General features: G+C 42.8%; 1 protein-coding gene across 3 annotated transcripts; it reads left to right on the forward strand.

Annotated features, from left to right (window-relative positions):
• Positions 1–13,672: 13,672 nt before the first annotated feature.
• On the forward strand, positions 13,673–111,434 carry LOC149461400 (ethanolaminephosphotransferase 1-like). Of its 3 annotated transcripts, XM_089678310.1 has the most exons (11): positions 13,673–13,865; positions 46,346–46,414; positions 49,357–49,465; positions 54,755–54,829; positions 82,683–82,951; positions 83,195–83,303; positions 87,524–87,572; positions 93,634–93,814; positions 104,468–104,650; positions 107,777–107,829; positions 110,942–111,434. In XM_089678310.1, the coding sequence occupies exons 1-11, from the start codon at positions 13,809–13,811 to the stop codon at positions 110,952–110,954; spliced, it is 1,167 nt and encodes a 388-aa protein (XP_089534436.1). In that variant the 5' UTR covers positions 13,673–13,808; the 3' UTR covers positions 110,955–111,434. The 3 variants fall into 3 exon arrangements, with proteins under 3 accessions (XP_089534436.1, XP_089534438.1, XP_089534439.1); XM_089678312.1 differs by lacking the exon at positions 110,942–111,434 and having other exon boundaries at positions 107,777–107,842; XM_089678313.1 differs by lacking the exons at positions 107,777–107,829; positions 110,942–111,434 and having other exon boundaries at positions 104,473–104,643.
• Positions 111,435–143,993: the final 32,559 nt, after the last annotated feature.

The following is a 143,993-nucleotide window of genomic DNA, read 5'->3' on the forward strand; positions in this document are numbered from 1 at the left end:
AGACCTGTCCACCTTACCAACTGTTCATTGCCTGCTGCCCATCTCTGCCAAACCCTCCACTGACTTCCGTTCACCCAACAAATTAAATTCAAAATACTAACAACAACTTACAAAACAATCCACATCTCAGATCCCAGTTAAATCACTAACCTAGTCTCAAAATACAAACCAAATCATTCTTTGTTCCTACCAAGACCTCCTGCCCTCTAGCTCCCTTGTTACCACTTCCCATGCTCACCTCCAGAACTTTTCCTGAGCCTCTCCTGTCCTGTGGAACTCTCTAACCGAATCTGTCCAACTGTCTCACACTGTCTCCTACTCTGTCTACTTTAGACAATCCCTGTAAATCCTTCTGCTCAGAGAGGACAATCCCGTTTGTGTCACTTGACCCTCCCATTTAGATTGTAAGATCAAACGAGCAGGGCCCTCTGATCCCTCTTGTATTGTATTGTAACTGTACTGTCTGCCCTCATGTTATAAAGCGCTGCACAAACTGTTGGTGCTATATAAATCCTGAATAATAAATACTGAATAATATGTGAAAGAGGCAAAATGTAGTTGTGGTTTTAAAATTGTAACTAAAAGATTTTTTTTATTGGTTTAGGGATTAGTGAAGAGGGATTATAGCACCTGTCAGCATTTGCAGAGGCGATTTTCCCTGGCTCCATTTGCAGCAAAAGGAATCTTCTGATTCTGTTACTGTGAGCGGCTAGCTGCCATCCATCAAGCCCATTTACCATGACAGGTCACTGGCGGCTGCAGCTATTCGCGTCTATCTGCACAACCAGTGATATCCCCCATCCTGTTTTGGCAATGGGACAGGAAGTGAAAGGAAACCTCCCTAATGGGACACAGTTGGCAAAGAAACTGAAGGGTTATAAACCCGCTTTACTCTATACAAAATGAAAAAATGCCTTACTTCTACTTTAAAGGCTGTAGTTAAATAGTGCTAATCATTCAAGCATATACATGCCATCAGTTTAACAACCCTGCCAGAGCAGCAGTATAATACCACCTGTAATCAGCAGCAAAACACAGATTTAGTTAATTTATTTTATGAAAAAGTAGCTGGGTGGTTTAAAGAAAGTAGACTCAGCAATCAGTAACATTTCCTCCCATGTTCAGAAGCATAAATCCTCTTCAGCAAACAATATTACTTGTATTACTTGCCTTGGCAGAGTGCTAGACCTGAATGTGCACTGAAGAGAGAAAAAATGCAGTATGTGCATCATTTTAGTTTTGGATAGAGCAGGCAGGGAGGTGTTATAAGCTACTGTATGTCAGCTTGTTTTACTGTCTTTGTCTCATAGGGCAGATTTTCCTTCACTTCCTGTCTGCAAGATGCAGTAGGAAGTAAGTGGAAATTTTTGCAAAGTGAGAGAAGTTCCCCTCTTAGACAATTGCCACCAGAACAAGTGTCCTTAACGTACGATTTCCCATAAACCCTTTTCTAGTGACAACTTTAAAATTGTGGATATCACTTTCTGTCTTGAATACAGTGGTCAGCAGAACCAACAGATAGGGTGAATATAACTAGCCAGGACAAAAAAAACTTTACAGGGGTTCTAATCTTTCTCAGTCCAAGTGCAGTGGTTAGCGGAAGGAAGAATGATCCAGTGCTTATCGTACATGGGAGGACGAATGTCTCAGCATTGGTGTCAGTGGTCATTTGCTGTCTGTATTGCAGAGTGTTTACCCAATCAGTGTCCTCTGCAGCTCAGCACTTTTTTTTTTTACAAAATAGGGGTGCTTTTAAGACCTTTATAGCCCACCTACCATGTAACTCAACCCATTCATCCCTTCTCCCACTGAGGTCTTCCTCATAGTGATTGGTCTTACAAAGGAGGAGCAGTCATGACAGGGACAGTGCATGCTCCCTGCAGGAGAACATCATGTAGACAGATGAACATAGTGGATGGTCAGAAGAGTGGGTGAGCAGTTTCACTGACAGCAAGAAGGGAAGCAGGAGCTCTCAAAAGTGACACACCGTCCACCCTGGGCAACAGCTTAGCAGTGAAAAGCTCTTCATTTCCTTCTAAAAGGCAAGACGCCGTTGTCAAGGGTTAAACTTCAACAGCCTTCACCTCATCCAGGCTATGGAGAGCGTTGGAGCTGGTGCCCAACATAGCAAAGGTAGCACAATATTCTCACTAACATGGAAAGCAGAGACAACTTTGTGCAAAAAGGAGGTATTTGAGCTAAAATCAACTGTATCTTTATGTAATTAAGGCTACGTTACAGGATAACAGCTTAAAGGAAATGTCCTAAATAGGTTCACACAGAGGTCTTCGTACCACCGACGACACAAGATTTAAATTCCACAGTTAGATTGGGGGTTGAACACATGAAGCAACAACTTGAACATATGTATGAATCGGTGAATTATTTTCAAGAGAATGTTTATGGTGCTAAGGGCTAAACCTTGTTCTACCCCCAACTGAAGGAATGGAAGATCATTGCCACCTGAAAAAGCACATGGGGAACCCTCAAATCATCAAGCCAATAAAAATAAGCCATCCATATGAGGATTTAACTTGCAGATAGCAGGCATACAAGTTTTAAGCATGGATGGAATAAATCAATCCGTCAAGCCACTGTCTCTCAGTACCAGTATTTTAACAATAATAAAAAAGGAATGCGCTAATCGATAATAAAGTGTCACAAAATAATTTAAACCAAAAATAAATTAAAGATATGCCTAAACTAAATAAATGAAAAAAATTATATCCACAATTCATAAATAAAGTCCAACCACCATAAAGTAATAAACAATGTAGCAATCTGTATATAGATAAGCATAAAATAAAGTCCACAATTCTTGTATGAAGTCCAACCACCATAAAGTGATAACAATGTAGCAATCTTCATAAACCTTTTCTCAAATACCTTTTCTCTATATATAAATACATATATTCACACAACACTCTGTGAATTCAAACACATCAAAAAGTGAATATCAACATATCAAAAATAAAGTGAACACTTCGTGACTCCCCACACTAGTGAGGTTATATACTATAATCCTCTTGAAATCACAGCAAACTTAACAACGTGAAAATTGTGTTAATATATCAACTTGCATCACAAGTAAAGTAACCATTCAGTGGTGCCACGCAATAGTGGGATTCAAGGCAATTGCCCTCTTGCAGCATAAACCAGCATAGACCAGCACTTTAGGGTTTGTAATGTCAACTTCCACCCTGCGGGTATGCCTTTTTCAATCTCCCCAATTCCTCGTGAGGGTAGAGAAGAGAACCATCAGTGGAGTGTAAAGGGTAACAAAACAAATTTTATTGGAATCTTACATTAGAGATTAGAAAATCCGTTCATCTGTCCCAGCGGTTCTTAAGCCGAACATCCAATAACAAAAATGGCCGCACCGCTCCTTCCGGTTTTGCATCTGACGTGACCAATATTTCTCTGCACTGGAATATTGGTGTTTGCATGAATCACGTATCACTGATTAATTCTTGAAGATTATAAGGGTAATACACTATATTTAGTTTTATATTATTTTTGAGGTACTCTGGATTTGGAGTGGTGAATTGAATCGGATATTTTATGCAATATTTGAAGATTTATTTTGGACAATTTTTGGACATTATTTGCAGTGAAGACTATTAGGGTGTTGGGAGAAAAGGTATTTGAGAAAAGGTTTATGGTGTTTGTACTTTCAAGGGTGAAAGTGTGACTTTTCTTTCTTTTTGGAATTGATAGAGGCGAGTTTGGTTGAAGAATGTAGCAATCTTGAATAAATAATTGACACTGTGAAGAAAAAAGAGCCAACAACCAAGAAACAGGGTGGATGATTGATCCTTGCCCTCCAACAATGCTGAGACAGAAGCTACAACAGAGACATATTGGTTTGAAGATGTTAGAAACCAACTTGTTAAGGGAAAGACTGGGCTCCAAAGCTGGGAGGAGACTCAGTTTTAAAGTTCTAGAATGGAAGTGAGCAAATAAAATTTCTACAAACGTGGATACCATCAATCCCAGTGCTCCATGCAGCTCTGTTGGGAAGACCAAAACCAGGATTGAAATTGCTGAACCAGATTGTGGTTTGAAAACTTCCTCTAGGGTAGGAAGACCTTGGATTGAAAGGTATCCAGGAGAAAGCCCAAGCAATGTGACACATTCAGATATTAGTTCTTCAGTGTTTCCGTACCTATCAGATCTGCATCTGTACATCCACAGGCCTGGACTGTGCTGTCCACGTGGGACACATGAACTGAATCATTGGCTTTTGGCTATAGCCAGTTTCATAAGTAGACAGGAGCATGCATGTGTTGACATTTATGCTTTAACATGCATTGGCATGCATCCCTGATGCTGGGCATGCACACAGGCCAAGAAGGGTATTTAAACCCCTTTCTTAAGGCTGTATTCACACTTGAGCGATTTGTAGCTTGAGGTTTGAAGCTCCAAAAATGTTCAAACTTAAAAAATCAATTGTTCTCTATGGTGCTTGTTTGTATGAACAGGTGTGAACAGGCACCATAAAAAACGATTGTTAAGTCTGAACATTTTTGGAGCTTCAAGCTACAAATTGCTCAAGTGTGAATGCAGCCTTATTGTGACTTGCACCTACCTTGTTTGTGAGATTATTGTTTTTGTGCCTTGCTTATTACTGACCTAGGTTGCCTGCCTCCTTTGGTTTAACTGCTTCCCGTCTGCCCTATAGCAGAAATACTGCTACAGAGTGGCACGGGTGCGCAAAATCACGTATATATACACGTGATTTTGCATTTCCAGGTAGGGGGTAAACAAAACAGTTATCCTCCCTGTCAGCTCGTGCACAGCACAGCCATACAAAGCAGTGTGCTTGCAATGAAGCACAAACACACCAAGCACACAGTTAACCCTTTGATCGCCTTATGTTAACCCCTTCCTGCCCAGTGCCATTAGTACAATGTCAGTGGGTTTTATTTAGCACTGATCACTGTTTTGGTGTCACTGGGGATGTCAGTGATACCAAGTCAGTTCCCCCCAGTGTCAGAATGCCCGCCGCAGTCCCGTTATAAGTTGCTGATCGCCGCCATTACTAGTAAAAATAAAAAATAAAATTCCAGTCATATACACCGTCATTTGTAAACGCTATAACTTTCACGTAAATCAATTAATTTACACGTATTGAGATATTTTCTAGCAAAGACATGTAGCAGATACATTTTGGTCTAAATGTATGACAAAATTTGATTTTTTTTATTTTTTTTACTGGACATGTTTAATAGCAAAAAGTAAAAAAATATATATTTTTTCAAAATTCTGTCTTTTTTTTTTTCTTTTTATAGCGCAACAAATAAAAATGCAAGGGCGATCAAATACAACCGAAAGAAAGCTCAATTTGTGGTGAAAAAGGACATAAATTTCATTTGGGTGCAGTGTTGCATGACCGCGCAATTGTAATTTAGTAATGCAGTGCCATAACGCAAAAAATAGCCTGGTCAGGAAGGGGGTAAATCCTCAGTAGGGCAAGTGGTTAACATACAAACTGTAGGCAAAGCACAGGTTTACTTTAACATGTAACCAATAGATATATCTCAGTATATATCTTAGTATCGTTCAGTATTTACCAACAAAATACCATGACATTGGACATTAGAGTAGCAAAGAATATTGATTTAGAAGATAAAGTGGAAATTATATAGTGATTTGATCTCCCTTCAGTGGCAATTTTTATTATATTGAGCATAAAAGACTCCCACATTTGTTAAAGGACTTTGAATCAAGTAGACTTGTCTGTTCAGCTTACAGATATTTAGCTGGTGTCAAGAATCCATGTAAGTGAGCTCTCATGTGAACATCTGAAGTGACATTCCGTGGAGTTCAAAGTCAAAGCACCAGCTGGTTTTCACAGGAGCTCCTGATGGTGGAGATGGATTTGGCTGCATGCTGGTGCCAGGTCACAATCCAAAGGTTTACCTTGCTGCAGTTGTGGAGACAAGCCATTCATGAGGACACTGAAGTGGACAGGAGTACAGACAGGCAGAAATTCATAGAAGATCCAGAAAACAGGACAAACATCAGAGTAGGCAACAGACAAGCAAATCTGAGAGACAAGGCCAGAGTTTGTACATAGTAGATCAATCCAAGGAAACAACAGGCAGGACAAAGGGTAGCAAGAGGGAGCTTAAAATGTTTATCAGGAAACAGAAGCTAATCTGAGTATGACTTAAATAATAAACGAGATTGGGAGGCTGGGCAGGGAGTGATCAAGAAACAAGTTAAATTACTCGGCAACCAGGTGAAGCAGCAAAGAAACAAGAACAGTATAGAAGCTTGTAGAACCACAATACCATGGAACCACAGCAGGAAGGAGGTAAGAACAAACCATAATCTTATGGAACCACGGGTGACAGATCAGATCAGCTCTGCAGCTACTCTGTGACAGCCACAAATGTCAGTATTTCCCCTCACCAACCATTTTCAATGCTAGCAATATAGGATCCTCCTCATCATGTTGTAATTGTTCTTCTTGTGTCCTGTCAAGTAATTTAGCCAAAGAAATTATTTTTTCCCAGTTTCCTATTTTGGATCTTCTCTTTTTCTAGTCCTCTCTCAGACTCAGTTTGTTTGTCATTCAGGAAAGGAAATTGTTCCATCCAAAGAGGTTTTGTATTTGAAATGCAATATGTTTTATATTCTTCCAGTTGGCAAGCTGTTCCACTGCTATCTGCACTGATAAACCTATAAAACTAGTATTTTGCATGAGGCTTAAAGGGACTAGTGAAAGCCTTTAAAACACCCACCTTCTAACCTGTGTTAATCTCAGACTGTTTAAAACTGTTAATATGTATGTTTTGCTTTTGTAGCTGTACCCCCTCTGTTGCTGGCCTCAACCTTCCAAAAGAAACTTCAGCCCTTCTGACATCCCAGGCTGAGTACTCAGACACAGATTATTGCAAGCAATCATAGTAAGTAATCTCCAAAGACCTTATAATGACACTTAAAAGAACAGGCACACCTTCAAGTGGTGTCAACAAAGTTGGTATATTGTTGCCTAATATTTAAACAGCGCAATAAAAGAGAGGGATAGGGAAGAGACTGAATGGCAGAGGTAATAGTGCACTTGATATACAGAGCAATTAACAATAACACAGGGCATGAGATAACACCAGCCACCCAGGTCAGTTTAAACAGTAACAATGTCACCCAAAGTTTAGCAATGACCAGTGGTAAGGCCAGACATATAAACCCCTGGAGTCATACTGACCAAATGCACTAAAGGTAGCTATGCTAGGCCTAATGTTGCCTGGAGAATACCGTCCAGGTCTTAATGGTTAAAAGCAATTCAAAGGGAGCTAGTATATGGCCAGGATTTAAAAGAAAGTGTCAGTCCTTGAGTTGTTTCTTCTGCCGGCTATCGCTGCGGCCCTTTGAAAGTGTTGGTGCACTTTAATATAGCCTAATGAGTCTGCATGCAGTTAAGATGCACTACAAAGTGATGTAGTCTTTGGTGCAGATATACGATTGTTGGGGAGTGGAGATCAGATAAGGTTAAGTCAGGTACAGGAATAGTTCACTAAAAAAGTGAAACAACTTGAGTATGGGCGTGCCCTGAAGAAGTGTTGTCCTGTCTAAAATGGATCTAGAAGTGCTTGTAAAGAGATTTGGCAGTTGGCCTATTTCTTAATAGCTCAGTTTCTGCAGAACAGTGCTGATAACAGGCTGACAGCCCTGAAGGGGCTCTCCCTGAAGTCTTCTGCAAAACAGCAATGCGAGTTGTGCTTAATAAAGTAATGGGCCCTGATGGTATTCATCCCAGAGTTCTAAGAGAACTTTGAGGTATAATTGTTGGACCATTAACTGATCTTTTTAATCAATCTCTTCAAACAAGAGAAGTTCCCCATGACTGGCGGACAGCTAATATTGTATTTATCCACAGGAAGGACAACAAGGTAGAAGCTGGCAATTACAGGCCAGTGAGTTTAACATTGGTTGTAGTCATTTATTGGAATCACTCCTGAAAAAAAGGATCATTAATCACTTAAAACACACAACTTGCTGAAACCAAAGCAGCATGGCTTTACTGAGTGTAGATCATGGCAGACTAATCTGATTGGATTTCTTTACTATATTACCAATGTTTTGGACCAGGGTGGTGTTGTGGACCTAGCATATCTTGATTTCAGCAAGGCATTTGATACAGCTCCACATAATGATCTAATACAAAAGTTGTACAAGCTAGGACTTAGTCCTTGGGTGGTTCAGTGGATATGCAGCTGGCTAAAAGATAGACACCAGACTGTGGTTGTAAATGGGGTTTCTTCTGCGGGTTTCTTTTTCTCTGAAAAAAAAACAGTCACTAGTAGTGTACCACAAGGTTCTGTACTAGCTCCTGTTCTATTTAATCTATATATAAGTGGTATAACTAAAGGTTTGTTAGGTAAGGTATGTCTTTTTGCTGATGACACAAAGGTGTGCAATAGGGTTAATATCCTTGGAGGTGTATGTAACATGAAACATGATTTGGCATTGCTGTAAGATTGGTTAAAAAAGGGGAAATTGCAGTTCAGTCTTTCTAAATGTAAAATAATGCACCTAGGGAAAAATAATCCCTTGAGAGAGTACAACATTGGAGGTACATTGTTGGCCAGCACTTCAAAGGAAAAGGATTCGGAGGTACTTATTTCAGATTATTGCAAAATGAGAAAACAGTGTGGCAAGGCACTGGGGAAAGCAAATAGAATTCTAGAATGCATCACTAGAGGGGTCACCAGCAGGAGGAAGGAGGTCCTGATTCCCCTATAGAGATCTTTAGTTAGACCTCATTTAGAATACTGTGTCCAGTTCTGGAGACCTCACTCACAAAAATATATTGATAAGATAGAACGAGTCCAGAGACGGGTAACAAAAATGATGAAAGGTCCGGGGGATAAAACATATCAAGTGTGACTTAACATGTGCAGTCTGGAGGAAAGAAGGGAAAAGGGGAGACATGATTGAAACCTTTAAAGTATCACTAAACCCTCAACAGTAAAATCAGTCTGTATATGCAGTAAAGCATGCTTGTTATACTCACTGTGAAACCTAAGGGGTTAATCCTTTGCATTGTGTAAAAATGCTGTTTGATCTTGACTTCTCTGATCCTCCCCTTCTTCCAGTGCCCCCCTCTTATCTCCTGATTAGACATAACGTGTGGAGACACTCTGCACATGCTCAGTTTGGTGTGTAATGCTAGAGAGGTTTTTTTTTTTTTTTTTCTTGGGAGAGTGCATGTGGTCAGCACAGGACCAGTCAGCACTGTCAAGACAGAGGTCGGGGGTTCTGCATCCTCCTAGAGCGGAAATAAAATCTGATAGAAGTCACAAGACTGCTCTAACTGCTGATGAGAAAAGGTATGTAGCGGTTTATATTTACTAAAATAATTGCATTTCCATGTAGTGTGTACTGTGGGAGACCAGATACAGTGATTGCGAGGTCCTGGGTTAAATACATCAAGGGGGTGTATAAGGTTCAGGAGGGCAGTATTTTCAACATGAAACCAAAATCAAGAACACAGGGACATGGAATTAAATTTTGGAATTTCTTGCATAAAATCTATTTTCTGAGTTAAAAAAGCCCTCCTGCCCAGTGGCTGCCTTTATGCACATGACTGGCAGAAACAGGTTCATCATGCTAAAAAAATGATAAGGAAAACCGAGTACTCTAACTGCTGTATAGAAAAAGGAAACATATTTTGTAAATATTTTTAATAAAATTGTATTTTTCTAGTTTTGCCTAAAATAATACCTAAATAAAGAAAATATACGTTTAAAACCACTACAAATTCTCTGTATACTTATATTGATCCAGCTTGAAAGACCTCCTTTGCCACTGGGCTGGGGTCTGACTTTTACCTGTGTGGTTACATTTTGATTATGAAAGCGATATGAAACCCAAAATTAAAAATATAATATATTAGAGCTTAGCCATCATTAGACATGATGGCTACATTAGTTGGCTTTTTCCCCTCTGTTTTCACATAGTGCTCTAGCCAATAACACACCTCCTGTATTACAGTGCACTCACTTTGGATGAATAAGCACAGGGGCACCTTTACACAACAGCATTGTTAATCTATGAAGAGGGTTAGATGCACTAGTAGATTTAAACACACTAACAAATTGAAGCCAAACTCTAGCCAATACTTTATAAGCAGTTACAGCAAACTGTTTTTTTCCTTTTGAGAAACATACATTACCTCTTCACGCCGGCGCCTCCCGGCCCTTTAAGGAAATTCAGATGTCAGGAGGTGGGGTTTTAGGGTCATGTGATCGCATTGATTCGCTGTCATAGCGGTCACATGATCGGAAAAGGTCCTGATCGCAAGGCAAGATCAGAACCTTTCCGTGAGACACCAACTTATGTGCAGGGAGCACACAGGGCACACGCTTTCAGCACATATGTGTTTTCAATTGGTACGCAAATATGCGGCCGCTCAGTGTCAAGGCCCAACCGCCAAGAGGATGCATATTTGCTTATGGTCGGCGTCAAGGGGTTAATAAAAGATAATTGTAAATACCCATTACTGCTAAATGGACACTCGCCATTGTGACTGGGCGTCATATGATGTCCTGTCAAAATGAGCCGCTCACGCGGCCGCGCAGTGGTGCAATCTGTCACCGGCTGTGTCCACAGGACACAGCCAATGAAATATTCCTACACCTACATATTGCCAGTGTCATGTGACCGCTGTGACCAATCACAGCAGATCACATGTCAATTGTATACAATGGATGGCTTCCTGCCATGCCATTCATTGTATACAATTATGTTGTATCTGTATCATGTGATCAGCTTTTCCCAATCACAGTTAATCACAACAAAAGACTGAATGAATCAGTTTCATTCAGTAACAATGATTGCAAATAAAAATGAAATATATTAGTATTAGCAATCATAATAAATAAATAAATAAAATCCTGATCACTTGCCCAGAGTAGTTCAATGTTACTATGGTAACATTGTACTTCTTTGGTCACAGTGTGCTGAAAAATAGAATAGTAAAAAAAATAAAACATTTAATAAAAAAAAATAGAAACTTTTGAAAAAAATACAAATTCAATTATTATTATTATTTTCACCAAAGAAATGTAGCAGAAAACATTTTGACCTAAATTTATGAAGAAATGTTATTTATTTGCAAAATTGTATAACAGAAACGAAGAAAAGTGCGGGTTTTTTTTCATGTGTTTTTTGTTTTATTTAGCACAAAATAAAAAACGCAGTGGTGATTAAATACCACCAAAATAAAGCTCTATTTGTGTGAAAAAAATGATAACAATTTCATATGGGTACAGTGCTGCATGACTGCCTGCGCAATTGTCATTCAATGTGCGACAGCATTGAAAGCTGAAAATTGGCCTGGGCAGGAAGGGGGTATAAGTGCCCGGTATTGAAGTGGTTAAAGCCAAGTGTACCCCTTTATAAGAACAGAAAAGATAGATATAATATATTATTGCAAACGAAATTAAATAAATAATTCAATTCAATTGAAATTAAATTTTTAAAAATGTTTTTTCTAGAATGTAATTTTTACCTTAGAAAATCTAAACAAATGGATATCTGTATGCACTGTGCTTCTCATCTGCATACCTTTTGTTCTAACAGAAAACAGTGTATACCCATTCTTTGGAGTTCATTGCACATTTTGCAAATGCATTAATATAATACGGGTAGAATTAGTTTTGAAAATTGTACAAGCAGTTGAGAACCAATCTACCCACTGTGTTCTCTCCATAGCCAAGCATGGTAAGTTCATCTTTTTATACATACATATGACACAAGAATATTTATTACTAAAAATAATTTCCATTGAAAGATGGAATTTACTTGATCAGTGATATTATCTAGTAATATAACTATGAGTCGTCTATTTTTAGATAACAGCACTTTTGGTGTTTCTAACGGCTAAAGTCCATAGGTTAAGTGAGTATACTGAGTTAAAAAAAAAAAAAATCAAGTAACATCTGTGAAGCATTATGGCCTCATGTTAGCATGACAAATCAGGTTTGTGCAGACACAAATTATTAGGATGACAACATTTCACAAGCTTGCAGCCACCAAAATACTGAATTATATTGTGCTTGCTTATGTGAGCTTTTTTACTCTCATGCAGTACACACATTTATGTTCAAGCTGCAAGGAGTTATAGGCCAGAGCTCCATCAGCTCTGCTCTAGTTTCCAGACTCATACAAGGTAATGTGGCCTCACATACATAACATCTTCTGAAAACAATGCTGAAGCATTGTACTTACACTCTCTACTACAAAACACTTTTATGGAATGCCCTGCAACAAAATCAGAAGCCCAGGCACTGAACCAGACTGTCCCTGACAGCCGCTGGTTCTAGTACAGAGCCTCGCCAGGACCTTTGGTACCGTGAAATTCATGCATTTGCCCCTAGTGATCAGAGCTTGTAAGGATGAAAGCTTCTTGCTAGTGGCCCTACATGGGGAGGAGACTGATACTTGTAATTTGACAACATTGGAATTTGGTTGCTGTGCACAGTTACAAGTACAGTCACCCACCAGCAATTCAGGAAGGGAGCAGCCAAACCCCCAGCCCTACTTCTAGTTCATTACTGTATTTGACTAAGTCTACTGTAATTTTTTACCCTCAGGCAAGGATCAATAGTCCTCTTAGTTATTACATGTGAGCAAGGCCTTGCAATTTGACAAGGTCTTAAGCCTGGGCCATAGGGTTGCCATGTGCCATGACAAAATACTGCAGTGTGGGTGCACCAATAACCTACTCTTAATATCCCACTGTCATTCTTTTTACATTCTATAACTTTTGTAATGTTTTTATTATAGGTTTACTGGTCCTTTAAAGGAAATGTAAACCCAAACTTCTCTTATTTGGTCTGTTTTATACAGTATACCACTGAAAGCATTTTGTTATATCTATTTAAAAAAATATATCTTTTGCCAGAATCTTGAGCTGATAACTTCCTATGCCTGTCTCTGCTGCACTCCTACCAATTACTTCACATTGTTCTGGCTACATCCTAGGACTTCCCAACTCCTACCCTCCATGTAATGTAGAAGGGGAAGTTTCTGACTTGGAGCTCTTTTATACCTATGCAGTTGGATGCATTTTGGACTGTACTCCAATTGCATAAACAGTCCAAAATCATGGCTATTCTATGGGCATAGTTCACAGTGCAACGCAGTCCAGAAAAGTACAAATGCACTGCAACACATATCAGTGCACATAGAAGCCCAAGAAAAGAAAAAAGGAGGAAGTGACCTCACAGGTCAAATGCAGGTACAACTGCATGTAAACATGCGTCAGCTGCATGTAAAATGCACATCAAATGCATGCATAGGTACAAGGAAAAAACACTCAGTTACGTGCAGTTTCTGGTGTGAATGGGCCCTTAGGGAGACTTCTCCTCCAATAGTATGTTACTGGCCATGTTGTGGTCTGATTGTACTAATACTACTGTATGATCCAGAGGTACTATTTCTCTTCTCTCTAAACTGTAAATGTTTTGGGGGTAAAACGTAAGGAAAAAAACACTTTAAACATTTTTTTAATGTAAAGATCAAGAGCTTCATGTATTATTCTAGTCATTGGCAGTTAAGGCAAGGTGATACTTTGAATACCTGCCTTCCTGGATTGTGACATCAAGAACTGTGCTCTCCACAGATAAGATAGCAGTACACAGACTGACAAACACACGTACACTAACTGTTCTTACCAAACAGACTGCTAAGCTACAGGAAGACCTGCTTTGTGCTGCTGCCCAGAGGGGAACAATCAGAAGGCAGGAATTGTGTAAAGACAGAAGAGCCATATGAAAACTCTGTGAATAAACATCATGTTTAACTACCAATACATCAACTCAGATCAACTTGCTGGCTTTGACAAGTACAAGGTAACCCACATTACTACACAGTCTGCCGGATATCTTTTCATACTATCAAGTCATTGTTACTTTAAGGCTTTGTAACATATTCATAAAATATATCGAATGTTTTTAGTTGGTAAGTGATTGTAATTAGAATTGTTTCGTTTGTTTTGTTCTGTATTCAATTAGCCTGCATTCTGAATAGTTTTAAATTATTTCATCATCTATTACAGTAGAAAGCAGCCTAAAACCAAAATTACGCATTTTTACGTTAACTAAAGAGCAAAATGTATTATTCCCTTTAGGAACTGTGGCAGAAATCAATTTTAGGGGTCCAGTCATTTAATGTTATTTGGGCTGCACAGAGCAGCACTGCTCAACACAGTCTGCATTTTTATGCAGCAGGTATCAACACACTAAAACTCACCACAATGCGGTGCAGTGCATAAAAATTTATAAAACTTTATTTTGTGACATTTTAGTACTTTTATAAAAAGAAAAAAAAAGATAACAGTGCAATGCATTGTACTAATGTATTGCAGCACTCCTACACATCATATACCAGCGGGATCATGCTAAAAGGAATATAACACGCACCGCTGTTTGACTGGGCCCTAAAAAAATATACATACAGCTTGTTCACAATAGTTAGCATGCATTCATTTATTCGTGGTGGGGGAATTTTCTTTATGGCTTGTTCTTAAAGATTTTTTTAACAAGATTTATTTGTAAATCGTATCTGGTTTGAGTGAGCAATTGCTTTAGGTATGGGGCATGTCATAACAACTACAAGAACTTTTAATATAAAGATGTTATGATAAACACTGTAAAGGCTGGACTCCAAATCCGAAAAAGTCAAGATTTCAATATAAATTCTGCTGCCTTTTGTCTGAATCCCTATTCATACCGATATTAGTTTTTTTGCTTCAAGTGTTTCTAAACTCTAAGTCTGAATTTCTCTTATTTGACAACTTATAGTCTGTTAAAAATACCACAAAAATAGCTGTCCTCTTCTGCTATGGGCAGTTATCAGTTGGCATTGTTCCCACTTATCTCTGCTGACTACAAAACACTCTTATTTCCCAAAAATGTTTTAAAATACTTGGTTATGATTCTGAAACTCCACTTTCAATCTTATATTGAAAACAAATAATATCAATAGAAAAACACACCAAAGTTCACCTAGTATTATTATGCATTGCCCCTAATGCAGATGCACAGAGACATAGCTTGAAGATTTTAGGCCCTGATGAAAAAGTTGACCTGGGGCCTCCCCACTACCACCTGCTGGTAGTGTCAGTGACAATATCAGTAGGGCAGAGGGTGGTGCCAGTAGGGCAGTTGACAGTACCAGTAGGGCAATGAATGGTGTCATTAGGGCAGTGGATATGTCATTAGGAAAGAGGTTGGTGTCAGTAAGGCAGTGGATGTGTCAGTAGGGCAGTGGATGTGTCAGTAGGTGTCTGGGAGGGGCACACTAGTGTGGGCAATTGGGACAATCGCCTTGCATCTCCTGCAGTGTGTCCAGGGTCACAGATGCTACAATGGCACCCTGTATGGTAGCTGCAATCTCTTTGATATGAGAGGGAGTAAGAGGACATGTACTATGGGGTGAACTAGAAGCGGAAAGAGCTTGTTTTAGGAGAGGGCGTTGGTGGGGTCATTCTGCAAATCCAACCTCCCCTTTTAGCACAATTCCTCTCCCTCCCAAAACACCCCTAGTACATATCCTCTTACCCCCCTCCCAAAAATCACTTCTGGAAGCATAAAACTGTGTTACCTGCCCTTGACTCTCCCCCCCACACACACTCACTCAAACACACACACCTTCCCGGTCACTGTGTCCCCCTCCTCTGCAAAGTTCAATTATAGTGTAAGAAACTCATGGATGGTTACAGGAAGCAATTGATTTCAGTTATTTTTTCCAAGGGATGTGCTGCCAAATATTAAATTGAGAGTGCAAATAATACTATCCAGTCTATTTTTGGGGTTTTGCATGGAATGTATCAGATTTGGCTTTTTGTTTCTCTACTTTTTTGTGTCATACCAATACAAACAAAATAAATAAACATGAGAATGCCTAAACATTTGTAATTGCAACAATTTTCTGAGTGAAGTGGTACATTATCTTACAGAAATGCAGGGGTGCCAGTAGTTTTGGCCATGACTGTATATTCCTAACACACTGCTTTCCCAGGGTGACAGCACTGCTCCTCCTAGATACAGTATGGTTGTCACCCTAGGACAGAAAGTGTGTTCCTGAGAGGATCACAAGGTGAAAATAAAGAAAAGAGAAAAATAATGCAGCTACTTCTAAGGAAAAGTAAGCTGCAATACATTTAATTTTTGTTTTGGGGTTTAATACCACCTTAAAGCGGAATTCCACCCAAAAGGGGAAGTTCCGCTTTAAGGATTGGCACCTTTGGGGAGCAGGGGGGGAGTGGGTACCCGAATTTGACAGGTTCTCCCACTTCTAGTCCGATCACCTAGTGTCCTCCCTCCCTCCCTGTAGTCTTTTGGGACACGGAAAAGGTCCCAGAAGACTACAGGACCATTCACGAAGCGCAGCGCTACTCGCGTATATGTGCAGTGGGTACTTGGCTGCGAAGCCGCAAACTATCAGAGCCGGGTGCCCACACTGAAGATGCGGGCCTCCTTGAATACAGGACGGCCGGTGAAACGAGCTACGGGGGGGACACCACGGGACCAAGGGACAGGTAAGTGGCTGTTTTTTAAAAGTCAGCGGCTACTGTTTTGTAGCTGCTGACTTTTATTTTTTGATAGGTCAAGTGGAACTCTGCTTTAAGGTAACTTCTGCTTCTGCTTTTATATACACATTTAAATTGTCCAGGTTTCAAAAGGTCAATATGCAATTGAGTGAAATTGGACAGTTGATAAATTCCCCTGCAGAGTCTGAAGCAATACAAGGGATACCAATCTCTGCAGAGAATTATTTTAGCTGTTGAATGAAGTGGTACTGACCTCTTGATATGCCACTATGCCCGATGCTCTAGTGAGTATATTTGGTTACTCTTGATGACAGTGGAGTTTGTTTACCATCTAAAGCATATGTTGACCTCTCTGTTATAGAATGAAGTGTTTTCTTAGTGGAATTGCTGCAATTATATACATCTGATCTCTTCGCTTGTTGCAGCATCTTTTTAGTCTGCAGTTGTCATCATAGACAGATGGATTTGCTTGCATACATTCAATATGTGAACAATAGTAACAGGATTATCTTAAAGCTGAAATTCATCCAGGTATAACACAACTTCATGCAGCTCCTTATTCATTAATATATCATGGAATGTATTTTTGTAAATGTAGCGTACGTACCTAATTTCGATTTGCCGTTGTTTGTACAACAGAGCATAGAGAGTGGGGAGAGAGGCAGGACAAGGAGCCAGTCAGTGTGCCACAGTGCAGGGAGCATACTCATAGGAGGAGTGAGAAAAGTGACAAAGAGATAAGTTCATAAGTGTGCTGCTTCCACTTTCTCTACCAAGTCAAAGGTTGGGGGTGTGAAACAGATCTGTAAGTGAAAGTGAAAGTGAAACTGCACAAAGAAAGGTCAGATCTGCTACTACCAGGGAGGTCTGTTCTATGTGGCAGATCTGTGTAAATCTCAGATCTGGATGGTCAGGAATACTAATCATTTGGCAAGTGAAAGGGCTCTCATATACAATATGTTATTCTGTGTTTTCCATTGTTTCCTTGAAGTTCAGCTTTAATTTTAAGGTTGAGAGTTTCTAGCTCTGGGATCTATTTCAGTTTCAGAACAGTGTTTCAGCTGATATAACTTTATCACATTAGCATATAACAATTATTTGCACTTCATACAGTCTAGGTGAAAGGGTGCTTATGATTAATTCACCAAATTTAGATCTTATTTCTTCCATTGGCCTACTTCACAAGCTTAGCGGTTGGATTCTGTTGCATGATGGCAGTGAACTGAAAGAAAAGATGTAAGTAAACATGATTATATGATGGGTTGTTTTGTAGTATAGAGAGCTTCTAAACATGTACTCGCTTTCATCAGATGAGAAAGAAAGTGAATGTGCATTCCTAAACATTATAACATTCCATGTAGGGCTAATTCATTAAAAAAGAAGAAATATGTGGTTTTTCATCAGTGGCATAGAATAACATTTAGCAAGAACAGCACCTAATTTTAGCACCTAATATCTTGTGGATATAGATGTATGATTTTTTTTAATCTACTTTACACTATCCTGGAGTTGTTTATTTGCCTTCAGTATTGCCTGACAGGATTCCATGTCAGTGTCTAGTGTTCATAAGGAAGAATATTAGGGACCATGGCTTGCAACAAATGTTAAATCAGGCATATAGTTTCTTTCACTTTCGGTGATAATGGTAAACAATACAGATAGAGAGGGTGAATCTCCCTAATAAGATCGCAGACAGCAATAAAAACCTGACAAATGTTCTAATCCCTCTTCATTCAATATACAATGTAAAACTATAAAAAAAAAGTTTTGCTGAAACTATAATTAAACTTCCACTTTAATATAATTGTAGATTAATTTGGCATTAAAGAACTATAGCTAAAGTTTTTTTTGTACAGTTCGTTCTACACTCCCGTTTTTAGCTGACAGCGAGCTAAAGCCCAACTAACATCACAGAGGCAGTGTAGGCTCCACCCAGATGCCTGGAGCAACACCTGGCCCAGCCTCTCAGCGAGCCGCTGAGAGCCTGAGCCAGCTGCTCCCTACCCTCCACAGGCCGGGGTGCTGGAGGGGCAGAGCAGACAGCGGTGAATAACAGTCCCTGACTCTCTGCTGACAGCTGAGAACTGAGTGGTCAGTCCTCAGTCTTAGAAGTGGCAGGGGGACAGATGCTGCATCCTCCTAGGTAAGTATGTTCTTTTTTCCTAAAACCCATACTTCTCTTTTAAATTCACTTTACTAAATTAAAATTAAGGTGACATTAACATATCATTTTTGTATGACATTAGAAAAAGTATGGATTTCCCTTTTTATGTTTTGAGATTGTAAAGATAATTTATTTTTTTTTATTTTTTTTTTCCAAAAAAACGTTTTATTGAAGTATGAAAGGTAAACAAATGATAGACAGATACGGATCGCAGTCCGTGCAAAATTTCTCGTACGTTCTCCCGTAACGCAGACGGGATCAAGACAATATATTAATTTGTAGAACATCAGAGGACGGAGTTCCACAGTAAGGCAAAAGTGATAGACGTAACCATAGTAATACTGACAGCAGCAAGTACTTTAGATAATTATGGTATACACTAGGCTCTATGTAAGGAGAGTACACATAAGCGGATTCTGAAGTGGTCGACAAAAGTATCCTCACAAGGCATCTATGACATATATTTCCATCTCTAAAAAATGTGGGCTACTGTTGTAGAATATTGTTACATCTGTATAGCTATGAGTGTTCCGTACCTAATGAGAATAATAGCTAATTAGATTATGAGAAAAGCGGGTGTAAATGTGAGAAGGAAAAGAAAAGAAAGAGAGGAACGTGGGGATGGAGGAAGAATATGAGATGAGATATCAAAATGAGGTGGGAGGAGACCCACATGACAAATAGAAGGGGGGTATGGGGAGAGAGAGAGGGAGAGAAGAGGGAGAAAAGAAAAAAAAAAAAAAAAAAAAAAAAAAAAAAAAACAGGGGGGGGGGGGGGGGAAGTGGTTGGATGATGAGGTTCATATTTAAATAAGCATAACCAAACCAGTTACATCTATTAGTAACAGCCTGGCTGTATCTAATTCCATCTTTTTAATTAGCGATATAATTCAGTGAATGACCGTTAATGGAGTTATTGCCGAGGTGAAAGTTCTAGAGGCCTTCTGTGTCTCCAAGTCTTTCTCGTTCAATCCTTCAGCAAGCCAAGGTAAGTATCAGTAGATTGGAAATGGGTCCAACAAGCCCAAGTCTTCCTGAATCGCTCGGGGTGATCTTTTGCCACTGAGATCAGTTCCTCCATTTCAGCAATCCTCTGGATCCTAAGAATCCACTCTCGTACGGTGGGAATATAGGCTGATCGCCAATGAACAGGGATACACTGCTTTGCCGCATTTAACATGTGTAATGCAAGGGACTTACGGTAAATCCTCACCGGAAGAGAGGAGTGATGGAGTAGACATTGTGCTGGTGTAAAGTCTAGGGTGTAAGTGGTTACTTGTCTAATGGTGTCCAAAACTTTTCTCCAGAAGGGCTGTAGCAGCGGGCATTCCCACCATATATGGAGAAGAGTACCTTTTGCCTGGGAGCATCGCCAGCATAAATCTGGCACTTTAGGATCAAATTTATGAATCACAGATGGAACTCTGTACCATCTGGAAAAAACTTTGTAGTTGCTTTCTTGTGTAGAAACACATATGGAACCTTTATGCATGTGATCGTAAATGTGGTTCCATTCCTCAGGTGAGATGGAAATATCTAGATCATGCTGCCAGGCTGCACAGGCCTTCAGTGAGTGAGATGTATTGGAACTTTCCAATAGGGAATATAATTTGGATATTACATGCCTCTGTGGGAGATCTGTAAAGCAGAGTTTTTCGAAAGCTGTAAGTGGTCTTGAATAATCCTTTAGATGTGGGGAGTTACGTAGAAAATGGTGGATTTGTCTATACATCCAAGGCGTTAAGGTAAGGGCTGGCCACGCCTTTGTAATGTCTTCTCTAGATCGGAGCTTAGAATCTTTGAGAAATTGACGTACTGTTAGGTTATCTTCCCGTTTATACCCAGCGAGAAAGGTCGTAGACATCCCTGGAATAAAGTCCGGGTTCAATTTGATCGGAGTGAAAGGGCTCGGAGAGGAAGAAAGTACTTTTTCCTGAAATACTTGCGCGCTACATCGTAAAGTGGGACCTATAAGTGGGTGCATCCGAAATTCAGAAGGGACATGGGCGGTTTTCAGCCATGGGGAGGTGGAAAGTGGTATCTTTGAAAAATCAGCCTCCAAACCGACCCAGATCTTACGAATGTGATTCGTGGTCCAGTCTACTAATCTGGCTAGGTGGCAAGACCTGTAGTAACGAGAAATATCCGGTAATCCAATCCCTCCATTCTTCTTGGGCATAGTGAGTTGGGTGAAGCTGATTCTTGGGCGTTTATTATACCAAAGAAAAGAGGAGCAGAGCGTTTTATATGATTGAAAGAATGAATTTGGTAATTGAATGGGTATTGTTTGTAGTAAATATAATATTCTGGGGAGCACGTTCATCTTAAGTATAGCTGCTCTACCAAACCAAGAGAACCAAGGTTTATTCCACGTCTGAAGGTCTTTGGAAATGTTACGCAAGAGGGGTAGAAAATTTGTTGCATATAGTTCGGTAAGATGGGAGGGTAGTTGGATACCTAAATAAGTGATAGTTTCTCGTTGCCAGGTAAAGGGAAAATTCGATGTCGCTTGTTTAACCACCTCCGGTTTTAATGATACATTAAGCGCTTGGGATTTAGAAAAGTTAATTTTGAAGTTAGCCAAATACTGAAATAATTTGAAATCCTGTAACAAATTAGGTATCGTGATATGAGGATCTGTCAGGAAAAGCAGTATGTCGTCAGCAAAGGCTGCCACTTTATGCGTTTTGCCATTGATCACAATCCCTTTAATGTTGGCATTATCTTTAATGCAATTCAATAAGGGTTCCAGTGTAAGAATGAATAAGAGAGGTGACAGTGGGCATCCCTGTCTGGTCCCGTTGCTGATCAGAAAAGAGTCTGATAGGTGTCCGTTCACTCGCACTCGCGCTGTGGGGGCTTTATATAGAGACATAATATAGGTCAAAAAGCGCAAAGGCAGTCCAATGCCAATCAAAACTGCCTCTAGGTAATCCCAAGCTAGTCTGTCAAATGCCTTCTCGGCATCTAAAGAGAGAAAGAATCCGGACTGTTGATTTTGGGTTAACCAATGATGTATATTTATGGCCCTTATTGTGTTATCTCTGGCTTCTCTTCCCGGAACAAAACCCACCTGATCCGGAGATACGATGGAGTCTATAACATGTAGCAGACGATTAGCCAAAATCTTGGCAAAGATCTTCAGGTCAACATTCAATAGGGAAATAGGTCGGTAGTTCGCTGGGGACGTGTGATCCTTATTCTCTTTGGGTATAACTGTAATGTGAGCCTCGGAAAGATTGCGCATGGACTGCCCCGGAGTGTTTAATGAATTGAAAGCCTGGAGAAATGGGAGTGCTAATACGTCAAGAAAAGATTTGTAATAAGAATTAATAAAACCGTCAGGTCCTGGACTTTTACCAGGTTTCAACTGCGTAATAGCTTGTTGTAGTTCCGCTAACGTCAGAGCACTCTCTAATTCTTTTGCTTGCGATCTAGAGATCGGTTTAGGAAGATATTGTGTGAGGAATGACTGTATAATGACCTCACGTGGCCTAGTATCCGCTGCTGGTTTGGACGGTAGGGATAAATTATATAAATTAAAGTAATACTCCTCAAATTCCGCCGCAATATCCGACGGTGTTTTCAGTATGCGTCTATTTTTGGAATGAAGCTGATATACGTGCCGAGCAGCCTTTTTGGATTGTAAAGCCCGAGCAAGAAATTTGCCACTCTTATTTCCATGTTCGTAGAAAAGTTTTTGTTGAAGAATAAAATTACGTTTAGATTTCTTTTCCACTACCTCGCTGAGTTGTGTAAAGATAATTTAAATAGTTAGATAAATTTAAATTCTGCCTGCTTATCCTTTAGCAGAAGATTTTGACTTACAGCTTATATTTTTGGCTTACCTCACACCATCTGCCTTCTAGTGATGCCATGGGCTGTTGGAACATTAGTCATACATTTACCTGTATAAATCTGTCAATATTTTCCATTTATGCTATTCTAGTAAATGTTTCTAGTTTTTGGCATTCTCTCAAGAGTTTCAATATCATTGTTATAAATGTAACTCTGTATATTGGACTAGTTGTTGATGCTACACAGTATGTTATGTTTATGTATGTAATAATAAATCCTGTATAATAATGTATGCAATGTAGCACTTTCTCAATAACCCCTTCACAACCAAACCCAATTTTCTAACTTTGGCATGTATTACTAGACCTGTACATATCATCATAACCACTGTAGTGGATAATACCTTGTTTTTCTCAGGACACATTGGCCTTTTATTCGGTGGTTTATGTTAATAGATATCTCCTGATTTTGTTTTATAAAAGGAAAACTGGCCCAAAATCGGGAAAAAAATCATTTTATTTAAACGTAGCTGTATATTTTTATTCCATTACTATGATGCACCACCAAGAAACCCTGCAAAATAAATTATCCTACTCCTGACAATCACAGTGATACCACATATAAGTGTGTTGTTGTCTTGTACTTTATTTGATATGTGTTATTCTTTATACTTTATTTGTTCTTTGTAAGGCCAGGAAACAATAGTACAATTTTTGGGAATTTTTTGTTGTTTTGTCCTTCCTAAACACACTGATACTAACGTTAACACAAAATATAATACCTTTTTTATCCCTACCTAAAACACACTGTCTCTTATACAGCCACTTAAGAAAGTGATAATGATGATGAAACTTGCGTTGGGGGTGGAGCTGATTAGTAAACACCTATGAGACATGCTGACAAGCACTGTAGCCAGCTTTAGCATTGCTAGCAGGAGAAATCTTAGTAGGGCCTGCAGACTGTTTCACATGCAGTGTGATCCTTTTATAGGAGTTATGTTTGTCAGCATATTTGCTTTTTAATAAACAACACTTGGTTTTAGCAGTACTAAGCAATTTATTGTTTTATTTTCCTGTGATCTTTGATGTTCATACTGTGGCATGAGAGAAGGTAGAGGTGATCTGCTGACTTAAGTAGCAGCTGCCTGGTCAGGAAACCCCGCTGTAGGTCAATATAGAAGCCCATGACTGTGCCTCCTATTCATTTACAACCTTCTGGGTTACCTTCCCAGAACAGGAAAGAACTATAGAACCCAATCACTCAGCACTCGCTGCATCTCTGGGACAGTCTGAAATATTCAGGCAAATTCCTTTCACTTCACCTTCTGCTACTGTCAGTTATTCACAATCCTTCATTTCCACCTGGCTTTGAATCCCCTAGATTCTTTTGCCACTGGATCGCCTTGAAGGTGACTTGTTTTCACACCTTGCTAACTCTGAGAGGTTTTTGTGGATCTTCAGACCTCACTGCACCTCTTGCAATCTGAGTTATTCTGCTACCTACAGGTTAAGAATTATGTATTGTCCACAGTAGATATTGTAGGAACCTGTTTGACTCTAAAGCTGGCCATAGTTAGAGCGAATTTCTTTCCTGCATCCACAGGTTGCAGAAAAGAAAATTGCTTGATTCTCCCATCAACAAGGTCAATGTCAATCCCTCCTGTGGAGCCATTGTGTTCTCCTGGGGGGGAGGGGGGAATGTGGGGAGATGTCCCCACTGGGAGAACACAGTGATTACTGCTAGGGGCTACAATGATCACATGTAAAATCCAACTGGTTGGTTGTACCCAAGTTGATCGATCTATCAACTTGGGTACATTCAGTCTGCCCATACATGGTTCGAATCCTGACCGGTCTCTGCTGACCTGGCCAAGATTCAAACTGTCTTTGAATATAAATGCAAAAAAGTCACTCAGCAGGGATGGTCTCCCTCCTATACAATCTCCTAACCACTAAACAAACACCTCAACCACTGATATATGTCTCTAATGGGAACATGACCTACAGCATATTGTAGATCAAACACACTGGGACCAGATTTGGGCCACCACAAAATCATGCTCCTGTAATGTAGCAGCTGTGGAAATGAATCACAAAGTGCTGCTTCGGTGATACATGGTCCTTAGCTTCCGCTGACTGTGCTGTGCACTGTTTTTTCGTGTCTGCCCCAACACTGGATCCTTTTTGTACATTTGCTGGACCTGTCCAGTAGCCCAGCATTTTTGGCAGCAAGTGTACCAACTCCTCCAAACTCTTTTCTGCCCAGCCCCCATACTAAACCCATTTGAGAATTAACTGTAATCCTGAGGTGATCTCTAAATCTCACCTTACCCTTATGTACTCAAAACTGAGAAACAGTTCATAGCAAAGGCCTAGATGTCATTGCATTTCCCCATATTGGAGGTTAAATCCAGAGTCCACTGGACTCTGATAGATGAACAATTAACAGCAAGACTCCAAAATACCATACCCAAATTACATTGAGTTTGAGACCCTTGAATTATTATATTTTTCCTGAGAGATTTTGATCACACCCTACTAGACTTGTGATAGCCTGCCCCATGGCACCATAGAACGAACAACCCTGGAACCTCACCGACCGACTCATTCCCCATTCCTCCTCCCCCCCCCCAACTGCATGTTTCCTCCGAGCCCCCTCTTCCCTTCTCCCTCATCTTTTCTCCACTTAACTATACATACTGTTCCTTTTTCTTTCTTTACACAAAAGCTCCTAATGCAACCATGATGGGCATCCTATTTGGAAACTGAGTGCACTTAAATCGGATCCTATAGCCAGAGCTATTGGCTTGTGCATACATTCTTATGCTTCCTGTTATTTGTACTAACAGTTCTTACAACATAACCTTGTGTACATTCTTTACACTCAATGTTGCTATGACTGTCCTATGTACACTCTGTTTTCTTACTTTTTAAATTTAATAAAAATTATTGAACAAGAGATGCAGCTGTCTAGGATCACAGGAATTCAGAGTGCTTTTTTTGCTGATTTTTTTCTAAAGAGAAGCAATATTAGCTAATAGGTGACTGTCCAACTGAGGTGGAGGGACATGTGGAATCAGCACTGAATTTTATGGCACTTGCATGTTTTACTAAAGGGATAGTGTTTTCATACACTGTTTCACATACTTTGTGATCTGCTTTACCATATATATAAACCTGGTCTAGCAGAACTTTACCATGTAGTATTTTATTTTACCATGATCTTTGATGCACATACTGTGGATTACAGGAACTCAGAGAGCTTTTTTTGCTGATCTTTTTCTAAAGAGAAGCAATATTAGCCGCTGAGTGGCTGTCCAATTGAATTGGTTGGGAAACACTTGGATGTGGAATCTATACTGAATTGTATGACACTTTCTTGTTTAACTGAGGGAATAGTAATGTGAACATTGCTTTACATACTTTGTGATCTGTTTTGCAAGATACTGTATATGTTTGTATGCATATTTCATACCTGTAATGCATATTTCATACCCGACTGATCCCTGTGGAATGCTTTACAAGGCAGTCTCTGATTGGATAAGTTGGTGATCATGATGGGGAAGTGATCTGGCGGCCATTTTAGAATCTGGCAAAACCTCATAGAAGTCCTCGTGGAGGAACCAGGGAACTCTGAGAGGTTTGGGTATTCTGATAAAGGCTATTTTAAAGAGGAATCATGATGTAAGCATATTCAATAAAGTATTTTAAATTGTATATGCGGCTTTACACTATGATTTATTCTATATATGGTGGGCATCGGTGGATTGGTGAAGATTCATGGTTATACTTTATCTGGATGACATCTTGATCTGATCCATGAGGCTGTGATGTCCTTTGGTTGAAGCAGAATTTGTGATAATACCCTCAGCGGGAGGTGTTAAGGCATATTATTTACATATTTTTGGTAAGGGTATTCACTCCTTACACCATAGATGTGGACACAGTGTTTCACATGCTGTTTTTGGATGCATATTTTTCACTTGATTGATTCACTGGCACTGTTTTGACATTTTCACTTTTTTCACTATTTGTGATCACGCATGGTTGTTTGCGTTTATCACATCTGTTTCATTTATATTTTATTTAAGATAATGCACTATGTGATTTTTCTTTTTTATGTTGAGGTTTCTTTGTGAGCCATTGAAAGGCTGAATATGAAGATTGATGATTAAAGTTGGCACAGAGTGACTTTTATAACATTATTTATTTAATTTTATTTCTTATCTATTTTTGGACTGTTATAATTTTTTTTTTAAATATATTTGTGTGATATATACTTTTGGGAATATTGGTATTAGCATATTCATTTTCACAGTTTTTCTAAAGAGAAGCAATATTAGCTGCTGAGTGGCTGTCCAATTGAATTGGTTGGGGGACACTTGGATGTGGAATCTGTACTGAATTGTATGACACTTTCTTGTTTAACTGAGGGAATAGTAATTTGAACATTGCTTTACATAATTTGTGATCTGTTTTGCAAGATGCTGTATATGTTTGTATGCATATTTCATACCTGTAATGCATATTTCATACCTGACTGAGCACTGTGGAATGCTTAACAAGGCAGTCCCTGATTGGATAAGTTGGTGATCGTGATGTCACTGCCCCACCATTTCTAATCAGTGAATGGTGACAGTGCTGAGTGACCCCCTGTGGTTTATGTGCAGAAGGGCAGCCACTCGATGCTGGACCTGGAAGATTGCTCCTACCACTATAGCTTTACACAGAGTAACCCTTTTAACACTGAACTCCTGATCTGAGAAACACTCGTTATTAACATCAGGAATTCAGGTGGCCCAAGCAGGGGTAGATAGGTGAACTTCCGTTCACCGATCTTCCCTAAATTTTTGTGAACCTGGAAGTGTTTTACTCTGAGCATTACCAGGTTAATGGCTGCTAAATTATGTCCACCATCAGCCAGGATGTGTACAAATCACATACTGTCAGTACTCAATTTGTTTGGAAACAGTGCAGGGGAGACATCAGTAGTCAGATTCATGATATCTCCATAAGCGGGAACTATAACCGACCTACAGTAATGTTAGTCCCAATGGCTTCCGCTGCTGTGTCTCAGCCAATGGAAAGGGAGCAGGGGGCAGAGCCAAGCCATGCTCTGCTGTGTCTTATGGATGCAGAGAGTGGGGCTCGGGAGCAAGCATGCACCAGTGCCCTTATAGCAAGCGGCTTGCTATGGGGGCACTGCTCAGGGGGGATAAGCCAGAAGCTCCAGTGGGGGGCACAAGAAGAGGAGGTTTGGCGCTTCACAGAACAGGTAAGTATGACATGTTTGTTATTTTAAAAAAATTAAAAAACAGGCCTTTAGTATCACTTTAAAAAATGCAATTACAATCTTTTTATTCTACAAGTTGATTTTAAAGATAAGATAGGAGGTAAGAAGGCCTTTATTGTCAATGTAAAATACATTTACAACAAAATTGCAATGCCACTTCTCACATAACAAGTAATAATACTTAATACACACCTCGTTAAAAGAAAAACAAAAAAGACAAACATGTATTTATGTATATATAAATAAACATATAACAATCACATCATTATAAAAAGGTTATGCCATACCATATTTCTTGGAACAGAACCTGTTACCACTGGCTAACTAGCTTGATTTAATTTCGGCATTTATTGCCTTAATAGTCCTCAGGGAAAAAGCTGTCTCTGAATCTAGTTGTCCTCAGCTTAATGTTCCTAAAACGCCTACCTGAAGGCATTCATTCAAATAGATAATGGTCAGGATGAGAAGGGTCATTCAATATTCTCCATGTTCTACAGAGATGAAACTGGTACATTTCAGCTAAAGAAGGAATTTTGCAGTCAACAATCCAAACCAACAATCCTCTGAAGGGCAGCTTTGTCAGCCATTGAGCAGCTGGAGTACCACAATGATATACGGGGGAGATTTACTAAAGCTGGTTAACTCAGAATCTTGTGCACCTGTTCATGGTAACCAATCAGCTTCTAACCTAAACTTGTTCAATTACGCTTTAGCAATAAAACCTGTAAGCTTATTGGTTTTCATGCAGAAGTGCACTAGTTTCTGAGTGAACCAGCTTTAGTAAATAAACCCTACAGTATCCCAGTACACTCTTGGTTGACCGATAAAAGATCTCCAGCAATTTCTTCTCTAGACCACTTTTCTTGAACAAATCTCAGAAGATACAGCCAAAAACAAAAAGAAAAAAAGTTTCCACATTACACAACATGTTAAGGGACATAGTGCATTGTGGTGATCTGATGCTTGGTGCAAAGATTAAGACGTAACAGGAGAGGTGTAGGTGTAAGTATAGATCCACAGAATGACTGAAGCAGGGAGATTATTATCTGCAGGTCCTCAGCTACAGCTTTCTGTCACACTGCTGACATTGTAAATCTATGAGCTTCAGAGCATAGGAAGTGCATGGCTGTGTTTTTTAACCGCCTTAGGTCACCTTTAAAGCTGAAGTTTAGTATACTGTATATTTTTGGGGGCATACAGAACCAAACACATGTTATGTATATTTAGCACGTACGTACCTCCAAAGGAGCCGTTTAATATGTTGGTTCCTCTGTTCTTGTGCCCATGACTCTGCGAACAGCTCTGTACTCTTTGCAAGTGTACAATCCAAATGCACACGTTCCTGCGTTAAAAACGTATCGTCATGCACTCCTGATGAAGTCACATGGTGCGTGACAATACGAGTGGGGAGGAGCCAATGGATACTAGAGCCGGAACGCCGTCAGCATAATAGGAGACACAGCTTGGTGTATTGTTACAGCTTTACCACTACTTTTATTATTATTATTATTATTATACAGGATTTATATAGCGCCAACAGTTTGCTCAGCTCTTTACAATATAACGGGAAACAATATAGCAACAATACAGTTCAATACAAGAGGGATAGGAGGGCCCTGCTCCTTGGAGCTTACAATCTAGGAGCTGTGGTTTCTATTACTGTTACCATGTGAGTGTATTTCAATACATTTTCAATGAGTTTTATACAAACATGCTGCACTATGGTCGCTATATATGGTTGTTGAGTTCCACTTACAGTGCCAGCTATACCGCTAAAAGGTCCTTTTGGAGGATACAGTGGCCATATATGAGGGGAGGATTATCCATAGAAGAGAGATCTTTATTTTACCTCCGCTAGGAGGGGAGATGCCTGGTTGACCTGTTCTTTATACGTGTCCATACATGAAGGTGAGAGTCCACCTATATTATATAAATATATAATGAAATGCAGCGCTAGTATATCTGTGACACTCACAGAGTAAATCAATAAAAGTACAGTAGATATAAAGTTCCCAAATAATGATAAGTGCAGAATATAGTGAAGGTTCTGTGACTCCTGTGGCGGTGAAGAGGAATATAGATGTACACTAACCAGATAGATGAAATGCTTGCACATGGTGTATATAAGACCTACTCCGGGTACTCAGGGTGTGAATCACTGGAATACGTAGTAGTCATCTATGCCACAGCCACCAGGTGTCATGGGTCTGTAAAACATCAGGGGTCTCCTGGAATGCCGACTTCCGCCACCAAAGGGGTTTTTTTAAACCTTGACATCAGACTTCAAGTAGGCAGGAATCAGGTAGACATTAAAAAATCCAAGATGGCCGCCGGCTGTGTATAATAAGCCATGCCGTGTAGCAATCAATATAGTCTAGTAGAGGGCACGTTTCGACGCGTTTCGACCCAGCACTTGATTTTATCATTTTTTATTTTGCTCACCTATATTATATGTTCACCGTGGTGGTGTATACCATTTAAAGACTTACAACACCAGGATTGCGGGCTCACTCTCCAGTAGAAACATGGCTTTTTCCATCAAGATTTGCTGAAGAACTGTTTTTCCTTCATTTTCTTTCTTTTGGACTTTCACGTTTAAGTTTCATATATGTGGTTTTGGACTTTTTGTTATGGTTTTTATGTTCTAATGTTTTGGGAGCAGCACAACACTACACCCTAGTTTTATATGGTGTGCATCCGCCTGGTTACCCACAATATTCCTTCTTCCACCTGGGAAAATCACTGTTGTACCTCACCTTTGCTATGTCTGTCCCTCAGTCCCTCTTGAAAACTAAACTTGCCACAATCCACCACAATATTTCTCAGAGTCTCTTGTAATCCATGTGTACCTGGGTGCCTTTTATTGGATGGGCCCAAGATTGCACTGGCTGTTACAGTTCCGCAGTAAAGGTCTCTGCTAGGACTGTGCCTGTGTAGAAGTACTTTGTTTGCACACACATAGAATCGACAGCAGATACAGGGGGGCTGTGAATTACCTCTGTTCTGTCAGTAAAATACCAGGCTACATAAAATGGTGTGTATCCCATTACCTGAATGCAGTTGCTTCTAATAAAAATCATCCATGCAGTGCCTCCTTAGAGCCACCAGATAGTGTCCTGAGTAGCTGTGTTCCGGAGCTGTGAAGATTACCAGCTACTGAGAAAAGTTAAGCAGCTCACCCTCACCTTTCTTTCCTCTTCTATCAAGTAACTGCATTTGCATTAATGCCTACATAGAAAATAAAAGTTCAACATATTATGATATGAAAATAACGTTTCAAAATATATAGCATAGATAATGTTTGGTTAGAAGAGCGGCCCATAACCTACAGGCTGGTTACAACTGGTTTCTGTGAACCAACTCCTGTAATGAGATGGCCCTGCATGCAGGGTTTTCTCACATTATGCCTGCTGAGTCATTGTGCAGAGTGGCAGTGGATAGTAATTGCAAAGATTGCTAGGTGTTGGGAGTGTAAGAAATTGCAAAACCTAGTAATGTTTACAGGTAGTATCAGGGGTGGTGTCAGGGGTCGGTTGTTCTGTCGCGATGCGCCGGGCGGCACATGCGCAGAACACTGACACACTCTAGCCAGCGGGCAGCGGGACCTGGGCGATCGCGACGGCCGCGCATGCGCACTCACAATCGCAGACACGCGCCTGGCACCAATGACAGCGCAGGGCGCGCTATTTAAACGGGACAGGAGGTATGTCAATTGCCGTTTGGTCTTTATTTGTCCTGTTCCTGTTATCGGATCCTGTGAAGCTTCCTGTTGCTGACCTCTGATTTGATCTTGACCCTGCTGATTGTCTCCTGCTTGACCCCTAGCTTGACCTGACCATTCTTATGCCTAATCCTCTGTACCGCGCTGCCTGTTAGTTGCTGAACCCGGCTCGTGACCCTGACCATTGTCTGCCTGCTCCTCCGGTACCTCGCTGCCCACACGTTGCTGACCTGACCTGCCTGACTACACCTTACGTTACCCTGACGATCCATCCATCCCGCACAGATCTGTTCTTGTTACCAGGCCTGCCAGCCTCTTCACGTCAGGTTCCATTTCCTGCACACCCCTGATGGTGCTCTCTACCACTGCCGGATGTACTCAGGGGTCGCGACCTGGTCTCAGTCTGCTTGAAGTCCATCCCCACCATCAGGGGCCCTGGTGAATAAGCAGATTGGGACTTAGACCTCTTGCCTTGAGGAACCCCGTGCTGTGGGCTGCTAGAGACACCACCGGGTGGTGCTTGACAGGTGGACTGACCATTGGGGAACTCGAGCACTGCCCGGGGTCAGTAGGGGGCCCCATGAGATGTCCCTGGTACCTTTAATAGGCTTTTTTGGGTGTGATTTGAGTGTGGACGAGGACACAGGGGCCCCATGATCCCCTATTGCCCGGGGGCCCCATGAGTTGTCAGTCCGCCCCTGGGTAGTATTGAGCTGAGTGATCTCCTGTCCAGTGGTTTCTATATGGTCCTGGCAGTGATGTCACAATGACTGATATAAAGTGTGGAGATAAGTTACTAGTGTGTGTTATTTTAGAAACTTATTTTCTTAGAGGTGCAACACAAGCTGTACAGCAATGCTGTTCATTTTCAGTGACAGTTCAACATGCATACTTGGTCAAAAAAGAAAACACTTTCCATGCAGAACACATGCATGTTTTTGGCTTATTTTAAAGGGCCCACTAAAAATTACTTAAACTGACACTAAACTCTGGTTTAAAAAGAGAAAAAAATGTATTCAATATTATTTAACTTAAAAAGTACCTTCCATTTACCTCAACCTTCTCTAAATCTTCAAATTCATTTTCTTTGCTACTATGATCTGTCTTTCATTCAGACATTGGTCCTGTTTGTTCTTCATGGTCCCACTGTGTGTAGGAATATATCCACCCTCTCTTGCTCGTTCCCAAGATGGACATGAGTCTATGGGCTATGGGATTCATAATGTGAATAGAGAAGTGCACATGACCACAACTATCATTATGTGACATATGCATTGCTGTTTGTTTTCCTTTAATAATTTTGTCCCTACCTCATTCTGTAGCTAGGGGATGCTCTATATAGTTAGCCTCACCCTTCTTCTTCATGCTATAGCCTCCATTCACCACATGTACTGTGCTCTGCACAGCTAGACACATTATAATTTTTGACCTATCTGATTTTTATCTGTTAAAATCTGCCCAAGCTTTTGGAGTAAAGCTTTCTACAATCTGCAAGATGTCATTTGTATCAATTCACATTCTGCAAAGCTACTGAGACTGTAAATTAAGCTATCTCACCGCAATTGGATCAGTTATAGAGATCACACTTAGTGCTTAGATTGCAGAAGCAGAAGAAACGTTTACTACTCATTCCAAACAAAGTGAGAGGGAAAAAGAGAAGTTCGGGAGCTCACAGAGGATGTAACAAGGAGTGTGAATAAAAACTGTAAAAATGATTTCATAAAAAACAGAATACAGGGATACTATGTGCATGGATTATTTTTGGAGAATAATGATATTGTTTAGTGTTACTTTAAAAATGCACAAAAGTATGTAGAGATCCCTTGTGTAGTAGTATAGCATTCCAGGTATCACCATAATTTATTCATATTTGTGTCTTGTATGTTTTTTGCCTAATGGTTTACATTACACTTTAACACAGTATGATGTCATGCTCAACTATATAAAGTGATGTTCTGTTACATACAGTGCCTCATGTATTACTGTGTCGGCAAGAAAAATTGTTAAACTTATTGTTCATTGCATACTGCAAGTGTAGTCTTTAAAATGAGAGCTGTTCATTTAGACACTCATATGTAAAACTTATATTGACTTTTATGTTATTTGACAGTGCAGTGCAGTTTTGTGTGGATCTGTATTTTGTACTAAATTGCATTATGTATAAATTAATAAAGTTATAAAAAGCACATTGGTCCTCACGCAGAGACAAGACATAGCTAGTCACATATATTGACCCTTTATTCCTATTTCTTATCTCATAACACTATAACCCACTTGAATCAATAACCAGAGCTCTTTGGGAATGCAGTGGGTGGACACTTTTCATCTGGCTAATGACAAGGACACTTGTTCTGCTACTATCATTTATTGCCTTTTATCGCAGCGAGTCTTGTTGCACCTCCTGGTACGTCTGTCGGTTAATAGTAAACCTCACAGTCCCAGCATCACAAGACAAACATTCAGTATTGTTGTAGATAACACTGTTGTTTCATATCTTTGGTATGGAGAGCAGATGGTACCTCTTAACATATTTTTTTATAGCTTTAAAATGTATCTAAACCCAAAAAACTATTTTAAATGTTGCAGTTTGGGGGCTGCAGTGGTGCACTAGTGGGTTGTACGGTCTGCACCAGTGCCAACTCTCTATAGGTATTGTGGTTTCCCAAAATTGGCACCCACTGGTCGCCTGACAGTGGAAGTTCAAAGCCACTGGATGGCTTCTTTCCTGCTCTGAGCCGAGAAGTCTGTGCTTAGGGGGGAGGGGTTTCTGTAATGGGGTATGGGATGTCTGTACTGAAGGGTCTGTACTGGGGGGGGGGGGTCTGTATTAAGTCATCGGGTAGTAGGGGGATTTAGGGATGTTAGGTAGGATGTGTACTGTGTGGGATATGAGCTTGGTGGAGGGTATGTTTACTGAGAAGAGTGGGTACTTTTTGGTTGTATTCTGTAAAGTGGCCTGTGCGTTACTCTGGAGAAAAAGAGATTTAATCTCCAAATACGGAAAGGTTTATTCACAGTAAGAGCTTTGAAAATGTGGAATAGACACCCTCAAGAGCTGGTTCTGGCCAGCTCAGTATATTGCTTTAAAAAGGCTTGGATTCTTTCCTAAATGCATATAATATAACTGGATACTAACATGTATAGGTAAAGTTGATCTAGGAATATCCTTTTGGCTCTTGGGGATCAGGAAGGAATTATATCCCTGCTGGAGCAAATTGGATAATGTTTTTTTTTTTTTGCCTTCCTCTGGATTAACTGTGGGTATAGGATTGTATTTTTATTTTCCTTTTTATTGGTTGAACTGGTGCATTTGTGTCTTTTTTTTAACTAGACTAATTATTTAACTATGTAATATGCACTAGAACTGAAAGACATGGCAGCAAACGTATGCCACAAGGAAAGTGGTCAAGTACGGTAGGATGTCCCAGCTAGGGTGATGTGAAAAGATGGCTGAAGGAATAGTTTGCAAATGGACTGTTGTCTGATTCGGTCAGAGAAACTTTGGTAAAAATAAAAGCAACCCCAATTTGAAGTTCCATGAACTGTTAGGAGTCGCCATAATGTAGCACTTAACCCCTCAGGAGCCATTGGTGATGACGAGTTCTCTATTCTGCCACAACTCTCTTAACTGCTTGATATCCTCTGACACACTTGGTTGTAGACTAAAAACAGTTTATACCTGTGTGACTTAAGAGTTAATAAGCTACCACTCTGTAATAATACACAGGAATTAGGCCACAAGCAATTGGTGGTAAATTAATTCAATAACCAAAAAAGCACAAATGAGGACACACTAATCTTTATTATTGGTGTACTTTAAATGATAAAGACAGAATATCAACCAGAAATGCAGAAAAAACACAAGATACAAATGTTATAAACTGAGTTGCAGTTCAGTGAGTTCAGTGAGTAAAATAAGTATTTGATCCGCTACCAATCAACAATCTGGCTCCCACAGACTGGCTATGTGCTCATGTGGTGCACAGATAAGTCCTGACAATTTAAGAAGATGCTCCTAACGACAACTCGTTGTGTATAAAAGACACCTGTCCACAGGATTTCTTTCTTGTGTACTACCATAGACAAGACCAAAGAGCTGTCAATGGACATCAGGGACAAGATTGTACAAGGCTAGAATGGGCTACAAGACCATCAGCAAGAAGCATGGTGAGAAGGAGACAACAGTTGGAGCTATTATTAGCTAATGGAAGAAATACAAAATAACCATCAACCACCCTTGGACTAGAGCTCCATGCACGATTTTGCCTCATGGGGTCAGGATGATCATGAAAAAAGTGGGGGATCAGCCCAGAACGACACGGGAGGAGCTTATGAATAATCTCAAGGCAGTTGGGACCACAGTCACCAAACAAACCATTGGTAACACAATACACCACCATGGATTGAAATCCTGCAGCGCCCGCAAGGTCCCCTGAAGTTTGCCTGGGAACATCTAAATGATTCAGAGAAGGACTGGGAGAAAGTGCTTTAACTTGACTCACCGTGTTTGGGGAAGAAAAATGCTGACTATGATCCTAGGAACACCATCCCTACAGTCAAGCATGGAGGTGGAAACATTTTGCTTTGGGACTGTTCCTCTACTAAAGGTACAGGCTGACTTTGCATTGAGAGGCCAATGGACTAGGCCATATATTGTAAAATTTTGGATGAGAACCTTCTTCCCTCAGCCAGAACACTGAAGATGGGTCGTGGATGGGTCTTCTAGCATGACAATGACCCAAAACATATCACCAAGGCAACAAAGCAGTGGCTCAAGAAGAAGCACATTAAGGTCATGTTGTAGCCTAGCCGGTCTCCAGACCTTAATTCTATAGAAAATTTATTAAGGGTGCTGAAAGTTGCCAAGCGACAGCCAAGACCAAAACCTTAAGAATTTAGAGAAGATCTGTAAAGAAGAGTGGACCAAAATCCCTCCTGAGATGTCTGCAAACCTGGTAACCAACTACAAGAAACATCTTACCTCTGTGCTTGCCAACAAGGGGTTTCTCCACGAAGTACTAAGTCAAGTTTTGCTTGGGGATGAAATACTTATTTTACTCACTGAACTGCAACTCAATTTTTAACATTTGTATCATGGATTTTTGGTTGATATTCTGTCTCTATCATTTAAAATACACCTATGATACAAATGGTAGACCCTTCATTTTCTTGTAAGTTGGTAAACTTACAAAATCTGCAAGGGATGAAATAATTATTTTCCCCACTGTAAATTAATTCAATGTATTATGGCAAAGGCATCTAACTACCTGCCGACCTCCTGCAGTATATTTACTGCTGGCTGATGGCTCCCCCAGGTACCACGACATACCTTTATGTTGCTGTGTGCTCATGCAAACTGCACACTTCCCTCCGGGTTGTGGTGCTCGGTATCAGGCTGCTGTGAGTGGCCCAGATACCATGTGATCATTGTATGATCAAATTTCACATGGTAAATAATAGTCATGAATGGAATCCATTCATGACATTATTGTTTACTACGGTGTGTGATCTCTGGTCACCAGTGATCACATTGTACCTGGGTCAATCACAGCATGTGATAGCTGTGGGCCAATCACAGCATCACAATAGTAAAGAATGAGTCATGAATGAAAACCATTCATGACATTTCAAACAATTGCTGTTATAGTGATCATCACTGTAACAATCAATCACAGTGTACAAAAAAAAAAAAAATCCCTGATTACCCTCCAGAGTGGTGTACTGTCACTGTGGTGGCACTGAAATACTCTTTTGACAGTATGTAAAAAAATTTTTTTAAAAAAGAAAAAAATTTGTAATAAAATAAAAAAATTTAAAAAAATGTAATAACAAATTATTTAATTGTCATGTGTATGTGTTCCCAGTGTATAGGGTACCCCTTGAAAGTGGTGGAAAGTACTTGGCGCCTAGTAGTTAACGTTGAACGGCTTTCGGTGGGGCCCTTTTTTAGGTGATGCACGTGAACTGTCCCTTTAAGAGTGTTGGCTGTGTAAGTATATGAGCAGCTGAGCAAGAGCAGTCTAGGGTGTTAACTGTGTGTAATAAGAGTTCAAGATCTGCATCTCACCCTTCCTGGCAGGCAACTAGTCTAGTCAAAATGGCTTGACAATCAGCAGGCTGTAGTCAGGTCCCAGAGGCACAGTCCCTTGGCCCAGATCCTCACATAAGGTACAGTCTCTCAGCTCCGGTCTTGCAAAATGTAGCGACACTCTCTCTTTCAAGTTTCGTTCAGGGGTAGTTTGGCAGACTCGGAAGTAGGTCCATGCTCTCTCTCTGAAGTGGACAAGGTGAAGGTGAACAAGCACAACAGCAGGTCCACTTAGGTCCTCTCCTTGGCTCTGGTCTGTCAGATGTAGAGCACAGACCTCAATAACAGGTCTGCACCCTTTGTTCTCCTCACTAAACTGGTCCTGATATGAAACAATTTGCATGGGAAAATGGAGGAGCTCTCCTCCCCTTGTGAGAGCTGCACTTCACTTTCTCCCTCTGCTCAGTCACGGATGGTGTGTGTGTGTGGGGGGGGGGGTGTAGCAGGGGATGAGCGAGCAGGCACAGACACATGCAGAGTCCCAGCAGTGCACAACCATTCCTATCACTGCTCACAGTGGGAAGGGGGGGACAAGCACATGAGAAGGGAATCGGCTGCATTCAGCTACAAAAACATATCATGAGCAGACATTCAGGCTCAGACACACTTAGTAGATGGGAGGTGGCCATTCAGAAATTGACAAAAAAGATGGCCCAGTTCTAGCGGTATCATTGAAATGCAGACAGGAATACTGCTCTATGAAGCAAGGAGGAGGCACTCCCTCATGGAGAAGGCAAACACCACTTTGAACGCTGCCAAGTTGAGCAAAGTTACCATCCTCGTGCTGTGCCATTGCAAGAAAGACTGCTCTAACCGTAAACTGTAAGCTGGTAAATTAAAATGCCCCACTGCTAGGAGTCAAGCAGTGGAGTGGCAAAGTGGAATTACATTCCTTCCAAGAACTAAAGATTTGGATGAAGAAGCTGAAAAGAGAATTTCCTGACTTGACTGAAGGAAGGCCTAAGACAGTTCATAGATTTTTCAGTGGGTTGAATGAAAAAAAAAACTGACCTGATTCTCCAATCCACACACTTGATGTAGATGGGGGAATCACTCCCTCTGAGGCTATGGGGTTTATTTGCTAAAACTGGAGAGTGCAAATTTTGGTGCAGCTATGCATGGTAGCCAATCAGCTTCTAACTTCAGCTTGTTCAAGTAAGCTTTGACAAAAACCTGAAAGCTGATTGGTTTCAATGCAGAGCTGCACCAGAGTTTGCACTATCCAGCCTTAGTAAGTCAACCCCATTGTGTTCTCACAATGGGGAGACTTCAGAATACACTGATCAGTGCTGCTGGCTATAGCATTCTGGTGAGTTTTCTGAACAACTGGGCAGAGGAGTCATAGTGTGGACTGAAACTTGCACGGAGCGTATATTATATGGGGTGCTATTACATGGTTTATCAATATTAACCCAAGTTTGGCTGGATGGTATACAGTATGTTATAAAGGTGGAACTAATGGTTTGAGCAAGAGCGGTTATGCACTGGACACTTTTCAGGTTTTTGCACAATTTGCTAATTGCATTTTGTTATGCTGTTTTTGCACTGTTTTTAGGCACAATGTATGTTGGTGTCACATCTTATATTTTGATCTTTGCCATATATTAAGTTTATATAAAAGTATTGTATACACAAGATGGTTATGGTATATTATGTACGTGTTTCTGGAAATAGTACACAGTAGGGATGCACCAATACCGGTATCAGTATTATACCGATTATTTTCACTCGTGCTTGTGAAAATGCTCCCGAAACTGATACAAAATGTATGGGCGCAAATCACACCGCAGAGAATAGCATGTAGTTTGAACAGGAATGCGGTGCCATTCCTGTCCAAATTGCATGCGGTTTCCCCACTGCTCTTGTGTGAACCAAGGCTTGTCATAGCCTGAGTTCACACAGGAGCTGGGCTGGAAACCCCCCTGCACCAATCCCATGCTGTCACAGAAAGAAAAGTCGCTTCACAGGTCTTGAGATTTGAAATCTCATGGCTCTCTCTCCTCTATGCAGGGATGACAGTATGGGCTAGACCGCTTTTGATTGCTCAGCTCTGTCACGGGGCTGACCAATCAGAAGCCGTCTAGCCCGTACTGTCATCCCTGCGGGGAGAGAAGAGAAAACATGGAGATTTCAAATCCCCAGACCTGTGAAGTGTTTTCCTCTCCTCTCCTTGCAGGGATGACAGTATGGGCTTGATGGCTATGACAAGCCTGAGTTCCCACAGGAGCAGTGGGGAAACCGCATGCAATTTGGACAGGAATGGCACCGCATTTCTGTTCAAATCGCATACTATTCTTTGTGGTGTGATTTGCGCCCATACATTTTGTATGGACGCAGATCACATAGTAAAGTATCGGTACTCGCACTCGCTGATCAAAAAAGGGTATCTGTGCATCCCTAGTACACAAGTATATGATATATAGTAATTATGTGTCAGTTACATCTGGGTTACATTTAGCACTATATATAGCATATACAGTATATTATATTGCATATCGGGATATTTAAATACAGCTTATGGGTTTCATTTAATATTAACTGGCGTAGACTTTATACTTACATCCAGGGCTTTTTTTTCTCAAATAATAGGTTCAGGAACTCCCCTTTCCTGAGTCACCCATTTTCTCCACCCCTACCCACCTCTGAGCACCGTTCCTTGGTTTCACCCCCTACCCACCTCCCAGTACCACCCTTATAATACAGAACCAAGTTTTTTTTTCTGTTGCTAAGTAATTTGTATGTAATTTGTTAATGATAACAAGAAAAGCAGTAAAACAGAACCCATGCAGCCAGCAACAATGGACCACCTACAACAAAATACCCCCCCCCCAGCAACAATAGACCACTGACAGCAAACACAGATCTCCCTACAGCCAGCATCAATAGACCCCCTCACACAACAGTAGATCCCTACCAGCTACAACTGGCCACCCAGCAACATAAGGCACACCCCCAGCAACAATAGATCCCCCACCAGCAAAAATAGACTTCCAGCAATAATAGATCCCCCAACAGCCATCATCAATAGACCCTGCAGCATGCCCCAGCACCCTTTGCCATTACATACAGTCAGTGCTGGAAGTGCAGGACCTGCATTCCCCCATGTTCCCACTGAGAAAAAGCCCTATTTGCAGTAGGAAACAAGCAAATCTCATTTGAAGTGTTCAAGTGGAATGATCTCTGTAGATTAGAAATTCCTACAGACAATTTGGAAATGCATGAGAGGAATAATAAACCAGCCTCTGTATATAAATAGTGAACCAAAATCATGTACAGTGGATAAATGCTTTTTTTTCATATACACTATATTGCCAAAAGTATTGGGACGCCTGTCTTTACACGCACATGAACTTTAATGGCATCCCAGTCTTAGTCTGTAGGGTTCAATATTGAGTTGGCCCTCCCTTTGCAGCTATAACAGCTTCAACTTTTCTGGGAAGACTATCCACAAGGTTTAGGAGTGTGTGTATGGGAATGTTTGACCATGCTTCCAGAAAAATAAAGGATCCTCAACAATAAAGTTATGGGACTTTAAGAGCAACTCAAAAAGTACTAAGGTAAAATAGCAAAATTTATTACAATATCTAAAAGATACACAATGTGGTTGTTAAAAATAAAACAACACAATGTACTAAGTACTGTATGGCTACAATGGTGAAAACATCCAGTATGAACAACAAAGTCATGATATATCCTCCTTTGTCTTATTGGAAAGTCACCAATGGAGACTGATGCGTTTCAGATTAGTCTCTTTCATCAGGGGTACATTGTGGAGGAAGACAGTATGTTCTATAACATGAATACATTACAGTAAACATAAATATGAACAATAGCTCAAACAGAGTAAATAGTTTACATACATCAGAACCAACTCATCTATAATGCATACATTTTGATCAAATATCTATAGCAAAATTAAAGCATCTGTTAACGTCTGCTGGCACCCCGGAGGTCACCATGGAACATGCACGCCCCACCTGAACACCTTCACATTGATACCACCAAAGAGGGGGGAGAGAGGGAGAAGTGGAAAAGATCCTAGCTCGCTATAAAGTACAAGGCAAAAGAAGGGTGCTCTTAAAATATACTGCTGAAAAAAATTAAAGGAACACTTTTTAATCAGAGTATAGCATCAAATCAATTAAACTCCTGGAATATTGAGCTGGTCAGTTAAGTAGCAGAGGGGGTTGTTAATCAGTTTCAGCTGCTTTAGTGTTAATGAAATTAACAACAGGTTCACTAGATGGGCAACAATGAGATGACCTCCAAAACAGGAATGGTTTTACAGGTGGAGGCTACTGACATATTTTTCCCTACTCATCTTTGACTGTTTTTCACTAGTTTTAGCTACGGTCAGTGTCACTTCTGGTAGCATGAGGCGATACCTGGACCCTACAGAGGTTGCACAGGCAGTCCAACTCCTCCAGGATGGCACATCAATAGGTGTCATTGCCAGAAGGTTTGCTGTGTCTCCCAGCACAGTCTCAAGAGCATGGAGGAGATTCCAGAAGACAGGCAGTTACTCTAGGAGAGCTGGACAGGGCCATAGAAGGTCCTTAACTCATCAGCAGGACTGGAATCTGCTCCTTTGTGAGGAACAGGATGAGCACTGCCAGAGCCCTACAAAATGACCTCCAGCAGGCCACTGGTGTGAATGTTTCTGACCAAACAATCAGAAACAGCCTTCATGAGGGTGGCCTGAGAGCCTGTCGTCCTATAGTGGGCCCTGTGTTCACTGCCCAGCACCATAGAGCTCAATTGGCATTTGCCATTGAACACCAGAATTGGTGGGTCCACCACTGGCGCCCTGTGCTTTTCACAGATGGGAGCAGGTTCACTCTGGGCACATGTGACATATGTGAAAGGGTCTAGAGAAGCCATGGAGAATGTTATGCTGCCTGTAACATCATTGTCAGGCATGCATACAAGCACGTGGGGGCCATACAAACTACTGAGTACTATTTTGAGTTGCTGCAATGAAATTTCAGCAAAGTGGGCTAGCCTGATTCATCATTTTTTCACTTTGATTTTCACACATCCCCTGCCCACCAGCGCGCCATGACAGGAAGTCCGGTCCATGCAGGAAGGACCAGGTCCACTCCCCACCCCCGCTGGGGTAGAGGGACTCGGTCACCAGGTTCCCACCTAATATAGAGCTCCCCCATCCCAAAAATGGGAGGAGGAGCCTGGGAGCGCTGGGAGGAAAGTGACAGGGATATGGGCACACAGTGGCACCCCCTTGTTGAGAACCAGCAGAAGTACAGATACCTCAGTGTTGCATAAAACAAAGATCTCAATATAAACATAACAATCTCAACAATTTACGGTACATTTAATCTCATTCGAGTCAGTTAACATTTCCAAAATAATAAGGCAAAGGATGTTTACAGGTTCAGCATATCAATATGCCCTGCACGTTATTTGGACAAAAAAAACACAATTTATTTTTCACACCCTTCTGACACAAATCCCTCTAGAGATGGTTTGAAGCTGATAACATCATTGAGGCCTGGGGGAGGTGGCTTTTAAAGAGACAATCCATCATGTCTCCTGTTGTAATAGTATTTTATTCCAACCCCCCCCCCCCACTAGGATGGATCCAATCTAAAATCAAAAACGAGATTCGGGGCATTCTGCCACCATGCACATCTCTAGTATGTCAACCTAAAGGTAGGTCCGGATTCAAAGATTTCATACTAGTGATGTTGCCAGTACGCACATCTCAAGAATCCTAATTTGGTCTTTCCTATATAAAAAGCCCCACACTCACAAAAAAGAAAAACCACCCCAATTGTCTTACAGTTCGCAAAATGTTTAGGCCTGTACAGGTTCCCATTCAGTAACAGTGTTCTTATTAGTGTTCATATATTTGTGATAGGAACAACCCCCACATGTATAAGTCCCAGGATTTTTTTACAAGGATCTTTCCTAAACTTGCAAACAAGCTCGAACTAGATGGTCTTTAAAACCACTTGCCTACTGGGCACTTATACCCCCTTCCTGCCCAGGCCAATTTTCAGCTTTCAATACTGTCGCACTTTGAATGACAATTGCTTGGTCATGCAACACTGTACCCATAAGAAATTTTTAGCTTTTTTTCACACATATAGAGCTTTCTTTTGGTGGTATTTAATCGCCACTGGGTGTTTTATTTTTTGTGCTATACACAAAAAAAGTTCAAAAAATTGGAGAAAAAAAGTTTTTCTTTGTTTCTATTATAACATTTTGCAAACAGGTAATTTTTTTCCTTCATTGATGTGCACTGATGAGGCTGCACTGATAGGCACCACTGATGGGCACTGATAGGCGGCACTGATGAGGTGGCACAGATAGGTGGCACTGATGAGCTGGCACTGATAATGCTGCACTGATATGCAACAATGATGGGCACTGATGGGTGGCACTGACTGGCGGCACTGCTGGGCACTGATGGGTGGCACTGCTGGGCAGCACTGGTAGGTGGCACTGCTGGGCACAGGTGAGTGGCACTACTAGGCACTGTTGGGCACAGGTGGGTGGCACTGCTGGGCACAGGTGGGCGGCACTGCTGGACACTTGTGGGTGGCACTAGTGGGTGGCACTGCTGGGCACAGGTGGGCGACACTGGTGGGTGGCACTGCTGGGCACTGATCATCAGTGCCCTAATGATCGGTGCTGATCTGTCCTCTGATAATTGAGGGTTATCGGCAGTACTTTCCTCATGCTGTGACAGCGTGAGGAAAGTGCAGCCGATAATCGGCAACTGCATTTACCGGTGATCTGCTGTGTCATTGGACTTTTACCACATTACATGATTAGCTGTGTCCGTAGGACACAGCGATCACGGAGATCGCTGGGTGCGTGCCCCCAGAACTGGACAACTGCACTGTAGCCGTTATTCGGCTATAGCGCAGTTGGTAAGTGGTTCTTGCTCTACAGTATGTAAAAGCTGGAGTCTTGGGATCGTGAGAACTGATAGTTGGATCCGTTTGTGGTATGTGACAATATTTGTGAGTTATCTTTCCAACAGTGTTGTGTTGTTTAGTGTAGCGAGTGATAATGCGTAGTTCATTGGATTTTTTGATTTTTTTTTAAAAAAAAAGAAGTTCTTGTCTAGTTTTTTGCTTGGCTCTGTTAAAGGTTTTTTTCAGACATGTAGGTGAATAACCTCTTTCTAATAGCCTATTTCTAAGACCGGCTGCTTCTTTATGGAAGGTTGCCTCAACTGAACAGTTACGCCTGATTCGGAGATGACTATATGAAATAGAATGAACTAATGAATGTGGGTTTGAGCTTTTTGCATGTAGGATGGTGTTCCCCGTAGTTGGTTTTCGATTGAGGCCACTAGATAGGTCTCCTTCAGTATTTTTATTAACAGTTACATCTAGAAAAGTTATACTTGTGGGCAGGGGCGGACTGACCATTTGGAAACTCGGGCACTGCCCAAGGGCCCGGGGTCAGTAGGGGGCCCCATGAGATGCCCCTGGTACCTTTTTCATAGGCTTTTTTCAGTTTGGGCAAGGACACAGGGGCGCCATGATCCCCTATTGCCGGGGGGCCCCATTTGTTGTCAGTCCGCCCCTGCTCGTGGGATTACAGCACATAGTAAACACAGATTGAAATAATTCTTATTCATTGCTTGTATGCATTCATCTAGTTTACCCAATGGCCCCCTCCTTTTAGATATTGTAATACATTTTGCTATTTTACCTCAGTACTTTTTGAGTTGCCCTTAAAGTACCATAACTTTATTGTTGGGGGTGCTCTATTTTTCCACTATACTTTATGATGTATGCAATATTTATAGATTGTGGATGGTGGATTTATTTATTGACCATTCTTCCAGAAATGCATTTGTGAGGTCAGGCATTGATGTCAGATGAGAAGGCCTGGCTCGCAGTCTCCGCTCTAATTCATCCCAACGGTGTTCTGTCGTGTTGAGGTCAGATCTGTGGAGGCCATTCAAGTTCCTCTACCTGAAACTCCTTCATCCATGTCTTTATGGACCTTGCTTTGTGCGCTGGTGGGCAGTCATATTGAAACAGAAAGGGGCCATCCCCAAATTGTTCCCACAAAGTTGGGAGCATAAATTGTCCAAAATGTCTTAGTATGCTGATGCCTTAAGAGTTCCCTTCACTGGAACTAAGGGGCCAAGCCCAACCCCTGAAAGACAACCCCACACCATAATCCCCCTCCACCAAACTTTGCACTTGGCACAATGCAGTTAGGCAAGTACCGTTCTCCTGACAACCGCCAAACTGAGACACGTCCATCGGATTGCCAGAGTAGCATGATTCATCACTCCAGAGAACACGTCTCCACTGCTCTGGAGTCCAGTGGTGGCGTGGCTTTAGGCCACATGAAGTTTGGAGGTCTTTTGCTATTGACTCTGCAGACAGTTGGCGATTTCTGTGCACAGTTGCTGTTGTTCCCAATTGACCGTGGAATATTTAGTAGTAAGGAAATTTAATGGATGGACCTATTGCACAGGTGGCAACCTACATGGTACCACGCTTGAATTTACTGAGCTCCTGAGAGTGAACCATTCTTTCACAAATGTTTGTAGAAGCAGTCTAATTTTATAGACCTGTGGCCATGGAGGTGATTGGAACACCTGAATCCAAAGATTTGGAGGGGTCTCCCAATAATTTTGGCTGTATAGTGTATATTCACACACATACAAACACGACTATGTTTTTCTAGTGTAATAATGTTCATTCTTTTTCTCCTTTTCAGTATAGTGCAGTGGACACAAATCCTTTATCTGTATATGTAATGCAACATGTATGGAATACAATTGTACAGGTAAGATTAAGTTTTCTTCAATAGATGATTGAAATCCTAAACATGTACTCCATATGGCTTGGTAAAACATTACGCATGAAAAAAATCTAAATATTAGAAACCATAATTGCGCATCAGCATGTCCAGTACAAAGACTTAGCTGCCCACAGCTGCCAATGAGAGTTTTTTCCTTTTAATCTACATATCCAGGGCATCATATTGTGTGACAGAAGATACTGCAGCAACACAAATGTGGAAGTGCTAATATGATGAAAGCACATGTCTTCCAGGATGATGATCACTCTGTGAATTCTTTGCCTGTTTGTGTCTGTGCCAGATCTAATTACTGCATCTCCACCAGTGCTAGACTGAGAGACCCAGGGATTGTGGGATATTTAGTGTCTTCAGAGGAAATGTCAGTTCATGCACTAGAGACAGAGGTCATGCATTAACATTTGCAGTGCCATGATGCATGCTTTAATATTGAACACAAAAAGGAACTTCTGATACTGTAGATTCTCTCTCTTATAGGCCATGCATACAGGTCAACAATTTACACTATGAAACTACATGATCAACACACCTCTTATGCAGTTAAAAAACACAAGGTGCATATAGAAAGGTTTATAATGCTCTTAATAGGAGCTAGAGAACTATTAGGTTAGACAGGAAACAGATAGCAAAACAAAATAAGCCAATATCAGACTTTCTGTGCCCAAGCATGGCTTAGTGAATAGTACAGAGCAATAAAATAGATATCTGTTGCCAGGTATTTTTCCCTTGCCGTTTCATTAAAATTATTTCGGTGATTGATAGTTTTTAAGTTGAACATTACATTTGCATTGTATGTAGATGTCGGTGACGTAAAATGAAATTTGGTAAGAAAGTCAAACAGCTTAAAGTAGAACTAAACTCCCAAAATTAAGCAAGTTCCACTTTAACACTTCCCCCTCCTCAGGCAGAATTGCAGTATTTTGTTCCTTTACCATCTACTTTTAACACTTTTTAATTGTTAGTGCCGCCCCACTGCAATTCTTGCCTAGGCCAGAATGGCATGTACTTTGTCCTGGAGCCTCCTAGGATACTTACATTGCATCTCCCAGGGGGCTGCAGGATTGGCTCACAGAGTGTTCAGGGTGGTGGGGGGGCAGGAGGTCTAGAGAGCAGATGCATTGGAGCTGGCTGCCTACCCCTGGAAGAGGAAGCCAGCTCAATTGGACAAAGGTGGCGGCACAAGACCTGCTGTGTGACACCCAAAGGGCAGATCACAGCTTAACACCATTGAATATACTGTGCAGGTGAGCATGTGCTTTGAAGAGCACTATAACACTACAGGTAAGCAAAAAAACATGGAGGAGGTGAGGGGAGTTTAGTACTGCTTTAAGCATAAAAGCATGTCTTTTTAAGCTATACCTGTCCTAAACGGTAAGTGAATGAATAAGTTATTTACCTGTGCATTCCAGCTCTATAGTCTGGCGGTTTAAAGGACCTGTCCTTGTCCTTCAAGTTCCTGTGTATGTGTTAAATGTACATATGAACTCCCCTAGAAGTTTAGCTCTCCTAGCAGCAGAAAAATGCTAAACACGGCAAAATCCTGCATTTAGCACTTGGATGTTTATTCATTTGATTGACCACAGTATTTTTCATTGACATGAATAAACTCCCAAATGCTAAACGTGGCTAGCATTTAGAATAATTTATATGCGTTTATACGCATTTTTGCCGCATTTAGCATTTTTTGGCCAAAACATTCCTCTCCTGATCACAATTTTTCTATGTTCAGGAGACGGACGTTTAACTGCCCCTAAACTGTGCTACTCCTAAACTCTGGTAAAAGCCTATGTGTACATGGACACATAGGCAACACATAGGCTTTCATTAAGTTGATTTTAGGGGCTTTGGCAAAAGGGAGATTATCCCACAGAGGTCAAGAGACAGTATTCAGCTAATTTGCTATGTTATAGACCAAAGCTTTGAAAACAAATAGAGACTATTCCTAAATAAATCCTTCAGCTGGAAAAGGAAAGTGCTCTGCTTAGGGAAGTTCTGGGTTCTTGGCTGCCAGATTCTGTCTGCTGGTGGCCAAGAATGTAAACACATTGAGTACTGTGAGTATTTGGTTGGTAGCAGTGTCGGAGAGACATCAGTGGTCTTAAAGGCCCCTGATGTCTCTTTTAAGATGACCTGTCACTGCACAATACTAACAGAGGGGGGATTTTTAGCCCCCACCTCCCCCCTTGTGATAGTAAGAAAGTGAATTTAAAAACAAATGAAGCTGACTAAAATGAAAAAATATTTACGGGACCTAACCGCCCCTATGTACTTACATAAATATGCGTACTCTCAGGAAGCACGTGTGTGCATAAATAACAGTTGCATATTACATATTGGGTTTGTGCACACATGACTTAGAGGAATAATTGTAGGGCTATTATTTGGTTAACTGAAAACTGATGAGCTGCAAAGGGTTGAAAAGTGTCACGTTTTGAGTATGGTAATTTGTCAGCGTTTCACATGCAGTTTTAAGGCTTGACATATTTGGTATCTGTTTACTCTACACAGTCTTATCTTTTTTAATTTGAAAAAAAAGTTAAATTTTAAAGTGTCTGTGTGCACTAAAATTAGTTTTTGTGTATTTTTTACTGAAAATATAGGCTTGAAGAACTGTTGCGAAAAAAAATCATGCAGCATAAAAATTTGCTATTATCAACTTTTATTTGATAGGTTTTCTGCTTTCAGAAAATTTATCATGTTTAGGGGTTTTGAATAATTTTTCAAACCTAAAACATTCATTTTAATTTTGTGTGAAACAAATCAACATATTTGCCTGTTTTCCAATGGGGAAATGCAATGTACATGTAAAAGGGGGTTAAAGTTATGATTTCTTATTAAATATTATTTTCTTTAGAATTATGGAATATTATATTATGCATTTAACTGTTTTCATCTTTCTTTTTTTCTAGATAGTTCCTCTTTGGATTGCTCCAAATATATTAACTTTCTCTGGATTTTTGATGATATTATTTAATTATATTTTATTATCTTTTTATGATTGGGATTATACAGCATCAGGTAATATTATCTCTCACAAATTATGAATATTCTTTGCATCTATTCTGTTCTTCTCACTATTGCTTTTACGCTTATGTTTTCAGCTGTCTGTTTTTAAGTTAAGAATTAGAGAGATATTATTTATTCAGAAAAAAATTATTTTATTAGTTGAAATGAAATTAATACCAAGGGGCCATTAAAAAAAATAATAGTAAACTTGATTAAAATAAGTTTAAACTGAACCTTAAAACTGAATATTTTCTTTGCTGCCACAAATATTAGAATTGAAGGGAAAAAAAAACCTTCAAAAATAAAGCTTAGACCTCATCCTCTTCTTCAACCTTATTACCAGTCTTACACCTAATCTAAAGACGACACAATAAAGATGGACAGTTCTCAATCATTAAACACAAGGTAAATATTTTTTAGGGTTTTTCGTCAAAAATTTTCTTTTTTGGGCTTTTTAAGTCATTTGTATTTTGGGGATGGGGACTGGCTGTAAAGTGTTCATGGGAGGTCCACTTTAAGTTGTTGCCCAGCGGCAGATTTTATTAAGGTCTGTGGGGGCTCCTAGACAAAACATTTTGTGGGAGCCTCATATTATGTCAAGTTAAGCAAAAATGTATGACAACCTTCATTCATATGGCAATAAGACTTTCAGTGAGGAGGCTTTGAGAAGATCTTGGAGGAGCAGGTAAAGGTATGCATACAACTTTGAGGAGCTGCTGGTTTGGAGACAGGACATTTACAGGATAACAATACTAAAAGTACAGTTATCCTGTAAATCTGTACTCATTATGTACCCGTGCATATTGCAATTCCAGCTGTATTGCCAACATATAAAATAATTGCTGTATCAGAGATGACCATGTTTGATCATATACAGAAATATGGTTTTGTGTGCTTCATATCTGATTTTTATTCCCAGCCTGGCCATGGCTGCTGATGACAGTATAGAAAGTGCATTCAAATTCTGGTTTGCAGTTGTCTGGAACCATTATAGTTCTCTCATGGTATGACAATGATGTAGAAAATGTCAGTCCATGATGCAGATATTTAGTTTGTGGTTAGCTCTGTAAACACTTATACTGGATACACAACAATTTTCCACTTGTATCTCCCTGTTTCTTTGTGTAGTTACCAGTATTTTTTTGTATACGTCATTTTACAGCCTAACCATATACAGCTGGTGCAGGAAAACACAGCCAAATTAACTTTTAGTTCTATTCCCTGTGCTTCTACTTCCGTGCCTATTCTATTGCTTCAACCAGCAACACAGCACATATCAATATTTCATAAAAATGATATAAGATGAATGCAAAAAAAGCATTCAAATATAATTTCAAGTTCACAAATTAATTGTTTTTTTAATCTGTTTTTTTACAGAATTTTAGAACTTTATTGGGATGCATAATGGTTTATGTATTTTCATTCTCTATAGTATTTATAGTTAGCACTAAAAGTGTAATTATTAAATGTTAATATTTTGTAGTGCCATCATCTTCTCATTCAAACAGGGCTGTTCTGAATTTCCTTGTTTTTAGCAGGCATACAGTGCCTTGAAAAAGTATTCATACCCCTTGAAATTTTCCACATGTTGCCATGTTACAACCAAAAACGTAAATGTATTTTATTGGGATTTTATGTGATAGACCAACACAAAGTGGCACATAATTGTGAAGTGGAAGGAAAATGATAAATGATTTTCAAAATTTTTTACAAACAAATATCTGAAAAGTATGGCGTGTATTTGTATTCAGCCCCCTGAGTCAATACTTTGTAGAACCACCTTTCTCTGCAATTACAGCTGCAAGTCTTTTTGGGTATATCTCTACCAGCTTTGCACATCTAGAGAGTGAAATGTATGCCCATTCTTCTTTGCAAAATAGCTCAAGCTCTGTCAGATTGGATGAAGAGTGTCTGTGAACAGCAATTTTCAAGTCTTGCCACAGATTCTCAATTGTATTTAAGTCTTTACTTATACTGGGCTATTCTAACACATGAATGTGCTTTGATCTAAACCATTCCAATGTAGCCCTGGCTATATGTTTAGGGTTGTTGTCCTGCTGGATTGCCCTGTATTTGGCTCCATCTATCTTCCTATCAACTATGACCAGATTTCCTGTCCCTGATGAAGAAAAGCATCCCCACAACATGATGCTGCTACCACTATGTTTTGCGGCGGGGATGGTGTGTTCAGGGTGATGTGCAGTGTTAGTTTTCCGCCACACATAACGTTTTGCTTTAAGGCCAAAAAGTTAAATTTTAGTCTCATCTGACCAGAGCACCTACTTCCACATGTTTGCTGTGTCCCCCACAGGGCTTCTTGCAAACTGCAAACGGGACTTCTTATGTTTTTCTTTCAACAATGGCTTTCTTCTTGCCACTCTTCCACAGAGGCCAGATTTGTGGAGTGCACGACCAATAGTTGTCCTGTGGCCAGATTCTCCCACCTGAGCTGTGGATTTCTACAGCTCCTCCAGAGTTACCATGGGCCTCTTTGCTGCTTCACTGATTAATGCTCTCTTTGCCCAGCCTGTCAGTTTAGGTGAACTGATATGTCTTGGTAGGTTTGCAGTTGTGCGATACTCTTTCCATTTTCAGATGATGGATTGAACAGTGCTTCATGAGATGTTCAAAGCTTGGGATATTTTTTTATAACCTAATCCTGCTTTAAACTTCTCCACAATTTTATCCCTGACCTGTCTGGTGTGTTCCTTGGCCTTCCTGATGCTGTTTGTTCACTAACAAATCTCTGAGGGCTTCACAGAACAGCTGTTCTTATACTGAGATTAAATTACACACAGGTGGACTCTATTTACTAATTAGGTGATCTCTGAAGGCAGTTGGTTCCACTAGATTTTAGTTAGGAGTATCAGAGTAAAGAGGGCTGAATACAAATGCACTCCACACTTTTCAGATGTTTATTTGTAAAAAAAAAATGTAAAATCATTTGTCATTTTCCTTCCACTTCATAATTATGTACCACTTTGTGTTGGTCTATCACATAAAATCCCAATAAAATACTGTACATTAACATTTTTGGTTGCAACATGACAAAAATGTGGAAAATTTCCAGGGGAATTAATACTTTTTCAAGGCACTGTATGCACACATGTGAATGAACTGAGGTAATTACTCATGCCCTTTCCTGCTTAACTGCCATGGCACTCCAAATTAGGTTTTTATCAGACAGAGAAGTTTATTTACTAAAGCTGGAGAGTGCAAAATCAGGCACACTTCTGCACAGACACCAATCAGCTTCTAACCTCAGCATCTTCAATTGAGCTTTGGCAATAAAACCTGATTTTGCACTCTCCAGCTTTAGTCAATAAACCCCAGACAGTCTGAAGGTAAACGGTCTTTGCTCTTTATTTACATTATTCAGAATTCTCTATGCATTCTGTGTTATCGGTGCATACTGTCTAGTGACTAAGAGTTTATTTGTGAACCAGAGTTTTTTTAGGTTACCTCTATAACATTATGAATTACTTGTTATCACTCACTACATCAACTCCCTCCCCTTTGGTCTACCTCTACACAGGCGAATTCCCCTTCAGTCTATAATGAATGCTGCTGCCAAACTCATCTACCTTACCGATTTGACTGGCTTCCAGTCACCCAACAAATGAAATTCATAATTTTAAAAACACTGTCAAAGCTATCCACAACTCTATCCCCAGCTACTTCACAAATCTTGTCTAGAGATAATTATTTATCATAGGTACTTATATAGTGGCGTCAATTTATGCAGCACTTTACATATATATTGTACATTCATATCAGTCCCTTACCCTCAAGGAGCATATAATCTAAGGTCCCTAACTCACATTCATACATACTAGGGCCAATTTAGACAGCATCCAGTTAACCTACCAGCATGTCTTTGGAGTGTGGGAGAAAACCGGAGTACCCGGAGGAAATCCACACAGGCACAGGGAGAACATGTAAACTCCAGGCAGGTGGTGCCGTGGTTGGGATTTGAACCAACGACCCTATTTCTGCCAGGCAGAAGTGCTAACCACTTAGCCACAGTGCTGACCCAATAATATTAAAATATCCTTTTTGATCCTCCTTAGGCCTCCTGCTCTCTAGCTCTCTTGTCACCATTTCCCATGCTCATCTCTTGGACTTCTCCAGAGCATCCCCCTAGAACTCTGAACCCCCGCCTGTACCTCTCCTGCTCTGCCTTCAGCAGGTCCCTGAAAACTCATCTCTTCAGACAGGCATACCCTACCTCCAGCTAGATCTAAATTTTACTTTCTCAAATACCTCATCCCCACATGGCTACTGTTGTATAATTTACCTTTCCATTTGGCTTTAAGCTCTCATAAGCAGGGCCCTCCTGTCCTTCTTGTCTTGAACTGTATTGTAATCGTACTGTCTACTATATGTGCTATATTATATTATTCATATACAGTAATACTAATAGTAAAAATGCATAAATCATTCACATTTTTAACAGATTAAAAATCTGTAATCTATACCATTAACAATGACCACATAACATTGAACTTAATAGTTCCTCTTTAAGAGACGAACACATGAGGAAGACAATAACGTGACAGCGATAGAAGGGTGTGGACTCATTAATGTTCTGTCAGCAGTCCTAATCTGTAAGTGGTTGGTTCTTGATACCAAACAAATTATAATTGTGTTGAATTGAAACTGAAAGTGATGCAGTGTAATGTGAAGTGGCTCATGCTATCAAGGAAGAACCCACTTAATTTTATGCAAAGGATATATTTAATATACATACTTAAAGTGGTTCTAAAGGCTCAAGTTTCTTCTATCTTCATGCATTCTATGCATGAATGTAAAAGACCTTCAGTGTGCAGCAGTCCCTCAAGCCCCCCTAATACTTACCTGAGCCCCATCTCGATTCAGCGATGTCCACAAAAGCCTCAGCTCTCACTCCTGATTGCCTGAGGCAGCAGCGGGAGCCATTGGCTGCTGTCAATCACAGCCAGTCAGCCAATCAGGAGATGGACAGGCAGGGCCGAACCACAGCTGTGTGTGTGAATGGACATGCAGAGCCATGCCTCAGGAGCGCACCTGCTGTGGTGACTCTCAGCAGAAGGGGGGGCATATGCGACGGTACGGGACCCAAAAAGAGGAGGATCGGGGCTGCTCTGAGCAAAACCACTGCACAGTACAGATAAGTATTACATGTTTGTTATTTAAAAAAAAACAATACTTTAATATCACTTTAAGCAGTTTGAGTCCTTTCCCACAAACTTTTGGGAGAATATGTATTTTGTTTCATAAATGTATTCTTTAAGCTTCATTAGTCATGTTTCTGATTTCCAGGTATTGGCAATGAGCATATTCCACACTGGATTTGGATCTCTGCTGCTTTGGGCAACTTTTTGGCTTATGCATTAGGTATGGTATTGATAGCTAATTATATATAAAAGCATTTTTTTGCATATGTTTAATTCCATTTTTGGTGCTTAGTGATCCTGGAAACTAGACTCATTTATGAATGCTCACAGGTAGACACAAAAATATTGATGTACCCAGTTTTTCTAGTGGGAACTCCACCCAAAGGCATATCTTGGTTTAAGTGAAGTGGTCCAGAATTTGATCCAATGCAGGGTCTTCTCTGTTGTCTTGGAGTCTAGTAAGCTCATCGCAGCAATGAACTGAAAAACTGAGCAGCTTGTTTTATTGGTCCATATACAGGTGAAACTCGAAAAATTAGAATATTGTTCAAAAGTTCATTTATTTCAGTAATGCAACTTAAAAGGTGAAGCTAATATATGAGATAAACTCATTACATGCAAAGCAAGATAGTTCAAGCTGTGATTTGTCATAATTGTGATGATTATGGCTTACAGCTCATGAAAACCCCAAATCCACAATCTCAGAAAATTAGAATATTACATGCAATCAATAAAACAAGGATTGTACATAGAACAATATCGGACCTCTGAAAAGTATAAGTATGCATATGTACTCAGTACTTGGTTTGGGCCCCTTTTGCAGCAATTACTGCCTCAATGCGGCGTGGCATGGAAGCTATCAGTCTGTGGCACTGCTAAGGTGTTATGGAAGACCAGGATGCTTCAATAGCGACCTTCAGCTCTTCTGCATTGTTCGGTCTCATGTCTCTCATCTTTCCCTTGGCAATGCCCCATAGATTCTCCATGGGGTTCAGGTCAGGCGAGTTTGCTGGCCAATCAAGCACAGTAATCCCATGGTCATTGAACCAGGTTTTGGTGCTTTTGGCAGTGTGGGCAGATGCCAAGTCCTGCTGGAAAATGAAGTCAGCATCCCCATAAAGCTCGTCTGCGGAAGGAAGCAGGAAGTGCTCCAAAATCTCCTGGTAGACGGCTGCGTTGACCCTGGGCTTAATGAAGCACAGTGGACCAACACCAGCAGATGACATGGCTCCCCAAATCAACACAGGCTGTGGAAACTTCACACTGGACTTCAAGCATCTTGCAGTGTGTGCCTCTCCATTCTTCCTCCATACTCTGGGTCCTTGGTTTCCAAATGAGATGCAAATGTTGCTCTCATCAGAAAAAAGGACTTTGGACCACTGAGCAACAGACCAGATCTGTTTTTCTTTAGCCCAGCTAAGATGCTTCTAACATTGTTTGTTGTTCAGGAGCAGCTTAAAAAGAGGAATACGACATTTGAAGCCCATGTCGAGGATCTGTCTGTGTGTGGTGGCTCTTGATGCACTGACTCCAGCCTCATTCCACTCCTTGTGAAAGTCCCCAACACTTTTGAATGGCCTTGTTAAGATCTGCCAGATGGTGCTGCTGGCTGCCCACTTGACAGACCTACCCAAAGCGTGGAGTCTAAGTCCCGGTCTGTGCTTTCACCAGGGCCCCTGATGGTGGGGATGGACTTGAAACAAACCAGGACCAGGTCACGACCTCTGAGCAGGCCCACCAGTGGCAGGGGGAACCTCTGGGGATGTATTGGTACCGGTAGAGCCAGATGTGAGGAGGACGGCAGGGCCCAGCAGGATAGATTGCGAGCAGTGGTCCCGTGGGAGAGGCGTGGTACAGAATCGGCAGGCGGAGAATCGTCAGGTCACTCGCAGGGTCAGCAGGAGAAGTCAGTCCGTAGATAGGTTTAACAAGCCGGGGGTCAGGATGGGAGAGAGTAGAGTAGTCAGGACAATCCGGGTCAAAATGCAGGAGAGAGTAGAGTAGTCAGGACAATCCGGGTCAAAATGCAGGAGAGAGTAGAGTAGTCAGGGTCAATCAGGATCAAAAACACAGGTAAAGGATTCAGGAACTCAGAAGACCTTGCGGCAATCAGTGACAGTGCAGGGCATCTTTAAATATCGCACCCTGCACTGTCATTGGCTGCCCAGGACGCGCCCCCGGGCTGTCATTGGCCGCCCGAGGCGCGCCCCCGGCTCCCACTGCGCATGCGCGGCGTCCTGTCATCCGCAGCTCGCCGGGACCTAGTGCTTGTATCCCGGCGTGAGCCGTTGCCAGCGCGCATGCGCCGGCCAACAGGACGCCGCGATCCCTGACATTGCCCCCCCTCTACGGGCACCCTCCGGGAGCCCCACTGATCTCTCCACCGCGGATGGCCACGAAAAAACTCCCGGATAAGCCTGGGGGCGTGCACATTCTGGAGGGGTTCCCAAGAGTTCTCCTCAGGGCCATAACCCTTCCATTTTATTAGGAACTGCGTCTGGCCCCCCCTCTTTCGGCAACTGAGAATAGATTCCACCTCATATTCCTCTTGTTCACCTATGGTGACTGCCTCGGGAGGTCTGGATTGGCGATCTGGGAAGGAATCAGGTCTGGACGGTTTCAGGAGAGAGACATGGAACACAGGGTGTATTTTGAAGGATTCCGGGAGCCCGAGTTCATAGGCCACTTTGTTGATTACCCGTTTAATTGGAAACGGGCCAAGGTACTTCGGTCCTAACTTCCTCGAAGGACACAGCATTTTCAGGTTGGTCGTAGCCAACCAAACCTGATCCCCTGGCTGGAGCAACAGCTCTCCTCTTCTCTTTCTGTCGAACGCCTTCTTACTGTCTTCTTGGGCTTTAGTGATGGCCTCCTGAATAGTCTTGTTATTGACAGAAAAGAAATGCAAAACATCTTGAGATGCGGGTACCGGATTTTCAGGCATTAGGTCGGGGAGAAATGTAGGATGATATCCGAAATTGGTAAAAAATGGTGATTGTCCCGTAGCTGAGTGGATCGAGTTATTATAGGCGAACTCTGCAGAAGGCAATAGTGTTAGCCAGTCGTCCTGAAGGTAGGAGGTGTAGCATCTTAGGTACTGTTCCAACGTTTGATTGGTCCTTTCCGTTTGCCCGTTGGTCTGTGGATGGTAAGCGGATGACAGTGACAGTTTGATTCCTAATGCTTCACATAAGGCTTTCCAGAATCTCGATGTGAACTGGACTCCCCGATCCGACACTATGTCCTCGGGAATCCCATGTAGCCTCACTACTTCCTTAATGAATATTCGGGCAGTCTCCGGCGCCGACGGGGTCCTCTCCAGGGGCACGAAATGGGCCATTTTTGAAAAGCGATCCACGATCACCATTATAGCTGTGTAGCCTTGAGACGGTGGGAGTTCAACTACAAAATCCATGGCAATCATTTGCCAGGCCCGTTTGGGAACCGGTAATGGACGCAGTAATCCCCAGGCCTTGCTTCGGGAGGGTTTGTTCCTTTGGCAGGTGGGACAGGACTGGACGTAGCGCTCGCAGTCTTTGACCATGTTTGGCCACCAGAATGAGCGCTGCAGTAGCTCCCGAGTCTTCGTCACCCCAAAATGCCCCGCCATTGGATGGTCGTGGCAGTGCCCCAGGACCAAAGTTTGAACCTCTTCTGGCACCACAATCCGATTTTCCTTCCAAAGCAGACCCTCACGGTTCTGGAGAGGCGACCCAGGTGGGACTGGCAGTCCAACGGAAGAGTCAATCAGTCTGGAGCGAAGTTCCGTTTGCAGGGCGAGGAAGCTTCCGGATGGCAAAATTGTGTCAGGTAACATCGTATCGTCGGGGTCCTCAAACATACGGGACAGAGCGTCTGGTTTCGTATTCTTAGACCCAGGTCGGTACGTTATATGAAAGTTGAACCAAGAGAAGAAGAGAGCCCATCTCGCCTGGCGTGGTCTCAGTCGTTTCGCCGTCCTTAAATACTCGAGGTTCTTGTGATCCGTGAATATTAGAATTGGGTGCGTGGCTCCTTCCAGGAGATACCTCCATTCTTCTAGAGCGGATTTGATGGCCAGGAGTTCCCGATCTCCAATATCATAATTGCGCTCCGCCGGAGTCAACTTCCTGGAGAAAAACGCCACAGGATGCAGTAATTCCTTGGTCCCACTCCTTTGGGAAAGAATCGCTCCTACCGCGTTTTCAGGGGCATCTAACTCCAAAACATATGGAAGAGAAGAATCTGGATGGCAGAGGATGGGAGTGGAAGTAAACAACTTCTTGAGCATTTCGAACGCGGTCTGAGCTTCGGGAGTCCAACTAAAACGGAACCCTTGTTTAGTCAGTTGCGTGATTGGGGAGACCAGCCCTGAGACGTTCCTGACAAACTTTCTATAAAAGTTTGCGAATCCAATGAAACGCTGTACCCCCCTCTTATCAGTGGGCGTTGGCCAATCTAAGATCGCCGTGACTTTCTGGGGATCCATCGCAACCCCCGCGGGAGAGAGAACCAGTCCCAAGAACGTGATTTTACACTGTTCAAAACAGCATTTCTCTGCTTTGGCGTAAAGCCCGTGTTGACGTAAACGTGCTAAGACCCTTGCCACATGCTCCCTATGAGCCTCCAGTGAGGATGAAAATATCAGAATGTCATCTAGGTAAACAACCACGAAGACATCGAGGAAATCACGAAAGACGTCATTGATAAAGTGCTAGAAGGTGGCCGGTGCATTACAGAGCCCGAACGGCATCACCAAATATTCGAAATGACCGAATCTCGTACGAAAGGCTGTTTTCCACTCATCCCCCTCCCTGATGCGAACAAGGTTATAAGCCCCCCGCAGATCTAATTTAGTAAAAATTGCTGCTGATCCTAACCTCTGGAGGAGCTCGGGGACTAGGGGTAACGGGTAGCGATTTTTTACTGTGATCTTATTCAGGTCACGGTAGTCAATACAGGGCCGTAATGATTTATCCTTCTTTTCCACAAAAAACAACCCAGCCCCGGCCGGGGACGTGGACGGGCGAATAAATCCCTTCCGTAGATTGTCATCAATGTACTCCCTCAAAACTCCTGATTCTAGTTCAGATAAGGGAAAAATGCGACCAAACGAAATCTCAGATCCCGGTAGGAGGTCTATGGGGCAATCGTATGAACGATGCGGGGGAAGAATGTCTGCTCCTCGCTTACTAAACACGTCTAGGAAATCGTGGTAGGCCGGAGGGACAACCTGAGAAAGATCCATATCACCATCCATGCACAGGAGAAACCGGGAAGACACGGGCCCTGGGACGTGGCAGTGATCCCGGCAGTACGGTGACCGAAATTGAACCGTTCCCATCTCCCAATCAACCTGGGGTTATGGGCCCGCAGCCAAGGAAGCCCCAGTATGATTGGGAAAAGGGGGGACGCGATGGCATCCAGACGGAGGAACTCCTGATGATGGTCAGCCATCGTGGTAAAAATAGGGGGAGTCTCCTGATCCACTACTCCCGACCTTATGCTAGACCCGTCTGCCAGGAAGATGTTAAACCCCCTTTCTTTGGTCTGGAGGGGAATCTTTTGCCGGTGAGCAAAAGTAAGGTCGATGAAACAACTACATGCTCCCGAATCAATGATTGCGGTCACCGACAGGGTTCTTCCGGGGAGCTGTAAAGACACAGGTATTGCCAGGTAACTAGGTTGATCACCCCTTTCAGTAGGTAAAGGAAAACAGGAAGCGAACTTACTCATTTTTGCAGGACAGGAGCGCACCTGGTGACCAGCTTCCTCACAGTACAGACATAGGTTCTGCGATCGTCTCCTCTGACGTTCCTCGGCCGGTAAAGTGGAACGGGCCAGTCCCAGTTGCATGGGTTCCGAGGTGTCCCCTGCTTCCGTGCTCCGGGTATGGTTCCCTGGGGTTGGAACTGCTTCCCTCGGTGGAATCCATGCCAACCTTTGACCCTGGCTGCTCCTTTCCAGGCGACGCTCTCTCAGTCTGCGGTCAATTTGGATGGCCAACTCTATCAGTTTCTCAAGAGAGTCCGGTAGACCTACTCGTGCTAGTTCGTCCTTTAGCGACTCAGACAGCCCGATGCGGAACTGGTGACATAGTGCCGCATCGTTCCATCTGGTATCTCCCATGCAACGCCTAAAGTCAGCCGCATACTCTTCGGCTGCCCGGCGGCCTTGCCGCAGAGAGTATAGCGTAGCCTCTGCAGAGGCAGCCCGATGGGGGTCGTCATATAGGACGGCCATGGCCTGAAAGAACTCAGTCACGGAATCAAGATGGGGATCGCGTTTCTCCATCAGGCGATGAGCCCAATCCTGGGGCTCATCCTGAAGGAGGGAGATTACAAACCCCACCTTGACGGTCTCGGTGATGAATGTGCGGGGCTGCAGGTCAAAAAATAAAGTGCACACGTTCCGGAAGGCCCGGAAGCGGCTTCGGTCTCCACGGAATCGTTCCGGCAGGGGAACGCCGGGTTCAGGAGCTAGGGGTGCAGCAACTGCTCCGGATGCTGAGGTAGCGGGTGACTCCGCAGTGGCGGAACTAGGAGCAGGGGGAGTCTGGGTGGCTAATGTCTCTAAGCGGTCTTCAAGACGGGTGCAGTGGCTGTGAAAGTTCTGGACGGCCTGGGTTAGAGTCGCCAGATGCTGGCATATATCCTCTAGGGACGCCGGTCCTCTTCCTGGCTCTGTCATGGCCGCAAGGTACTGTTAAGATCCGCCAGATGGTGCTGCTGGCTGCCCACTTGACAGACCTACCCAAAGCGTGGAGTCTAAGTCCCGGTCTGTGCTTTCACCAGGGCCCCTGATGGTGGGGATGGACTTGAAACAGACCAGGACCAGGTCACGACCTCTGAGCAGGCCCACCAGTGGCAGGGGGAACCTCTGGGGATGTATTGGTACCGGTAGAGCCAGATGTGAGGAGGACGGCAGGGCCCAGCAGGATAGATTGCGAGCAGTGGTCCCGTGGGAGAGGCGTGGTACAGAATCGGCAGGCGGAGAATCGTCAGGTCACTCGCAGGGTCAGCAGGAGAAGTCAGTCCGTAGATAGGTTTAACAAGCCGGGGGTCAGGATGGGAGAGAGTAGAGTAGTCAGGACAATCCGGGTCAAAATGCAGGAGAGAGTAGAGTAGTCAGGACAATCCGGGTCAAAATGCAGGAGAGAGAAGAGTAGTCAGGGTCAATCAGGATCAAAAACACAGGTACAGGATTCAGGAACTCAGAAGACCTTGCGGCAATCAGTGACAGTGCAGGGCATCTTTAAATATCGCGCCCTGCACTGTCATTGGCTGCCCAGGACGCGCCCCCGGGCTGTCATTGGCCGCCCGAGGCGCGCCCCCGGCTCCCACTGCGCATGCGCGGCGTCCTGTCATCCGCGGCTCGCCGGGACCTAGTGCTTGTATCCCGGCTTGAGCCGTTGCCAGCACGCATGCGCCGGCCGACAGGACGCCGCGATCCCTGACAGGCCTTTTCCTGACAATCCTCTCCAGGCTGCGGTCATCCCTACTGCTTGTGCACCTTTTTCTTCCACACTTTTCCCTTCCACATAACTTTCTATTAATGTGCTTTGATACAGCACTTTGGGAACATCCAACTTCTTTTGCAATTACCTTTTGAGGCTTTCCCTCCTTATGGAGGGTGTCAATGATGGTTTTCTACACAATTGTCAGGTCAGCAGTCTTTTCCATGATTGTGATTCCTACTGAACCAGACTGAGAGACCATTTAAAGATTCAGGAACCCTTTGCAGGTGTTATGGCTTAATTAGCTAATTAGAGTGGGACACTTTGAGCCTAGAATATTGCACCTTTTTCACAATATTCTAATTTTCTGATATTGTGGATTTGAGGTTTTCATGAGCTGTAAGCCATAATCATCACAATTATGACAAATCACAGCTTGAATTATCTTGCTTTGCATGTAATGAGTCTGTCTCATATATTAGTTTCACCTTTTAAGTTGCCTTACTGAAATAAATGAACTTTTGCATGATATTCTAATTTTTCGAGTTTCACCTGTAGTTTTCTATATCCCTAGTGAATAAGATCAAGAAGCATACGTGGAGGATGAATATGGGCTTAATATCCCCTCTGGAGGTATCATCCCTGTATATTAAATATAACCACAACACTTATAATTGGAACTATAAATGTACCTACCAAGGTATAGTACAAAAGAGAATATAAATGCATATAAACAGTATTTCATTGTTGCCATATACATATATCACAAATAAATACTGTAAAAGACTTATAAAATGAATAATGTCGATTGAGTCTGGTAAACTCATGACATCAATTATTATTATTATACAGGATTTATATAGCGCCAACAGTTTGCACAGCGTTTTACAAAACGAAGGTAGACATTACAGATACAATACAATTTGATACAAGAGGAAACAGAGGGCCCTGCTTGTTAGAGCTTACAATCTAGGAGGAAGGGTTAAGTGATACAAAAGGTAATAGCTGTGGGGGGGATGAGCTGATGGAGGAAATAAATGGTGGTTTACTAGGTGGAAGCAGGATAGACTTCTTTAAAGAGAAAGGTTTTCATGGATTGTCTAAAGGTGGATAGATTAGGAAACAGCCGAACAGATTGGGGCAGAGAATTCCATAGGATGGGAGAAGCTTGGGAGAAGTCCTGGAAGCGAGCATGGGAGGAGGAGACACGGGAACAAGCAATGAACTCAGATGAAAAGCTGAGCAGCTTGTATTGGTCCATATAGTTTCCTATATTCCTATTGAAAAAGGACACACAATACTTGCATTTTGTAGTGCAGGGGTATTGAATTAAAATTCACTGAGCTCCGGGCAGTAAGATTTTCATGCATCAAAGGTCCGAATCTTATTTAGGCCCCTGTGGTGCATTTTCGTGTGCACTAAACCATGTGTTGCTGCAGTGCAATTTTGAAAATAAAAAAAAAGTCGGGGACTTCGTGTATCTTGCAGGTAGTGCCGCCCATTAAAATGAATGGGCCGACCTACCCATGACGTGTTCACCTAATGCACATGTACAGACCTGAACCTGTTCTTACATCAGTGTTCTCAATCCCCACTGCACAGCACAGTCCCCTCCTCGTTCACAGCAAGATCCCCTCTTGATGAGGGTCATCAGCTCCCCCTTATCATCACCCCCCTCCACCCCTTTCACAGTAGTGTTCTCACACTGCCACCCCACAACAGTACTGTCCTCTGCCCCCTTCACTGAAGAGTACTCTGCCCCTTTTTACATCATCCCCCCACATTACTGACCTCAGACTCCCCCCAGCAAGCTACTGTACTTACTCAGCCCCCCCACGTTACTGTCTTTAGCTCCCCCCATGTTACTATCCCCAGCCCCCACACTACTGTTCTCAGCCCGCCCCCATGTTACTGTCCTCAGCCCCTACGTAACTGTCCTCACCCCCCCCCATGTTACTGTCCTCAGCAACCCCACAGTACTGTCTTTAGCCCCACATTACAGTTCTTAGTCCCCCCATGTTACTGTCCTTAGGCCCCGTCATTACTGTCCTCAGCCCCCCACTTTAATGCTCTCAAACCCCCCCCCCCACATTGCAGTCGTTATCCCCTCACATTTCAATTCTCAGCTCCTCCACTTTATTTTAATGTCCTCAACCCCCCCCCCCACTTAATGTCCTCAGCCCCTCCCCCACATTCAGTCCCTAGTCCCCCTACATTCAGTCCTCGGCACTCCTTAGCACTAATGTCCTTAGCCCCTTTAACTTCGCCCCAGGCGTTCTACATTACACAGGCTGTGACTGACAGCCAGTGATTGATTGCTAAGACTGCCCTTCATTCTAGCAACCAATCACCTGCTTATTAACCTCGGGCAGCTCGTGCCCTCCAACCAGAACTGTCCCGCCTCTAGCTGTCAGCTCTGTGAGGATGACTGCGAGGCAGCTGAGGGAAGAAAAGGCTCCTAAACTGTATCCTCAGTTGGTATGAAAAAATACATAAGTTATGGACAACAAGAGGATTTTCAGCTGAGTTTGTCATGATCATAACAGAGAACTCTCTGATTTTCAGATAGAAATTCTGTATATTGCAAAAGTGTGGTACAGTTTTTCAGTTCAGGCTTGGGTTGTGTTTGCAAGCCTACTTTCTGTACACTATGAATCTGGCTTCTGTAGAGCCATAGAGACTGTTGTCACTGGTACTGTACTGGGACTGTCCCATTTAAATTAAATGCAAATTAATATATAAGTTACTGCAGAACTGTTTTATGTTACTTTCTAACAAATGTTCATTATTTTCAGTGCACAAAATTATGTTGTCACAATGGGGGTTGGGGATTGCTGTCTGCTGGGCAGGGAAAATGCAGTGTGCTTGTTCCAATACAGAAATACCATTTTTTTTTTATTATTATATCTTTAATAATTTTTATAATACAAATCTATTTTAAACCAACATCATGCAATAGAAAATCCATACTTAATTACATTACCCATCCCCTTATTTACCCCACCCTTTTTCTTCTTGGCCCTTCCATTTACTTCTTGTTCTTAGTTTGTTGATCTGTCTTACTGTTTTCCCTCATTATCTTTTTCCTCTTTCTTTCTTTCCTATTATTTCCAAACTCTTGTTTATTTTCTTTTTTCCCCTATAATCTGCCCACTTCTAAAAATCTTTTTGAATTTTTTAAAATTATACCATCCTTCCCAGGCCTTCTTAAAGTTTTCCATTTTATCCTCGTCTATATGATATAATTCTTCCATTCTATGTATATACTCAACTCTATCCATCCAATCTTTTATTTTTGGGGACTCTGGTGTTTGCCAATATTTAGGAATAAGGCTTTTGGCCACATTTAAAAGATGGAATAATATCATATTTTTATATTGCTTCACCGAAAGCTCTGATTTATAAAATAAGCAAACCCATGGGTCTATTGGTACACTAATCTTATGGATCTCTTATATATGTATACATTGCATTATCTCCCTCCAAAACTCCTGTATTTTGGGACAGTCCCACCAGACATGTGCCATTGTACCCTTACTCCTGCATCCCCTCCAACACTGGGATGAGACCTCTGGCCTTAGTTTATGCATCACATTGGGTGTAATATAAAATCTTACTAGATATTTATAATTCATTTCAACTATGCTCATATTCACTGCCCCATGTATTAAACTTAACATTTTATTTTTTTGTTGCTCATTCAAATTTGTTCCAAACTCCATTTCCCACTTCTCCAAAACATTTTGGGAAACTGGGCCCTCTATTTCAGTGAGGATTCTATAAATCCTAAAGGTAATAGGTTTCTGTTTTCTATTTATACTCAGCAGTTGCTCTAAAGCAGGCCTTGAAATTTCCACTCGCCTGCTCGCCAATGGTGAGTGGAAATTATGGTGGGGGCGAGTGTATGCCCCAGGGCCATCTTGCTGTGCAGACTCAGAGCTCAGGCCGGATCTGTCATTGGCACTGGGAGCTGTCAGACTGCTCAATAGCTGAGCACAGTGAAAGCAAAGGAAGGAGTGTGTGCTGTGCTCTCTGCTTCCCCCTAGAGTGCAGTACCCAGCTCTGTTAGTGAACAACGAAGTACTGCAACTTTTTATAGGGGTGTGTGTGTGTGCCTACCTAATTTCAGCTCACTCTGGTTACATGATCCTCTATGTCAGCCAGTGGTGGCTTCAGGGGAGAGGAGAGAGCATTTAACAGCGTGCGTGTGTGTGTACATGTGTGTGTATGTTTATGTGTGTCTGTGTATGCATGTACATGTGTCTGTGTGTATGTACATGTATGTATGTGTACATGTGTGTGTGTATGCATGTACGCGTGTGTGTGTACGTACATGTGTCTGTATATGTATGTACATGTGTCTGTGTATGTATATGTGTCTGTACGTGTGTATTTCTGTGTATGTACATGTATCTGTGTGTATTCGTGTCTGTACGTACCTGTGTGTGTATACATGTGTCTGTGTGTGTACATGTGTCTCTGTGCGTGTGTGTACATGTTTCTGTGTGTGTATGTACATGTCTGTGTGTGTGTGTGCAGGTGTCTCTGTTTATGTGTGTTTGTTGGTGGCAAGTAACTCTTAAGGCCTGGCTAGTAGCTCAGGGCTTGAAATTTTAAGCCCTGCTCTAAAGGATACATTTCTTCCTCGATCCTTAGTGGCTGTGGGAGCTTTGTGGGATAAAATGTCTTATCTGACCATACCGCCACTCATCCAGTGTAGAAAATATTTCCTTATTCTTCAAATTGTGTAAAAAACATGAAACCCCTTTATCCACAATATCTTTTAAACATGCATGTCTATCAATTATCCATTTCCCTGAAATATTATCATGTGTGGGCAGGAAAAACCTACTTCCTACTTCCCGCCAACGGGATTGACAGTGAATTAAACTTCCAATCCATCTGCTTGTGCATTTCATCCCAAATCCTAAATACATTCCTTGTCAAAGTGCTTGTATCCTCATCCCAAGTGCAAAATTCCTGTGGTATCCAGATAAACTTTATTTAGTGGTGCCTTACTAAGTGAACTTTCCATTTTTATCCAACTTCTCCCTTGTTCGTTATATATCCAATCTACAATTCATGCTAGTAGCACCGAATTATTATATGTCCTAAAATCTGGCATATTTAATCCCCCTTTTTTTTGCTACTGCATAAAACTTCATATTTGACTCTTGATTCTTTGTTGGTCCACACATATCTAAGTGTAATTTTTTTGAGAAACCTAAAACAGACCCCGGAAGAGGTATTGGAAGCATAATAAATTTCTATAAAACTTTTGGTACTGTAATCATCTTAATTATATTTATCCAACCTATCCAAGACAGCATTCTCAAAGAGGATTTCCTCAATTCATCCTTTATCTCATTTATTAATGGGATATAATTTGCCTGATATAGATTTTTTTTCTAGGCGATGTTAATTTTATTCCCAAGTACTTTAGTTCTTTTTCTCTCCATGTAAAGGAGAATTAATTTTCAAATTGGATAACTCTCCATATTCTTTAAATTTTCTCATTAATTTCGGTAATGTTAAGCTGGGGTTTGCGATAACAGTTGTTCCAAGGAGATGACAAACAGCAACGGGGAAAGGGGACATCCCTGTCTGGTTCCACTATGCATCCTAAAGAACTTTGATAGTGAACCATTTACATTCACTGCAGCTGAAGGACACCTATATAACTCTTTTATCCACTGCATCATTCTAGGCCCAATTCCTAATGTTCTCAGCGTGTCAATCATCAATCCCCAATCTACTCTATCAAATGCCTTTTCAGCGTCAACTGACAGAATAATTCCCGGTACCTGTTCTGTTTCATTCTTTTGCAGGATAAGCAATGTTCTTAAGCCATAATCCTTTCCCTCTCTGCCCGGGATAAACCCCACTTGGTCTAAGTGTATCCAGTCAGACATCAACTCTTTTCATCCTTGTAACTAATACATTCGCATACAGTTTTGTATCAGTATTCAGCAAAAGGTATAGGTCTGTAGCTGGTACATTGAGACCATTCTTTCCCCTCCTTGAGTATTACTGTGATCTATGCCTTTACAATTCCTCCCATATCGTTGTCTCCTCTCCCAGTGTGTTCATGTAAATACACAGTTTGGGGACTAGATGTTCTTTAAACTTCTTATAGTATCCCATGGTAAATCCATCAGGTCCGGGACTCTTTCCTACAGCTGTACCCTTTAATGCTACGTTGACTCCTATTGATATTAAGCTGTCTAGAGCTGTTAATATTGTCCACTCTAGGTAAACTGGCCTCATTCAGATAAGTCTTCCTCTTCTTTTTCCTCTCATCTTCCATTTCCTTCTGGTTCTTACCTTCTGCTCCATATAGACCACTATAGTATCTCTGGAATGTGTTAGCGATGTCGGTGGTTGAATAAACCATTTCACCTTTTTCATTTTATCTGTAAAGTTCCTTGATTTCTTTTCCTTCAACTTCTTCATTAGGTATTTCCCCGGTTTATTCCCCCACCAATATCTTTCCTTTGAAACCCCGTTAAATATCTTTTTTGTTTCTTGTTCCATAAAAGCTTTTAACTCCTCTCTTTTTAATACTCTCTCTTGTTGTTACTCTATGTTTATTTTCTTTTTGTGTGATTGTTCCAGCTGAAGTAGTTCTTCCATTAATATCCAAATTCTCCCCCCCCCCATTTTTTCTTTATATCTGTACCTATTGCAATCAATATACCCCTAATATAAGCTTTATGTGCTTCCCATACCGTGGCGATAGAAACCTCCTCGGATTCATTTAACTTAAAATATTGATCTATTTCCTGCTTTACTCGTTTCCACTTCCGTGTTTTGTAAAATAGTCTTGTTTAATTGCCACATATTTATTTTGTTCTGTTCCCTTCCACACCGTAGTTTCATTGTGACAGGGGCATGGTCTGATATAGATATTACTTCTATGTTAGTTTTCACCAAAGACTCCAAGAGTCTATGTTCAATCAACATATTGTCCAGTCTTGAATACATCCTTTGTGCTGCAGAGAAGAAGGTATAGTCATTTTCCTTAGGGTGTTCAACCCTCCAAGCATCCATCAGCTGACATTGATATAACTTTTTTTCTATATTCTTTAGACTCCTATCCCCCTCTCTCTGGGCGCACAATGAGGCATCCATCTCTGGGTCCATGCAAAAATTAAAATCACCTGCCAAAATCATACTACCCTTTTTACAGTCTGTAAATTTTGCCAATATTCCTTCCAAATATTTTGTCAGGTTTTTATTGGGGCAATAAATATTTGCTAATGTACACTCCTCCCTTCAAGCTTCCTCTTAAAATTAAATATCGGGCTGCTGGATCTACCAGCTTTTCATCCAAAGTAAATTTTATGTTTTTTCCAAACCCTATCGCCACACCCTTTGACTGTCTTACTGGAGAGTCCGCATAGTACCAGGTTAGTAAAAATCAAGAATATAACTTAATATTTGAATCCTTGGATATATGTGTCTCTTGAAGAAACACCACTTCAATAGATTGTTGGTATATTTCCCTTAAAACCTTGTGTCTTTTTGTTGGAGTATTTAGTCCTTTAACGTTATATGTCATAAAGTTAACCATATTCCTTCTTCCCATTTAACTGTTTTCCTCTATGTATCCTTTGCAAGGATAGAGGTAAACAAAATTTTAAAACAGGAAGACCTTCCCTTTTTTCCCCTCCTCCCTCCTACCACCCTTCCCCAACCCCTCCCCTTGAGAGCCACAAAAAAACCTATTTTTGGTCCTTGAATCAACTGTGACCCAAAGTCACAGTTGATTCCTTCTTCTGGGTAAGACTCTGAGCACGTACGCCCTTTCAGACCTTGTTTTCTCATATTTTGGTCTGAAGTTTGGCAGCATGTTTGGCCTCCCTACTACCCACCATGGTACTCCATCTTCCTCCCCCACCTACCCAATCTTCTTTATTATTATAGTTTTCTAGCCTAATACACATTTACCTTAACCTGAGGGCTCCCTTTAACCCATCCTTGAAGGAGAAGGATTTTGTCCCTGAAGTATTACCCAGCGGATGGGATGAGCAGGGCAGTGGGGGGAGGAGAGAGAGCAATTTTTAATTTTTTTTTATATATTAAGGGGGGTAGAGAATACCACACTTGGATCCTCCACCTCCCACTTCTCTCTCAAATCCCTTCTACCACCTTCGCCCCCCATCCACCTATCTCTTTTTAGAGACTGATTGTCATTTCCCCTCATCTAATGTTATATTCTCTTTCCTTTCTACAAACCACCCATTAATGTATAAAATTTGTAATTCTAATTTTTCACAAAAGTCATTTAGAACTTCTGGGAATCTCAGTTTCACCAATTTCCCATCCTTCCACCTGATCAAGTATGCCGGGAATCCCCAATTGTAACGTATGTTTTAATTTCTCATTTGTTCTAACAATGGTTTCAAAGCTCTTCTTCTAGCAAATGTCTCCTGTGCTATGTCTGCAAAAATTTGCAGTTTCGTCTCTCCATACTTTATATCTGGCATCCCGTGTAGCTTTTTCCAACTTATTTCTCTGTCTTCATGTGCCTAGGGGTATCTGATGTGATTTTTTGGAATCTTCTTATCCTGTGCACTCTATTTTCAATTGCTTTGTCTTTCTCCTTTCCATTATTTTATTAAACAATCTTCTCATAGTGTCCCTTAGATCTTCTCCTTGAGACATTTCTGGTATACCTCTGATCTTCTTTTATCTCTGTTTTCCTGATCTTCTAATTTATAGCATAACAGTCTCTGTTCTCTTTTCATTTCCTCCATTTGTTCTTCTAATTTATTAATTACTTGTGCTTGTTTTTCCAATTTCCCTTTTGTTTCCTCTACTCGTGACAGAACTTGTCCCATTTCGCAGTGTAAAACAGCCATTTCGCTTTTTATAGAATTTTCTAGTTTTACAAACATATCAGTGATTTCTGATTTTGTGGGCATTTGTAGCCTTGCTTCTTGCTCCTCCATATTTCTTTTTCCCCTTTCTCTATCTGGCTTTGAGATCTCTTTCAGCTGATTTCTGTCCAATACCTCAAAAGACAATCTCTCTTGACCTCCAGTTTAGTATTCTTCTCCCTGACTTTCCAGAGTTAGTTCCTCTGGGCTTTTCTCATGCAAAGGCATGTATTTTTTTATTGTACTTGTATTTAAGTTCGACTGAGGAGTTTTCGCTCCCCTCCTTTGACAGATCTAATCTTCATGATTCTCAAGATGTATGGGGGGTTATGATGCTAAGTGCAGATTTACTTTTCAGATTGAGTCCTGAGTACACTATCCCATCCACCTCTGGGGCCCCCAAAACACTGACTGGCATTCGATTGTTCCTTATTTTCTTCTTGTGTCTCGCTGGTTCACCCTTTGTGTTGGGGGGCTCCTAGGCCCAGCAGTCTCCTCCTCCCAGATCTCTGCCTCACATCCTGCGACCGGCTCTGCAACGCACACACCTCCGTACCACACACTGCCACCATCACCACTCCACACTCTGCCTCTCCACAAGGAATCCGCCACGCTGTAAAGAGGAGCAAGCTGGGGGCCCGTTAGGGATGGGGCAGAAAGGCTCCATCCTCCTCTCTCCGGCGCTCAGCTCCCAGGCTCCCTGCCCGGTCACATGACTGATCACATGGGTCCTCCCAGTTCTCTGCTTCTCTGCCAGGTCCTTCTTCTCCTAGTGATAGGCGGCCGCCTTCTGGTCCTGTACCGCTGCACATCTCTCTGCTCCCTGGTCCACCAGCCGCACAGGTGGCTCTGATGGGCACTGGTAAGTGGCACTGACACGCACTGACTGGCACTGAAAAGCAGTTCTACCGGGCACTGATATGTGGCATTGATGTGCACTGGTAGGCACTGATATGTGGCACTGATGGGCACTTACAGGTGGCATTGATGGTCACTGACAGATGGCACTGATGGGGCTACACTGATCATCAGCCGCACAGGACTCTCCCATACCGAGGCTTCTCAGCAGCAGCACAGGTAAGCGGAGGGGGTCATGTATCTCCTAGCCCATACTGTTGTAGAGCACCATGCTCATGCCCCTCCCCCCGATTCCACAGCACTTCTCTTCTGCCACATGATGCCCTTTCAGAGATACCATTCTTGTTACATTTACCTCTCTTGAGTTTTTCATAAATTCTAAATTTATATTTGTCAGGGCTATCTTAACTGATGGACCATTTGTGTACAAAGCCAAACTATGCATTCATGTATAAAATCTGGAGCTTCTGTCTGTAACAACTAAACTGCTGGTATAGACGTCACCTAAAATTTCAAATATATACATAAACCCAGTGTCTTAAAGTGGTTCTAAAGGCTGAAGGTTTTTTACCTATTGCATTTTCTGCATTAAGGTAAAAAACCTTCCGAGTTCAGCCCCCCTCTCCTTATATGTAGTTGAGCCTGATTTCGATCCAGAGCTGTGCCTGAGAGCAGCAGCTCTTTCCACTGTTTCCCACCTCATAGGCTCAGAGACATTGGCTCCTTAATCACAGCCTTTAAGGAGGGAGTGGGGGCAGGACTGAAATAATTCCTTTAACCTTTTGCCTACCAGGCACTTTTACCCCCTTCCTGCCCAGGCCAATTTTCAGCTTTCAGCGCTGTTGCACTTTGAATGACAATTGCGTGGTCATGCAACACTGTACCCAAACAAAATGTTTTCATTTTTTTGAGACAGAGCTTTCTTTTGGTGGTATTTAATCACCACTGGGGTTTTTATTTTTTGATAAACAAAAAAGACTGAACATTTTAAAAAACAATAAGTTTTTTCTTAGTTTCTGTTATAAAATGTTGTAAATAAGTAATTTTTCTCCTTCACTGATGTGCGCTAATGAGGCTGCAGTGATGGGCACTGATAGGCGGCACTGATGAGACACTGATAGGTGGCACTGATGGGCATTGACAGGCATCACCTGTGGGCATTGACAGGCATCACTGATGGGCAATGAAAGGCAGCACTCATATATGGCACTGATAGGTGGCTCTGATGGGCACTGGTAGGTGGCACTGACTGGCACTGAAAGGCAGCTCTGATGGGCACTGATATGTGGCGTTGATGTGCACTGGTAGGCACTGATATGTGGCACTGATGGGCACTTACAGGTGTCATTGATGGTCACTGACAGATGGCACTGATGGGGCTACACTGATCATCAGGGCCCTGATCATCAGTGCCCTGATGATCAGTGTAGATGTCCCTTCTGAGGAATGTCGATTTACCGGCTCTCCTCTCCTCATTAACTGTTAGTGGGAGGAGAGGACTGCCGATCACTGGCATTTCCTATTTACATGTGATCAGCTGTGTTAATCGACACAGCTGATCATATGACAGAGCTGACGTCATCGGCTCTTTACAGTGACTGGTGATCTGCTGTGTCCCAGGGAAACAGCGCACAACAGATCGCCGCTCCGCATGCCCTCTCATGTCAGAAGCTACAGTAAGTAGAAAAGTGAGGAGCACCTAACTGACTTTACCAAATTTTATTCCCAATCTCATGAGACTAGCAGTAGCCTAGAATTATCCCACACTGCAGATACACTCCTATGAGGCTGTATGCACAGGAGTACCTAGGCCTCACTTACTAGAAGGAATTCAAAGCAAAACTTCAGGATGTTATTCAGGCACAATTAACAATTCTAATTGTTCTCTTACCATAGCAAATCTTTACTTTTTTTTAATTCAGTTCTAATTTAAAGGGTATTTTTGCTTTTGCAGCCAAATTTGAGAAAGCTCTTAGAAACATCTGCACAGTATGGCTTGCCAACAGCTCACAGGCTACAGAAGACAAGCCCTTAAATCAAAGTACATACATAGATTATGGTGCAATTCAAATAAAGTGACTGAAGGCAGAAAGTTGTCTTACTACTGCTATATATAGGGCTCTTGAGGATTCCCTCCCCTGTGACCCACAGGCCTCAGCCTATTTAATATGGTGGTTTTACTAAATTATTTCACTTACACCATTGATAGTATGTTGCATTAAGGAAAGGGTGATTAACCCCTGGTGAGAAATAGTATTGTTTGGACCTGTCAGTTAGTAGGTCCCATTCATTATAGTGAGATCACATCTGGGGTGTTGTTTGCGGTGTAGCCAGAGTGAAAAATGCACAAAGATTTTGCAGTTTTTGGTGAAGTGCATCACTGAAGACTGATGGTGGAGAATTTTGGAAATAAACTGTTTGCATCACTGAGGATTCATTTGTGTACTGGAGAGTAGAGACTTGTGGATGCATTTTCATTACCCTAGTAGGTACTATGACGAAAGGGGTGCCTGACCCCTGCCCTTCGCACCAACTCGTGACAAAGGACTTACCACTCTCACACCATGCTGTCACTTACAGTACATAATGCCACTCAGCTGCACTCTGCACAAAGATTTTCCAGTTTGCGGGACCACAATCTAGGTGCTAGCAGCCTGAGAGCGATTGTCACTGGGTTACGTTAACTGAGCAATAACCCTTTAAACTGCTATCACCACCTTTTTTACCGAGAAGGCAGAAACTCATAATCTTAGCATCAACAACTATGATTTTAGAATACACATCTCTAATACACACAGGTATGTTAAGACATTTATACTACAGTAGCATTCTTCAAGAGACAGGGATTCTTTTAGTTTGCATTAAAAGCCTTAGAGACAGTTTTAACACTTTTAAAAATATGGTTTAATAATGAAAAGGTCAAAGTGGTGCAAATAAAATATTTACAGAAATAGGGGTGTTACAAAGAAATAAAGAGACAACAAGGCAACAGAGAAATAAAAAGGAGTTGAAAATTAAGAATGCTTAACAATGTCCTGGTTTGCAGAGTCCAATGAATAAGTAAAAAATGGTACAGTGGCTCGTCCTTGGTTTGATGTTAAAACGAGAGCTATCAAAATGTCCTGGCATTCCCCTTTTCTTTACATCAGGGGGGGAGGGGGTGTTGGCAGAGACCATCTGACTAGTCAACCGGTTTAAGGGATGGTTTCTGGGAGGGATAAATAAAGTAAAAGTGGTGCAGTACAATCTAGTATAAAATAAATAAAAATTGTAATTGATGCCAAAACCCAGTGCTGCAAATCATATATAAATGCTAAATATTAACTATGCACATCACACACTGTGCCATGTAAATTCATCTCAAACATCATAACAGTTCATGATCAAATAAAATCACAATTCATAACCAACATTAATATATGAGTGAAAAACATCAATAAGTCTTGGAAAAAGATAAAAATAAAGGTGAATAATCATGGGTGAGCCACACTTAGTATAAGGTCCATATAGGTGAATAAGGATCCGTGCTGTCAAACTGTATACTAAATAAAAATATTGATTTGCAACCAGTCCACATTCAAATAAAATCTGTGCTGTTCAATATCTTAGTCCCAGAGCGATATCACCTATTGTGTCACCAAGACAATCATGCTCCACCATATGTGCAAATTGGCTGCTCACCTCAAGTTGAGACCCATATTCACATAGAAGTCAAACGCGCTTGAAATAAGGCCCCTCAATCTGGGTAACAGACTCTCCCCTCGTACACTTCCCAATCGGATGGCAAAAAAAGTCCTTCATATAGGTCAATGGATGCTCCAAAGAAAAGATAGTGAAGAGAGGGCACCCATAGTGTAGTAATAAAGGTAAGATTTAATAAGTAAAAGATCATTATACTCACTCTGATAAAAACTATAATCACGTATCTCCGTTCCAAATCTGCAGATCAATACCTCCTTCTGGTCTAGGCCATGACCGGGCATCACCTGTCTCCATCCTCCGACGTGTTGTGTCACAAGACCACGTGACTTCTTCATGGAAGTCTGCTGGGAGGTCACCACATTTATGTCCCAGAAACAGTTTTGTATAGGTATTCATATCTCTGAATACCTATGGGGTACAGTCTGCTAAAATGTAGATTATTGTCCAGCCTGGATTTAGCGTCAAAATGAATATAAATGTGATAGGTGAACTGGGCATCCGAAACCTAGGAGAGGAATTGGGCTGGTTCTGCTCCCAGTACTCCTAGGGTAGCGGTGTTTGGGCTCAAAATGCTGCACATTAACTGAGGGAGGTAAATATATCCTTACTATGGCTGTGCTGTTGGTTCATGAGTTAGAGTGTTGGCTGATAACAAATCTATCAGGGAGGTATACTGGCCATTCCCTTCAGTTGAGTTATTTATGACCAGACATCTGTTTGTTCTTCAGGTTGCTCAAGCTTGTGAGGGTGAGTTTTATTAGGGTTTCCCAGAGTGGAGTGTGAATTTAGCTGTTAGGCATGAGATTTTATTATTTAGATCCATTAATAGATTATATACGTATGATAGAAATGCCACCTTTGGTTGAGTATCTGGTTTTACAGAAGATCTTGAATGGTTTCAGAGACAAAGCTGAACCTTTAGATTTGGTATGGAGATATGATGTAATTTGGCTGTATCAGAACAATTCGGTTAGGGTAATTTGCTTTGATAGTGTTGCAGAGTATATAGGTCATTACCATGCAAAAAAATCCCTATTCATAGGAGTCCTTTATTTTCCCACCAGTGAAATTGACATGGAAGAAGGCTGAGAGTAAATTGTGGGGAGCTAAAAGGAGTGTGGGGAGAAAAAAGATTTCTCCAAGCTTGCTCTCTGTCCCAAATACCAAGTGAATAGGATAGTTATTTACTGTACATTTTTATGGTATATATGATATACTAGAGCACCACACTATTTTATATACTGCACTTATAAGGATTTATTTTGTTGTGGGAATTACCATTTAGTGCAGGCCAGCTACAGTCAGGTCCATAAGTATTGGGACATCGACACAATTCTAACATTTTTGGCTCTATACACCACCACAATGGATTTGAAATGAAACAAACAAGATTTGCTTTAACTGCAGACTGTCAGCTTTAATTTGAGGGTATTTACAGCCAAATCAGGTGAACGGTGTAGGAATTACAACAGTTTTCATATGTGCCTCCCACTTTTTAAGGGACCAAAAGTAATGGGACAATTGGCTTCTCAGCTGTTCCATGGCCAGGTGTGTGTTATTCCCTCATTATCCCAATTACAATGAGCAGATAAAAGGTACAGAGTTCATTTCAAGTGTGCTATTTGCATTTGGAATCTGTTGCTGTCAACTCTCAAGATGAGATCCAAAGAGCTGTCACTATCAGTGAAGCAAGCCATCATTAGGATGAAAAAACAAAACAAACCCATTAGAGAGATAGCAAAAACATTAGGCTTGGCCAAAACAACTGTTTGGAACATTCTTAAAAAGAAGGAACGCACTGGGGAGCTCAGCAACACCAAAAGACCCGGAAGACCACGGAAAACAACTGTGGTGGATGACCGAAGAATTCTTTCTCTGGTGAAGAAAACACCCTTCACAACAGTTGGCCAGATCAAGAACACTCTCCAGGAGGTAGGTGTATGTGTGTCAAAGTCACCAAAAAAGAGAAGTCTTCACCAGAGTGAATACAGAGGGTTCACCACAAGATGTAAACCATTGGTGAGCCTCAAAAACAGGAAGGCCAGATTAGAGTTTGTCAAACGACATCTAAAAAAGCCTTCACAGTTCTGGAACAACATCCTATGGACAGATGAGACCGAGATCAACTTGTACCAGAGTGATGGGAAGAGAAGAGTATGGAGAAGGAAAGGAACTGCTCATGATCCTAAGCATACCACCTCATCAGTGAAGCATGGTGGTGGTAGTGTCATGGCGTGGGCATGTATGGCTGCCAATGGAACTGGTTCTCTTGTATTTATTGATGATGTGACTGCTGACAAAAGCAACAGGATGAATTCTGAAGAGTTTCAGGCAATATTATCTGCTCATATTCAGCCAAATGCTTCACAACTCATTGGACGCCGCTTCACAGTGCAGATGGACAATGACCCAAAGCAGACTGCAAAAGCAACCAAAGAGTTTAAGAAAAAGAAGTGGAATGTTCTGCAATGGCCAAGTCAATCACCTGACCTGAATCCGATTGAGCATGCATTTCACTTGCTGAGGACAAAACTGAAGGGAAAATGCCCCAAGAACAAGCAGGAACTGAAGACAGTTGCAGTAGAGGCCTTGCAGAGCATCACCAGGGATGAAACCCAGCGTCTGGTGATGTCTATGCATTCCAGACTTCAGGCTGTAATTGACTGCAAAGGATTTGCAACCAAGTATTAAAAAGTGAAAGTTTGATTTATGATTATTATTCTGTCCCATTACTTTTGGTCCCTTAACAAGTGGGAGGAACATATGCAAACTGTTGTAATTCCTACACCGTTCACCTGATTTGGATGTTAATACCCTCAAATGAAAGCTGACAGTCTGCAGTTAAAGCACATCTTGTTCGTTTCATTTCCAATCCATTGTGGTGGTGTATAGAGCCAAAAATGTTAGAATTGTGTCGATGTCCCAATATTTATGGACCTGACTGTATATACACTGCTCAAAAAAAATTAAAGGAACTCTTTTTAATCAGAGTATAAAATCAAGTCAATTAAACTCCTAGGATATTGATCTGGTCAGTTAAGCAGCAGAGGGGGTTGTTAATCAGTTTCAGCTGCTTTGGTGTTAATGAAATTAAGAACAGGTGCACTAGATGGGCAACAATGAGATGACCCCAAAAACAGGAATGATTTTACGGGTGGAGGCCACTGACATTTTTTTCCCTACTCATCTTTTCTGACAATTTTTCACTAGTTTTGCACTTGGCTAGGGTCAGTGTCACTACTGGTAGCATGAGGCAATACCTGGACCCTACAGAGGTTGAACAGGCAGTCCAACTCCTTCTGGATGGCACAGAAGGTTTGCTGTGTCTCCCAGCATAGTCTCAAGAGCATGGAGGAGATTCTAGGAGACAGGCAGTTTCTAGAAGAACAGTACAGGGCCATAGAAGGTCTTTAACCCATCAGCAGGACCGGTATCTGCTCCTTTGTGCAAGGAGGAACAGGATGAGCACTGCCAAAGCCCTACAAAATGACCTCTAGCAGGCTACTGCTGTGAATGTCTCTGACCAAACAAACAGAAACAGCCTTCATGAGGGTGGCCTGAGGGCCCGACGTCCTCTAGTGTGCACTGTGCTCACTGCCTGGCACCATAGAGCTCAATTGGCATTTGCCATTGAACACCAGAATTGACAGGTCTGCAACTGGCGCCCTGTGCTTTTCACAGATGAGAGGAGGTTGACCCTGAGCATGTGACAGACATGAAAGGGTCTGGAGAAGCTGTGGAGATCGTTATGCTGCCTGTAACAATGTTCAACGTGACCATTTTGGTGGTGGGTCAGTGATGATCTGAGAAGGCATATCCATGGAGGGACACACAGACCTATACAGGCTAGACAATGGCACTGACTGCCATTAGGTATCGGGATGAAATCCTTGGATCCATTGTCAGACCTAACGCTGGTGCAGTGGGTCTTTGGTTTCTCCTGGTGCATGACAATATGCGGCCTCATGTGGCGAGAGTATGCAGGCAGTTCCTGGAGGATGAAGGAATTGATACCATTGAATGGCCCCCACACTCGCCTGACCTAAATCCAGTAGAACACCTCTGAGTTATCATGTTTCGGAGACCTGTAAGGACATCGGTACTGCTTGCTGTATATGCCATGGACAGGAGCCTTCGTTTGTCTTACCATTGAGATCCATCCAGTCTGGAATCATCAACCTATTTTTATGCTTTGTGACTCCTTGTGGGTCACAGTTGGAAGGTGAGCGCTCATGCTAGGTGGTGATGGATTGCCCGTTTGTTGGGGCCACTGAGTTTTCACGGCTTTGTGCTGAAGATGCACACTTTTTTTGTGTTTTTTTGGGACTATTTGTTTGAAGCCACAATTTTTTGCCATTGACATTAGTTGTGTTTTTTATATATTTTTCATGCATTTCATCCACTGAACACTCTATCTGTATTGCATTTACTATTTTTTGGTCACAATTTATCTTTGTTGCCACTTATGACACTCGTTTCATACCTGTTGGGATTATTTCCTTATGGCACGAGTCATATGTTTTTTATTGAAAGAAAGGGGGTGCTGTTGTGCTTAGGAAAAATGTTTTTTAAATGTATGAAAATTATACTATATATATGATACCAGATAGATGTAAACTCACCGTCATTTCATGACCACCAATCTCTAGGTAAGTCACACTCACTTTTGGGACTAACCCAGCATGAATTAAGATGGCCGCCGTATTCCAAATACCGGAAGTGGCATCAGCGGAAGTTGCGTCATCTTAATTCCTATTCATAATTAACAAAGCTGAATACACCCGGTGCCAGGAATGGCATTGTTTTGTGAGTGGCATTATTAGTGTTTGACCCCATATTAAAGTTCTATAGGGTTTTACACTATGGGATGTCTGGTTTTGTTTTAATTTACGCTGAAAATATGAAATACTGCCTTTGGAGGAGAGGAGTTTTCTAATATTGCTGCAGTCCTAGTGGAAGTTTGTCGGTTACTACCAGCAACCACAGTTAAGAGGTGAAGGAATATCGGCCATCAGGACCATATTGCATACTGGGATAGTCCCAAAAGCGAGTGTGACTTACCTAGAGATAGATGGTCATGAAATGATGGTTAGTTTACATCTATGTGGGGCACCAGTGTGAACACAGTGAAGCATTTGTCATTTCAGTATGGAGGTTCACCATTAAAGACACAGCACCATTGCACTAAAAATTCACATGTCGGGACTGAATACTAATATTGTATTTGAATTTTGTTCTTGTTATCACTTTAATTTGCACATTGGATTTAGTTGATTTGTGACCTTAGCGCGGTCCATTTGAAATACATATGTTTTTTATGCTGATTGTTCACTCATCTTTTGATGTTTTTTATGCTGATTGTTCACTCACTTTATGAATCAGTAGTACAGCACTTTCTTGCACATTTATTTGTTTTTATGTTGATTGTTCAGTCACTTTATGGTTAAGTAGCACAGCACTATTTCTTTTATACATTTTTTCTTACTATTTGATTATAGTTAGGTGTTAGCAGCCACTGTGGTTTGGGTTTTTTAGTATATCTGGCAGCGCAGGAGGCTTCTTTTTTTTCCTTTTTTTTTTTTCTTGTTCAATCCCTTCATTGGATTCCACTAACTCAATGTATAAAATTCAAAGTACTAACCACTGCATACAAAGCCATCCACAACACTGCCCCTAGCTACGTTACCAACCTCATCCGAAGATATCGTCCAAGTCGCCGACTCCACTCTTCCCAAGACATCTTGCTCTCTAGCTCCCTCGTCACCTCCTCCCACGCTTGCCTCCAGGACTTCACTAGAGCCTCTCCCATCCTCTGGAACTCCCTACCACAGTATGTCCGGTCAGCCCCCCACCCTGTCTGCCTTTAGGCGATCTTTAAAAACACTCTTATTCAGGGAAGCCTACCCCACCTCCACCTAAGAACTGTACTTGTGCCACCTCCATCAGAACATCGCCTACAGCTATCACCTTTTGTACCACCTCCTCCTTCCTTTAGATTGTAAGCTCCATGAGCAGGGCCCTCCTATTCCTTCTGTACTGAAATGTATTGTAATTGTATGGTCTCCCTTATATTGTAAAGCACTGCACAAACTGTTGGCGCTATATAAATCCTGTATTGTAATAATAATAATATCTGTATAGATATCCATCATGATATTTTTCCCCATTGAAATCCGATGTGTTTTCAGTGTGTTAATTTCATTTCTTTGAGCAGTGTATTTGATAGACACTCATTGCAAGGCAGGAGTAAAATATTACCAGCAACTTTTGAAAATGTTTTTAAGTTATGCTATGTTAATAGGGACATATAACAAATATAAGTTTAGTTGTTATCCCAATTTGACTACAAAAGTGGCAATATACTTCAAGACATTAGTGTGTTATTAACAAAAGTCAGTTTTATTCTGTTCAGTTCTAATGAATAGTGTTTTTTCAGATTTAATTTGTTTTAATTAAATTAAGAATCTGCTAATTCTATTCAGACATTACAGCAATTGCCTTACATTAAAAACTGGAAAGCTTAAATTTCTATCACTGTGTCTGCTTGCAAAAAAGGCTTATATGCCTCACCCATTCTAGAGGCCGCTGTTCAGCAAAATCAATATTTGCAGGTGTCTAACAAACTGCAAAATAGTACTCTGCAAACAGCAGTGCAACCTTAGGATTATGTCACACATCAGCAGCAGAGTCATGTGGGAGAGCCTTCCACCTCTGTGAAATTGCTCCCTCGCCAGCCCTAAACACTACTGAATCTTGCTAGCAATAGGGCAGTGAAGGAGTGGCAACTTTTTGGCCCCACTAGCAAAGGAATTATTCTGCAGAGACATCAATCCTGATGCTGGCAACTAGTTATTTGATTGTTTGATGAGTGACACCAACCTTACTTCTACAAATATCCCGCAGAGAAAATTAGGGCAGAGGACAGATAGCAGCATCCAAGCCAGGCCACAGAATTAAAAAAAAAAATTAAAAAAAATCACAAGGACTCCATACAAACCTTTAGAGATGACACACAGCCTAGATGCATGTACCTTGACAATAAGATTTTGGTGTCTTTCTTTACAATATGAATTTTAAAGCATTGAGTATTTATGTGGAGTACTGAGATTTTGCTTCTCCCAAAGTCACAATACGAACATCTCAATAATTGTATTCCTCTCTTCTGGATCTTCTTATATGTCACTTATTGTTTACAGATTCAATTGATGGAAAGCATGCCAGAAGGACTCAGTCCAGCAGCCCATTGGGGGAGTTATTTGACCATGGGCTTGACAGCTGGACAGCATCTATCTTTCCGCTATCTTTGTTCTCAATATTTGGATGTCATTCAGGAGAAGCAGGATTAACACCTTTGAAGATGTATTTAGTCACCAGTGTTGTACTCTTCACCTTTATGCTATCGCACTGGGAAAAATACAACACAGGGATGCTCTTCCTTCCATGGACATATGATATCAGTCAGTTGGTGAGTTTTGTACCATAATATTAAACTTCAAAGAAAAATTCAAGCCTGAATTTTGATAACTGGAGTCTCAAAATCTGAAGACATGCTACAGTAAGCTAAAATGTTATAGCCATAATTTCTATTCAGATTCCAAATTGTGATAACCTCTATATATGCCTCTTTAGTAGCATTGTATATAAATGGCATCGCCATGTAAACATAACAATGATAATTGTTTATGCTTACTTTCTCTTGCTCTTGCAGTCAATGACAGGTGTTTATATTCTGACTGCTGTACTTGGAGTAGATGCATTCCATAAACCGGTGATCCCCCATTTATACATGACTGACCTCTTAATTACATTCCTTGTAGGTATGTATTCTGTTGACCTAAAGGTATCATTTATTTTCTAGTTATAAAATAATGTAGCTGACATACTTAACAAGGGATCATGTACTATTTAATCCTTTGTTAATAGGTAGCTTGTACATTCTCTAAACCAAGGAAAAGAGCAAGAATTTGTGGGATTTTAAAGTGGATTATCACTCAAAGAAACGGTCAATACACATAGAAAAGTTAAAGTCCAATGTTTTATTGAAATTTAACCACTAAACAAAAAGTGGCTGAAATTAAATAGGCATGAATATCCTCACCAGCCTTACACAGGGCTTTTTTGTAGCCACTTTTAGGGGTGTCAGGCTTTTTTTTATTACTGCTTTCAAACGGCCCTTCATGTTATCCTATGTGTCCATGCACACACACACTTTGAGAAGCTTTTAATGGCAGGGTCTTTTAGAGGAAGGAAAAAAAACAACCCACTGCCAGTGCATCCAGGAGCATTAGAGGTTGGGCAGAAAAAACGCTTGACGTTACTAAAAGCTGCTAAAAACGCCTAAATGCTAGGCACGTTTAGCGCTTGAGCATTAATTCATTTGAGTGGCCAGAATGAACTATTTATTCTGGCCAATGAAATGAATTCACGCCTAAAAGCTTGACACCTGTAAAAAGCTCCAAAAAGCTTGTAAAAGCTTTAGACACTTTTACATGCATCAGGCATTTTTTCTGCAAAAATGCTGCTGGCTTCTATGAGAGTTAAATAAATTACCTGTGTGCATGAGGCCTTAAAAGCAACATACAAAACATGTAACCCATGTGTTATTTTTTTTTAGTAAAGGTGAGGCTATTGTTGCCTTTTTAAACATCAGTCTTTTAATGTTTAGTGTTTAAGGATTTTTGCAGGTGCATACTTGGCTGATTAGGCCTGTTGCACAGTTTTTTACTGATCTGAAATGAGATGCATTGTTGTGTATGGGACAGGGCACTCAGCCGAGTAAAGATCAGTGATACAGCATTATGTACAAACCAGTAAAATAAAAATAGAATATTTTTCATTTGAGTGCAGTAAATTACTCGTATGTTTATTCCTTTAGACCCCTTGCATATGAGTGTCATAATTTATGGATGTAAATTATACCACAATACTGGCAACGAAGAAGAATTTTACATCTATACTCATCTATATGCTTACACACCTTTAAGAGCCTGTACTCGCCTATTACTCAGGTTTTTACATACAGTTTTTGGCCCCATGCACACTGGCACCACAAGTTCCTGAGTAACCATCAGTAAATTATTAACCCCCCCCCCCCCCCCCCGTGTGCAAGGGGCCTTAAAGTCAGCTCAACTTCACTTTATTTAATGGTGTAGATACAATGGGGTTGATTTATGAATAGCAAATTTCTGTTAACTTTGAAGGGAAATTTTCACTGCACAAGGGAATTTTCCCGTAGCTTAGTAAATAAGGTAAAACATTGCTGACTTTCATTGTTCAATCATGTGCAAGCAGAATCCTCTTTTCTAAATGCCCTAGCACATGATCTTTGCAAAGTGAATTTTCACTTTGTATACCTCATTCACTAAGTTAAGTGAACGTTGACAATGCAATTGAACGTGCTCTTCTCCTTTAGTAAATAAAACCCATGATGTGAACTATTTTACCTGCCAAATATAGGTAAGGTTTTGGACCTCTTTTGCAGGTTACATTGCAGATAAGCAATAAAACCTGGTCAAGGAAGCACCTGTAAATGGACAATAAAAGATCAAAATCATACAATCACCTTATTTGGGACCCTCAGCCAGTTTAATACATTTTAACGGATAAGCCCCAAGACTGTTGTTTAGTTTATAAATGTTTTCTGGCACCTTTATTTTAGATTCAATATTTTAAAGGCTAAGTTCACCTTTAAGACCATGTTACACCCATATTTAAGGTGTAACATGGTGCCAAGCAGCTCCCCATCCACAAAAAGGATCCCTCTTTGATAGCATTCTGGGGTTCTGCTTCTCTATAGCAGCTGTCAGCTTTGAAATTGACGTGGCTGTGTAAAGCCCCACTTCCACACCTGCATCGTTCATTCACAGAGATCTGTGAATGAATTAAATATAAGCCCCGTCTACTACAATGGCAGATGGACGTGTAGTTCTCAATGGAGTGCAAGTGCAGTGTTCAATGTACTCATTGTCCATTGACACTTCCTCAATCTCTCTAACTGAAAGAGGTCCCTTGGTACAGACAGGGAGCTGAAGGTATAGTCTGCAGGAGCCTAACATTGCATCAGCGATTCACTGATCAAGGTTGCAGTGCTTTGTAGGCTCATTTGCAAAAATAATAAACATAATTTTTTTTAATGAAAATACTGTAAATGTGCATTTTTATCTTTTGCAAAAGGCGGGCTTATTAAAGAAAAATCAATCAACAATGTGCTTTAGCACAGTTTGGAATTTGGTAGGTGCAACCCTTAGTAAACCTAATATGGCTCTACCGACATCTGCAATGTATTTTGCATAGCCTGTACCTCTGTTTTATATCATTATTTTGTTTATTTATTTTAGTAAGTCTGGTTAGCTCTAAATACTGACCCTCCCTCTTCTTGCTGAAGGGATTTAAAGCATTTGTAAAGGTTCAATTTTTTTAAATAATAATAAACATGTTATACTTTCCTGCTCTGTCCAATGGGATTGCACAGAGTGGGCCTAAACCTACTCCTCTGGGGTCTCCAGACTTCTCTTCTCAGTGCGCTACCATAGGTAGCCACTTTCTATGGGAGTGCACCTGTGGGCTCACTCGCGAGTCAGACTGTGTGTATCTATAGACACACAGTGAGACTAGGCACCACTCTCTACTCACAGGATTTGATTGAAAGCACCAGGAGTCAATGGCTCCCACTGCTGCCTTTCTATACTTTGAGAGAGGAGAGAGAGAGGCCAGCACCACTACAGAGAGGCAAACTGCTAGATCGAAATAGGACTCAAGTGTAGGGGGGGATAAGTGGGTGATACTTCCACTAGAGCATTTTTTACCTTAATGCAGGTAATGCATTAAGGTAAAAAAAATATTCTGCCTTTAAAACCACTTTGAAGAAGTTGATATCAAGACACATAGGTATGTGTTTTCTGTGATTAATATGTTCTAAGTCACTGACCTGGAACAAGAATACAGATAAGGAAGGGTCACAGTAATTCAGACTCCTAATCTACATGCTTGTTCCAGGACAGCACTGAAGCCAGAGACAGCCTAGCAACTATTATTTAAAAAGGAAAGTTTATCAATAGCATCCTTTGTATTTTTCTGGAGCTGAAAAAAATGGCAGAAAAATGCTGGATAAAAAAACGCTCATATGAGCATGTAAGCTAAATCCCATGCCAAAATCTGTTTTAAAAATTGCATGGCAGTCCCCCCAAACTCCATACCAAAGCGAGCATGCAGCCTGGCAGGCCAGGAAAGAGGAGGGGGGCAAACATTTCAAGGACAAGGGCTTCTTCCCGACAACCCTGGGGGTCTGCGGGGGGGGGGGGGACTTCTTGGATTCTGGACACCAGCCTTCTTGATATTAATGCTAGTCTAAAATACCTTAGGTCTTCATGTTGGGTGGAATTTTTAGGTTCAGGTCTTGTAGTAGTTATCCTTTTTTTCACTCTGGCCTCAATTCGCTCTTACTAAGCTCAGGCAAACACAATTTTTTTCCATTTTAGAATTTAAATTAAATACATACCGCTATATATAAAAATGATTACAATTTTAATTAATATGACTTGGTTCCTAACAAGGACCCAGTTTGCATAAAGTGTCTATGTTTTTTCCTTGTTTACATAAGTTTCCTCTGAGTTCTTGAGTTTTAAAAATTGCATGGCAGTCCCCCCAAACTCCATACCAAAGCGAGCATGCAGCCTGGCAGGCCAGGAAAGAGGGGGGGGGGGCAAACATTTCAAGGACAAGGGCCCAGTGAAGAGCCCAGTGTAAAACCTTGATCAGCAGCAATCCTGTGAATTTATACAATTCAAAATATACTAATACAATAACTGCCTTCTGGACAAATTGACCCTGCTGTATGCATGTGTGTATTACTTTAAGGTCATCAATTATAGAGCCTGAGACTAACACATATAGAGCCATAACAGTGGTAATGGAAAAAAATACCAAGCTCCGTAAATCTGACATTTTCTGATAATTGATTTCAAATTGTATGGATAAGTTTATAGTTGCTCATTGATGCCACGTGTGTCTCTTTATAATTCTATTTATTTTTTTGCAGGATGCAGTTTATTTATCAGCTTTCCTCAGACTCTATACAATATAGTTAAGTAAGTTATAAGTTTAGCATTTATAATTCAAAATACAATATGATTATTCCGTATTGAAATATGTTGTTACATAGCTAATCAGGGTGAGAATGACAGATGCTTACCGTAATTTTCCTTTCCTGACAGACTCCATGTCAGCACAGCTGGGTAAGGGCCCCGCCCCCCATGCTTCCAGGACCTAACTCATAAATTTGAGCCCACCTGCAGCCTCAGTGTTCTGGAACTAGTCCTACCAAACTGGGTGGGAATTGTGCTGACATGGAGCCCGTCAGGAAAGGAAAATAACAGTAAGTATCTGTCATTCAATTTTCTGTTTTCCTGACAGCTCCATGTCAGCACAGCTGGGAACTAACTAGCCACACAGGGGAGGGATAATGCTACACACTCCTCAATTTTGGCTAAAAAGCAGAAACCAGGAAGCCTCTGCCAAACTCAACTGTCATTAAGACTGCTTCAGTACAGTAATGAGCCATGAATGTATATATTGACCCCCACATAGCTGCCTTGCAGATAGTGTCTGGGCACACTCCGCCTGCTGCCACTCAAAGTCGAAACCCTTTGGGTGTACAGTGAAGTGATGCCCCCTGGCACAGCCAACCTTTTCAACTTGTAGGCCAAGGAGATTAGCTTCACCAACCAGGAGGCAATAAGCTTGTTGGAAGCCATAAACTAATTACATGTGTCACCTGGAATGACAAACAAGTGCCCCGCCTTCCCGATGCCAGATGTCGACCTGATGTTAAATTTTAACCCACGTCTGATGGGCTAACTTCTTGGGTACTCCCCAAGAGGGACGTAGGAAGGACAACTTTCTGTGTGATATGGACTATGAAGGTCACTTTGGCATGATCTTGAGCATCAGCATGAGTACCCCCCTATCTGGGATGAACACAAAAGGGTTCTTTAAACCCCAGGGCCGCTAATACGGACACTCTACTGGCTGATGTAATTGCCACCAAGAAAGCAATTTTCAGCAAGAGGTACCACATTTTGATTGAACGCACCTGATACAATCAAGTCCAACACCAATGGGAGATCCCACTTCACGAACAATCCCTTAGGTAGGTTTCAACCAAGTTGCAGCTTGAAGGACAGTATAACTGAGAGTTGGATGTGTACTATATGCTGGTGAAGGTAGAGATAGCTGAAATGTGGTCCCATACCGCACTTACGCATAAAGCAAAATCAAGCCCCGCTTACAGAAACTTCAGAATGTTATAGACTTGTGAAGAGCCCAGTGTAAAACCTTGATCAGCAGCAATCCTGTGAATTTATGTCATATTCCACTATAGGTACTGTTAGTGCTGTTCTTCTTTGCTTTCATAAGAGTATTCACAACCTTTACAGAGCCCCCGAGATCTATTAGCCTGTGCCTCAAAGTCCCAAGCCATGAGCTAGAGCCTGTCAGGTGTTGGATGAATGTGACTTTGGAGAAACTGATCTTACCAGCAGAGGGAATGGATCCTTGGCACTCATTAGGAGGGGGCAGAGGGTACCAAGGCCCCTTCAACCAATCTGGGATCACCACCAGAACTAACACCTTCTCCTGCCTCAGCAGGAAGCGGAGAATCAGAAGGAGAGGCAGAAAGACACAAGCTGTCCTGGAAATCCATTCTGCGATCAGCACCTCCACCCCAATTGCTTGTGGATGCTGGACCCTGGAATAGAAAGCAACATGGTGCTGACTGAGGATGTGAACAGGTCTGCCTCTGGAAGCCCATTAGTTCTCGAAAGACTTGCGGCAGTCTGGGCCATTCATTGCCATCCAGGATTGTCCTGGACAAATTGTTTGCCTAAAGATTCTTCCGACCAAGCACATAGGCAACAGGTAACTGCAGGGTATTGACTTGGGCCAACCCTAGAATCAAAGAAACATCTTTCAGGAGGGAGACACTATGTGCCCCCTTGTTTTGCTGTCTAACGTCACCAGGACAAGTCAACCCTGGATGAGGTCAATGAAGGCTAGGAGAGCCTGAAATTCAGTTCTTATTTTTTACTTGCTGGTGTCTTACTGCACTACCAGCCACTAGGTCGTCAGATGGAAATGACATTGCAGAACATTCTGCTTCTCCAGCTACAAGTTTTGGCTCGCTTCCATACAGAGCTTAATCCATATCTTCTGACATAGGCCCTCTGACTGCTACCAGTCCAGAAATCCAACTTGATAGGGGGTGAGAGTTCAACGGAGTCTACCTGACCTGCTAGATCTGTGATGTGAAGGATGAAAGATCTCCCAAATATGTCCTGAAATGCTTGCCTTGAGTGACTATGTGTCCGTCACCAAAACTCTACCTATGTCCAAAGGGGAACCAAGTGAGCATAAGACTTGTATGGATGTCACATCTCCCAAAATACCAGAAATCATCCTGACATGAAGCTCTTCGCTGACTTCTTGGATAATGTGCTGGCTTTTTCTTTGACTCCCAGCCAGAAATGCAGAAGCTACCCTCTCTGGAGTGAGCATGGAAACGGACTCTTGAACTTCAGTCTCTAACTCAATAGATGTTCATCTTGCAGCAGGAACCCAAAGTGACCACTATTAATTCAGATTTCACCTTCCAAGATCAAGAACAATGCAGTTATTGAGTACATAGTTACATAGTTAGTCTGGCTGAAAAAAGACATAGTGGGGTTTATTTACTAAAGCTGGAGAGTCCAAAATCAGACTCCCTTCTGCATAGAAACCAATCAGCTTCCAGGTTTCATTGCCAAAGCTTCATTGAACAAGCTGAGGTTAGAAGCTGATTGGTTTCTATGCAGAAGGGAGTCTAATTTTGGACTCTCCAGCTTTAGTAAATAAACCCCAGTGTGTCCCTTATGCGATTGGCCAGATACATGACTTTACATACATCCAGTTCAACCATTAAAAAAAAAAAAAAAAAAAAAGTTTTAATCCTATACCCACAGTTGATCCAGAGGAAGGCAAAAAAGCCAAGCAAAGCATGATCTAATTTGCTTCTGCAGGGGAAAAATTCCTTCCCGATCCCCCGAGAGGCAATCAGATATTCCCTGGATCAACTTTATCTAGAAATGTTAGTATCCAGTTATATTCTGTGTATCTAAGAAAAAATCCAGGCCTTTTTTTAAAGCAATCCACTGAGCTGGCCAGAACCAACTCTTGAGGGAGTCTATTCCACATTTTCATAGCTCTCACTGTGAATCTTTCCATGTTTGGAGATTAAATTTCTTTTCCTCCAGACGTAAAGAGTGCCCCCTTGTCCTCTGCACTCCTGTGATCCAAAAGCGAAGTACAGCCCAAAGAGCTTTGGTTGTACTTTTCCTTTAAATATGCCTAGAGTTCAAATTTAAGGTAAAACTAAAGAAAACATTAGAGTTCCAATTGTCATTATAAATTGTCAGTCAAACAGCATCCTGATTTTTTAAGGAAATCATTGAATGTATAATGTTTTAGGATACAAGTAATGCATATAATGCAGAGGTAGTTGTGTTCATTATAAACATGCAATTAAGAACATTATTTTCAATATGCCAATTTTGTGTTGAGTAGTAGTCATGATGGTGGATAGTTGGACAGGGTGGCCTGGACTCCCCTTTCACAGGCTACACGTTCTATATCAGTGGTTTTGTTGTGTGATAGAAATATTGAATGATCTGTGAGTTGAGTGCAATACTGGCAGGTTAGTATGATTTAAAGCAGGGGTCCTCAAACTACGGCCTGCGGGCCACATGCGGCCCGCCGAGGACATTTATCCGGCCCGCCGGCAGGGGCGTATTTGCCATGAGGAAGGGGCACTAAGTACAGGGGCGGGCAGGGGGCTGCTGTATCTTACCTGGCTCCGTGTCTTAGTCCCACGACGATCCAGTCCAGGAAGCGCTGCTCCTTCATTCACTCCGGCAGCTCCCTCACTCCTCACCGGTGATTGGGCGCCAGAACTGTAGCTCAGGAAAGGCACACAGGCGGCCAATCACCTGCGAGGAGGCAGAGCCGAGTGGCCCCGCGAACATCGAGTGAGGGAGAGGCTGGAGAGAATGAAAGAGGACAGCTGACCACCTGGTAAGTGTGCCGTGCAGATGGTGCTGCTGCAACCAGGTATGCTGGCTGCAGCAGCACCATGCTGGAACAGCGGTCAGCAAGTTAAGTGTCATTGGTGTCAGTGGGAGGAATAGTGCCCCATCATTGGTGTCACTGATATTAATGATGGGGCACCAACGATGGGGAACTATTCCCCCCCCCACTGACACCAATGATGGGGCACTATTCCACCCCCACTGACAGCAACGATGGGACACTATGCCTTCCCCCACTGACACCAATGATGGGGTACTATTCCACCCACTAACACCAATGTTGGGACACTATCCCCCCCCCACCGACACCAATGATGGGGCACTATTCTCCCCCACTGACACCAATGACGTACTATTCCTCCCACTGACACTAAAGATGGGGCACTATTCCTCCCACTGACACCAATGATGGGGCACTATTCCTCCCACTGACACCAATGATGGGACACTATTCCTCCCACTGACACCAATGTTGGGACACTATCCCCTTCCCCCACTGACACCAATGACGGGGCACTATTCCCCCCCACTGACACCAATGACTTACTATTCCTCCCACTGACACCAATGATGGGGCACTATTCCTCCCACTGACACCAATGATGGGACACTATTCCTCCCACTGACACCAATGTTGGAGCATGATTCTTCCCACTGACACCAATGTTGGGGCACTATTCCTCCCACTCACCCTAATGATGGGGCATGATTCTTCCCACTGACACCACTGATGGGGCACGATTCTTCCCACTGACACCACTGATGGGGCACTATTCCTCCCACTGACACTAACACCAACGATGGGGCACTATTCCTCCCCCCACTGACACTAATGATGGGGCACTATTCCTCCCACTGACACCAATGATGGAGCACGATTCTTCCCACTGACAGCAATGATGAGGCATTATTCTTCCCACTGACACTAATGATGGGGCACGTTTCTTCCCACTGACACCAATGTTGGGGCACTATTCCTCCCACTCACCCTAATGATGGGGCATGATTCTTCCCACTGACACCACTGATGGGGCACGATTCTTCCCACTGACACCACTGATGGGGCACTATTCCTCCCACTGACACCAATGATGGGGCACTATTCCTCCCACTGACACCAATGATGGGGCACTATTCCTTCCACTGACACCAATGATGGGGCACGATTCTTCCCACTGACACCAATGATGGGGCACTATTTCGCTCCATAAGACACACTTGGGGGGAAATGTCTGTGCGTCTTATGGAGCGGCCGGCCCAGTATTCCCGCCGCTGTTGTATGTCCGCAGTCTCTGGTCATTTCATGTACTATGTCCGCAGTCTCTGGTCATCTCCTGCACTGTGTCCGCAGTCTCTGGTCATCTCCTGTAGTATGTCCGCAGTCTCTGGTCATCTCTTGTACTATGTCCGCAGTCTCTGGTCATCTCCTGTACTGTGTCCGCAGTCTCTGGTCATCTCCTGTACTGTGTCCGCAGTCTCTGGTCATCTCCTGTACTGTGTCCGCAGTCTCTGGTCATCTCCTGTACTGTGTCCGCAGTGTCTGGTCATCTCCTGTACTATGTCTGCAGTCTCTGGTCATCTCCTGTACTATGTCCGCAGTCTCTGGTCATCTCCTGTACTGTCCGCACTTGTTCATAGTTTTTTTTTTTTTTTTAAAGTCCGGCCCTCCAACGGTCTGTGGGACAGTGAACTGGCCCCCTGTTTAAAAAGTTTGAGGACCCCTGATTTAAAGTATAGCTGAATTTTTACAAAAGAACACATTTACTTATAGCTGTCCTAGCAACCTCTGAAAAATACCATTGTACTGGAAATAGGATTTATCACATCATATTGGCATTTTTTCAAAGACAATAGGAACTAATAAAAATGTGTTATGCCTGATGTATTTTAAGCTATAAATTGATTTGCAGGAAAGGAATGGGAGCTCCTAGGAAATTAGATGGCTTGAAATAACATTTGTATTAAGAAAGAATGATATTGGTGAATTTGATTATAGTGGTCAACTTCAATTCTTTTCTTCTTTTACACCCAGGGGTTATCGACAGAAAACTCTACTAAAGAACTCAGCATATGAAGGGCTATTACCATTGTTCTCCCCTTCTATTTTATTTCTTTTGCTCACAGTCTGGGCTGTATTTTCTCCTTGTAACATTCTGGAAAGACAACCAAGGCTGTTTTTATGGATGGTCGGTGTGCTTTTCTCCAATGTAACGGTATGTATTCAGAAGAAACTTCTGTCTAATAGAAAGACAGAATAAAGTTTCAACCGTTTTTCTTCCACGCTATTTTTTTACATTTTTCACAGACATGCAAAAATGTACATTAAAAATATAATCAAAGTGGAGGGGGCACTCGTGAGCAGCAAACTAAGATGGCCACATGTTAATCTTGCTCCTCGCCGCCTGGACACATCAGCCACCTACTTACCTATCTGGAGGACGTTATCCACTTCTCTCTACCCAGGCATAGCCTGGTAAACCCCCTAGAGCAGCGTTTTTCAACCACTGTGCCGCGGCACACTAGTGTGCCGTGAGATATTGTCTGGTGTGCCGTGGGAAAAATTGCAATTTCATCCGTAACATAGACCTTTTAATCCGGCCCGCGGAGCGTGATACTGTCAGGATGATCTGGCCCCCTCGACGTATCTGCGCATGTGCCGGAGATCGCCGATCGGCTGCTAATGCCTGAAACTGGCACATGCGCAGATACGTCGAGGGGGACAGATCCTCATAGGAGACAGATTTTCATGCTACACCGGAACGGCGCGGGAAGACGGCGAGAGGAACGCGCGGAGCAAAGGTAAGTGAATTGACACAGGGGGGGCTTGGGGACTTAATATGGGGGATGAATTAATATGGGGGATGAATTACTATGGGGGATGAATTTCTATGGGGGATGAATTACTATATGGGGGATGAATTACTATATGGGGGATGAATTACTGTGGGGGATGAATTACTGTGGGGGATGAATTACTATGGGGGATGAATTACTATATGGGGGATGAATTACTATAGGGGGGATGAATTACTATAGGGGGGATGAATTACTATAGGGGGGATGAATTACTATAGGGGGGATGAATTACTATATGGGGGGTGAATAACTATGGGGGATGAATTACTATGGGGGATGAATTACTATATGGGGGATGAATTACTATGGGGGATTAATTACTATATGGGGGATGAATTACTATGGGGGATGAATTACTATGGGGGATGAATTACTATATGGGGGATGAATTACTATGGGGATGAATTACTATATGGGGGATTAATTACTATGGGGGATGAATTACTATATGGGGGATGAATTACTATATGGGGGATGAATTACTATGGGGGGATGAATTACTATATGGGGGATTAATTACTATGGGGGATGAATTACTATATGGGGGATGAATTACTATGGGGGATGAATTACTATATGGGGGAATAATTACTATGGGGGATGAATTACTATGGGGGATGAATTACTATATGGGGGATGAATTACTATGGGGGATGAATTACTATATGGGGGATGAATTACTATGGGGGATGAATTACTATATGGGGGATTAATTACTATGCTTACTATGGGGGAATATTACTATACTTACTATGGATGACACATACACATCATTCATCTACTCTTGGTCCGGCCCCCGGGTCCAATTATAAAATACTTTATTATTTCATAATAAAGTAATTATAAAATAATTTCTTTGTGTTTGATTCCTATTCAAGAGAATTACTTTATATATAGTCAATATAGGCACAGAGGTAAATTTTTTTAACATTTTCTAATGGTGGTGTGCCTCGTGATTTTTTTCATGAAAAAAGTGTGCCTTTGCACAAAAAAGGTTGAAAAACACTGCCCTAGAGCACCTGTTGAGGGAAAAAGACAGTTACAATTCGGGCTTCCTGTGCCCAGAAAGCAGACCGGTATGCACACGAGGTCCCCCTCCACTCTCACCTCCCCCCTCCTTCCCCACCTTCTTCCTCTAGCCTCTCCCCACCCCTTCCCTCCCTTCCTTATCCCCTCCCTATCAATATCTCACTTCCCCTCCCCTACTTCCCCCCCCCTCTCTCTTTCCCATCTCATAACCCTTCCTCTCCCCATTTCTCCAGTCTTTTCCATTTGTTGTTTTTCTAAATTCTTGTCCCTACATTTGTTCTGATTGATATGGCCATACATATGGGCCTCTTGTGAAGCATTAGATAGCTACAGTATTTAATATTGTTTTCCTGGGCTCAGGCCTCTGTGAGTTTAGCTCGGGAGACACTGGCCTCTGAGGTCAGGCTCGGCTGGATACGCCTCAGGACCTTCGGTGGCCGGGGGTGTCCCCAGCTGGTCAAGTTTACTTAATTGCACAAGTTTTCACTTGGTTTATGTTATGTTAGTATCTGAACTGTTCCTCTTCATTATTCAACTCCCCATGCCATTTATCTGTTCCTACTGTATGTGAAGGCTGGGGCCTCCCCAGTCTCCTTTTTTTTTTCTTTTTCCTCACTTTTTTCATAACAAACCAGCATGATCCTACTGGATCTGGCAGAGGGGATTGAACTCCTCCCCCACCTCCAATGACATTTCCCCCTTTTCTCTAAGTATATTCAAGGTTTTTTGTTACTAAGCCATATGTCCAGCGGTGGAGTACCCCTGCATCAGACATCCTATATTTTGGGATGCGGTCCACTCTTGGAGTGGTAAATGATCCATACCTCTTTAAATGGTTTCATTCTTTTTTCTTTTTCTGTGTTTGTATTCCTAGTTCTTTTCTCCCCTCCCTCTCCCCACTCCCCCAGTACTACAGGTTTGGGATACCAATATTTGTACGGCACCCCCAAATTGTGTTGCTCTGATTCTGAGCCCTGGCCACCACAGCCCATCACCATGGCTAGCGGACCTCTGAAAATATATTCCCACAATATACAAGGTTTTAAGTAGCCATATTTGCACTACCCTACCTTTTACTTGGCTTCTGCTGCAGAAAAGTATCGGGGAGTGCTGATAGTGTTCCGCCATAACCTTCTAATTCAGTGTAATAAGGAAGTGGCAGACCACATTGGTTTCCTTTTATGCCACAAACAAGTTCCAAAACACATTTTTCTCTCACCTTCTGGAAGTGGTTGCACTTTTGGAGGGAACTCCATCCTAGGGGCCACGGATACACTTTTTATTCAAACCGGCACCATAGCTTCTGTAGGATCGATCATGTCTTTATGCATTTACATTTCCCTGGTTGATGCTATTTCCATACCTGCCTCCCCGTGATCAGATCATGTTGCCATCATTTTTTCTCTTACACTTTCTTTTTCAAAGGAGGTTCATGAATCCCTCCTCACCTCTAAGGATTCTTGTTCCAAGATTCAGTCTCGCATTCAAATCTTTTTCTCTAATAATGTCGGCTCTGTCTCCTCAGCAGTCACTCTGTGGGAGGCCCAAAAGGCTACTCTCTGGGGTCACTTGATTCAGCTAGCTTCTGAGAGGAAGCGAGCCAGAACACATCTGTCAGAACTATCCCAACAACTTGCCTCAGTGCATGAAGTATGGAAGTCCCACCCTACAACCTCCAATCAGGAAAAGCATGACATCTTAGTGGCGGAACTGGACCTTCTGGCCACTGAACAAGCTGAAGAGGCCCTCAGATGGGCCAAGCACAAATTCTAAACCTAGTGAAAATATATTTAATTAGTGTCGCGCTCCACTAAAATACTTGCTTAAGTGAGCTTTAATATATTTAAAGTGCAATATGTGCTCAAATAATAATATTATTATCCATGTATATATATGATCCAAAAAAGATACGGTAATAAAAAATAAAAATATATTAAAAATAAAAAATAAAAATGGGAATGAAAAAATTAATAAATAGATGGATATAATAATAAATATATATATATATATATATATATATATATATATATATAGTGTCCAAAAATATTGTCCAATTCAAAAATGTGTCTACTCCGTGATTATGATAAAAAAACTGGTCACACTTTTCTTATATATGCGCTCACCTTATTTTTACCCCAACCATATAGTAGGCTAAAACAGCTTTGTGTCCTTAAGTGGACAGGTAGGGTATTTTTCAAACAGTAACTTTATTCCAGAAATGATGCGTAGCAGGATGTAATATTTCACTTTTCCCACCGGGGATCTCTTAGGCTTGCTGATCCCTGCTCGTGATCTGGATGGATTTCTTCCCCTGATGAAGCCACATGACCCGGTGGCATAACCTGATTATTTGAAAACTAAAAAGCAATAATATGTAAACCATGTGAGTATTTGAGCACATATTGCACTTTAAATATATTAAAGCTCACTTAAGCAAGTATTTTAGTGGAGCACGACAATAAATATATTTTCACTAGCTTATTCACACATGTATATGAGTATGTGTAATAGTGTCAGCAAACCATAATATTTATAAACACTTTGTTTCACAATCTTAAAATTTAATTTTCTATTCAATGCACTGTATTTCCTTTTAATTCACCATAGTAGCTCGAAAGCACCATTCATTTTATTTTATACACAAATTCTAAACCTGTGCCAACAAACCAGGTAAAATGCTGGCCTGGAAACTAAATGCAATGAGACGCTCTCACACCTTTATTCGGTTGTGTACAGCTAAGGGAGATTTAACTTCGGACCCTATTAAGATTTCCTCCTCCTTTGCCAACTTTCTATCCTCGTTATATGAAAAACCAGCCTCCTTCTCAGTTGATCTTGCAGAGCAATTTTTCCAAGGACTTCGCCTTCCCTCTCTTACCAAAACCGCCCAGGAGACCTTAAATGCTGATATCTCTGATCTAGAGGTGGCCCAAGCTATTAAATTCATGTATGCCTCAAAGGCCCCTTGCCCAATGGCTTCTCAGGCCTTTAGTACCAAAAATTTTCATCTATTTTAACTCTACACCTGACCTCATATTTCAATGCCTTGAAGCATGGCTCCCTGCCCTCCTTGGACTCTTTACAGGCACATGTGACTATGATCTTCAAATCTTCTGAGGACATGTTTGACACCCAGACTTTCAGGCCAATCTCTTTATTGAATGAAGATGTTAAGATCCAGGGGAAAATTTTGTGTTTCCACATCAATAGGTACCTGTGCTCTCTGATTCACAGAGACCAGGTAGGATTTGTGCCCGGCCATCAAGCAAGTGGCAATATTAGGAAAGCGATCCACTTGATCCATATATTGAACCACTGCAAGATCCCAGGCTTCCTTCTTTCCCTCAGCATTTATAAAGCCTCTCTCTTGGGATTACTTATGCTACATTATGGAGAGATGGGGCTTTTGGGATTCTATCTTAGCATGGATCTCGGCCCTCTATTCTTCTCCCACAGCCAGGGTCCCATATGCTGGTCACCTCTTGGCCCCTTTCCCTATATACTGAGGCACAAGACAGGGATGCCCTCTGTCCCTAATCTTATTCATTTTAGCTCTTGAGCCTCTGGCCATAGTGCTCAGGGAGAACCCTAATATCTCCAGAGTCAGTTATGCTGGTATGCATTTCGAGGTGAACCTAATTGTGGGCAACACGCTCTTGACTCTAACTAACCCTCTCACTACCCTCCATAATCTACTACTCCTCCTCTCACATTTTTCTGAATGATCGGGTCTTTGTGTCAATCCCCAGAAAACAACGGCACTGAATATCTCCCTGCCTCCCTCTACAGTGTTGCACCTCCAGACATACATTCCATATGGTTGGGCCACTTCTTCCCTGGATTACCTAGAGGTCAAGTTGACCCCTTCCTACTCTGCCCTTTTCACAACCAACTACTACCCACTTTTGAAAACTATTACCACCCTCATGCAATCTTGGCTGTTCCCTTCCTTATTTTGGATTTGACACATTCATGCGGTCAACATGACCATTTTACATGAAGTCTTTTATTACTTTGGAACCCTTCCAGTCTGAGTTCCCTCCTTTTACCTGCGCCTTATGCAGAGGAGAATCCTGTCCTTCATCTGGGCCTACAAGCACCCCAGAGTCTCCCACTGCACACTATACACCCACAGATTGCGTGGAGGGCTAGGGGTGTTTAATATCTCTAAATATTAAATGGATGGCAAGTGAGGGCAAAGATTTCACTCCCATCAAATCATTGCACTTCTAGAGGTAATAAATACCATCAAAGTCCTCCTTATACTCACTGTGCATCCTTAATGTAACCAGGTAGACTTTGGACTAATGGTTGGAGATGGTGATCTACTCACTGTCCCAGTCTTTCTTTTTATTTTTTTTTATAATTTTAATATTTATTGGTTTTTCAAATAAATACATGTTTCCATCATATTCACATTAAATATACAAAACCATTTCTTACTACCTTTCCTAAAACGATTTCCCAATCCCTCCCATCTCTCCTCCCCTCCATCCCCCCCCCCCTAATCTACCCACTCTGCATTCTCCCCACATCTTCCCTACTAAAGCAAGAGGAACCTTCACATCATCCCACTCTATAGCTTCCTATATTTCACCTTCAATCCAGATTTTTCCCATTTTTCCCATTTCACATAGTATAACTCCATCTTATCTTCCTGCATATGGTAATGTTTTTCCATCCTACAAATCTGGTTCACTCTATCTACCCAATATTCCTCCTTTGGCACCTCTGTTTTACTCCAGAACTTGGGTATCAAACCTTTTGCAGCATTTAAATAGTACCATATACCCGATTCCTTATATTTATTCACTGATAACTGCTAAATCTCTCTTCTTCTCCCTCTCCCCTCTTCCTCCTTCCTTGCTTTTATAACTCCTCCAATCATGCAGAGTCTTAGCCCTAATACTCCTCCCCCACTGCCTCCCGCCCGCCTCCCTATCCCACCCACTTCCCACTCCATCCCCCCCCCCTTTTACTCCCCTTCCCATTTTTAGGCTTCTAATTGGCCGACTAATCATTTGTGGGCCTAATCCCACCTTTGATTCAATCTTTGGGGTTAAACTCCGCCCATGAACGTCTCTCCCTCCCTCCAACCTTCCCAATTACCCTCTATCTATCTAATTAACTCAATAAATTTCCACCAGCCCTTAAGAACGGAAATCTAGAGGGGATACTGTAAGGAAGAAGGAGAAAAAGAAAAGAAAAAAAAAAATACAAAAACACCCCTTCCTCCTCCTTACTTTCCCCCCCTAACAAACTGCCAGTCCTCTTTTCCTATAGCTCCTGTTTCTCTATCTTCTTCTTCCCATCCAGCAATCTCGATTTTTTGCAAATCTATTACAGAAGCCTCTCAAGTCCTCAGGAAATCTCAAATAAGCTGTAACTCCATTTTTCCATCCAATTAGACACGCTGGTGTCCCCATCTGTAATGCACGTTTTGCTTTCTCATCTGCTCTAACAGGGGTTTCAGGGATCTTCTTCTCCACAAAGTCTCAGGTGTTAAGTCCGCAAAAATCTGAATGTCTATTTCTCCATACTTAATACTTGTTCTTCCTTTGATCTTCTTCCAAATCTCTTCTTTTACCCCATACTTATGGAATTGAACAATTATATCTCTCGGTTTTTCCTTCCCATTACCATGTTGGAGCTTTCCTATTCTAAAAACTCTGTCCAATTTAATAAATTCTATATCAGGTCTGTCCATTATGAAGTTTAAGATTTTTCAAACTAATTCTTGCAATTTTCCCTCTTTTGAAATTTCTGGGACTCCTCGTATCCTAAGATTACTCCTCCTGTCCCTGTTTTCTTGTACCTCTATTTTATAAAGCAATTTTTTTCTGAGCTTTCCCCATGTTAGCTATCTTCTTTTCTAATTCGGATATGTTTTGGGCCTGATTTTTAACTTTCTCCTCTGTTTCTTCCACTCTCAATAACAGCTGCCCCAAATCATTTCGGATGGTTGCCATTTCTTGCTTTATTGTTTTCTCCAAATCTTTAAACATTTCTGCCATCTCTTTTTTTATTCGGTACTTGTAATTCACTTTCAAGTTCTTTCATCTCCATATTTCCTGTTATTTGTTAGCTACTAATATTCATGCCCAATGATAGTCTAGGACTGTTTTCCAGACTAATATCCACTTCACCTTTTTCGCTTACACCTTAGGACCTTTCTGGGGTCACATTTCCCTGGGACGTGCATTTTTTGATTGTACCAGTTTGGGACCCTTTGAGCCCACTTCCTTTAGCACTTTTGTTCTTCATGTCTTCTGTGGGTCTTATTCTCTTCTATGAAATCGGGGTAAGTGTTAAATATATATACTAGGGTCCAAACCTTGCTTTGCTATTTGGCCATTTACTCTCCTTTCTAGGTCACTTAGTCCTCTTCACTTTTCCACTCCTTCATAACCCCTGGGGATCCCCCCTTCTCTCCTTCACCCTCTGCTCCTCTATACAGCACAGTGGAACATTTAGCATATAACAAGCCCCAGCCGCTCTCACTCACCCTCCTCTCTCTTCCTTTTCTGCGAGGCGGCTCCGGGCTTCAGATGTCAGACTCTTCACAGCAGTTCAGTCCTTAGGGGGATTCCTCAGGGTTACTTATTTTATTTTTGTACCCCCGTTTTAATAGGGGTCTGGCTGTGGAAAACAGGCTGGGGCACAAAGTTTCCCTCCAGTCCGGGCGATAAGCCAGGGAACGAACTGAGGAGTGGACCGGCGCCTCCTTCCCTCCTCAGGATGCTGGCCGGCTTCCTCTCCTTCCAGCACTCCTTCGCGGCTGACCACGTAGTCACGCCACGTCACTTCGTCTCCCGGCAACCCGGCACGCTGTCTTTCCGAGCCTCGGGTGGACCGAACGCCGTCTCCAGCTCCCATCCCTCCGCATTACAGGACCTCTGCCAGATCGGCTGAGACCCCTCACACAAAGGTAGGTCTCGCCCCGACTGTCTCCTACATCAAGAGGGCCCCTGGGGAGGTCAGAAAGCGGAACCTGTCAGAGAGCTCCTACATCGAACCCTCCTCAGCCGCCATGTTCAGGCTCCACCCCTCTGTCTCGCCAGGTTTAGATGTCCTCCTGGAATCTCCAGCCTTCTCTTAATCCATCTTCCACCTGACTTCCCTGATGCTCAGGCTCTGACAGATTTAAGGGTTGTCCTTGGTCCACTGTCCCAGTCTTTCAAGAAGTGAACCTATACCCGCTACTATATGGTGTCCCTTTGGAAATGTGCCTTGTTTGTGTACTGTAGGCAAGTGCTAAAACACTAGGACAGTGGGGAATAAAACAATATGATATTTTTCTGTTTTTCTACCTTAGACAACCATTTGTTCCACAAGGATAATAATTCCTTTAGCTTTTTCTGAAAAAGAACAGTAGGGTCGGAGGTTAGACTGTGATAAGTGGCTGGGTCATGCAGTCATCTGATAGCCTCAGTTTAATAATCACATGAATTCATTGTCACCTGTGCTCCTTCTTTATAAGCATTCCTCATCATCCAATGTCTGTAACCTTCACAGTAATGTAGAAATGATCTGGCAACAATGAAGCCATCCAGGTCACTTATACAATGAAAGTCCAAGGCCAGCTGAAAAAATGTAAACAAGTTCACAGTTGCTATTACCTGCTACCAACATCTTTTTTGATAAACACACATCTTCCACATTGCATAACCCAGAAATATATTCTTTTTGGTTTAGCTTTATAGCCTAACAGGTCACAACCTTCCTCACTGGGCGATGATGGTGATTCTTTATAAACAATCAACCCACTTAAGAGGAAGACTTGACATCGGAAGCTGCAAAGCTAAATATATAAGTGGGTGCATCACAAGTCTCATACGTGTACTTTCCATGTGTATTTAGCTGTTTAGTTGGAGTTCTGTTACACATAAAGCTATAATGTTTTCTGCTTAATTTAAATTAATTTAAGTTTATAAACTGTTGTTTTATATAATATTTGCTATTATTAGAGAATACATTCATGACATTCTGTTTGCAAAGCATGCTAGCCTTTTTAAAAAGACAGCACAGTATTGCCTTTATGCTTAATGGCATACTTTGTTAGACACTGCAGCTGTTAATAGTTATTGATAAAAATAGTATTTTTATACCAAAATAAATAAAAGAAATACATTTAAAAATGTATTTTCCCTTTGGAAACCTCTATACCTTTTTCATTTAACACACAAAATCCCCTTACTCGCAAAAGATCCTCATGAGATATGGGGATCTGGATATTGGCAGAGGGTCAGTGTCTTGGCTAGACAAGTGCATGCTGGAAATTTTTGCTTTGTTTTGGATATTTTCGTTCATTGAAGAATGTTGTTTTGTCATATTCGTTATGTTGAACTGACTAGTTTTTGTAATACGTTTGTAATTTGTAAATTCATTTGTCTGGGTAGATTTGAAAGATTTTGCAGTTTTTTTGGTAGATTGCTATATATCAGTTTTTGGTTTTGATATTTTGGGTGAATTTGTTATTCATATATCGAAACTGTTCAATATTTTGGGATGTAACGCAATAAATATAATGCATAATTCTGCACCCATGAATTTTTTAAATGTAAGAATTACATTAGACTGTGGAACTGAACGTACTGACTGTGACCATTACAAATTCAATTTACATTACAAATTTATTCTAATCTGAATTATCGAACACATTTGAAAATTTAATCAATTTCCCCACGGGCCCAAATGATTAATGCATCATCTGACGTCATCTGAATTTAACAAATGCATTCGTTAATTTCTCTATAACGTTTTTTGGATTTGTTGACATTTGTTATTATGTTCATTTAGACATTCTTATACACCCAAATCTCCAAAAACCTAATTTTTGTCCAAAAATAAATTTGTTACGAAACAAAATGCACATGTCTAAGATTGGCCCGTATGTCTGACTGCTTTCTAATGTCTTTGTCTAAATAAAGGCATTTTACCACCTCTTCCTAAGAGCTAACATCAGTGTGTTTATCTGACAGTGCAGGGTTATCATATGTCAGATGAGTAACACCAGGTCTGAAGTTTTCCATTGGCTCCTCTGGCCACTGGCTCTTGTGGTTGGACTGTCGGTCTCTGGGTATCTTGGGACAATGGAGGAACCCACCTTTTTTGCAGTTGCAGTTGGTGCTACCGTAGCACATGTGCATTATGGAGTATATGTGGTGAGTGTTCTTTTTGCCTTGTTACATTTTTACATTCATTAAGGTTTGTGTTTTGTTTGTTTTTTTTTACTGTGGAAAATAAATATGAAATGAATACCATTTACATTGTTGTACTTATTCACCAAGTAGAACTTAGTTAAAAACTACAACCACCTGGGTCCAACAACTATTCCTGACAACAGCCCAGTTTTGACAGCCATTTAGACAGGTATAAATATATATATATATATATACAGTGGGGATCGAAAGTTTGGGCACCCCAGCTAAAAATTTGTATTATTGTGCATAAAGAAGCCAAAGAAAGATGGAAAAATCTCCAAAAGGCATCAAATTACAGATTAGACATTCTTATAATATGTCAACAAAAGTTAGATTTTATTTCCATCATTTACACTTTCAAAATAACAGAAAACAAAAAAATGGCGTCTGCAAAAGTTTGGGCACCCTGCAGAGTTAGTATCTTGTACTGCCCCCTTTGGCAAGTATCACAGCTTGTAAACGCTTTTTGTAGCCAGCCAAGAGTCTTTCAATTCTTGTTTGAGGTATCTTTGCCCATTCTTCCTTACAAAAGTCTTCCAGTTCTTTGAGATTTCTGGGCTGTCTGTCACGCACTGCTCTTTTAAGGTCTATCCATAGATTTTCAATTATGTTGAGGTCAGGAGATTGTGAAGGCCATGGCAAAACCTTCAGTTTACGCCTCTTGATGTAATCCCCCGTGGATTTCGAGGTGTGTTTAGGATCATTATCCATTTGTAGAAGCCATCCTCTCTTTAACTTCAGCTTTTTCACAGATGGCATCAAGCTACCATCCAAAATTTGCTGAAATTTTATTGAATCCATTTTTCCTTCTACTCGTGAGATGTTCCCTGTGCCACTGGCTGCAACACAACCCCAAAGCATGATTGATCCAACCCCATGCTTAACAGTTGGACAGAGGTTCTTTTCATTAAATTCTGTGCCCCTTCTTCTCCAAACGTACCTTTGCTCATTCTGGCCAAAAAGTTCAATTTTAACCTCATCTGGCCACAGAACTTGTTTCCAAAATGCATCAGGCTTGTCTATATGTTCATTTGCAAAGTTCAAACGATGATTTTTGTGGTGAGGACGTAGAAGAGGTTTTCTTCTGATGACTCTTCCATGAAGACCATATTTGTACAAGTATCTCTTTATAGTGGAATAGTGGACCACAACTCCAGTGTCTGCCAGATCTTTCTGGAGGGATCGTGCAGTGAAACGTGGGTTTTGAATTGTTTTTCTCACAATCCTGCGAGCTGTTCTGTCTGATATTTTTCTTGGTCTTCCAGATCTTGCTTTAACTTCCACTGTTCCTGATGACTGCCATTTCTTAATTACATTCCGAACAGAGGATATTGACATCTGAAAATGCTTTGCTATCTTCTTATAGCCTTCTCCAGCTTTGTGAGCGTCAACTATTTTCAGTTTCAGTTTTCTAGACAACTGCTTAGAAGAACCCATGGTGCTGATTGTTGGGGCAAGGTCAGATGAGTCTGGGCATTTAAAACCTTTGAGATTGACATCACCTGGTCTTCCCAGACGATGATTGAGAACAATCCATGACACTGGCAGGTCTCAGCTTGGCAAAGGGGGCAGTGCATGCTATAAATTCTGCAGGGTGCCCAAACTTTTGCAGATGCCATTTTTTTGTTTTCTGTTATTTTGAAAGTGTAAATGATGGAAATAAAATCTAACTTTTGTTGACATATTATAAGAATGTCTAATCTGTAATTTGATGCCTTTTGGAGATTTTTCCATCTTTCCTTGGCTTCTTTATGCACATTAATACAAATTTTTAGCTGGGGTGCCCAAACTTTCGATCCCCACTGTATATATATATATATACACATATATATATATATATATATATATATACACAGTTGCAAGAAAAAGTATGTGAACCCCTTGGGATTACGTGGAGTTTTGCATGAATTGGGCATAAAATGTGCTCTGAACGTCATCTAAGTCACAACAATAGAAGAACACAGTCTGCTGAACATAATACTACACAAACATTAGATGTTGCCATGGTTTAATTGCACATAACATGTAAACATTCACAGTACAGGGAGGAAAAAGTATGTGAGGCCCTAGCTTAATGACTTCTCCCAGAGCTAATTGGAGCCAGGAGTGAGCCAATCTTGACTCCAATCAGTGTGATGATATTGGATGTGTTGCTGACAGCTGTCCTGCCCTTAAAAAACACACACCTGTTTTGGGTTTACTGGTTTCAAGAAGCACTGTCTGATGTGAGCCATGCCTCGTAGAAAAGAGCTGTCAGAAGACCTACATTTTATGCCCAATTCATGACCAGAGCACATTTTATGCCCAATTCATGCAAAACTCCACGTAATCCCAAGGGGTTCACATACTTTTTCTTGCAACTGTATGTGTGTGTGTATATATATATATATATATATATATATATATATATATATATATGTATGAGCTCAGTGCTAGCCAGTGCTTTAGACTACAGCAACACATATGCTTGGCATGCTAAATTGGTATCTCTGGAATGGGGAAGCCAGATTTTTTCGCCTCTTTTAATAAGTAAGAAGCTAAATATTAAGATTAAATTCTTATGCTCTTAAAGTATCACATGTAAATATGACTAATCTCAGACAAATTACTACAAATACAAACAAAATGGCTGAGGCAGAGCCAGGGACACGATTGGTACAGTATAAACAAGGTAGAGGTTATGTACTGTATACTGTAGCTTTCTACATGCTAGAAGGCTACAGTAAGATGCACATTGTGATTGATGGTATAGTTGTGCATAGCAGTAGTTGTCAACTGAGGGTAGCTGTTCTGAGTCTAATGAGGATAATAAATATGATGTCAGTTCAGTTTCTTGATATATTTATATACGAGGGGTCTTCACAAAGTTTCTGCACTTTTATATATATATATATATATATATATATATATATATAATAGAGTTTTAAAAAAAAAATGTGCAGAAACCTTTTGAAGAACATGTTTTATATATATATTAAAACAAGTACACAACATTGAAGAAAGCTACTGTTATACATAGTGACAAATAAATGAAGTCTTTATATGCATCAGTAGTCATGATTCTTACTGTTGTTTTTTTTTTAATAGGGAAAGCAGCTTAGCAAACACTTCCATATCTATGTATTCTCCCTTAAGAAGCGGTATGCAGACTAAGTGAATGACATGTTACTCTACATAAAGGTTATTCTATTGTACTAGATATGAAGGACTACAATAAATTCAATGTAAATATAATTTATGTTATATTCTGAAGACCTCTAGTGTGTGGTGCACAATTGTCAAAATGTAAGTGTTTGAAACTTGGTCAGTTACTGTTGGTTATTACCAGCTACCCATAGCTTGCAGGGCCAGTCCAATGTTTGCATTCTTAAAATATTAACAAGGGTTTGCCTACACCTCTTTCCCTTCTTGAACCAAAATTTGAGAACTGACATTACTGACTTGTTTTTAAGGTGAGGGGTCACTTCCTTATCTTTGCTTTATTTACTTCTTAGAGAATAACTGGCTTGGCTGGCAAACTTTACAGACAACTAAGGATCAAGTAAAGTTATCTTTAAAGTTTTTTTTAGACCTGCAAATGAAATTTAAACGCATAATAAAAAGAATTGTATCGATAGGTATTATCACTTTTAAAACTTTGGGAGTTATTTACGAAAACTTTATGGTGTAAATTCTGGTGCAGCTCTGCGTGGAAACCAATCAGCTTCCACGTTTTATTGTTAAAGCTTAATTGAACAATCTGAAGTTAGAGGCTGATGGCTACCATGCACAGCTGCACCAGATTCAGAGGGCACCAGTTTTAGTAAATCCCCCCTTGTTTCTAAATATATTTAGTAGTTATATATGTACATTGGGGTGGAAATATTTGCGCATTATACTTACACGCTCTGCTTCCTTCATGTTGCATGCTGATCCTCTTCTATTACTGCAAGCCTAACAGACAGACAAATGTGACTGAAAAAAAGAGATTTAAAACACAATGCTCCTGGCAGCCAGAGATCATAAGGGGAATTCAGTAAAGCAGTAATGTCACTTTTGTGGGGGGGGTATGGCCACATTTAATATGGCCCGCCTCTAATTCATGAAAGCTTTGTGCCAGTTTTGTTACAGGTACCAACATATGTCTAGATTCAGGCAGTTTTTACTACCATGACTATTAGGATGTGTCACTAGGGCTGCAACAGATTCCAAAATAATTACCACCGGTTCACAGATAAGCAAACTAGTGGTAATAAACCACTTCGGCTCTGTAGGGTTTTACCCCCCTTTATGACCAGAGCGTTATTTGCTATGTAGCACTACACTATTTTAACTGGCATTTGCGCGGTCATACAGCACTGTACACATTAACTTTTTATTCACACAAATAGAGCTTTCTATTGGCGGTATTTGATCACTACTGGGTTTTTTATTTTTTTTCTATATAAACAAAAGGAGACAGAAAATTGTGAAAAAAAAACCCAATATTTTTTACTTCTGTTATAAAACATATCCAATAAAAACAAATAAAAAAATCTAATTTCTTCATTAATTTAGGCCAAAATGTATTCTGCTACATGTCTTTGGTAACAAAAAATCCCAATAAGGGTGTATTAATTGGTTTGTGCGAAAGGTATAGCATCTACAAACTATGGTAACTATACTGAAATTTACACAGCTATGACACTATACTAGTAATAGCAGTGTTCAGCGTCCTATAGTGGTATTGTGATAGTGTGGCAAGCAATCTAGTGCTATCTGACACTTGCTAGGAGGTACACTAACTGACACTGACATCAATAGTGACACTAAAACAGTGATAATTGCTAATACTGTACACTGTCACTGTACTATTGACACTGGCTGGGAAGGGGTTAACATTCGGCAATCAAAGGGTTAACTGTGTGCCTAACAGTATGTAATGTGTGTTATATGTGCTGTATTAACTTTACTGTATGGATGTTTATTCTCCCTGCTTTGCATGGAGAATAAACAGCCAGATCACTGTTCTTTGTACACAGAGTTCTGTCTGTGTTTTGTAAACATAGGATTCTGTGATTGGACACAGCCAATGACTGAAATCAGCTGCCAAACTTTTGCTGTGCCCAATCACAGCACGGGTCGCAGGGGGAGTGCAAGTGCATGTCCTGGACCCAGAAAAAAAGATTGTGACTTACAGGTAAATCACCTGGCCTAGTGCTGCCACCCATTAACAGTACAACTACTGTGCGTGGGCAGCAAACAGTTAAGACCAACTCAAACTTAGCATACAGGGAGAGGGGGGTGTTGTGTGTTCATTTCTTTATTTATTTATTTATGTTTGCGTTTTACATTTACAGCATTGGTTGCTAGGGTGAAGACCACCAGCAATCTAGCAACCAATGAGGCACTGACCTGACAGTGGGCAAAACCTGATGGGAAACTCTGACAGACTAGTTCTTCATCAGGTCTGCTTTGCCTTTGATTGACAGTGGATGGCAGTGGGCAATCCATAGCTGATATTCAATTCAATAGTTGGCTATGGCAGCATTTCACAAGTTGGCTATGGCAGCATTTAAATGTTTATCATGACAGGCTCACTTTCTCCCTAGCAAAATGTCACCATCTCATTATGACCTATAGTGTGTGTTATCCAGAGGTAGTGTAGCAGCTTTGAAATTATACTGATCTCTCTTTAGTAAAATGTAAGTAATAGCAGGAAGCTCCCTGGGTCTGGGGGAACCAACCAGTTTGGTATATCCTTTACCTCTAACTTTAAAAAAAGTGCACACTTTGACACTGCAATACACTGTTGTGATGAATTTTGGCACATATGCAACCTAAGGCACACTACAACTGCATCACAACACGTATGAAAATGCATAATAAAATATAATAATGGGGGGAGAGGGCCTTTCAATTGAATATTTCCTTTATTATTTAATTACTATTCAAAAAGATTTTCTACCTCCAGAGCAAGTGTGAAACCCTACTGATCTTTAATAGTGGTTTTATATTGGAAGAACCTTCTTATGAATGGAAGTAACTGACACGTTTTGACTGTTTTGACAGTTTTCATAATAGTAGGGGATCACCACAGCACAAGAACCCTTACCAGTCTGTCATAACTAATGGCAGCAAGCAGAATCTCACTTTCCATCTAAATGTAAAACACTTAAACTGGGTCAGATTTGGCTGATTACCCATTTTGATAGGCAGGCACAAGGGTGGTTTAACAGCTTGCCCCTGATCTAGGTTTTGGTGAAATATTTATTCTTTTAATCTATCTTTTAGGGAAATCATCTGACCAAAGATTTCATCATTTATACATGTACCTTGAAGAAGTTCTTTGAAGCCTGAAAGTCTAAGAATCATAAGGGAGGAATCATAAAGGAGTCTGTTACAAGCAGACTCTAGACTTGGTAATCATTGCTTTTCACAAGCAACGATATTTATTGCAGGGGACCAAAACAGGGTTTGCGTAGCAATGTATATTGCAGGTTTGGTTATGGATTACATAATATTTGTAATAAACTCATTTGTTGTAAGACATAGTGATGTATCCGATCAGCCTTCCTTAGTTTAACCATGATAAATTTTTCAAAGCTAAGAATGGTTACATGGAGTTACTTTACATGAGTATATTTTTGCACTGATGTTTTATTAAACAAGCCCTGTGGTCCTTTAAAACATGGTTTAAGCATGGAAATTTATTTTATGTTTTTTTTTTATTTCAAAGAATAAAGGAATTATTTGTTCTGTAAATAAACTAAGATGAATAAATGAACATCAGACTCTTGAGTTTTTTTCAGAATCCAAAAATGTTTGTGCTGCTTTAATATGAGTGTTTCAGTGTTTGAAATTTAGGCACAAAAATGTAATGCATGGAAAGTTTCTACCATTTGTTTGACACAAAATATTTTACTTATAATAGTTACTTACTGACTTTTAAACACAATGTAATCTCTAAACCAAACCCTACACTTAAAACTTAACCTAAACCTAATGCAGACTTTGAGCACCATCTGAAATACAGTATATACAGTGTGTTGCTTCTTGGATAACCAGCACTTGCAGTTAAAAATGCACTGCTTTGATTTCCTCATAGTGACCATCAATGTGCAGATATAGAAAGTAAATGAATAAACCTCCCAGAAATACTATTCCTAGGCTGCAGCTAGAGGGAGCGCTAATGATTTGTAGTGTGATTTCAGGAGACTAATACCAATAAGCTTACATTAAATTCTGAATGAGCATGTGGGCAACGTGTTTTGTGCTCTCCTCCTAATATAGATACTGCAGCCTGCATCTTTGTCATACTCTGCACTCAAATTCCGGTTAATCCTGTAACATTTGGGGGCTCATCCAAGATTATTGCAATCACAGTGCCGAAGTTCACAGAGAAGGGAGCTGCTATTACAGTAATGTTACAGACTTCAGGGAGACTTCACAGAACACAAAATGGTTGATCCAACATCACTTTGGACAGGCATACCCTGAATGTAACAAATCAGGGAAAACTGCAACAGAGAAGATTTCAATTAGTTAATTCCCAGATCTGGATACCCTGAAAAATTACATCATGATCAAGGCAGAGCATTTGAAAATCAACTTTTCAAAAGATTGAGACAATTGTCTGCAATAGTAAATTCTAGAACAACACCATATCATACTGAAAGCAACCCTGTTAACAGTTTGAATAGAACATTATTGAAACTGCTTTATACATTGGAAGAGGAAAATAAAGCTCTGTGGAAAGAGAATTTTCCACAAATTGTCCATGCATATGATTGTACTAGACATGAAGTTATCGGCTATGCCCCTTTTGTTGAACGGCAGAACACCCCGTTTACTAGTGGATCTGTCATTTGATATGGATGATGGAAGGAAGAAAGATCACCCCAGCAGTATGCTGAAAAATGGGCTATCAAGATGAGAGAAGATTACAGAATTGCTTCTTAGAAAAGCCAAAAGTCCTCTCAGAAAGGTAAAAGGTACTATGACCAATGCGCAAAAGGAGTGGCACTACAGGCTGGAGACTGTTCGTGTAAGAAATTTGTCAGTAGTAGTTTTGGTGCCACCCACAGACGTGGAAGAAAGCATTCCAGAATTGTTTCAACAGGAGCCAGAATTACAACCAGAGGATGAGGCAGCTGCACCAACACCTGATGAACCAGTGAGAGAAGGAAAACTGTCCTCTGAACAAAGATATTCTCGAGGAACACTTAAACCAAAAGACATAACATACAAGATCCTTGGCAACCATTCTTTTCAAAAACGAGATGTTTCTACAAACATGACTGAACAGCACTGTGATCCCCCCCAAAATGTCAAATGGCCAACATATACAAAATTCCCTCATATTCATATTTCTTGCAAGGAACATATGCCGATAGTTATCTAAATGATACAGGCTACAAATAATTCTTATTTAAGCTAAATGTCAGGAGACATTTATTTAAAGAGGTGAAGTATGTAGCAAGTACATGAAAAACCTCCCAATAATGCTATTACTAGGCTGAAGCTAGAGGGAGCTCTAATGATTTGTAGTGTGACTTCAGGAGACTAATACCAACAAGCTCACACTAAACTCAGAATGAGCAAGTGAGCAACATGTGTTTTGTGCTCTCCTCTTGATTTGTCTTTGTTCAATTTTGTGTTTATCATGACATTCACGTTCTCTGTTTAGTATCCTATATGTTGGTAATGGTAATTTTCTAATAAAAAATGTTTGTGCTTTTTCATGTGGCCTGCGCTGCCACTATAAATAAAATAATTATTTTCATTATGTGATCCATTTCTGTTTAACACATTAAACTTAGAATGAGCAAGTTAGCAACATGTGTTGTGTGTTCTTCTATTAATACAGATACTGCAGGCTGCATCTTTATAATAACTTGCACTCAGATTATTGATAATCCTGTAACACAGGGACTGCTGTAGCTTGCAAAGAAACAACAATTGCATGTAAACTTACATTACATTGCATGTTTCTAGGGATTGTATCCTGGCAGGAGATTCTGTAGAACTAAATATCCAGTTCTGATGCTTACAATGGGCATATTTAAAAATGTTGAAAAATGTTTACGGAGAAAAGGATTTTTGAACATCTAATTTTTTAATGATTTTGTTGGGAATTTGTTTTGTGTTTCAAATTATTCTTTGACATTAGCAGTTGAATTTACTTGCATATCTTAATTGTTCCTGCAAAACCTGAGTTTTGCCCCGCCCCCTCCTTCTTCCTCTTGGTCATTGAGTCTCACGTCATATTAAAGGGCCAGAGGGGGAGGGTACAAGTCCTAGCTCAACATTTTACATTCAAGATTTATATTTAGCTGTCTACAGTCATATCTACCAATACAGTGCCTATAAAAACCTTTGAGAAGGTTCATATTTTATGTCAAGAAATACTGTATAACAGTGGATTTTAATTAGGTTACAAATATCAAAACCATGCTCGTATATATTGATGTCCAGCCACAGCTCATCCACCCACTCCTGGTTTACCAGATAACAGTAAAACTATTCCAACAGTTTTCAATTTCAAGTTTAAATTACAATAGCTTTCAATTGCCTTCAGCGTTGCCTATAATGCTACCACCTCCCCCTCACTCCCCCTCTCTGTTGGGGTCCCTCAAGTCTCTGTCCTCGGGCCCCTTCTCTTCTCCATCTACACCTCCTTCCTTGGCCAACTCATACACTCTCACGGCTTCAACTACCACCTCTATGCCGATGACACGCAAATCTATCTCTCGACCCCTCGCCTCACCCCTTCAGTCTCCACCTGAATCACTAGCCTACTGAACGACATATCAGATTGGATGTCGCTCCACTTCCTTAACTAGTAGCCGACCGCAGATAGCCGAATGACGGCTGCACTGCGGCCGGCCAGTTCTGAGTGGACGTCATATGACGTCCTCCCAGAACGCGCTCTCCTGTGCGCCCCAGGGGGCGCGCACCCGGCGATCTCCGTGATCGCTGTGTCCTACGGACACAGCTGATCACGTGATGTGGTAAAAGGCCAATCACAGCTGCCTTTTACCACGTGATCAGCAGTGTCCAATGACACGCTGATCAGAGGGAAATGCAAGTGCCGGTTCTCGGCTGCACTTTCCTCACGCTGTCAGATCGTGAGGAAAGTACTGCCGAGAACCAGCAGTTGTCAGAGCGAGGATCGGCACTGATGATCAGTGCCCTGATGATCGGTGCCCAGCAGTGCCACCCGCAAGTTCCGCCCACCTGTGCCCAGCAGTGCGCCCACTAGCTCCGCCCACCTGTGCCCAGCAGATCACCCACCTGTGCCCAGCAGTGCACCCACCTGTGCCACTCTGCAGTGTCACACACCTGTGCCCAGAAGTGCCACCTACCTGTGCCCAGCAGTGCCACCCACCTGTGCCCACCCACCTGTGCTGCCCACCAGTGCCACCCACCAGTGCAGCCCAGCAGTGCTGCCAGTCAGTGCCACCAGTCAGTGCCCAGCGGTTGTGCCAGTCAGTGCCCAGCAGTGATGCCAGTCAGTGCCGTCTATCAGTACCCATCATCAGTGTCACCTATCAGTGCCGCCTATCAGTGCTGCATATTAGTGCCGCCTATCCGTGACACCTCATTAGTGCTGTCTATCAGTGCCGCCTATCCGTGCCACCTCATTAGTACTGCCTATCATTGCCCTTTAGTGCTGCCTATCAGTGCCCATCAGTGCCGCCTATCAGTGCCCATCAGTGCTGCCTCATCAACGCACATCAGTGAAGGAGAAAAATTACCTGTTTGAAAAATTTTATAATAGAAACAAAGAAACTTTTTTTTTTTTCAAATTTTTTGCACTTTTTTTTATTTATAGCGCAAAAAGTAAAGCACCCAGTGGTGATTAAATACCACCAAAAGAAAGCTCTATTTGTGAGAAAAAAATGATCAAAATTTCATATGGGTACAATGTTGCATGACCGCGCAATTGTCAATCAAAGTGCGGCAGCGCTGAAAGCTGAAAATTGGCCTGGTAAATAAGGGGGTATAAGTGCCCGGTAGGCAAGTGATTAAATTGAACCTCTCCAAAACCGAGCTCCTAGTTTTCCGCCCAGCCCCGCACCCTCCCCACTGACTTCTCCATCACGTCCAACAATGCCACTATCAGGCCCACCCCGCAAGCCAGAGTACTTGGTGTCATTCTAGACTCCAATCTATCCTTCCAGCACCAAGTCCAATCGCTAACAAACTCATGCAGACTCCACCTCCGCAACATCACCAAAATATGCCTATTCCTAACCCCAGAAACTACTACGCAACTCATCCACTCCCTCATCATATCACGACTCGATTACTGCAACTCCCTCCTCACTGGCCTGCCTCACCACAGGCTATCCCCGCTTCAGTCGATCCTGAATACAACGGCCAGACTCATCCACCTCACCAACGGCTCCGTTTCCGCCACCCCCCTTTGCCAATCCCTTCACTGGCTTTCGATTGCCCAACGGATCAAATTCAAAATGCTAACACTGACGTACAAACTCTGCCCCAAACTACATCACCGACCTAATATCCAAATACCACCCAGCACACACTCTCCGCTCCTCACAAGACCTCCTTCTCTCTAGTTCCCTGGTCTCCTCATCCCATGCCCGCCTCCAGGACTTCTCCAGGGCATCACCCATCCTCTGGAACTCCTTACCCCAATCCATCAGACTATCACCTACTCTCCTCTCCTTTAGGCGCACCCTGAAAACCCACCTCTTCAGGAAAGCCTACCCTGCCCTCTGCTAATTGCCGATCTCCTCCACTCTTCCTACCACTCCATCCCCCACAGCTTTTCCTCCCATACCACTATCCCCTCCCTCCTAGATTGTAAGCTCCAAGGAGCAGGGCCCTCGAACCCCTCGTGTATCTCATTGTATTGTTATTGTACTATCTCATGTATTGTCTCCCATTGTAATGCACAGCGCTGAACGAACTGTTGGTGCTATATAAATACTGTATAATAATAATAATTGCAAAGAAATACCCATCACAATCAACACACATAGCACACAATCATCTGTGTCTCATTAGGGAAACTTCCCATTTCTTAAAAGGAAGCAAGAGGATGTCTTTCCAATGTAAGGGTAATCCCCTCTTCTTCAGGCCTTCTATTGGAAGATTAACCTTCAATTCCTATTCTTGTGGTAACTCAAAATTTTGGATTTACCCATGCTTTCATGCCTGATGACATTAGTATTCAGGACAATTAGGGAGCGCCTAGATTTCCCTTTCCTCTGAAGCCTGATCCGCTTTTGGATTGTGCCTCAAAAGCTATTGACAGGCTGCGTGGAAGCAATGCGATCCTTCAACATCTGTTTAACTCCATCTTTGCTGACAAACTTGCAGCAACTGCATACATTGTGACTACTGCATGTAAACACCCCCGTACGCTGAATATTGCTGCCTCAACCACATATTTTTGCTGCCCCCCCAACCACATGTATAAACTTAGCCTTAGCGGACATCCTTTAATTTCACCCACAAATTCTCTATTAGGCTTAGTTTTGTACTCTGACATGGCCATTCCAGGACATCTATGTTGATTTTTAATCCGTTCTTGTGTAGTTTTGGCTTTATGCTTAAGGCATTCTCTTGCTGGAAGACAAATATTCTTTGTAGTCTCAGGAATCTTGCTGAGTTTTCCTTTAGTATTTCTTTATTTTGCTATATTTATTCTGGCCTCACAAGCCTGTCATGTGCTTTATGCAGAGAAACATCCCCACAGTGCAATGCTGCCACCATGACAATTCGTGGTGGAGATGGTGCATTTATAATTATTTGCAGGATTTGTTTTTCATCAGAATGTTTAGTCTGATGTTAGAAAGGTGCAGTTTCTGTCCCACTAGACTAGACTGTAGGCTTCTTCCAGCTAATCTCTCGTGTGCTTTTTGATAAACTGTAGGTAGGAAGTCATAAACGTTTAGTTACCAGATGCCTTTTTTGCTGCTCTTATATAAACAGTTGCTTCAAAAATGATGCCCCCTGTTGTGTTCAGCAGTTAGTATTGCTGCTGAATGTGACACATTCACGTGAATGGGGCCATGCTGCAATGGCAAGCCAAACGCTAGGCTCACGGTTACTGTGCAATATTCCCATTCAAAAATGTAATTCAGCTGTCAAAAAGAAAAAAACCCTGCCATTTATAAGGTGGCAATATCTCTTCCTAAATGCCTGTCAGTCACACCTGTACCGATCTGTAAAATGTGATTCATCATAAGTCTCACTTCAGAGGGCAACACAGGTATAATATAAACCTAAGGCTTATAACTTCTGCAGAGTACTCAAAGGTCTCTTGGTGTCCTCTCTCACTTGTTTTCTTTTTTTTTCCATAAAAATTTTATTGAAAATCCAAAAGAACATTACAAAATCATGCGACAGGGATAATTACAATCAGTATAGAATTACACAGCAGAACAGTCGGTATGAGTGAGTCAATGGCAATAAGTCAAAAACCATTGTGTGGTTTAAATAGAAAAGTATAAGAAAAAGCAAACATGAAATTCTAAGGAGGGATTTTGCCCAACTGTGGGAGACCAGCTATACATGGTAATATTTGGGGAAGTAGAACAGTGAACCATATAGCTGGGGTGTGAGAATCACAATGAGATAAAAGAGGGGGAAAGGGTTAGGTGTATTGGCCAGTGAGGATGATTGCTAAGAGTGAAGGCTGAAGTAAATGTTCTGGCGCACAAACAGGACTAGAAACCTGAAGCTTGCCTTGATTTTAATATGCACATTGATATAATAATGTTTTTAGTGGTCTATAAGTCCATAAAATCCTAGTGGGCATTGGCGGCTTCCATCTGCAGAGTTTGGCCAGCTCTGTATGAAGAGGACAGAACAGAGAGGAGGAGGAGCCAGCTAAGTGCAGTATTAAGTTGAGGTATTTATTAACACAATATAAAAACACTCACAAGATGTGTAGATAAAACAGGTTCATCAAAGGGTAGGTTCTTTGCTCACTCCTAATCTGCAGAGTCCGCCATCGCAATACAGTTTAAAGTTGGACACCTGGCCATAAGCCTGCAATTCCGCCATCAAGTTGGGCAACGAGACAAGGGGGTGCATGATATGGAACAAAATGTCATCCGCGTATGCAGAAAGGGTTCCAAGGAAAGGGAAAACGAGAGACAAAAGGGGACACCCCTGTTTTGTGTGATTCTGGAAATGCTGAGGACAAGGAACCATTAACCTTAACCCGAGCTGTAGGCAAGACATAAAATGCAGAGATCCAACTCAGCATATGAGACACATACAGAAGCACGATGCTTACGAAAGGCTCTTGCCAGCATCCAATCACTTTTATTGCCATATTCATAATATCTGTGAGTGACTAACTGCAAGCAGCGGGGAATGCGTCCGTCAAGAAGCTGTGTAAAAAGCTTGCGGAGTTCCATGAGATGCTGTAATGCCTGATGTTTGTGAATTAACTCTGCCTGCTGTAGTGTCATAAGGATCAGGTGGAAATCTGCTTGCTTCTCCTTGTTTAGCTTAGAACCAAGGGCAATGAGTATGCTATGCACGCCTGCTTTGTGGCCCTCCCAGATGACATCATCACTGACCCCCTCCGTGATGTTTTCAGGGAAATAGTGTGTAAGAGTTTCCGTGACTTTTTCCAGAACTGAAACGTCATCTAAAAGATTTTCATTGAGCCTCTGTGACCAAGTTCTAGCAACCAAACCAGGGAGTAGGAGAGAGACCGGTATCGAAGCCTGGTCAGAGATGGTAATCTGATCTATGGAGGAATCAGTCAAGGTTTCCAAGGTATGGTGGTCTACAAACAACAGGTCAATTCTAGTATAACTGTTGTGGACTTTTGAATAGCATAACATTTTTCTCAGATGCATGCCTAGCCCTTCAACTATCTACCAGAGAGTGAACCTGTAAAGATTTGCAGAAGTGTTTAAGGAAAGTAGGAATGTGAGGCGATTGTGAGAAGTGTCTAAAGAGGGGTCCAGGCTGACATTAAAATCCCCACCCAGAATCAACTTACCCTCCCTAAAATTTGCCAAACAGTCAAAAACCAAAACTATAAGTGAGTTGAAGAGAATTAAGGGTATAGAGGGTAGCAAAACTGTATTTCTGTCCCTGAATAGTCCCTTTCAGAAAGATGAATCTACCCTGGGGATCCTCATAGTGGTCTATGGCTTTGAAAGGGCAGATTTTATTTAGGGCAATGGCAATGCCACAAGACTTCGCCACTGGAGAAGTACTGAGTAACCGTTGTGAGAATAGGTGAGTAGGAAGTTTAAGGACATTGGTGGGGGTAAAATGAGTTTCCTGCAGAAACGGTACCTGCGCCCCCAGCTGCTTGAGCACTAGCCACAGCCTGTTTCACTTATTAAGGGAACAGAGACTGCAAACATTATAGGATACTACCTTAACCATAGCCATGCGAAAAAAGGAAGGAAAGTTGTCCAAGCGACCAAACAGATGCTCCAGAGCCTAGCGTGGTGGAGAAATAGGCTGCGTCCTAGAAACACAAAGAAATCATAAGTAACCAGTAACATATAATGATAGAACAACATTAACATAGTCACATATGACTTAGGTAACCGACCATAGGCCAAGGAAAACTGCATGGTCGACCCGAAACCTGCACCAAATGAGGCGCAATGTCCAGGGGCAACCAAGTCACCTCTAGCGGGGAAGTCCCCAAAATGCGGTAATCCTATGTGGGGAATGTAGTCAGACATCAGGGTACAGCAGAGCTATAGCTCCACAAAATCAAAGTAAGCAATATTTCCAAACCAGGGCATTAAGACAAAACCCCCACTGTGCCCCTCCAAACAAAAACAGTAGAAAGGAGCGCCACCCTAAATTGGAGTCTTGAACATGGTGAGACTTCAGTGGGGGTTCAAAACGTATAGCGGTGAACATTCCGAGCACCTAGTGCTAGAAAGAATAAAGGGGGACAATACTGTAACACAAAAATGTCCTGCGGCAAAGGGACCGTCCATTTTAGATTGCAGAGACTGTCCATGAAGACCCAGTGAAGAGGTAAAAATTCTCAATCTCCTAAAGGAGTCAGCGGCGGGATGCTGTTAGATAACTGCCGCTTACAACCTTTTGGACGGGCAGGAAGCCAAGGCGGAGGAGACGCAGGCACTTTTGAACATCCATGGAAAGGCACCAATCCGAAAGTCCACCGGCTCAAGTCCCAATTGAGAAATAAAGTGGGGGTGGTCATCATTAGTGTGGAGTGTAACAAACTGGCCATCCTTCCGGGCCTGTAGCCTAAAAGGGAACCCCCACATATAGGGGATGTTCACCTTTGGTAATGACTCCAAAAGGGGGCAGAGCACCCTACATTGCATCAAAGTTCACCTTAATAGATCCTGGTAAAATGAAAAGGTGTACACCATCAAAGTCAATATAAGGCTTTTTCCGCATATGTTGCATTATTTGCTCCTTGAGGGTATTTTTGTGAAGGTTGCAAATAATATCTCTAGGGTTAGAGGGATCCTGGGAAGGAGGGTGCAGTGCCTGGTGAGCTCGATCAATTTCAACAGGATCCATTGAGGAGAAGCCTAGGATGGTCCGACAGATACCCTGAAGCGTAGGGACAATGTCTCTGGTGGCAGTCACCTTAGGTAGTCCCCTAATACAGATGTTAGACCTGCAACTATGACTCTTATAGTCATCTAGTTGGCAGAGAAGGGCCTCAATCCTCTGGTCTTGCGCCACACATCAATCCCTGAGTATGGAGAGGGCAGAGAGGTCCTCCTCAAATTTTTGCTCAAGGGTCAACCTATTGCCCAGCTGAGAGGTGTCTGACTTGAGCTGCTGTATGTCCTGTTTGAAGGCCTTTTCCACTCTGGTGGAGTATTCCAGATCATCTTTAGTGGGGAGAGACCAATCCTGTGAGGTAGTAGAGCTGGGAGAAGCGAGGGAAACCATCTCACTCACCAGCCTGGGAGAAGGTATAGGAGATGCAGCTATAATGTGCAATGGCTGGGCAGTAGATGCAGCATCGCAGTCCTGCTCCTGCGCCATCTTGGAGGCTTCTCCTCTTGTCTGTCCAGCCTCAGGGAAAAAGGAATCAGTGCAGTGCCAACCTGGAGTAGTGATCCCCCAGGGTTGAGAGCAGATCCAGACATGACCAGGTGAGTCATAGAAACTATATGTGGCCCCGATGGAAGCTATGAAACATGCTGTCTAAGAGAAGCTCCGGCGCACTGCTTCCTCAATCCTCGAAGTCCAAGCCATGACCCCTTATTTTGTGTTTTTTATTGTAATTAATTTAAATTGCTTTACAGAAATCTGTTTTTACTTTGACTTGAAAGTTATTACTGCCAAAAAAACAAAAACAAAAAAAACATAATTCTCCATAAAATATTCTATAACAAAAACCATGAAACTGTTTAGTGGTTGACACTGGATTTTTGACTTACTTGCAAAATCCATTTAGTACATCACAGTACATAGAACAGCCCTAGTACTCCTTATTCACAGGGTTATGCACCACCTACAGGTGACTGGACACTGGCAAAAAAGACAGGAAGTCCTCTCTTATAAAACCCTTCCCATACAGGAGGTGCGTCAGTTTTGTAGCAAGCCATACATCTCCACATAGAGGGAAGGGATCTTGGTGTCCCTTGATGTACTCCACGAAGTGGATTTTACAGGTCCAGTTTTCTCTATTGTACATCATGCGACACAGAACAGATCTCCTAACTCTTACTGACAATAATGTCCTAAAGCAATGGCCATGAGGGGATGGAGAACAGAGCAACCACCAACAGGTCAAAAAGAATTACACAGCAGCCTGCAAAAAAACTGAGAATACCTTCAGCAAGAACGAAGGTTGAGGCTGAAGAACCACCTTATAACGGTGAAGTACCACAAACAGCTCCCTGCAAGAAACAGCCACCAACTGTTGATCCAGATAACACCTCCTGATCCCTGCTGGAACCCTTGATAATCTGATTGTGCAGAGAGCTGCACAGGAGTGACCATTACCTTCAGATACTGGCAAAAAGGGGTACTTCCTCTATTGTTATATAGGGGAGGACTTCATGTCCTTTTCTCAGTGTCCAATCACCTGTAGGTGGCGTATAACCCTGTGAAGATAAATTGAGCTTCTCTGTGTCCTGTGATGTATGATAAAGTATTACTTGGCATGGATGCTTTAAAAAAGTGATTTTCACTCAAGGTAACTGCTGTGTATGCATTATTTTCATCACATATTTGGTCTAAATTGTCCAGGTTTGTGACAGGTTTTTAGAATAAACTGAGAACTTGTTTTTTATTTTTTATCACTGTTGTGTCTGAGGGTGAGAGAATTTGCCCAGATGCAGCTCATGAATAATTTTACAAAACTTGTTCAAGAACTTTGAAGCAATTCCCAATTCTATGGGGGTAAATTTGTTTTTCAGTTCTGGCCATTTGTAAGTTTTATGCCCATGTCAAACAAAAAGGCATTGAAAGCAAGACACTGCCATGGGGAACATGTAGCAATGCTGACATTAATAGCACAGTATAACCCTACCTGTCACAACGCTCTTTCAGCGTTACCTATAATGCTACCACCTCCCTCTCACTCCCCCTCTCTGTTGGGGTCCCTCAAGGCTCTGTCCTCGGGCCCCTTCTCTTCTCCATCTACACCTCCTCCCTTGGCCAACTCATACACTCTCACGGCTTCAACTACCACCTCTATGCCAATGACACACAAATCTATCTCTCAACCCCCCACCTCACCCCCTCGGTCTCCGCCCGAATCACACACCTGCTGAGTGACATATCAGACTGGATGTCGCTCCACTTCCTTAAACTGAACCTCTCCAAAACCGAGTTTCTTGTCTTCCCCCCAGCCCAGACACCCCCCCCCATTAACTTCTCTATCACATCGAACAACGCTACCATCAAACCCGCCCCGCAGGCCAGAGTACTTGGTGTCATTCTGGACTCCAACCTATCCTTCCAGCCCCAAGTCCAATCTTTAACAAACTCGTGCAGACTACACCTCCGCAACATCGCCAAATTACGCACATTCCTAACCCCAGAAACCACTAAACAGCTCATCCACTCCCTCATCATATCAAAACTCGACTACTGCAACTCCCTCCTCACTGGCCTGCCTCTCCGCTGGCTATCCCCGTTTCAGTCCATCCTGAATACGGTGCCAGACTCATTCACCTTTCCAACCGCTCCGTCTCCGCCACCCTCCTCTGCCAATCCCTCCACTGGCTTCCGATTGCGCAACGAATCAAATTCAAAATCCTAACGCTGACGTACAAAGCTGTCCACCATACTGCCCCGAACTACATCACTGACCTAATATCCAAGTACCGCCCAGCACGCACACTCCGCTCCTCACAAGACCTCCTTCTCTCTAGTTCCCTGGTCTCCTCCTCCCATGCCCGCCTCCAGGACTTCTCCAGGGTGTCACCCATCCTCTGGAACTCCCTGCCCCAAACCATCAGATTATCACCTACTCTCCTCTCCTTTAGGCGCACCCTGAAAACCCATCTCTTCAGGGAAGCCCACCCCACCCCCTGCTAACTTGTCGACCTCCTCCACTCTTCCTACCACTCCATCCCCCACAGCTATCTCCTCCTGTGCCACCATCCCCTCCCTCCTAGATTGTAAGCTTGAAAGAGCAGGGCCCTCGATCCCCTCATGTTTTTCATTGTATTGGTATTGTTCTGTCACATGTACTGTCCCCCTTTGTAATGTACAGCGCTGAGCGAACTATTGGCGCTTTATAAATACTGTATAATAATAATAATATCCCATTATTTCTCCCTATACAAAATTGTCCACTCTCCTTAACAACAACACACACTGACAGTAAGGCTATGGTATGAGTCCACCCATTCATAGCGAGGGGGTGGGTTTATCCTTTCCTTCAGATTTTTTGCTCCTGTAACTCAGAGTCAAAGGCCATGCACAGTATTAGGAGTTGATCCATGATTCTGGTGGCAAATCTGCAAAGTATTAGGTCAAAAGTTTGCAATTTGCAAACCGGGGAATCTGAGGACTTTCAGCAAACCCATGTTAGTAACAAACATGAACCTAGTCCTTATGTGTGTCCCAACTGGGGAACAAGTGTTTCATGACAGGAAGACACACACCAGGGGCATCTCATGGGGCCCCCTACTGACCCAGGGCCCTCGGGCATTGCCCGAGTTCCCAAATGGTCAGTCCACCCCTGGTCTGGAGAGGTCTGTGGGTATGGGGGGGGGGGGGGGGGCTGCAGCAAGGTAAGAACTGTGGCAAGTTCCTTATTTTACTGACAGTGCTTTGTCTCCCATCTCCCAGCCCAGGGCAGGGCTGGGAGGATGGAGGCAGAGGTGGGAGGAGGGAGACAGGTGTGATGCGCTGCAGGTCTGGGAGGAGGGAGACAAGTGTGATGCTCTGCAGAGCTAGGAGGATGGAGATAGGCATGATGTTCTGCAGTGCTAGAGACAGGTGTGATGTTCTGCAGGTCTAGGAGAGTGAAGACAGGCGTGATGTTCCACAGGGCTAGGAGAGGGAAGACAGGTGTGATGTTCTGCAGGACTAGAGACAGCTGTGATGTTCTGCAGGGCTGAAGACGTGTGATGTTCTGAAGGACTGAAGACAGGTGTGATGTCGCCTTTTAATTCTCAGTGAACTACCATGGTGATGTTGAGTGCTGTGGTAGTTCATTGATTTGTCCTGTCAGGGTCAAACTGCCTCCCCATACATTGTACAGCATACACTGACAGTCTGCAGGAGAACAACAGGCTACCAGCTGGTGCAATGCTTTTTGGTTTCCTAAAACAAAAATAGTAAATGCAAGTTTTTTTTTACCTGCAAAATAATGTGCAATTATTATTTTTTGTTAAAAAGTGAAGTTATTTAACCTCCCCCCCCAATGTGTGCATGTTTGCAGGGGGCAAAGTGAATAGGGCAGTGTTTACACAGAAGGGGCAATGTGTACTGGTGGAAGGTAAGGTGCAATATGTGCAGGGGACTGGGGGTGGAAGGATTTGTACAGAGGAGAGCAGTTTGGACAAGGGGCAATGTCTGCAGAGGAAAAAAGTGGCAGTGTGCAGATGGTGCACAGTGTAGGGAAGGACAGTGTGCAGGGGAAAGGGGGACTGTGTGTATAGTTGGTGAATTTTATTTGGTTTAAATCTCAGGTTTCTTTATTGTTTCTATTCAGAATCTATGTTGTATTAAACCATGTTGTAAGGGACCGCCCGGCGGTACCACTAGCACTCCACTGATCGGATGTTCCCAGCGCACGGAGTCTAAGCCCCAGGGTACTTGTTCACCAGGGCCCCTGATGGTGGGGATGGACTTGGAGTACCCCAGGACCAGGTCGTGACTACTGAGGACACCCGTCAGTGGTAGGGGTATTCGCCAGGGGCTCCCACGGGAGAGAGCCAGGTATGAGGAGGTCTGGAGACCCCGTTGAGAGGGACGGATGGATGGATGGATGGATGGCTGAGCAGGAGCAGGGTCATACAAGCCGGGTCGGTAACTATGGGGACGGTGCGGTACAGAGCAGCGGGCAAAGAATAGTCGGGTCACACGCCAGGTCAGCAACAGCAAGTCAGATCCAATAGGGAGCATTCAGGAGAGAGGTCAGGCAAGCAAGGGTCAAGAACAGGAGAAAACAGCAAGGTCAGGGCACAATCCGGGTCAGCAACTTACTTCAAACAGGTTCACAGGTTCACAGGATACAAGAGACCAAAAGGCACTGAATGACAGCTCAGGGTCGTTTAAATATCCCGCCCTGCGCTGTCATTGGTGCCAGGCGCGCGCCCGCGGTCACTACTGCGCATGCGCGAACCTGATTGCCGTGGTCGGCCAAGTCCCGGCGCTCGCGTACAGGGAGGTGTACTGCGCCTGCGCCGAGCCCAGCGGCGCGACGGTCTCCGACATTGCCCCCCCCCCTACGGGCAACCTCCGGATGCCCACCCGATCTCTCCACCACGGGTGATCACGAAGAAACTCCCGGACTAGTCTAGGTGCGTGGACATTATGAGCCGGTTCCCAGGAATTGTCCTCAGGACCATAGCCCTTCCACTTAATTAGGAATTGGGTCTGGCCCTTCCTTCTTCGGCACTTAAGGATCGTTTCCACCTCAAATTCCTCTTGTCCTTCGACCGTTATGGCCTCTGGGGGTCTGGATTCTCGTTCCGGGAAGGCATCTGGGATCACTGGCTTCAGCAGGGATACATGGAAGACTGGATGAATTCTGAACGTGTCCGGAAGGATCAGCTCATATGCCACTTCGTTGACCATCCGCTTTACCCGAAAAGGCCCCACAAATTTAGGTCCCAATTTTTTCGAGGGACAAAGCATCTTTAAGTTGGTTGTGGCCAACCACACCTTCTGCCCAGGCTGCAACGCCAAATCCCCTCTTCGTTTCTTGTTAAACTCCTTCTTATTGTCCTCTTGGGCCCGAGCGATGGCTTCCTGGAGTAATTTGTTATTGACGGAGAAGAAGGTCAACGCATCCTGCGTTGCTGGAACTGGGCATTCAGAGACCAAATCAGGGAGAAAGACAGGGTGAAACCCATAATTCGAAAAGAATGGGGACTGTCCTGTTGCCGAATGGCTTGCGTTGTTATAAGCGAACTCCGCCAGGGGTAAAAGAGACAGCCAATCATCCTGCAGGAAAGACGTGTAGCAACGCAAGTATTGTTCCAGGGTCTGGTTCGTTGTCTCGGTCTGACCGTTGGTCTGAGGGTGGAACGCGGAGGAGAGGGACAACTTGATGTCCAGGGCCTTGCACAGAGCCCTCCAAAACTTATATGTAAACTGGACCCCTCGATCAGAGACGATGTCCTCGGGTACTCCATGAAGTCTAACGATCTCCCGGATAAATATTCGCGCCGTCTCGGTTGCTGACGGAGTCTTCCTTAGTGGCACGAAGTGAGCCATCTTGGATAGGCGATCAATGACCACCAGAATTGCTGTGTGGTCTTGTGACGGTGGGAGCTCGACTATGAAGTCCATCGCGATCTTCTGCCAAGGCCGTTCGGGAATCGGCAAAGGTCGCAACAGCCCCCAGGCTTTGCTCCTTGACGGTTTGCTCTTCTGGCAGATGGTACAGGATCTCACGTAGCGCTTGCAATCCTTAGCCATGTTTGGCCACCAAAACGAGCGCCGGAGAAGCTCCAGAGTCTTGACTGGGCCAAAGTGACCTGCCAGCGGGTGATCGTGGCAATGCCCCAAAACCAGGGTCCGGACTTCCTCAGGTACCACGATAGAATCCTCCTTCCACAGGAGTCCCCCTTTGTTCTGGAGGGATACCCCAACTGGGGTTGGTGTGGCCGTAGATGCTTCTATTAACTTGGAGCGAAGGTCCGTCTGGAGCGCCAAGAAGTTCCCTGAGGACAAGATAGTGTCGGGTACCAGTTCTTCTTCGGAGTCCTCAAACATACGAGATAGCGCGTCAGGCTTCGTATTTTTAGATCCGGGCCTGTAAGTAATATGGAAATTGAATCTGGAAAAGAACAGGGCCCATCTTGCCTGCCGTGGGCGTAGACGCTTGGCAGTCCTCAGATATTCCAGATTCTTGTGGTCTGTGAAAATCAATATGGGATGTGAGGCACCTTCCAGCAGGTATCTCCATTCTTCTAGCGCTGCTTTGATAGCCAGCAGCTCTCTATCCCCGATATCGTAATTCTTCTCTGCTGGGGTGAGTTTCCTCGAGAAGAATGCTACGGGATGGAGTAACTCTTTGGTGCCTTTCCGCTGAGACAGGATGGATCTTACCGCATTCTCCGATGCATCTACCTCCAAGATGTAGGGCAGGGCCGCGTCCGGGTGGCCCAGGATGGGTGCCGAGGTAAATAGCTTTTTCAGAGCTTCGAAAGCTCTTTGAGCCTCTGGTGTCCATTTGAACCGGGTTCCAAGTTTGGTTAGTTGAGTAATGGGGGAGACCAGACCCGAGAAGTTTTTGATGAACTTCCGATAAAAGTTTGCGAACCCTATAAACCGTTGGACACCTTTTTTGTCTGTGGGTTCAGGCCAATCTAAAATTGCAGAGACCTTCTGGGGGTCCATCGCGACCCCCGCAGTGGAGATAATCAGGCCTAGAAACGTGATGCTAGATTGCTCGAAGCAACATTTCTCCGCCTTAGCATATAACCCATGCTGCCGCAATCGCCCCAAAACTTTTGCCACATGTATCCTATGATCCTCTAGAGAGGGTGAAAAAATTAGTATGTCGTCCAAGTAGACGATAACGAAGACATCCAAAAAATCCCTGAAGATGTCGTTCACAAAGTGTTGGAAGGTGGCTGGTGCATTGCACAGCCCAAATGGCATGACCAAGTATTCAAAGTGGCCAAACCGGGTACGGAAAGCAGTTTTCCACTCGTCCCCCTCTCTTATGCGTACCAGGTTATAGGCCCCCCTTAAATCAAGCTTTGTGAAAATAACCGCAGCCTTTAGGCTCTGAAACAGTTCTGGTACCAATGGCAATGGGTAACGATTTTTGATCGTGACCCTGTTCAGCTCCCGGTAGTAGATACAAGGTCTCAGGGTTTTGTCTTTTTTCTCCACGAAGAAGTTTCCGCTCCTGCTGGAGAAGTGGAGGGGCGGATGAATCCCTTCTGGAGGCTGTCCTCGATATATTCCTTCAGGGCCCCCAATTCAAGCTCAGATAGGGGGAAAATACGCCCAAAAGGGATCTCAGAGCCTGGTAACAGGTCGATTGGACAGTCATACGGGCGGTGGGGGGGCAGAGTATCGGCTCCCCGCTTACTGAACACGTCCAGGAACCCATGATAGGCTGCGGGAATAACCTGTTTCAAGTCGGAGTCTCCTTCGGAGCAAAGGAGAACTTGGGGCCCTGGGGGGCCCGAAGTGCGACAATGTTCCCGACAGTATGGGGAAGGGAACGAGATTGACCCGGTTTCCCAGTTAATCTGGGGGTTATGGGCCCGTAACCATGGGAGCCCCAGAATGACTGGGAAAAGAGGTGATGCAATAGCGTCCAGGCGGAGGAACTCCTGGTGCTGGTTGGCAATGATAGTGGCAATGGGGGGAGTTTCCTGATTAACTACCCCCGATTTTATCTGGGAACCATCAGCCAAAAAGATGTTGAAGCCCTTCTGTCTGTGTTGGAGAGGGATACCCTGCTGGTGAGCAAACTCTAGATCCAGGAAACAGCTGCATGCCCCCGAATCAACTATGGCTGTCACCTCCACGATCTTTCCTGGAAGCTGAAAGGAGAGGGGCACTACTAAGTATTGCGAAGGACAGGTATTGCTAATAGACAAGGAAGAAAAACGGGTGCACTTACTCATTTTCTGAGGGCAGGATCGCACCATATGACCAGCTTCACCGCAGTAAAGGCAGAGGTTCTGGGCTCGTCTGCGCTGGCGTTCCTCCGGTGATAATTTAGGCCGTGCCAGACCTAGCTGCATAGGTTCCGGAACATCTCCTGGTGGTGGGTTCTGGATGCTTTGTCGGGTTGGTGGGCTGGGGCCTAGGAATAGACCCCAGGTATTTCCGCGACCCTGACCGGACCTCTCAAGCCTGCGTTCCCGCAGTCTTCGGTCAATCTTAATTGTCAGGTCAATAAGGTCTTCTAGAGACTCGGGAACCTCCACCCGGGCCAGCTCATCTTTCAAGGGATCGGAGAGCCCCATACGGAACTGGTGCAATAGAGCGAACTCATTCCAGCGTGTGTCCCCCATCCACCGCCTGAAATCAGAGGCGTATTCCTCTGCCGCCCGCCGGCCCTGTCGGAGCGCATATAAGGTCGCTTCGGCAGAGGCTGCCCGCTGTGGGTCATCATACAAGATGGCCATTGCTTCAAAGAAACTATTGACCGATCCCAGGTGAGGATCATTGTTTCCCCTTAGCCGGTGGGCCCAATCCTGGGGTTCACCCTGTAGTAGTGAAATAATGAATCCTACCTTCACGTTTTCGGTCAGGAAGGTACGGGGTTGTAGCTCAAAGAACAAGAGACAGGAATCACGGAATGACCGGAAGCGTGTGCGGTCCCCGTGAAAACGCTCCGGTAGGGGTACTCGGGGTTCTGCCATAAGGAGCGGGGCGGAAGCCCCTGAGACTGGCTCCTGAGCTACCAGGGCCGGGGGTGCAGAAACCGGGGCCTGTGGGGCAGGGTCAGAAATAGAGCCAGTCTGGATGCGATTCTCCAGCTGCATGCATCTGTCCTGCAGGACCGTTACGGCCTGCGTCAAATTAGCTAGGTGCCTGCAAATTTCCTCTAGCGGGGAGGGCCCTCCTCTAGGCTCAGTCATGGCCTTTTGGTACTGTAAGGGACCGCCTGGCGGTACCACTAGCACTCCACTGATCGGATGTTCCCAGCGCACGGAGTCTAAGCCCCAGGGTACTTGTTCACCAGGGCCCCTGATGGTGGGGATGGACTTGGAGTACCCCAGGACCAGGTCGTGACTACTGAGGACACCCGTCAGTGGTAGGGGTATTCGCCAGGGGCTCCCACGGGAGAGAGCCAGGTATGAGGAGGTCTGGAGACCCCGTTGAGAGGGACGGATGGATGGATGGCTGAGCAGGAGCAGGGTCATACAAGCCGGGTCGGTAACTACGGGGACGGTGCGGTACAGAGCAGCGGGCAAAGAATAGTCGGGTCACACGCCAGGTCAGCAACAGCAGGTCAGATCCAATAGGGGGCATTCAGGAGAGAGGTCAGGCAAGCAAGGGTCAAGAACAGGAGAAAACAGCAAGGTCAGGGCACAATCCGGGTCAGCAACTTACTTCAAACAGGTTCACAGGTTCACAGGATACAAGAGACCAAAAGGCACTGAATGACAGCTCAGGGCCATTTAAATATCCCGCCCTGCGCTGTCATTGGTGCCAGGCGCGCACCCGCGGTCACTACTGCGCATGCGCAAACCTGATTGCCGTGGTCGGCCAAGTCCCGGCGCTCGCGTACAGGGAGGTGTACTGCGCCTGCGCCGAGCCCAGCGGCGCGACGGTCTCCGACACATGTCCAATATTAATCCAACTACGCCTGAAAGGACAGTAGGGTGAGGGACAGCAAAATGCACCTTTGCCTGTGTAGATAAAAATCCTTGCACTGGCCCTGCCTCTAGCAACCATTTCCTGAACATTAGTGATCTGCTGTAACCTCTAGAAATCAATCAGTGAGCAATATTGATGTGCTGTAACCTCTAGCAACCAATCAGTGAACAACAATGATCTGCTGTAATCTCTAGCAACCAAGCAGTGAACAATAATGATGTACTGTAACCTCTAGCAACTAATCATTGAGTGGTAATGCTGTGCTCTAGCCCCTAGCAACCAATCAGTGATATTGATAAGCAGTAACCTCTAGCAACCAATGGGTGAGCGGTAATGATGTGCAGTAACGTCTTGCAAACAATGGGTGAACGGTAAGGATATACCGTAATCTTTAGCAACCAGTGAGTGTGGACCAGTTCTTTATATTTACAGTACATTATTAAAGTTTTTTGAGACACGTCTATGTGTGTGTATGTTTGTTTTTTGGGATGTTGGGTGAAGAGCAAAATTGTATGGGAGGGGGCCCAAGAATATGCTTGCCCAGGATCCAATCAATATTAAAGACATGGGTCTTACACATGGGTAGTATTATAGGAAACTTTACTTACCCAATTTTCTTCTATAGAGATTGGGACAGACTAAGTGGGAGAGACTGTTTTTTTGTTTTCATCTTATTACAAGAAACACTTGCTTTTATAATAAGAAACATTTGTTTACTAAATGCATATAGGCTGTTTACTAAACTAAGGGGAAACACCCTTACAAAGTAAACGTGGTGAAAATTCATGTACCAAAGACTACCTAATTACATGCAAAGAAAATTTTATATATATATATATATATATATATATATAAATAAAAAATGTTTGCATGCATGCATGCATGTGATTGAAAGGCAGTAGTGTTTCACCTTATTCACTAAAGTAAAATTCCCTATCCCAGTGAAGATTACCTTTCAAAGTTGTGCTCAAAAGTTTGTATATCCTTGCAGAAATTGTGAAATTTTGGCATTGATATTGAAAATATGCTAAAAACACCCTGTCTTTTATTTAAAGTGGTTGTAAACCCAAAATATCTAAATTGAAATGACCAGTCTACCTCACACAGCATAGCAGCAGAAGTCATCCGCTCCCAGTCTAGCCAGGAAAGGAGCAGTCAGTCATCTGAAATCCTCTCTGCTTTCCTACAGTGAAAAAACCCTACAGTTGGCAAGATGGCAGCGGGAGCAGACACATAGGAGGAGAACTCCGCCGCCATTCACCAGAATCTAAGTCCATCCTGGACAAAGAGGGTTCCCACTAACTTTGGGGGCCCCTGCGGAGGTTGGCCACTGCCTGCCGAGATGACCCAGGTCGGATTGACCCCGCCCGCGGTCCCGGCGGATTGCAGCCTACAAGGCCCGTCGTGGCCTAGACCTGGCCAGCGCTCTACCCAGGCCCGGCAGCTGCTGATTTGGGTCCCATCGATATCGGGGACCCCCGCGGGCTGGGGCTGTTGCTCAGAGGGGAGTTCCGGGCCGGCTGGTCCTCCATACATAGAGGCCTACTGCAGCCTACGAGGCCTGGACCTGTCTTACTCTTCACCAGGGCATGGCTTGTGACCCGGATGGGTGAGCTGCTGCTGGGGGGAGTGTGACATCCTCCACTACTCTTGCATCCTGCGTGGGAACCCAGAGTCCTGTTGGGGCCTGCGCTCGAAGGAGTCTGCGTGCTCTCCCTGGGGGAGAAGAGGATTGACCTGGTCCAGAGGCTCTGCGGGGCAACCTGCACCTATCCCCCCCTCCACCCCCCCCCCTCCATGTCCAGCTGTGATAATCTCTTCTACAATTTAAGGCCTATGGCGAGAAGCGTGGACTGCCCTCTAAAGAATATCCCTATGTAATAGTACCCCTGTTGGGGGACGCACGCGCGAGGGCAGGGTTGATGGCCATTTGATACCCCTCTCCCACGCCGCCGGAACATTTACCTCGGCATATCAGGCTTCCAATCCCCACACACTGGTACAATAAGATTGCAGGTGCTTGCGATTAGAACAGCATATGGATCTGGCTACTACAGTCTTGGAAGGCCATGAGCAGAAAGTGGAGGATTTACACACTGAGCTGGACACCTTAACCGCTTCCAGTCCAGACACTTTTACCCCCTTCTTGTCCAGGCCAATTTTCAGCTTTCGGTGCTGTCACACTTTGAATGACAATTGCGTGGTCATGCAAAACTGTACCCATATGAATTTTTTTGCATTTTTTTGAGACAGATAAAACTTTATTTTGATGGTATTTATTCACCACTGGGATTTTTTTTATTTTTTGCTATATAAAGGAAAAAGTCCAAAAATTTAGAAAAAAAGTTTTTCTTATAAAATTTTGCAAATAAATAATCTTTCTTCATAAATCTTGGCCACAATTTATTCAGTTATCTTTTTAGTAAAAAAAATAACCCAAATTAGTTTATAACCAAAAATTATAATTTTTCAAAAAAAATTTTCATTTTTATTTTTTTTTTATATTATTTATGTATTTTTTTTAACATACTGTCAGCCTAGCAGTACAGTATCACCATAGTGACACTGTACTACATGTGAGGGGTGAAGATTTTTTTTTTTACACCGATTGCTTTTACACCTATAAAGGTTGTAAAACCAATCATTTCTCCTTCTCTCTGGCTGCATTCTCGCAACCATTGAGAAATACTGTGTGAGGTGTGATTGGTCACAGCTTGTCACATGGTACAAGGCTGTTGTGAATAGCCTTATACCATGTGATCTCTGTGATCATTCACAGATTTCACACATAGTGAGCAATGATGTCAGAAGTGACATCTTGCTTACACCTATTCATGTGATCACTGATTGGCCAATCAGTGATCACATGATCGGGACCTCACACAGAGGTCCCGTACAGCGATCGGTGTCCCAGGGAGCACCCACAATCCAAAATGGCGGGCACCGTTTATGAACGACAACCCGCACCTGCACTGCCACCTTCCGGCCGTTTATATACAGCAGCCGGATGGGAAGTGGTTAAAAGATAAATTGGAAGTTGTAGAGAACAGGGCCCATAGAGATAACCTCCACATTCGTGGAGTACCCAAAGTCGTAACTGATCCATAGGGAACTGTTACCACCCTCTATCAGGAACTGGCTCCTGAGATCCCTGTTGAACGTTTGGAATTTGATCATATTCACAGATCCCTAGCCCCAAACCTACAGAGGGCCCTACAAGGGACATTATTATTATTATTATACAGTATTTATATAGCGCCAATAGTTCGCTCAGCGCTGTACATTACAATGGGAGACAGTACATGCGACAGTACAATAACAATACAATGCGATACACGAGGGGTTCGAGGGCCCCTTCTCCTTGGAGCTTACAATCTAGGAGGGAGGGTATAGTGGTACAGGAAGAAATAGCTGCAGGGGATGGAGTGGTAGGAAGAGTGGAGGAGGTCGGCAATTAGCAGGGGGTGGGGTAGGCTTCCCTGAAGAGGTGGGTTTTCAGGGTGCGCCTAAAGGAGAGGAGAGTAGGTGATAGTCTGATGGATTGGAGTTCCAGACGATGGGTGAAGTCCTGGAGGCAGGCATGGGAGGAGGAGACCAGGGAACTAGAGAGAAGGAGGTCTTGTCAGGAGCAGAGAGTGCGTTTTGGGTGGTATTTGGATATTAGGTCGGTGATGTAGTTTGGGGCAGTATTATGGACAGCTTTGTATGTCAGCATTTTGAATTTGATCCGTTGGGCAATCGGAAGCCAGTGGAGGGATTTGCAGAGGGGGGTGGCGGAAATGGAGCGGTTGGTAAGGTGGATGAGTCTGGCCGCCGTATTCAGGATCGACTGAAGCGGGGATAGCCTGTGGTGAGGGCGGCCAGTGAGGAGGGAGTTGCAGTAATCAAGTCGTGATATGATGAGGGAGTGGATAAGTTGTTTAGTGGTTTCTGGGGTTAGGAATGGGCGTATTTTGGCGATGTTGCGTAGGTGGAGTCTGCATGAGTTTGTTAGCGATTGGACTTGGGGCTGAAAGGATAGATTGGAGTCTAGAATGATACCAAGTACTCTGGCTTGCGGGGTGGGCCTGATGGTGGCATTGTTGGACGTGATGGAGAAGTCAGTGGGGGGGGGGTGTGCGGGCTGGGGGGAAAACTAGGAGCTCGGTTTTGGGGGCGGAGAGAGTAGAGAGTTGAAGGTAGAGAAGAGTCGGTGAGGATTTGGGGAGAGGGTATTGATGAGGGTCAGAAAGTAGGCTTGTTTGGCAGCGAGGAGGGAGGTGGTGTAGGTGTGGAAGGTGGATTTATAGCGGGTGAACACTAGTTGGGATCTGGCTTTGTGCCATAGTCGCTCCAGCGCATGACTGCGTCATTTGAGAGTTTTGGTATGATCAGTCTGCCAGGGCTGGAGCGGTCAGGGTCTGATGTTTCATGTGGTTAAAGGTGCTAGTGAGTCAAGAGCGGTTGACAGTGAGTTGTTATAGGCAGTTGTGGCCAGGTAGGGGCAGGACAGGGGAAGGATGCGGTCGTAAAGTTGATCAGCTGCAGAGTGGAGGGGGGTAGGGTTCAGGTTGTGAAGGTTTCGGCTGGTAATAGTTTGACATTTGGAGGGGTAGGTGTTTGAGGACGAGGAGACAGAGAAGGTAATAAGGTTGTGGTCAGAGAGAGGGAAGGGGGTGTTTGTGAGGTTGTGGGGAGCGCAGAGATGGGAGAAGACAAGGTCCAGGATGTTCCCATCGGAGTGGGTGGTGGATTGTATGCACTGTGCAAGTGCAAAAGAGGAGGTTAAGTGGAGGAGTTGGGATGTGGCCGGGTTGTTGATATTGACAAGGATGTTGAAGTCTCCAAGGATGATGGTGGGTAGCTCGGAAGATAGGAAGAAGGGTAGCCAGGCGGAAAAGTCATCAAGGAAGCGGGATACGGGTCCAGGAGGCCGGTAGATTACAGCAATCCTCAGGGGGGTTGGGGAGAATAATTGGATGCAGTGGGCCTCGAAGAAAGAGAAGGATAGAGAGGGGGGGTTTGGGAGGACTTGGAAGGTGCTCAGTGGTGACAGGAGCAGACCAACCCCACCACATTTTCGACCGTTGGGTCTGGGTGAATGGGTCCAGATGAGACCTCCATAGGAGAGTGCTGCAGGGGAGGTAGAGTCAGTGGCTTGGATCCAGGTTTCTGTGATCGCTAGCAGGTTGAGGGAGCAGGAAACAAAGAGGTCGTGGATGGCGGTGAGCTTGTTGCACACCGATCGGGCATTCAGGAGTGCACATGAAAATGGCGGGGTGGTTTTGGGGAGCAGAGAGACAGGTACTAGGTTGAGGGGGCTGCGGCAGGACGTGGAAGTGGGAGGGTGCCTTGTGGATGAACGAGGTAGTGGCAGGGCAGGGTTCGGGGAGATGTCCCCCACGGTTAGGAGAAGAAGGGTGAGAAAGGTGGCATGGGAGCGGGATGTGAAGGAGCGTGTAAGCCTACCAGTGAAGGTGTTCGGGTCAGTGGGAGGGTAGGGTTGCTTTGTGGGAGGCGGTGGTGGGCCTCGCCAGGCCGAGATCATCTGCTGGGCTCAGTGGTGTGGGAAGCGCTCGCTTCAGGTCACTCTTATGGGTGTGGATGGGGGTGTGCGGGTGGAGCTCCTTTAGGCCAGATGCAGGCTCATTTTGGGTTGTCCGGGGGGGGGGTGTCATGGTAGGCCGCAGTAGGCCCTGCCAGGCTAGGTGCTTTGGTGTTAATGTAGGCCCTTGGCCTAGGTAGTGTAGCGCGGCCTGGGTGCAACGTGCGGCCTGGATGCGGGCTGCAGCGGGAGGTAGCAGGGTTGAGGGCTGGGGGCGTATGTGGTGGCCCCTGTATTCTTGAGTCCCTGGTGGGTAGTGGTATGTATGCGCCCTGTTGTTAGTGTCCCTGGTGGTTTAGTGGTTTGACTGCGGCTGGGCCCTGCAGGGACGGGCACCGCTACAGTGGAGGCAGGGGTGAAGCGGCGGGGAGGCTCGGCCGGCCGCTCCCCCAGCGTGCCCGTTATTATTAAGTTCCACTCTTACCGCACTAAAGAACACCTCTTGCAGGTGGCTAGGAACTGACCAACATTGGAATTCCAGGGTAACTCCTCTCAGCTGTCTGCTGATTTGTCTCCAGTCACAATAGCAAAACGCCAAACCCTGAGACACTACCTACAAATTCTACAGTTAGCTGATATCAAATATAGATGGGGGTTCCCGTTTAAACTCTCCTTCTCCTACCAAGGTCATCAGTTCCAGGCTTCTTCTCCAGCGGATCTTCGTCACCACTTCCAGGAACTGAAATTCGACTTGCCACCATCCAGGCCGAGGAGGCCTCTATCCATGCACGTTTGCGGGGATCTCAATCTTCACGCAAGTCACCTCCCTTGAGTCAAAACAGCTCTCAAGCTCTTCGAACCCTTCAGGCTCAATGATTCCAGATAGTCTCCACGAGTTGACAATGAGTATCCTGTTGAATTTCCTACTTTTTTCCATTTTAGCAGTACGAGCGACATTGCCCTTGAGCGCTCCATTTAGTTAATCTCCTGCTTCTCTACAGTCACGTGATATATTACCTCTTTTACTGGGGCCTAGGCCCTTGTGGCCTTTTAACTTTGCTTAAGTTGTCCCCACTTCTCTTGCGGATGATGGGCGACACTGGAGGTGAATATTCTACTATGGGCGTGACCCTGCTTATTGGGCTGGACCCATGAGTGGTCTCACGCATATGGCATATGGCTATCCTGGGCTTTTACTTGCCTCTGTGTCGCCTATGTTTACTAAATAATTTTTTGTTTTAGTTAAGCCAAGTAATTCCGGTGGACCAATGCGTCCCCGCTCAAGCTGGTGTGTAGATTGGACCGTTGTCCTACCCGCTACCCAGCCTACATGTGGGTTTACCCCACAACTGGTTGTTATGCTATTTGTGCTGATCTTATTGTGTCAAATGTATATTGCCTGTATACGAGATAGTTTTATGTCCTCTTCCTTGCCTTTTTTTTCCTTTTCCTGGTCTGTTGTTATGTGTATCTTGTGTTTTCACCGTATTTTTTCCGGGGCTCATGATGGAGACTATCCTCTTCTTTTTTGGTTACCATGTCGCTAAATTGGTTGTCCCTGAATGCTCAGGGTATGAACCCCCCCCCCTTCCCAAAAGCGAGTGAAAATATTTAAGCTTCTCCAGGCTTGCTACGTGGATTTTGCTTGCCTACAGGAAACTGTCAAGGTCCTACCTTTTCCCTGAGGTTATGTTACTGCATGTGCTGGCGTCCATCTTGGATTCTGCTGTGCATGGTGGGAATCCTTTTATGCCTTCAGGTCTCTGAGGTCCATCCCCCAGAGGGGCGTGGCTGATGACATATAAGCCTGTGGCCCGCACATGCTCTTTGCACTTGTGTCCTGTGTCTTTGTGTTGCTATTACTCTGTTCTGACTCTCGTGACTCTCCTGGTATCTGATTCGGCTTGTGACTTTACTATTCTTTGTATTCTCCTTTGATCTGACCCTCTGTTGCTGAACCCGGCTTGTGACCTGTGATTCTCGTCTGCTGTCCTGTACTGTTTTGTCCTGCTGTTGTTGACCCCGGCCTGTCTGACTACTCTTTTGTCTCTTCCACCAGCTACACGCCATTGGTGGCGGCCATTATCGCAGCTGAGGTGTCTCGGGGGCCGCAACCTGGTTCCTGGCTGCGTCAAGTCCATCCCCACCATCAGGGGGCCCTGGTGAAGGGCAGCCTGGGACTTGGACTCCGCGCCCTGAGGGACTTCGGTCTGTGGGTGGTGGTTGTCGTCAGCCAGTGCGTTACATTGTTAGGCCTGCCTGTCCGTTCCTCGGCTCCTGCCCTGACAGAAACTCACTTTTCTGCTACTTCTAGCCGAAGTATTTTGATGCCTGCTATCCTCAGGTTACTGGCCTTACAAAACAAAGGGGAGTCCTCATTGGTTTCCATAAGAAAACCCCATTTGTTTGTGTGAAGCTTATTGCGGACCCAAATGGTAGGTATCTTTTATTACAGGGTACAATTCAGGATATAGACGTCACACTTTTTATGCTCCCAACGTTAATCCTGGACCTTTCTTATCGCAAGCCTGCTCTCTTTTGGCGGTCCACCAACAAGGCACTCTTCTGGTAGCAGGGAACTTAGTTCTGAATCCTGCTCTTGATAAGTATCCCCCAGAGGACTCTAATCCCTCCACTGCAGCCAAAGCTTTCTCTCAAACCTTACGGACTCGTGATTTGGTAGACTTGTGGCGTGAGCTCCACCCTGGGGGGAAAGACTACACTTATTACTCGCACCCTCATCACTCACACTCCAGAATTGACTATGCACTAGTCTTACGAAAACATCTTCCTCTTGTGCACTCTATCTCTATTCTTACTGTGCCATGGTCTGATCATGACTCCATTTTGGTGGTCTGTCAATCCTTTCTTGGCAAGCCTTCCTACTCTTCTTGGCGTATGAACGACTCCTTGCTTTCGCTGAAAATTTTCTGCGCAAATCTGTGGAATATTTTTAGCTCAATTCAGGTTCTGTCTCTTCTTCAGTGACACTGTGGAAAGCGTACAAGGCAGTCCTTTGAGGTCATATTATCCGAGTAGCCTCAAGGCGCAAACGGGAGAGGCAACATAAAAAGCGTCAGCTTGAAACAAAATTAGCTACGGCATCATCTCAATTTAAACAATCACCGACTCCCTCCAACCAAAGGTTGTTGGACCAGGCTCGCCTGGAATTGGATCTTTGCTTAACAGATGATGCCTTTTGCTCCTTATGCTGGAGTGGTACAGCAGAGCAAATAAACCAGACTCAATGCTAGCGTTCTTTTACACACAATCCTGAACTGATCTCTTTACGTACTCGTCGTAATGTACTAACCAATAATCCTGCAAAGGTGTTGGTGGAGTTTCAGTACCGCCTTGCTAAACTTTACACAGACCCTACTCGGGCAGAACCCCATGCTATCTCTGACTTTTTATCTTGATTGTCCTTGCCTACTCTGACTCAAGCTCATAGAGATTTGATGGATCGTGATAGTCAAGTATTGGAAGTCTTGCGCTGTATCGCCGATTTGAAGACAAGCAAATGTCCAGGACCTGATGGCTACACGGCCTTGTAATATAAGAAACTTGCTGATGTTCTGGCCCCTCATCTCGCAGCCATGTTTAATGCGGTGTAAGGAGGTTCAGCCTTTTCCCCCCGACTTGCTGACTGCTAATGTGGTCATGATCCTGAAACCGGACCAGGACCATTCTTCTTGGGCGAACTATAGGCCAATCTCTCTTAATGCTGATATGAAAATCCTTGCTAAAATGTTAGCTACCCCTTTGAACTCTTTCCTTTCTTGTCTGATCAAAAAAGATCAGGTGGGCTTTATCCCCCATAGGCAAGCAGGGGACACAGTCAGATGAATTTTACAGTTTCAACACCAGGCTCATACTCACAAAATTGAAATCTTGCTCTTATCCCTGGATGTTAATAAGGCCTTCGACACCTTATCCTGACCTTACCTCATGTTGGTCCTTCACCATTTTGGTTTTGGTCCCTCGTTCCTCCGTTGGATTTCGTCGCTATATACGTGCCCCCAAGCAAAACTTAAATAATATAAATGTAAAAAGTGCAGCGCTATTAAACAATATACACGTGCGTATGCCTGAGGCTGACCAAACCTCATGGTTATCAAGTAAACCAATATTAATGTCCAGAATTAATCATATACAGTTCTCCGTTATTAGGTGGATAGGTGACTTCATTAATTCCGGTGAGGCATAAACATGGTGTCGTGCAGGAAATATTAAAAATGCGCACTCACCAGATGCACGTTATAAAAGCGCAATGATCTAGGCCAGAGGTCCCCTCGTGTCCTGGAAAAGGTGCCGCTCACACTGGATAAATACTCTCTCAGTAGTGGGATGTCGCCTTTAGAGGTCTTCTCTAGTAGTGTGGTGCGATGGGGGTCAGCAAATTGAATCACTCTCCTCTGGGTCTCGGGTAGTCACCATAGGATCCTGGGGAGTTAAATGCTCGGCGTGGAGCAAAAAATAGTATCCATAGTGTATTATATCAAGACGTAAAAATGTTTATTAATGTATCAAAGGTAAAATAGTGAACACACATGATAAAATTGCATGATAAAATCATGAAGGCCTTCGCCAATGTGGCAGATAAAAATGTACAGCGGTGAACCGTTCAAATCACTAACCAAAATACTATGGGTTTGAGTCCTCGATGTTTCCAATTGGTAGAGAAACTAGACAGGGCTGTCCGCTCTCTCCCATATGATTTATCTTGGCTTTGGAGCCCCTAGCAGAAGCTCTCTGTATGCATCCTGATATTAAGGGGCGGGGCATAGCCAGTTCCCAGCATAAACTGTTGTTTGCGGACGATATATTGCTGTCGGTTACTAATCCAAGGTTTACTCTGCCCAACCGTCTGGTGGTTCTGGACTCCTTCGCTGCCCTTTTAGGCCTCTTTGTCAATCCCTCTAAATCTAAAGCCATGTCTATTACCCTTTCCCCCATGCTGCTGGCAACACTGAAACAATCATTTTCTTTTCAATGGCTTTCAGTCTTGCCATACCTGGGGATTAAGATCACCCCCTCTTATGAAGGACTGCATCAGGCTAAATTTCCCTCTGTTTTTAGGGATTTGATGGAAATGTCTTCTTGGGCTCATCTCCCGCTTTCGTGGTTCGGTAGAATTAATGCAATCCATATGACTTATCTCCCAAAACTATTATATGTGTTTCGGGTTTTGCCGATCCCTGTCCCTTTGCATATCTTACGCATTCATCAACGGAAGCTTCTGTCTTTCATCTGGGGATCCTCACGCCCTAGAATTAATAAATTTATTTACCCGTAGGAACGAAGGTGGACTGTCTGTCCTGAATCTTCATGCATACTATTTAGCAGCGAATAATGCTCCACTAGCCCATCTTCACGTGTTTCGCAGTATTCCCCTGTGGGCCACAGTGGATCTGATTGACTCTCACCTGACGCCACTTTCTTCTTTGCTGTGGCTCCCCCATTCGTCGCTCTTCACCTCTTAGTCTGACATTAACACATACGCTTTGACTTTGGGACTCCATTAAATATTCAGCTGGTCTCATTTCTGCTCACTTACCTTCGATGCGCCTATTCTGCAACCCATTGTTTCCCCCGGGCCTTGAGAAACCTGGACTGTTTGCGTGGTGGCCAAACAGAAGATATAATTGGTGCAAGAGAGATGGTGATGCGTATAGTGTTCACACAAAAAGTCTTAGACGCAATATAAAAAGTTCAGTTCTTAGGGGTTATTTTTTTTAAAACAACAAAATGACACAGGGAATGGGGCATATATATGTATATACAGGGTATAAGGCAGGTAGTACAGCTTGAGTAGTAGGAGGAGGAGGTGAACAGATGGTATACATACGTATGTGTATATATATATATATATATATATATATATATATACACACACACACACATACAAAGCTGCAATGTAGGCACCGTCGTGAGGCTTGCACTCTCTAGAGTAAACCGAACTCTGTAGTAGAGGAATAGAGAAAAGAGAGAGGTGCGCCAGACTAAGTGCAGTAGGATAAAAATAGTTTATTGCACACAAGATATTAAAAAACTCACAAGACGTGGGTATATATCAGGCATCAGGTATAAGAAGGAGGACGTCATCTGAGCTACACATCACAGGCGGATGGCTGCAGTGCCAGGGTGTATCCAATGGCTGGCACTCTAGGCGGGTCCCAACGGAAGGAGTGAGGATGGCAGGCGCAGTTACCGGGAGTCGCGGTGCAGGGAGGAACCGTGCTCAGGGCAGGCGCTGCTGGTCTCTCACATCAGCGTGGTTGATGGGGCCAGCTTGAGACGCATCCAAGATGGCCACCGAGCGGAAGTGACGTCAAGACGTTGTTAGAAGTCATCCAAAGGGGCGGTGACGCGTTTCAAGGCAACCAGCCTTTTCATCAGACCTAATAAATTTATTTACCCATAGGAACTAAGGTGGACCGTCTGTCCTGAATCTTCATGCATACTATTTAGCAGCGAATAATGCTCCACTAGCCCATCTTCACGCGTCTCGCAGTATTCCCCTGTGGGCCACAGTGGATCTGATTGACTCTCACCCGACGCCACTTTCTTCTTTGCCATGGCTTCCCCGTTCGTCGCTCTTCACCTCTTAATCCGACATTAACACATACGCTTTGACTTTGGGACTCCATTAAATATTCAGCTGGTCTCATTTCTGCTCACTTACCTGCGCCTATTCCGCAACCCATTGTTTCCCCCGAGCCTTGAGAATCCTGGACAGTTTGCATGGTGGCCAGCCCATGGCTTCAATGATGTACACTCCTTGCTCTCTCCTACTTGGATACTCACTTTGAGACTCTGCGTTCTTCTCATGACATGCCGTTGAGGGAACATTTTAGCTACCTCCAACTCCAT

This window comes from Staurois parvus, unplaced genomic scaffold (assembly GCF_062004578.1).
Source record: "Staurois parvus isolate SC_StPar_1 unplaced genomic scaffold, SC_StPar_1.0 ptg000203l, whole genome shotgun sequence".
Taxonomy (NCBI): domain Eukaryota; kingdom Metazoa; phylum Chordata; class Amphibia; order Anura; family Ranidae; genus Staurois; species Staurois parvus.

Coding starts and splice junctions, on each gene's coding strand:
- LOC149461400 (XM_089678310.1), top strand. CDS start 13,809: ATGTTTAACTACCAATACATCAACTCAGATCAACTTGCTGGCTTTGAC. Junction 49,466..54,754: donor TTGGGATTATACAGCATCAG/GTAATATTATCT, acceptor TCTGATTTCCAG/GTATTGGCAATGAGCATATT. Junction 82,952..83,194: donor CATATGATATCAGTCAGTTG/GTGAGTTTTGTA, acceptor TTGCTCTTGCAG/TCAATGACAGGTGTTTATAT.